This window comes from Eublepharis macularius, chromosome 2 (genome assembly GCF_028583425.1).
Source record: "Eublepharis macularius isolate TG4126 chromosome 2, MPM_Emac_v1.0, whole genome shotgun sequence".
NCBI classification, from domain to species: domain Eukaryota; kingdom Metazoa; phylum Chordata; class Lepidosauria; order Squamata; family Eublepharidae; genus Eublepharis; species Eublepharis macularius.
In genome coordinates, this window is record NC_072791.1 from 233,996,315 (window position 1) to 234,108,773 (window position 112,459).

The following is a 112,459-nucleotide window of genomic DNA, read 5'->3' on the forward strand; positions in this document are numbered from 1 at the left end:
AAGGACAGAGGGTTACCACTTCCTGGCCACCATGCACACCAGGCCCGGGAGGGATGCCTCTTTCAGGGCTGCCAACATGTTGCTTCCCACATCTGTCACTATGAAGCCACAGACAAACCCTTCCCTCCCCAGCCGTCCCCTCCCTCAGTGCCACCTTTACAGTGGTGGTGATGTTCTTCCTAGTATGGACCTCGTCCATCCCCTGGGCCTGGAGAAGAACTGCCCTGTAGCCTGGTGTCAAGCAGGGCACCTTTTTCCGGGTGCCAGCTCTTGGCCTGGGGCAGCAGAGGTCCTCTGGTTGCCACCAGTGGGCAGTGATGGCAAGGTACCCATGATGGCAGCCGCTCCAGAGATCGGCCGTGAAGTGTACCTTTGGTGGCCGACAGCTCCCTGAGCACCATGTCTCACACAGACTGGTAGAGGGCAGGCAGGACTCGATGCCCAACGGTGCGCTGTGATGGCATGGAGAACCATGGGGGAAAGTGCTGAAGCAGCCTTTGGAAATCCACACCCTCCACGACGGATAGGGGGAATCCTTGCAGGGCAATTGTCTCTGCCACCCCACGAATGTCCGCCTCCTGAGCCCTTGACTTCACCCATTTCAAAGGCAGTATCCCCGACCCCGATGGAACAACCTCCCCAAGGGTGGCCTGCCTGACCATTCCACTCCCACCAGCAGCACCCTCAGGGCAAGGCTTCTTGCTTGGGGTGGATTCTGGTGACCCTCCTACTGATCCTGGCTCAGAGGAGCTGGTAGCCCTCTGCCTCCTCCCACCAGATGTTTCCCTGGCTGGTGATGGAGACCACAGGCTCGGGTGGCGCAGCTTCAGGTGCCTAATCAGGACAGCCGATGACAGGTGCTTCGGGTCATTGCCCCTGCACACCAGGCCATCACAGACATGGCACCGCACCACATGGGGGTCATTCGGAAGGGCCCGAAAGTGTCTCCATACTGAGAGTTTAAACCGTGGCCCACTAACTGTTCCAGGGGAGGGAGGACGAAAGGTTACTGACTGTGCCACAGAGCTAGCAACAGAAGACGGAGTGAGGGGTGGACTGCAGGCAGGAACAGCACCAGGAGTTTGGGATGGGGACAGGATGGATGTTTCATCAAACCCAAACCATTCCTCCATGGATCCCTCACCCTCCTCCTCCTCAAACAGTTTAAAGAGTTCCTCTTCCACCACCATCAAGAACTCTTTGGCCTCCTCCACAGCCCCCACAGGTGATTTTTGGGGAGCAGGAGTCTCTGCTGCCTCAGAGCCCTGCCCAGTACTGCTTCCTGCGGGGCAACTGGGACAATCTTTGCACTTCCCCCCACGACCACTCTTGGCCCCCACCCGAAGCCTCATTGTGCCAGCAAACAAGAATTAAGGAAGAGAGAAAAGGAGAGAACACTGTGAGCCCTCAGCCAAGGTGCCTACTGAGCTTGGCCCCAGGGCCTGGCAGCAGCCCTGAAACCAGAGGGAGGGGCTAGAGCCCTAGCCCAGCACTCCCAGAAACCTGACTAGATCAGGAACTAATAATCAGGGTGAGCCCTCAGCCGAGATGCTCACTGAGCTTGGCCCCAGAGCCAGGCAGCAGTCCTGGAACTAGAGGGAGGGGGTAGAGCCCTAGCCCAGCACTCCCAAAAACCTGACCAGATCAGGCACTGCTAATAATAATAATCAGTGTGAGCTCTCAGCCGAGATGCTCACTGAGCTTGGCCCCATGGCCTGGCAGGAGCCCTGGAAGTAGAGGGGATAGATCCTTATCCCACCCTCCACACACAGAAAAAATCCCAGCTCCAATGCACTCTCCCTGTCTTTCTCCCAAAAGTCTAGCAACAGCTCTGTCCCACTCCAGTGCCTGCTGAAATTGAAAGCCAGAACTGGGAGCACAGTGCCCTTTTATAACCAGAGGTCTCATAGAGAAAAGCAGGTCTGTGGTTGTCAGCCAGAACTGCCTAACAGGGTTTGCAGGGATGAGATTGGAGTGCCCATGGCTACAGAACACCACCCCTCACCCCTCCCTCACCCCTGGTCTCTGGTCCCATGTAACCAATTTGGAGTTCCACACCTGGAAGGAAGACCTGCCCATCAAGCTAAGTTGGGCTTAGACTGGGGTTTCCAAGGCGACAGAAGGAGAGAAGACAGAGTTCAGGCAGTCCCTACCTCCGTTGCCAAGGGAATTGATTGAAGGTGCCTGACTGTCTGGCTTCATGAACAGCAGACGACAACAAACCAGGCTTGCAACGACCACTTGTTCGTTTACAATGGGGCCTCACGAACAGCTTGTTCGTGAACAGACGAACGGGCTGTTCGTGTTTTTTTTGCGTTTGTAATGCTGTTCGTGCCCATGTCTAATGATGATACCACTTTCTTTCCCCCACATCTGTACATCCCCATTTTTTCTCACTACTTATGAAGTGGGTTAGATCACAGGAAGGGGGGGGGGTAGTTGTTTGGTGATGGATTGGGGCTAGTAAGAAAGACCAGGTTTTATAATCCCCTATCTTGATATAAATAATCCTAGCATTCCTAAAGATAAATTAGCCAGGATAAAGGCAGAATGCGTTATTCTTTTTATAACAATGTCATTCAAAATTAAATTCACAGAAGGGAGTATCAAACTGAATGTACCTATTTATTTAAACTGTCTGCTTCTATCACACTCAGAGAGAGCAAATTAAGTATGATTAATGTCCAATTCATACTGTCTAGTGTAGGAATTACTTCCCTGTGGTATGGCTCCTGGCTATTCTGGTAATGATTGCAGAATGTTCTTCATAAATACATCCCATTCTTTCCCAAACCCCTTGTAATATTATTTATTTTTAAAATTTGATTTAATTTATAGTCCACTCTCCCTGCAGGTAGGCTCAGAGCAGATTAACAACATACTAAATACATTTAATAAAACACTGGAAGCAATCATATAAATACTGTACTAAAGACATCCTAAAGCAGCCCACGTTGCATCCCACATCTCAGACATCATCAGGATCTGCAGGGCAGGGTGGCCAAGATTTAATAAATACAGCGTCAGGGGCACATACCCCCCCCCCACTGGGAAGGTCCAGTTGGGTGATCTGCCTGCCTCGACCACCATAAGCCTGGAGGAACATCTCCATCTTACAGGCCCGGCAAAATGGTAACAAGTCCTGCTGAGACCGGGCCTCCACAGGCAGAGAGTTCCCCCAGGTAGGTGCCAGGGCCAAAAAAGCCCTGGCCCTGGTTGAGGCTAGGCGAACCTCCTTGGGGCCAGAGATCACCGGTAGCTGTTTATCTGCTGACCATAGCAACCTCTGGGGAACGAGACACGGTCCTTCAGATGTGTAAGTCCCAGTCTGCTAACGGCCATGAAGGCTAATGCCAGAACCTTGAACCTGACCCAGAACTCCAATAGAAACCAGTGCAGCTGGCGCAGGACAGGTGTAATATGTGGCCGGAACGGAGTCCTGGTCAGAACACATGCAGCTGCATTCTGGACCAATTAACCTCTGGAGCAGGCTCAAGGACAGCCCAGCATAGAGGAAGTTACAATAGTCCAGCCTGGAGGTGACTGTTGCGTGGATCGCTGCTGCCAGGTTGCAGGCCGACAGGTAGGGGACGAGCTGCTTGGCCTGGTGAAGATAGAAGAATGCAACTGCCATGACCTGGGCCTCCATTGACAAAGAGGCGTCTAGGATTGTGTGCAGACTCCTCACTGTCGGCGCCAGCTCAAGTAGCGCCCCACTGAGGGCTGGGAGCCAGATCCCCAAACCTGACAGCCCATGGCCCAGGTGCACGATCGCCATCTACACAGGGTTCAACTACAATCAGCTCTGTTTCAACTACCCAGTCACGGCCTCCAGAGCCCTGGACAGATTATCCGGAGTGCAGCCTGGCTAGCCGTCCATCAACAGATAAAGTTGGGGGTCATCCGCATACTGATGGCAACTCAACCCGAAACTCAGCACCAGCTGCATTAGGGGGTGCATATACATGATGAATAACATCAGGGAGAGTATCGTCCCCTGCGGGACACCACACACCAAGGGGTGGCGGGGCGACAACTGCTCCCCAAGTGCCACCCTCTGTCCCCAACCGTGCAGAAAAGAGACCAGTCACTGTAGGGCTGTCCCATATATCCCCATATTGGCAAGGCAGTGAGTCAGGAGCTTGTAATCGACTGTGTGGAATGCTGCTTTAAGATCCAGCAATACTAGCAGTGCTGACCCACCTCGATCCAGGTGCCTGTGGAGGCCCTGTGAGGGCAACCAAGGCCGTCTCCGTCCCATGGCCAGGGCGGAAACCGGACTGGAATGGACCCAGGACAGAGGAATCCTTCAGGAATGCCTGCAGTTGTTCTGTCACCGCCCGCTCAATCACCTTACCCAGAAATGGGAGGTTCAAGACCAGGCGGTAATTAACAGGGTCAGTGGGGTAATATCTTTGGCATCCACCATTATTCTAGCAGGGAGTTCCAGAATTTTACACATCCAGTAAAGTGTAAAAAACTTCTGAGGCATTTTTTCATAAGTAAATCTGATAAGGTATCATCTCTCTCTCCACCCCCCCAGTGCTGTCATGATTCTAAAGTATAATTAAAATATCTTATGTAAAACAATAGAGATGACTTAATACTGTGCTTTGTTTCCCAGCTAAGTGTTTATATTTTTTTATGCAGACTAGATGATCCCCTCAGAGAAACGAAGAGAATCTCCGAGAATGAGGGAGAAAGGGGAGAAGGGTGCCTTGCTGCACAGCCATGAAAACGGTGTGGTCTGTTGTTTTATTTCCCTTTTTGTAAACATTTTGTGTTCTGTAGTCAGTATTACTCAGTTCTGCGTTTATATCTATCGCCAGACTTGAGTTGCTACTTACACAAATCGGAGAGGTCATTGCCTGCTTAGAGCGGGATGCATATTTTCATTGAAATATGCAGCTTTCAGGCTAAGAGTTAAAAATATGTTTTAATTATTTGTTTATTTATTTGTATACTCCCCACACACACACACTTTCAGGGCAGCAACAATAAATAAAACTGAAGGGGAAAAATAAACACAATTCACAAAAATAGAATTGATAAAAAGCTCAACATCTATAAATCTTTTTAAATTGCCCATTCCATCACTTTAGTACTTTGCCATTATTGAACTTTGAAAGTCCTCAATCTCCACAGCACATACAGAAATTTGTCACCCCAGTAATCATTTTGGTAAAAAGCCCTCCGAAATAATCGGGCCTTGGAAACCTTTCAACAGCCAAGAGGAAAGAAATATGACGGCTAACATCAGGATAGCTGACGTCCCTTTCAAAGGGGAAAAGTCCAATTTCTGACCGGTCAGTCGGACTATTCATGATAACTGTTAGATCTCAGAGGATGCACAGGGGAGGAGGTCCTTGGGTTGCCAGCTCCAGGTTGGGAAATTCCTGGAGATTTGGGGGGTGGAGCCTGGGGAAGGTGGGCTTGAGAGGGCAGGACCTTGGTTGCGTACAATGCCATACAGTCCACCTTCCAAGACACCCATTTTCTCCACAGGAACAGAACTGGAGATCAGTTGTACTTGGGTCATTTCGTTGAAACAGAACTGCAGGAACTCATTAGCATAACTCATTAGCAAATGCCACACCCCTTGATCAGGCCAAAAGGGCCATAATTCGGGTGCTGCCAGATGGGGGAATGTTCCCCCACCTGGCAGTGGCCCGATCAGGGCCATTTTGCCCCCAATCCAGGCCAAAACAGGCCCAAAATGGCTCAAAATGGCCATTTTGGGCACGTTTTGGCCTGGATCAGGCCCAAAATGGCCCAGATTGGGTCAGTGCTGGGCAGCGGAGGGATCCCCCACCAGGTACCTACCCAATCCTGGCGGTTTTGGTCCTGATCCCAGCCGAAAAGGTTCCCTCACCTGGCACTGACCAGATCCTGGCAGTTCTGGCCCCAATCCTGGCAGAAAATGGCCCAAATGGCCGAAAGTGGCCATTTTGGGCCAAGATCAGGGCCAAAAAGGATTGGATCTGGTTGGAGCCAAGCAGGGGAACCCTCCCCTGCCCGGCACTGACCCAGTACAGGCTGTTTCAGCTCAGGTCCAGGCCCAAAAGGGCTCCAAAGTGCCAAAAATGGCCATTTGGGGCCTATTTGAGCCATAATTGGGGCCTAAGAAGCCGGTACCAGATCGGTGCTGGGCAGGGGAGGCCTCCCCTGCCCAGCACTGACCTGATCCGGGCCCCTTTGGCCCCCATCCTGGCCAAAACGAGCCCAAAACGGATGCATTGCGGCCTGGATCAGGGCTGAAACGGCTGGAACCGCGTCGGTGCCAGGCGACGGAGGCTTCCCCTGCCCAGCACCAACCCAATCCAGGCCGATATGGGCCCAAAGTGGCCATTTTAGACTTGTTTCGGACAGGATAAGGGCCAAAATGGCACCAACCAGATCCGGGTCGTTTCGGCCGTGATCCGGGCCGTTTCAACCCTTATCTAGGCTGAAACGGGTTCCAAATGGCCGGAAATGGCCATTTTAGGCCCATTGCGGCCCGGATCAGGGCTGAAATGGCCGGGATAAAGTTGGCCCCAATTGTGGCCATTTTGGCCCCAATTGAGGCCTAAACGGCCCAAAATGTTTTAAATCAGGTGGGCGGGGCCACCTGACTTGGGGAAACTACCGGAATGGCATTCCAGTGCATTCCCCCTCGAAATGAGCCTTGGTTGTACTCCCTACAGATCTCCAGTCAGCACGGGATGTTGGGGCCCCTATCCTCCAAATATGTGGGTCTCACCATGCCAAGGGCTTTGAAAGGAAAAACAAGGACCTTGAACTGAATTTAGAAGCAGATCAGTAGCTAGCATAGCTGTTTCAATCTTGTGCTGAATATAGGCAGTGAAACAGACACAGACCTAACTTGAGTCCGAAGTGTACCGAAGCCGTCCAGGGAACAAGGAAGAAAACGTCGTCCAGAAAGCTGAGTCCAAAGGTCAGAGCTGAGAGAGCAGGACCCAGAGAGCTGGGTCGCAGTAGAGCCGGGTGGGTCTTTGCCAAGGTGCTTCCGCAACGAGGGAAAGGGCGTCTCGGCTTAAAAGCAATCACCTCCAAGGCAGTGCTGCATCCTGCTAGCACTCAGGGTCGCTGTGCCGCAGTTTCAGTGCCTGCCCTGTATAACGAGATGCTGTCGCGCCCTACGCTGCCTCTCAGGCTCAGGGGAGCTGGGTGGGGGTGTTGCCCTGGTCTCCAGTGCTGGTGCAGGTGAGGGAACAGCTCCTGTCCCTGAGTCTGCCCTGGATTCCTCCGCCTGCTCTGGCAAGGGCTCCTGCTGTTCCACTCCCTGCTGGCCCTCCCCGTGCCTGACTCCTGAGGAGCTTGGAGTGCTCCGTCCCCTGCCGTCCTCCACGAAGTCTTCATCCTCCGAGGAATCAGAGCCCAGGACAAATCTCCATGTGATACGATCATATTAGCCCCGCCCTAGTAAGAAAACTGAGCTGCTTGCTAAAGCTTGTCTGCAAGAAATCAGGTAACTTAAAACAAACCTCGTGGCAACGTAAAAGAGAACAAAAGATGCAAGGTTGCTAGCCTCCAGATGTGGCCTGGAAATCGGGAATTACAATTGATCTCCAGTCTTCAGGGATCCATTCCCCTGGATAAAATGGCTGCTTTGGAGGGTGGGCTCACAGGCATTATAACTCACGGAGGTCCCTCCCCGAACCCCGTGTCCCCCCCCCCCAGCTCCCCAGATCTCCAGGAATTTCCCAGACTGGAGTTGCAACTCTATGAGAATGAAACCAAAGATAATAGGCACAGATGTTTGTTCTCACACATTTGGGTTGGGATCAGGGAGACACTCTAGCCAAAGGCATATTTTTTTGTTTGTTTCTGGCAAATACTTCAACTGAAAAAACTGTCTTACTGAATACTTTAAATGTGTATAAATTGAGCTAAATTTTCTTTAAACACGATGTTTATTTATTTGTTTGTTTGTTTGTTTGTTTATTCTATTTCTAGGCCGCCCTCCCCACAAGTGGGCTCAGAGTGGGTTATAACAGGACATACAATACATTTAAAACCAGAATAAAACCACACAAAATCGTACATTACAATAAACTACAGTTCTTAAGATGGTGGCCCACACCCTCCACCCCTGCCAATGATGCCCAGGGGGAAGGAAAGAGGGAGGAAGAGCCGTCTTGGTCACACTGCAACTCATGTGGGGGGCCGAGAGGGTTATACAGCCCCCCCCCAGCTGACAGGAGACCAGTAGGAGGCTCACTCGATGGATACAAGACCGGCCTCAACCATAAGCCTGGCAAAACATCGGTGTCTTACTGGCCAGCCAAAAGGATAAAAGATCCTGGCAGTTTCTAGGTTATGAAGTATAAATTTTGGTCTAAATAAATAATTATATATACACCCGCCCAATTGGATAGTAGACCGCCAACGAAGAGCAGGGTTGCAGAGGCCGGCAATGGCACACCACCTCTTGCCATGAAAACCCCACTAGGGGTCTCCATAAGTCAGTTATGACTTGAGGGCACTGTCCACCACCACGTACATATGACAGGTGCATTTTTAAGAGAAAGCGTGTAAAAGAGATGGAACTAAAATGGCAGAAGCCTCCGTGATAGGTTTACAGAAACTGTTTGGCCTGCCTCTTGTGCAAGAAGGTCTGCAGACTGCTGTGTATTTGGAAGCGTGACTTTGGCTGCAGCTTCTATAGCATGAGATTGAGAGTAGACCTTCTGCGTCCCTGTGGCCTTTGCAGCCAGCCTAACATATCAGGCACACAACTCAGTTTCTCTAGTTTGTAGCGTAATCCACAAGTTGATACGACTACAGACATAAAAGTAGGGAGCCCGGAAGGTCTTCTTAAGAAACCATTAAGAGTGGAAGGTTGCATTGCACATGTGGTTTCCCCTTCTTCAGATGTTTCCCCATCCTTCAGATGTCCCAGTGGGAATAAAGGAGCTCCTATAGACAAAAACTGTTGTGAACAGAACCAGTTTACATTAAGGGATGAGTCCGTCTCTCGACGTGGTTATGCTCATGCTATCTCTTGACTTGTTGTCCCAGCAAGAAATCTGTAGATAAATGTGGGGAATGTGTTGCCTGTACTAACCTACGTTGCCTGTGGGGTTTGGGAATTAGGTCTATCCCACGTTCTGTCTCTGGTCCTGCAAGAGCTGAGCCTGTTCTACAAAAGAGATATCAACGGGGTCGGAGTCTTATACGACCTGCTCAGGTCTCCATGGCTACAGGCTCTGCTAAAGGTAATATCTCCTCCACTGTGACCCAATGCATTTAGTAACGCTTCATCGTGCAGTGCTGGGAACAGATTTCTGTCTCTATCATCAAGAAGTTCTCGTTTTAAAGTACTTTGTACCGGGGAATTGTGACGATCGAAGGCTTTTGGTGTGAACAGAATTCATTTTTCCACTGATGATTTGATGTCTCCTGCTCTAGATTGGATGTGTAAATTAATTTTTGTGGGTGTTATATATGAAAATCTATCCTAGCTCAGGACATCCTGAAAAACTTAATACTGTCATAGAGATATGATTTTGATCATATGTACTCTAGTTAGACAAGTGTATTTGGGCGAACTTTGTATGATTTTTAATTCAATTCATTAGCAGGTTGTAGAAAAATACAGATGTTCTTTTATCTTTGACAGCCAATTAAAAGTAGTTGGAAAAAGAGTAGATAAATGATTTTTTAATTCCTAGAAAAGACGGATAATCTGTCTGTCTGTCTGTCTGCCTGTCTTAAATATCTTTTTAAGGATTTATGGAGTCTTATCTATGCAGATGCATAATAGCATTGTAAGTTGGCTTAGCCAAACATCACATGATTAAAAATATGAAGAATCAGCTAAATAAGACCTATCATATTTTTATATTATTGTCACATGTAAAAGATCTTAGAATGTCTTTTTAGATAGCAAATGTCATTTTCTATAAAAAGAGGTCATCAAGATAAGAAACTAGGGTTTTGACAAAGGAAATCTCACACAGAAGATTTTAGGTGAGAAATGTATGTCTCTCTGTGTTTATAACATTCCATACATTTCATAGTAAGCTAAGTATGATTTGATTTTAAATCATTCATAGTTTTGAGAAATGTTTAGAGATTTATTTTTTATTGCATGCCTATGTTCACCATTAATTAGAGTTATTTTAATATGCCTTTATATTCTATGACTGGGGAAGGCCATGGCAAAGCACCCCATAACAAAAGTCTGCCAAGAAAACGTCGTGATGCGACGTCCCCCCATGGGTCAGTAATGACTCGGTGCGTGCACAGGAGACTGCCTTTATCTTATATTCTAGTATCTTATTTAATTTAAAAGATTAGGGTCTTTAAAAGATTAGGGTCAACTAAAAGAATCTTCAAAACCACACAGGCGAACCGCATTTATGACCGTCTAGAACAGGCCCTCTTACGTGAAAGAATCCACACTACCTGCAGAGAACTTGCTGCCACAGACAAGGAGCTATTCTCCTTGCATATCAACACCAGCCATAAAATGAGAAGTCAGGATTGGGACAAGGTCGATAATCTCACCTACAGGAAGATGGAACAAGTTTTTACCAACCACACATCCAGACAGAAGCAGAAGTTTAACAAACTACAGGAAAAAAGACAGACAAGCCCAATGCTCGACAATGCACGCATTGTCATCAATCTGACAGACCGTCAACTCTCACCAGAAGAAACCTCCATCTTGGCAAAGGGAGGAAACTTTGCAGTCACCCCCACCAGAATTCCTGTGGAAGACATCATTGCAAATGTAGAAGCTGCCATTCGTCATCTACCTGAAGAGGAAGCTGAGGAAATAAGAGGAGAGACAGCCAGGATTCTACGAAAGGCAAAGCTTCCCACCAGCAATATAACACGCAAGGAGAGAAATGCCGTCAAGACCCTCAATGCAGATCCAGACATCATCATTCTACCAGCTGATAAAGGCAATGCTATAGTGATCATGAAAACAGAGGAATACAAAAAGAAGATTAAGGAACTCCTGGACCCCTCCACCTACAAAGAACTAAAACGAGATCCCACTTGCAAAATCACCAGGCTAACAAATGCGCTGATCAAGAATTCCTCACTACATCCCGACACGCACAGAAAACTATGCAAGACTGAAGCACAGCCACCTAGACTATATGGACTCTCCAAAATACATAAGGATTCAGTCCCACTCCGACCCATTGTGAGTTCCATTGGTTCACCAACATATGAATTAGCTAGACATCTGGCCGATCTCCTGCAGGACCACATCGGGAAAACCTCGTCTTACATCAAAGATTCAGCAGATTTCATCAACAAAATCAGTTCTCTGAAACTCAATCCACAAGACATACTTGTCAGTTTTGATGTTGTATCCCTGTTTACCAGTAAAACAGTAAAAGACACTATTGCACTTATTAATCAGATTTTCCCAGAGGATGTAACAGCCTTATTCCACCATTGTCTGACAACCAGTTACTTCCAATGGGACAACGAATTCTATGAACAGATGGATGGGGTGGCCATGGGGAGCCCACTCAGCCCAGTTATAGCAAACTTCTACATGGAACATTTTGAAAAAACAGCTCTAGAATCAGCACCCCACAAACCTAGTGTATGGTTCCGGTTTGTGGATGATACATTTATCATTTGGAGCCATGGGGAGGAAGAATTGATGGGGTTTTTGAATCATCTCAACAACATCCACCGGAACATACAATTCACAATGGAGAAAGAAATCGAGGGAAAACTCCCATTCCTGGATACCTTGGTCATCCGCAAAGCAAACTTTCAGTTAGGTCACAAGGTCTACAGGAAACCAACTCACACTGATCGGTACTTACACAAAAACTCCAATCACCACCCCCAACAGAAAAGAGGCATAATGAAAACATTAGTGGATCATGCAAGACGGATATGTGAGCCGCACTTTCTCAATGAGGAAATTAATCATCTAAACCACGCACTTCAGGCAAATGGCTACTCCAGAAATGAAATCCGAAGAGCAATCAAACCCAGGATGAATCAAACAACCAAGGAAAAACAGTCTTCTACAGGAAAAGTGTTTTTGCCATATATCAAAGGAATTACTGATCAGATGGGAAAGCTTATGAAAAAGCATAACCTTCAAGCAGTATTCAGACCCACCCGAAAAATACAACAGATGCTACGATCAGCAAAAGACAGTAGAGACCCCCTCACCTCTGCAGGAGTATACCGTATACCCTGCAGCTGTGGACAAGTTTACATCGGGACCACAAAGCGTAGCATCCAGACAAGAATAAAAGAACATGAAAGACACTGCAGACTTGGACAACCTGAAAAATCAGCAGTGGCTGAACATAGCCTAACTCAAACAGGGCACAGTATCTTATTCCAGGACACCAAAATACTGGACAACACTTCCAACTACTTTGTCAGACTGCACAGGGAAGCCATTGAAATTCACAAGCATAAGCAAAACTTCAACAGGAAAGAAGAAACCTTAAGAATGAACAGAGCATGGTTTCCAGTTCTGAAAAACACCAGGCTAACAAAACATTCTATCCCCGACAATAGCCCTGCAGAGAAGATTAGCACATCAAGTACCAATCCATATGCAAAAGAACCTCCTCAGGATACAGTGAAGCCTCCCGCCATTAGCATTCCACACCCTGGGAAACTCTTACAGGATGACTCAACTCAACCCCACCCCTCCTGAGTAGATACAAATGACCTACATCTTTTCCACACTGTGACACTGAGAGATCTCTGTCTTTTGGTGCTACACCTCTGAAGATGCCAGCCACAGCTGCTGGCGAAACGTCAGGAACTACAATGCCAAGACCACGGCAATACAGCCCGGAAAACCCACAGCAGCCAGATTAGGGTTTATTTCAATAAAGAACAAAGGTTTAAACTCTCTTTGTACCTCTGATGAGGAAGAGTTAATCAAAAAGAACCCACATAAATAATTTGTACAGAGAAGCAGTTTCTCTAAAGAGAGATCTTTGTTTTCAGACCTTTTCTGAAACTCTGTCTCTGTCCAGAATTTGGGAAATAAATTTCCATACTGGACAGGTCAGAAGCTCTAACGAGGTGTACAGATAAGTCAGTCTGTTGCAAACTTGCTTGCTATTTGCTCACCACCCTCCCCTCCTCCCGCCCAGTTCCAAATCATTCATGGACAAATGAAATTGCACCAGTGCAAAAACCAGTCCTTCTGGGACTTTACTGCTCACTTCCCCCCATTTCTTCCTATTCTCTGCTTCCTGCCATTTAATTAATTTTAATTCCTAAGAGATCCTCCTGTCCTCTTATCCCATGACTGCTAAGTTTTCTCAGGAATCTTTGGTGAGGTACCTTGTCAAAAGCATTTGAGAAATCAATACAGGGAAGGAAAACAAGCGTGGAATGGGATGAAGATGAGCAAAAGCGATTACAGTTTTTAAGTGGATAGCTGTGTTGGTAATACGGCACCTTAGAAACCAGCAAGATTTTCAGAGTATAAGCTCATATCCTGAAAATCTTGTTGGTCTCTAAGGTGCCACTGGACTCAAATCCTACAGTTTAAAAGCAATTATATGTAGGTCAATCTTTGCAGTGATCCTTTCATGCTATTACTTCAGGGGAAAGCAAATTCCCGGCAATTCCCATGTGACATAGTATGTGGTACTTCTTGTGCTAGAAGGGCTAGCCGTTTTTCAGGTCATTGTATTTATTGGGTTCCACTGTGGTGTTACAACAGCAAATGTTTGATAGCTGTGTTACATGGTATGCATGTGTGTGTGTGTGTGTGTGTGTGTGTGTGCAAATGACATGCACAGTACAACTCCAGCACAGATCTGTTTGTGCTTTCCCAGTGTTGTAATTAACTATATAAAAAAGAATCTTCGAATATATTAGATATACTGTAGCTTTAATTGCTTTAGTTAGTTGGTCACGGTTAGAAATTTGTTTGTCAGTTACGCTTCTCCGTGACTGTCTCTATTTTGGGTGGCATGGGTGTAAGGCAGAGCGCATGTTTGTGAAAGTGGGTTTAAGTCAGGGCACATGCCTGACTTAAACAGCAAATCCACATGGAAGAAAATGGAGTTGCATCCTGGCCCAATCAAGGTGGGGGGAGAAGGTGCGTACTCCTGCATGAATCATGCATCCTATCTGACACTTGGTTGAGGCAGTGATGGATTTCTCTTATACTTCTGCTCGTAGGTGTATGAATGCCTTCATCAGTACATCAAAAGGAGACCAGTTCCACTGACACCGCAGGCGCGCTCACTGACTCAGGAGGTGAGACGGATATACTAGATGGAGGCTGGACCTCTGTAACAGTAGGAATAACCCAGAAGTTCATCGAAGCCTGGCATGGCCTGGGCGGCTCCCCTTTATAACGCTCGCTGGCAGACCTGACGGGGGACTGTGCAGCCCAGTTCCTCCGGCCAGGCTCCACCCAGGGCCTGATCAGCCCGCTTCCAATTGGCTTCCCGGGCAATTCAAACCGATTGGCTCCCTTGTGGACAAGTGGGGCCTCCGAGGGCCTCCCGGCACGGTGCTGCAGCCCACAAACCGAGCCCGCAGTGAGTCTGTGGCCAAGGCTTTCTGTGGGTTTTTAATAAAGAAATCTCTGGGAGGAGTGGCCTAATGCTAAGATGGCCACCACTGGTACGGTGCTGACCCCAGTGTGAGCTTGGTTGGCATCCTGTTATTACAGCAAAATTGAAAACTCCCCTTCTTGGAGAATGTGTCATGTCTTGCTTTCGTAGAACGGCATACGCCTGCTGCCAGTGTTTCTAAAAATGAACACACAACAAGGATACACTAGTATAGTATATTTATTATTACAGTTAAAGAAGACCAGCACGGAATGTCCAAAAGGTGTTCCTTTGGGTAGAACATAAACAATTACAAAACATAAAACAGTTTATACATAAATTACAATATAAAATCCCCAATAATGAATATTTAAAAAACAGTTGCATTACATACTGTTTGCTTACAAATTTTGCAAGCTGCTGCAAAGAAACTAGCGCAGGGAACAGTAATTCCTGGGTTGACGCCTAGAAGAAATTTACGAGTAAGTTCTGTATCAGAACAACCCATGAGCCTACCTGAGAGAGGAAAGATAAACCGCACCTGTATTTTCATGGGAGGCAGGAGCAAGGGAAAGGGTGGGGGCCACAGACAAGGAGCCCACAGATGTTACAAGAGCAAGACCACCCTAAGCAACAGAAGCAAGTGCTGTGGAGGCAGACCTGACTCCTGACGGAAGAATGGGAGCTAGAAATTGGTCCCACCTCTACTGTGCACCCCATCCTTTTCTTCAAACGTTTCTGAGAGAGGCGAGGTCTTGGCCTACTCTAGTTGGGCTGGTGCAGTTGCAGGGCCTTCTTGCGCCAGAGCGAAGGATAAGTCACCCAGTGGCAAGGCCATCCGATCCAAACCCTGTCCCATTTCATTAGCATGACAGTAAGGGGTGGGCCATGCACTTCACAAGGGCTCCAAATTGGCTCACATTTGCTCTCTGCTCCTAAGGGGGACTGATAGAAAATGATTATTGCAGGATGCCAAAGAACAGATTCTAGAAGTCAATGAGCAGATTTTCAATGTTTGGGCCGTTGCCAGCATGTGAAAACAGGTTTACTTATGTAAGGGATCAGGAAGGCAGACTAGCTTGGGGCTCCTTCCAAGCTCGTTGGAAATAGTTTATTGTGCTTTCGGATTTTAAATACTATTGTCATGGTTTCTGAACATAGTTGAACTCCAAGAAAAGAGCGCAGAAGCATTTAACTTTTCTTTCTTCCTGTATCAGTTATCAAATGTTTGTGGGTGTATTTTACTATTTAATGTTTTGGCAGTTTACAGTACTTTGTAAAGAAAGTGCTAAAGAACATCATATCCTCTTTCTCAAGGCTCAGCGAGTCTTCCTTGTTCGTCCTTAGGTCGCGGAGTTGTTGCGTGGAGTCCATCCATCTGCAGAGGTTAGAGAGTTGAGGCGACTTCTACGTGGCCCCCACTTGAAGGCAAGTACTGAAGTCCCAGAAGTTGTTTGGCATGGAGGATTTGCTGCAATTATTCTGCACTCAGCATCAGGACGGAGCAGATGACTGAGAAGACATTCGGGGCCAAGCTAGAAGTGACGGATGTCACTTGAATGGCAAGTGAACAGACTCACGTGTGTGTATTCCTCCCTGTTCACTTGTGCTCCACTTGCACTCCACTCGATCACGTAGGAATACATGTGAGTCTGTTCACTTGCCATTCAAGTGTCATCCGTCACTTCTAGCTTGGCCCGTAGTCCAAAAGAGGCAACTGGTACTTGCAAGCCCTTCCTTCCTATCATGCCATCCCATCATGCCAACCGGCCACTGATTGTGTCATGTTTGAATGTGCCCATTTGTCCATGCCAGTATTAAGTGTATGTTCCAGAATTGCCTTGGTGTACCTGGTCCAGAGTTGCCTTGGTGTACCTGGTCTTATGTCGTAACTGATAAGTACATTCCTTAACTTGCAATAACCACTTTCATTTTCTCAGTCTCACAGCATAGCCGGCAGCTGCGGACAATCTTATTGATATTGTTTAGAATGACCTTGAGCGTCTGAAGTGTTGCATTACTCGGTATCTTGTCTGTCTAGTGTGTGAACTTCAGAAATGTTTCCCAGACTGATTCTGTACTCGTGATCTAGGGGGGAGGAGGTTGGTTGATTATATTGTCCTGTAATAGCCTGAAGCTTTATTCCTTTCAATGAGAAGTTACCAGGCTCCTCTGCCTTTTACTTCATGTACTCCTATGGACCTGTGTATATGTACAAGATTGAGTTCCTGAATAAAGATCATTTAGCCAAGGACATGTGTCATGCTGAAGTGATCCAGGGATCTATCTGCCATAACCTGACATCCGTGGTCTGGCATTGTTTCATTGCCATGAAAGAACGAATAAAAGAGAGATGGGCTGTTTCCACGCGACTTACTGGCCTCCGGAGCATTGCACAAAACACGCAGAAGGCAGCGTCTTCTCATGTGAAATCGTGCCAAGAAGACGTGATGTCATACAAAACTCCCAGATGATAGTATCTTCCTGGCGCCATTTTGCGCGAGAAGATGCTATCTTCCGCGTGTTTTGTGCAACGCTCCAGAGGCCGGTAAGTCGTGTGGAAACGGCCATGTTGTTGTTGAAACCTTGAAAAGACAAGAGTTATCTGCCCCAAATATCTCTAACAGATGCACCCCAAGATTAGAAGAATGCACTTTGTGTTGACTGAAACAGAAAGGGGTGAGTTAAACACACTGCATCTGCGGCTTTTCTTCTTTCCCCGGGACACAGAAGCTCACATGTAAGCCATATTCTCCTTCTTCTGTTTACTGTGGCAATGAAAATCCGCTCCAGCCATTTTGCGCAGGGTCGCCAGGCCCCCGGACCTTAAAATCAGGGGAAGGGGGAGTTCCTGGCAGAGTGGGCACGGCTTCTCCTCTTTCGCAAATGCTCTCTAGGTGATGTCACTTCCAGTTTCAGCTAGAAACAACGGAGGCTTAGCAGGGCCAATTCTTTAGGAACCAGCTCAAAACATAAGAATTGGTCCCTCTGAGCCCTGGTGGAGCCTGTGGCTCACACACACCTACCATTTCACCATGCGCTCCGGCTGGCCTGTCCACATCTTTTCCCCCATGCCAGCCAGGTGAGCAGTGGCAGGGGCGCCCCCAGCAGTGCAGGTGGGGGCTGGCATCCCTAATGTTGCTTTGGATTCTTTTGTGTGGTGGAGAAGAAGCCTAGAGAAGGAAGTGGGTCAAACAAATAATATGGCCTGTGTAAGGCCACTTTAAAGAGAATATTTTTTTTAGACTTTAGGCTATCTTCTCCTTGACATACTTATTTTCTAGGAATTTTTTAAAAATGTGTAGGAACATTCAAACGTGCAGTCTCCCTTCAGCATCATATCCAGACATGGCACGGTTTCAGTGTTACGTACTTTTTAAAAACATTTGAGTTAGCTGGAAGTTGCCGTCAGCTTGCCTTTTCTTTTAAGCCTCAAGTGTAGCAAGCAGGAAGATGCTGTGGCCCAGTTTTTATTTTTATTGAGTGCCTTGGTATCTGAAGATGCTATGAAGACTCATTCCTTACTGCAGAAAATCAAATGAAGATCATCCCAAGGATAGACCCTACCTGTGCCTGTCGCAAAAAGGTTATTTTCTTTAGCACCTCACCATCATATCTCATATGGGACATATGTCATCATATGGCGGGGGGGGGGGGCACGGCTTCTCCTCTTTCGCACATGCACTCCAGGTGTTGTCACTTCTGGTTTAAACTGGAAACAGCAGGGGCTCAGCAGGGCCAATTCTTTAGGAATCAGTTCAAAACATAAGAATTGACCCCTCTGAGACCTGGATCTGGAAGACCCCGTTTCAAATCCCTTCTCACGGAAGCCCACCCATTCATTTTCTGTTGGATCTGTGACCTTTCTCACAGGAATGGTGCCAAGATGAATGAGATTGATAAGGCCCCTTTGACTAACACTGGTATATCAGCTTTCTGCTAGAAGATGCACAGCAAAAAAGGGAAACGGGAGCCCCCGTCTGTCCATAGGGATTCCTCGTTCCATATCTTACCCAGCAGTCACGTTCACAGACGATCTAATGCTTCCATTTTCCCCGCAGGCCCTACTATCGGCTCACGACACTGTGGCTCAGAAGGACTATGAGCCCATTCTTCCACCTCTGCCGGATAACATCCCTGAAAACGAAGAGCCGATGAGGATTGTCTGCCTTGTGAAAAACAAGCAACCTCTCGTAAGGCTCCATTTTAAGATTAAACTCGCGCAACCAGTTGCAGTCAGGGCTTTTTTTCAGGGGGAACGTGGTGGAATGGAGTTCCGGAACCGCTTGAAAACAGTCACATGGCTGGTGGCCCCACCCCCTGATCTCCAGACAGAGGGGAGTTGAGATGGCCCTCCGGGTCGCTCAGCACCGCTCCAGGGCAATCTCAACTCCCCTCTGTCTGGAGATCAGGGGGCGGGGCCACCAGCCATGTGACCATTTTCTCTGAGGGCAACCCACTGAGTTCCACCACCTCTTTTCCCAGAAAAAAAGCCCTGGTTGCAGTGATACGTTTCCCCCAAGTTCTAAAAACATGCCTTACAAAATTTGAGTCGCATCACCCTTTGACTGTTGTTTATTTTGCTAAATTAATGTTTGGTTTTTAAATAAATGTTTAAAAGCTATGACATGATTTGTGGCTAAAGGTTTAGTCTCAAAGGCATTTCTTGTATATGATCTAGGCAGACATTCAGTAATCACACAGGATTGCTTTTAGTTTTAGAGATCATATTTTATTCGTTTTTAAGAATTTGGTGGCCCGACCAGGCCAGCTGGCCAGCTGCTGTGTGAAAGAGTATGAAACAGTGTGCCAGGCTGGATGGACCTCTGGCTCTACTGATGGCCTTATGATGTTCTGAGCTTGAGAGATACAGTTTTTCTACATCTTTGACATTTTTATCCTGTCCTTCTGCCACGGAGGGTTCCTTGGTGGTACATGGTTCACTCCTCCTTTCAAGATATTTTAAAAATGATTCTGTTAGAAATAGAGCTACGGGGGATTGTGCAGCTTTCACAGTAATGAGATCCAGTTGTATGGTGGCTGCTATTGTGTGTTAAGAAACATGATGGCTCTTTAGGGTGCCCAACCATTGGCTCTAAAGCCGAGCGAGGGGGCAGCAGCTTGCAGAAAAATGGAATATCCACAGAAGGGAAACCCCGGCCCAGATGGCCTAGGGATGCCCAATCTCATCAGACTGCAGAAGTGGGTGGGCCTTGGATGAGAGGCAGGTGTCCCGGTTTACCTGGTGGGGGCAGAGTATCCCCCACTCCCACTCTCTTCCCCCCCCACCACCACTCACCTGGCTGGCGAAGGGGAAGATGGGGGAACAGGCCTCCTGGGGGCACTCCTGGGGGGGCACGCCAGGGTCACTCCCGGAAGAGACGTCATCTCGCAAGGGCCAGGCGTGCTTCCATGCTTTGCAGCGGGCTGATTTCGGCCTCAAATGGGCTGATGCTGAAGAAGGTGAGTACCAGGCCTTCCCTCTCCTGCCAAGAGGGCAAGGGGACCTGGCAACCCTAATGGGCGACCACCAAGGGAGTCCAGAGTCACTCTGCAGAGGCAGCCAATGGCAAACCACCTCTGCTCGTCTCTTGTCTTGAAAACCCCACCAGGGGTCGCCATCAGTTGGCCGTGACATGACGACATGTTACAAAGACATAGGAGGGAGATCTACCGAGGGCTCCATCCTTAATGTTTCTACCTTATCTACTAATTTCTGACAGCTTACTAAATCTACACTTTAAAGGAATTAAATGGAAATGAAAAAAAAAGATACTAATTATTCAAAAAAATTTCCTAGGGCGCCACCATCAAACGCCATGAGCTAACGGGAGATATTACAGTGGCAAGAGTCATCCACGGCGGGTTGGCAGATAGAAGCGGTAAGATTAATTTTAAACGCACAAAAGGGAGGGGATAGTGAGTTAGGTGCATTTTATGGGGAAAAAAAGGAAAAGAAAAAGTGCACCCAATGGGATTCAGTGCATTTTGCAAACCTCCTTCAGAGTAAATTGGGGAAAGATCCAAATGTCGCTCTTTTCAAGGGACCCTATTCAAGATAATGGCTTGCACCCCACCGACTGTTTCCAGTGCTAAAGGAGAAGCAGGGAGGGGGGACTGGTTTCCACTGATGCTCCTTTCCCACTGCCAACCACCGCTCTGCCCACGGTTGTGTTCATAAGGGTCTGCTCCACAGGCTGCTGTGGGAGGGGGAGGCAGGCAAGTCCTCTTCTGTAATGGCCCCTCTGCTTGCGGGGTTGGATCCAGACCACGTTTTCCAGTGGCAGAACTTTCCTGCCTCTGCAGCCCCTGGAGCTCCACGCAATTCTGCACCTGTGGGACAGGAGGCCCAGAGGAGTGGCCGGGCAGGGGGAGAGCCTGCAGCAGGAAGGGAGAACCCGCAGGAGTGGCCAGTTCAGTCTGGATCCAGCCAAGGGATCTCCTAGGATGCAAGGCGGTGTTGTTCTTTGTTTGCTGTTACGCCTGAGAAATACCACTACATCCTGGTTAACTCACTAGAATCCCAGTTCAGTCTGTAAATGTTTTTAAGCTGTGTGTGTAAAAGAACACATTTCTTTTAAGTGATCTGACTGTATGGCCATAAGGCCCCAAATTTACTCTCATTGTCATAGGCAGAACCACAGGTCTGAATAGGGTTGCCAGGTCCCCCAACCCCCCAGGCCAGAAGTTGGAGGCCCGGCACCTACCTTTTGGTGTTCCTCTTGCACACGCGCACTCCCAGCCTGCACAATGACATCACTTCCTGGAAGGGCTGTCATTGTGCAGGACACATTCCACCTTTGGAGCACCCCCACGCTCTGCAGGGTTGGCCAAATCTGACCTGGTTCAGCTGGATTCAGGCCCGAATCGGGCCGCTGCAGAGTGTGGGAGCACTGCTGTGCTTCACAGCAGCTGGATTCAAGCCTGACTCAGCCCGAATTCAGCCACATTCAGCTGGGTTTAGGTTCAAATTGGGCCACTGTGGAACGTGGGAGTGCTGTTGCGCTCTGCAGTGGCCCAATTTGGCCAGATTCAGGCCTGAGTTGGGCCACTGCCGTGTGCGGGAGCATGCCCCAGGAGGCGTAGTTCCCCCTACACTGGCTAGGTAAGCAGGGGCAGGAAGTGGAGGGTGGGAGCGGGGGATCCTCCGCCCCCAGTGGAGACTGGCGACCCTACATCGGAAATGAATGCAGGGTCTGGAAGGCAATGCTGGCACAGGCAGCTTTCAGACCCATGAGACCAAGGACTTCCCTTTTCACAAGGCCAGTAGCACTCAGGTAGGAGAGCAAGACTATGCTGGGCAGGGGATGAAGGGGTTTCTGTGTTTTTTCTGCTCCATGTGGAGTATTCTGTGCATGTGGAGCAGTAAAAACGGGGGGGGGGACTCCCCCTGTGCTATTTTGACATGCAGAAATGGCTTGAGGGGGGAGGGATGAGTCCTCGTCCCGTCCCCCCCACAGAGGCTCGCCTTTTTTAAAAAAAAATAGCCATTTACTTTTTAACTGCTGTATGGTGCAGAAACCTGAGTTGGGGAACTCAGACCCAACTCTTTAAAAAAATTGGGGGCAAGAATCCTGGCATCTTCTTGGAAGTTCTGCGTGTCTTTCCCTACCTCTTCTTGGATGAAGCATTCACTCACCGTTGGCCTGTTTTATTGCAGGGTTGTTGTATGCTGGAGACAAACTTGTAGAGGTGAATGGCGTTCCAGTGGAAGGACTAGAGCCTGAGCAAGTAATCCACATTCTGGTATGATAATACAAAGATTTAAAGAGTACTCAATGACAACCCATCATCTGTTCAAATAAACCTAGAAACACACCACGAAAACCACACTTTGCAAAGTAGATCTTGTACGGGAAGCCTGGGCACTTGCTCCCACCGGTTCGTGACTTCAGGTTTTGTCTGCATAAGTGGGAATTGCTGTACATTGTGCATCACACACTGCATTTGTTTAGGGTCTGAGGCTCATCCCCCAGACTTGCTGGGAGGAGGGAACAGGAGGCAGCTGGGAGACAGGTTCCCAGACACCCCAACAGGCACCCAGGGCCAGAGCCCACGGCACCAGAGGGAGGGAAAGAAGCACCCAAGCTTCAGAGGGTTAGACGGGGCAGGTGGAAACTGGCTAGCCCCACCCTCCGGTGGGAGGCTAAGAGCCCAGGCAGCGAGAGTGGGGGCAGCCAGGAGGAGATCAAACCAGAGGGAGAAAGCCCAGGAAGCAGGGACAGCCAGCTAGCAGCAAGACAGCCAGCAACCTTACCTGCAGTAGAGGAAGGGCAGCACAGGGCCACATCCCAGCCTGCAGGCAGGCTAGAAGCAATCAGCCAGAACCAGATGGGGCTGAAAGCAAAGCAGCCACAGGTGGGGCTGCCTGAGGCCCTTAGTAGAGAGAGCTTGGCAGCCAGCCAAGAGAGCACAGCTGTAGCTGCCCAGATCAGCCGGGACAAGGTCAGGTTGAAGGGACCTGCAAGTGGACTGAGAGGGTGTGAGGGTGAGGTATACCCCCCTCCTTCTACAGAGCAGGATCCCGCATATTTCTTAAAGGTCCTGTAAGGCAGGCCGGCGACTCACAGGGTGGCGCCCTTGGCAGAACCTGACAGCATTGACTGACTGTTCAAACGCTTCTTTTTTTCCTATGTGATTACTGTTGGAAGAGGAGGATTTAAGGCTATCCTTTTCCTCAGTCTTAAGGGGGGGGGACAAACCAAAGAATTAGAAAGATAGAGAAGTCAGGGCACTCTGTTTACTGTTTACTGCTCTGACTGTCCTTTGATATGTCAGGATTTCCTCCTCCTGACTTTCTCCTCTCTTCCTGGCATTGTTCCAGGCAATACCTTTTCTCTTTCTCCTCCCTCCATATTGGCAGCATGGATGCAGGCCTTGCCCTGCCATCCATGTCCATCCTTAGAATAGATAAGTAGTTAGGATCTGTTTCTCCTCCTTTCCTATCAGAATATGGAATTACTGCAATAAAGAACTCTCATTTCTTTTCTAATTATCAAGCAAGTGTATGCTTTTGTTATTTTCATTCCTGCACACACAGCAGCCAGCAGAACCAGCTCACAACCACCTATAATCATGCTTCCTATACCAAACAACAGGCCCTGCCAACGGCCCAAACATGAAATCCTTTAATTAGGTTTTTGGGGCCTAAATAATGATTTATTTATCCATTTCTTTGCTTTGACTGGCAATACCATGTCTTTACCCGCTCCCTTTGTTCATAATCTGCCGTGGTTGCTTATAGGATCAGCTTGAGGTTGTTCACATCACATTATGCGTGATGATCCACCTCTTTTCTTCTTGGAATTTGTAGCGCTTTCAGACCTAAGTGTATCTCACTGTCTTGGCGCATGTGAATAGTACTGTGGTAATAATCTTTTCAGGTGCCGCCGTTGAGGCTAGGGAACTCCTCTGCCCCGTCAGAGGCGGGCAAAGGAGGCGGTGGGGATGCAGGCACCCCGGCCAGGCACTCCGCCAGGCACTCCATTCACCCGAGGAGTTCCTCGGCCCCGACACCAGCGGGTGAAGGAGGCGGCAGGGATGCAGGCATAAGCCTGCAAGTCCCCAAGGGGCACTCTGTTCACCTGCCGATGTCGGGACCGAGGAACTCCTCAGCCCCAACACTGGTGAGCAAAGGAGGCAGCGGGGATGCTCCCTGCCAGGTGCTCCATTCGCCTGCTGATGTCAGGGCCGAGGAACTCCTCAGCCACGACACCAGCGGGCGAAAGTAGCAGGGGGATGCAGGTGTAAGCCTGCAAGTCTCCACCAGGCACTCTGCTGGGTGTTCCCTTCACCTGCCGTTGTCGGGGCCAAGGAACTCCTCAGCCCTGACACCAGTGGGCAAAAGTGGCTGTGGAAATGCAGGCGTATGCCTGCAAGTCCCTGCCGGGCTCTCCATTCGCCTGTCAGTGTCGGGGCCAAGGAGTTCCTCGGCCCCAACACCAGCGGGCAACGGAGGCGGCAGGGATGCAGGCATAAGCCTGCACCACCTCAGCAGAGCAAAGGTAAGTGGGGGGGGTTGGTGGGACTGGGGGTTTGGGGTTTTTTTAAAGGGTCCTGCTGCTTGCAAGTGGCAGGACAGGGCCCTTTAATCTATCAGCTGGCAGGCGGCAGAGGGGAATCCTCCCCTGCCGCCTGCCAGCTGATAGGGAGGGGGGCTAAGTAGGGGAGTTGAGAGCGGGAGTGGGTGGGGTTGCTGGGAGAAAACTCAGCTCCCTGAATCACTTTGGAATGCTCTGAATCTTTACAGAGCATTCCAAAGTGATTAAAATACCCGAATCCGAAGTGGCTTGCTGCTTCGGGTTTTGGGTCTTTCCAAATGTTTTTCCCGAAGCAGGAAATCCTAATATTTTCAGCGTGCGCACTCCTATTAGAGACATTGAGCGGACTTGTTACTATGAAGTTTAATTGCCCTGATCCTGTTTGCCTGCCAAAGGTTTTACTTATTGGACTTAAGACATCATCTTCCATAAAAAAATTATTTAAAAATTATTTGTAAAATCTGTATGTCATCTCTATATTTCTACATTTGCTGCTAAAAACCTGTCTTGCTAGACACATTACTCTTTTGATGTATTACTTTTTCAGGTTTGTCTGGAAAACAGTTTTCTTACCAATAAGGAGAACAGTTTCCCTGCTCTTGTCAGACTCTTTATGTGGGTCGCGCTCCACGTTACTTCTTTTACGAGTTCGCCATGGAGCCAACCCGTGCTTCGTGCAGCAGCCGCACAGCAGCTCCAGGGAATGGCCTCTATTAAAAAAGGAGAGCGCAAACGGGCTTGGAAAGCTGCCACTGGAGGAGGGAGGGCTCCTGCCTTTCTCCCAAGCTCTCCGCCCCCCCCACCCTGCAGAAACAGTGTGGAGGGGAGATCTTTCCCCATTTCTGTTGCTCCGTGTGGAGGTGTTGTGTGCACAGGCGGCAGCAAAAATGGAAAAACTCTCCCCCCCCACCAAAAACTCTCCCCCCCCACCAAAAACTCTTCCTCCCCCAGGAGCAACTTTCCAAGCCCATTGGAGCTCTCCTGTTTTTATAGAAGCCTTTCCCTGGAACCGCAGAGCATCTGTAACGAGCTTTTGCCGTGTCTGAAACTAAGCTTCTGCTAGTCAAGAGAAAGATGAATCTCTCGCCTGGAAAGCTTACAGCAATTAATTCTCAGACCTGTCAAACAGATAAGTTCTTTGAACCAGCTGTTTATCAGTACATTTATTTATACACGCTTCAATATTGCTTTGCAACTCTTTATCAAACACAGACACCTGTCTAGAGTTTATTTCACTTTATTGAAAATACACCCTAGTTTTTAAGTGAAGCAAGTAATCAAAATATAAATGGCTATTAATATAAATCCTATAAAAACAGAACACAGAAAGGCAATAAGAAATAAGTTTGCTAACATTTCTTAATAAATCCCAAGTTTAACATACTCAAAGTTTCTATGAAATGGATAGGAACAAATAAGTTCTCACCTAAATTCTCACAAGAGATTTCTTCCATCAGAGCCCTGCCATTCTATCTGTGTTTGCAATTATATACCTCATCATATGCAAATATTTAAGGTCTATTCACATGATAGCACAAACAAACAACGATTGGTTTGACGCTTCACTGAATATTCATAATTTCTTATAGTACAACCTTCCAATTAGTAAAAAATTACGCCATACTCAGATCTGCAAAACAAAACTACAAATCTCTAAGAAGTGTCAGGAAAAGTTAAGTTGAGCGATTACCATTGGTTGAATCTCTGATAGAGGAACATTAATCTCGATAGAGTCCACTATTTTAATTAACTGTCAAAGGATGAAAGCACACCTGTTGAATTACCTAACACATAGAAAAAAATACACAGACAGTTCATGCAAAGTTTAAAAGTTCACCTAACGAATACAAGAGCTTGGCCTAGTATTATTCAGTATTGATTACTGTCATGTGCTTTTAATCTATATCGGTATAACACATCGGCTGGCTCCATGGCAAATCTGTAAAAGAAGCAACCCTGAATGTCATGTAATTCCTCTCTTCCCTCCCCCACAAAGCTAAAAGAGGCCGGAGTTGACAGAAAGCTGGTGGATTGTGGAACTACGAAATGAGGCCCTCATAGGAGCCTTTTTCTCGTCATGACTGGGCCGCAGGGGTAGGAGCAGGAGTTCCACACTGTCTTTTCCCTCAAGGGGCCTGTGGGCCCACTATTTGTTCCATTTGCAAAATTTATGGACGACCACATTAATAAAAAAGGTTTGCAAAGGAAGCCAGTGCCGGCTCCGTAGGGCAGTTTGAGGAGGAGGAGGCAGCGTGAAGGAGAAAGCAACGGCTGCTTCTGCCCACGTGCCCCGGTTGCTAGGAGAAAAAGAGGTTTGGCTGAGAGCCAAGCTACAAGTGACGCCTGACACAGGTTGGACACTTGTCAGCATCCCTCAAGTTTTGATGGGAAATGTAGGCGTCCGGTTCTTGGAGAGCCAAGCTGTAAAGCCAGGACGCCTACATTTCCCATCAAAACTGGAGGGAAGCTGACAAGTGTCCAACCTGTGTCAGGCGTCACTTGTAGCTTGGCTCTGAGGCACAAAATCCCCATTGAATGCCTGATTCAAAATCTTGGTCATCCACTACAAACATGGGGGCATCGTAACGTGTAAAGAGGCTCATTTTTAAGCATACAAGAGCCAGAGTCCTCACGAAGGCCTGAATTTACTCTGCGTATATCAGTCTATTAAAGGGCATTACATTGGCCTTATTAATCTTACTTTCACCAACAAATATTTGGGAAAGTCTGGAGGCTATCATCACTGGCGATTAAAATTTCAGTTTGTGATGATCACTGGATTCTTTTCTTTTTCTAACTTCTTTTAGGCCCTGTCGCAGGGAACAATTATGTTCAAGCTGATTCCTGTTTCAGATCGACCAGTCAGTAACCAAACAACAGTAAGACGCGTTCATTTCTTCAGACCGTAATCCGATAACATTCAGCAGTAAGAGCAACCGCTGCTGTCAGTTCAGCTAATGGCAATTTCTAATGAAACAATATTGGCAGTGCAGATCTTTGAGAAAATAAATACACGCGGCAGAGAGCTATGGGGGCGAACAAAGCATAGAATAGCAATATTGAGTGCCAGTTTGGAGTAATGGTTAAGAGCATGGGACTCTAATCTGGAGAGCCAGGTTTGATTCCCCACTCCTCCACTTGAAGCCAGCTGGGTGACCTTGGGTCAGTCACAGCTTCTAGGAGCTCTCTCAGCCCCACCCACCTCACACAGTGTTTTGTTATGGGGGTAATAATGACATACTTTGTAAACCGCTCTGAGTGGGCATTAAGTTGTCCTGAAGAGCGGTATATAAATAAAATGTTGTTGTTATTATTCTAACAGCGGCTTCTAACCTGTGTCCAGTTCAGCAGGTGACAGCAAAACAACTCCAGGATAGAACACCCTCCTTTGATCCTTTTCTGTTTGGGGTCTGACCTGGCTTTGGGGCAGGCGGTCCCTCCTGCCTCTTCTGTCCGTGGAGCTCTGCTGGTGGAAGAAGAGGACCAGTTTAGAGTCATCCTCTTCCACACTGCATCATTCCACCCACCTGCATTGCCCAAAGTTTCCAAATTTTGGATGGAACCACTGCCAAGTGAGGGGAAAGCAGGGGAAATCTGCAATCCTTGTCTGAGCAGATCACACCCAATGTCCACATGAACACCTGCCCCCCCCCCCCAGCCGGGCCTGCTTGTGTAACAGACAGCATTCCTGAGAAGCCCTTGGAAGTCCTAGACTTTAATCTCCTGCCTTGCCACCTGATTTTTTTCCCTCCGGAAGGGCACAACTCTGTTTCCGAGTACTGCGGGTGGCAGTGGGTGCTACCACCACTGGCTCCCCCCTGTAATAATTCCTCTCAGCCTCTCTCAGCAGAGCCTGGGGTCCACAAGATTTGACCTAGGCAGGCAAGTTGCTGTGCGGTCAAAACATTGACCGAGGATCCATTTTCCTGTCTCCTTCACTTTGTAATTCCCCACTGCCGAAAGCGCCCCTCCCCAGATGCAGGGCTTTTTTTCAGCAGGAACGCAGTGGAACGGAGTTCCGGAACCTCTTGAAAATGGTCACATGGCCGGTGGCCCCGCCCCCTGATCTCCAGGCAGAGGGGAGTTGAGAGGAGTTAGCTGTGTTAGTCTGTAGCTGCAAAACAGTCAAAAGTCCAGTAGCACTTTTAAGACTAACCAATTGAGGCATAAGCTTTCGAGAACCACAGCTCTCTTCGTCAGATGCTTATGCCTCAATAAAGTTGGTTGGTCTTAAAGGTCTAACTGGACTTTTGACTATTCAGAAGAAAATGGCTGCTTTTGTGGGGTGACTCTGGGGCATTACACCCTGTCGAGCCCCCTCCTCTCCCCAAACTCCACCCGCCACATCTCCAGGACTTTGCCCACCCTCCCTCCCCCTGTAAGGAGCCGTCTTCTCTCTCCTCGGCACGACGCCCTCCCACCCCACCACTTCCATGCTGCTAGCAAAATGAGAGCCTGTCGGCAGAGGAGTAGGAGGCCCCTGGGAGTCACCTCTGCAGAACTGCCTGCTTGTGAGGGCTTCTCCTGGTCGGCTGCAGGCAAAAGGCTCCCTGGGAGTCAGGATCCGCTCCTGGCACGGAGCGCACAGCCACGGCTTCTGTGTGCCTGGCAGGTAGCCATGCTGGAAAGCTCCCTTTCCCCTGCGGGCTTTGTGCTTTTATGGCTGTTTTTATCTTTTTGTCTAACTGGAAGTTTGATGTTTCTTTGGAACCAGAATCTGATGAATTGGGTCCCTGGCGTTTTTTCTGAACTTGCCAAATGTTACATTTGCTTGCCTGTTACCTTTTGGAATGCTTTCTTGCTGTAACAATTCATCACCAGGGCTCTCTTGTACAGTTAATTAAGTGTTAAAAGTTCAGTTAATCAACTTGATCTGGGGGACATAATTTAATTTTGAGAATGCTCTTATTAAAGAGAGCTAATTCATCCTGTGTTGATATTGTCACATCTGGCTTGACAGTTGTACACATTATGGCCCAGCAGCTCACAAACCAGGAGTAATTCTTCTCTGTCTTCCTCCATGTTGCTGTATCAGCTCTATGTGCGGGCGATGGCAGATTACTGGCCTCTCCAGGACTCCTCCATTCCTTGTGCTGATGCAGGACTGCCGTTTAAAAAGGGAGACATTCTTCAGATTGTGGACCAGAATGATACCTTCTGGTGGCAAGCAAGGAAAGTCTTGGATCTCAGTGCCTGTGCCGGACTTATCCCTTCCAATCATCTTCTGAAGAGGTAATTTAGCTCAAACACTACAGGGAGCCTGCTTATGATTCCATTGTTAGTCTGTGGCTCTGCCAGAGAATAACGGTGTCAGAATGGCTCTGAAAGAGGTAATTAGTGAGAGTGAGCCAAGACTGCGTGCAATTTTGCCACAAACTGCAGTATAAAAAGGAAAAGAAATCAAGGTGTTACCTGGAATGGTCTCCTTGCAAGTAAATAGAGTGGGGGAATTAGCGAGCAAGGAAGACAGCTATGCAACAGACCAGTAACCACGGGATCTTTCTCACCAATAATTTACGGAGTCCTTTCCCAAGGATACACACACGAAGCCGGTGTTCAAAGGATAATTGTTTTATTCGAGGGGCAAATGCATACACACAAGATTGCAAAAAAACAACAACAAGAGGCCTAGGAAAAGCAGTGGTGAAGGTGGAATAGATTTGAGGGGTTACAAGGCGATAATTACCTATGTGGAGAGCAGGTGTTAGACTATGGGTGACAGGATATGGTAGACAGGTCCCTGTACCATTGCAACAAGAAGTCCAGGCTCTTGGTTAAATGGTTTTATTCAGAAATCCAATCCATTTCATATATATTTCCATAGAAGTTACTCAGAGGCAAAAAAGCATCTCAGCAGTACATACTTCCTTGATAGGAATAGAGACTTGAGGAAAGTACAATTCTAAACACCCACTCATTTCCCCCCTCCCACTTAGACCACAGATTTGCGCAAGAAAAGATCTGGGAACTTTTTCTGGAGTTTATACATGAACCTAGACAGGACAAAGAGGCATAAGAGTCAATGGCAACATTTTAGACAGCACAAGGTCACTTCTGTGAGCTTCAAAGAAAGAAAAGATAAGACAGCTGCATTCTCAGGCTGCTAGAGGGAGAAACGAAAGTAACCATCATGGTTAGAGCATTTACAAAATGAAATCAAGGCACAGTATTAGCAATGGTTCAACACCTAGAACAATGGCATGGATGTAGGGGTACAGACATGACAGCAGGGAAGTCTGCAGAGGGAGAACTTCAAACACCAGCGTTCTCGGCCAAGAAAGCAAGAGGCTAGGAGTAACCTCAGGGGAGCAGCACTTCGGATCCAATAAGTGTGCACAATTTGAATGGTGCCAAGGCACTACTCTTATAGAGTAAAACATGTGCTGAGTTGGAGTGGCCCACCTAGCTGTTAGAACAAAGGCACCAACAGTCAATTCCTGGGGTTAACAAAAGGTTTGATAACCTTGATTGGTAGCTGCTGGGGTGTGTGAAAGAGAATGCAAAATTTGTTCTAGCACTGCACGAAAGGGCAGTTTGTTAGTGAGGTCAACCGGAGCTAAGCTGATTAATTTAGTTGGAGAATGTACCTTCCCAGGAATGAACTGTAAATACTTATGAACACCATTTGATTAGCTCCTCAGTCACAGAATCACAGAGTTGGAAGGGGCCATACAGACCTTCAAGTCCGACCCCCTGCCCAATTAAGGATGAGCCTAAAGCATCCCTGACAAATATTCATCCAGCCTCTTCTTGAAAACTGCCAGTGAGGGGAAGCTCACCACCTCCCTAGGCAGCTGATTCCACTTTTGAACTACTCTGACCGTGAAAAAGTTTTTCCTAATATCCAGCCGGTACATTTTGGCATGCAATTTAAGCCCATTGCTTCGAGTCCTATCCTCTGCTGCCAACTGGAACAGCTCCTTGCCCTCCTCCAAATGACAGCCTTTCAAATATTTAAAGGGAGCAATCATGCCCCCCCTCAACCTCCTTTTCTCCAAACTAAACATTCCCAAGGCCCTCAGCCTTTCCTCGTAGGGCTCAGTCTCCAGACCCCTGATCATTCTTGTCGCTCTCCTCTGCACCCTCTCGATTTTGTCCACATCCTTTTTGTAGTGAGGCCTCCAGAACTGTACACAGTACTCCAGGTGCAGCCTGACCAAGGCAGTATAGAGAGGGACTATGACCTCCTGTGATTTCGATGCAATGGCCCTTTTGATACAACCCAAGACTGAGTTTGCCTGTTTTGCTACCACATCACACTGACTGCTCATATTTAGTTTACGCTCCACTCTTACCCCAAGATCTCTTTTGCATACACTACTACCCAGAAGTGTATCCCCCATCCTGTATTTGTGCTTCCCATTTTTGTGGCCCAGATGTAATACTGTGCACTTATCTGTGTTGAATTGCATCCGCCCACTTCTCCAGAGTGTTCAGGTCTTGTTGAATTTTAACTCTGTCTTCTTGGGTGTTTGCCACTCCTCCCAATCAAGGGAGGAGTGGAAATCAAGGACAGGAGATCTCATCATGGGAGGAGGGAAAGGAATGTGTTACGTGGGGGTGACTTTGCGAGACTCTGTTGCGCAGGTGCTGGATTCCTTAGGGGCTGGGGAGCCTGCAAATCCAATCACCACTGGTCACTCCGCATTCCTGGGCGGCATTCCATTCATGCCTGGGTCTCCCGGGCGGGACTCAGCCACTGTTAGCTGGAGCTCCTCTGGCTGCAAGACAAGCTGCCATTTTAAATCCTGGGGTCTGGTGATTTTTTATATTACAAGTAGCCATGTTACGATGGCTATTAAAGATGGCGGAGGCTGGGCCAACTGCTTGCAAAGGGGTCCACAACAGGAGTGGCCTTGCAGAAAGCTCGGCATTCTCTGCTCGTTCCCTGCCCCCTGTTTCTTCACGTGCATGGAGTGGCTCCAGACTCCAAGATCAGGGTAAATGAACCCATAGCTGGAGGAGGGGGAGGGCGTGGGGGAATGGAAGTGGTGAGATCGAGATGCAGGGCACAAGGCTGCAAAGCCTCACACTGTGGAGAGGCAAAAAGTTTCCAGGCGGTTGCTCAGAATGAGCAGAGGACCAAGGAAAGACAGATCAGTGCCTCAAAAGCAGGGGGAGCTCCAGAGAGGGTCGCCAACTGACCAAAAGAGCAGCTTGGTTTACTCCTCTGCCTTTAATGGAACATGAGCTACAGAAATCAGCAAGCGGAACTTTTGCCAAATGGAGCAAATGCTTGTTTTTGGCTCATTCCTGCAGCTCCAGCTGCTGTAAAAGGCACAGGAGGAGCCAGTAAGAAAAATGGTGGCAACCCCTAGAGCTAGGTTGGGGTGATTGCAGGGGCTGTGGGAGGGGCATTTGCTGCTGATGCGCGTTGCTTTCTCAAGTTAGTGCAGCTGCGGGGAAGAGACCACCGTCTGGAAACTCAGATCCCCCGTCGCTTCCCAGCGGAGGATAAGAGGGACTTTTTGACCTTCCCCTATTTCCCTTCCTCCATGAATCATCTTTACATCTTGGGCCTCACTCTGTCCAATGGGGCTTATTCCTTCATTAACTTGTGCCTCACATACTTTCAATTTATCGGGCACAGCATTGTTCTAGCCAGGCCCTTGGCGGGAGAGGCTTGCGGGTTCTGCTTTCTCTCTTTTTCTTTCTGTGACCACACCCTGAAACTTTATCGTTCCCATGGGTCAGTGTGGGGGTGGGTTCTCCGAATGAGTGTTCCCTGCAGGCACTGAGGGGACACCAGCCAGGGTTGTTTTAAAGCACCTGCTCCTGGAGGTGGGGAAAGCCAGGACTCGTTCTTTGCTCTAGAGAAGAGATAATTTTGGAGAAGGAGAAGAAGAAAGTGGCTGCCAAGCAACACATCTGTGGGTGCCAGTTACAAAAAACAATATATCTGTTACTCTAATAACATTCTCTCTTCTTTTCCTAAGCAAGTCAGAGAGAAAGAGAGAGGGTAAAGCAAGCAAAACAGACTGAGAGAGAGTAAGAAAGAACAGGAACAAAAAGAATGGATCGCCACAATAAATACTGTATTGCAGCATGTTACATTATTTTTCCTAAGTAGTAAAGAGTCCAGTAGCACCTTTAAGACTAATCAACTTTATTGTAGCATAAGCTTTAGAGAACCACAGTTCTCTTCGTCAGATGCAACTTTATTGTAGCATAAGCTTTCAAGAACCACAGCTCTCTTCTTCAGATGCATCGTGGTTCTCAGAAGCTTATGCTACAATAAAGTTGGTTAGTCTTAAAGGTGCTACTAGACTCTACTATTTTGCAACTATAGACTAACATGGCTAACTCCTCTGGATCTATTATTTTTCCTGTTCAGGAAGCAGCGGGAATTCTGGTGGTCGCAGCCCCTCCCGCCCCACATTTGTCTCAAATCAACGATATGTGAGTAGTTTTTTCCTGAGTGCAAGTTGGGAGGGGGAAATCTTTCACTTAAAAGAGGGGGAGATTGTGAAATAATTGTGCTTTTAAATAAATGACTACTTTTGCTAATGTCACAAAGATTTTATGCTCAAGGAATTGTGACCGGGTCAACTCTGCCCTCCCAGGATGTGGCTTATTTCAAGCTTGTGAGAATGCCGCAGGGCCCAGCCAGTTTAACACCCAAGCGGCTGGCTGGGGCACCAGGTTGCCAAAGGCTGTTAGGTGGAAGTGATTGCCTTCCAGACATGACATAATAATAACTTTCGATTTATATACTGCCCTTCAGGACAACTTAACGCTCCCTCAGAGCAGTTTACAAAGTGTGTCGTTATTATCCCCACAACAAAGCACCCTGTGAGGTTGGGTGGGGCTGAGAGAACTCCAGAGAGCTGTGACTAGCCCAAGGTCACCCAGCTGGCTTCAAGCGGAGGAGTGGGGAATCAAACCTGGCTCTCCAGATTAGAGTCCTGCCACTCTTAACCACTACACCAAGCTACACCTGCTGTTGCCCAGCAGGGTCCAAGATGGGCTACCTGTGAAGCTTAACTACGATCTGATGGGGTGGCACAGGCAGGGGCATTCTTAGAAATTCTGGGCCCCTGGGCAAAAGTCCAGGAGGGGAAGCCAGAATGACTGCATACCCCGCTGCCCTGCCACTGGGGCCTAGCTCTCCCCCTGGGCCGCCCGGGCCTCAAGCAAGAGGCAGCCCTCCAGCTGGTTGCCAAGCAGACAGGCTTGTGCTGCCGCCACCACACCAATTGCCCGAGACCCGAAGGCGGTGGGCTCACACAGCCTGCTCTCCTTTCCTATTCTGTCAGGGAATGGGGTCATGGGCAGGTAGAGCCCTGCCCGGCTCAGGGCCTGGGGCAGCTGCCCTGGATACCCCGTGGCTAAGACCACCCCTGGGCACAAGAGGAGGACAATCGGAGTAGCAAAATGGGTTGAGCTTTCCTTGAGATGGAATGGTGCACAGAATTAAACCCAAGATGTGTGCAGGTAGTTACAAGTTCTGTGGGGTCTAAGCCTGTGGAGGTTGTGACGGCTTGGTACCGATGTGAACTGGATTGTTAGTTTGGCTAGTGAATCTTGCTATGTACTGCAGGGAAAGCAGGATAAAAAAAATTTAATAAACAAAAATAAGCGCTACCATATTGATTGTACTTAGATTTTGAAGTGCCTTTGAAAGTATTGGTGTTATATAGCAAATGGGAAAAATCAACAGCTGCCTGCGCAGACACCTTTTCCGTCGTGGCCCCCCCCCCTTCCAGGATGGCCTGCCTGAAGAAGTCAGGAAGGCCCCCCCTCCCTTCCTGGAAACTATACAAAACAAAAATGTTCAGGAGAGCTTTTGTATCTACGTAAAGAGGGCTGTGTTATAAGGAAATGGTTCAGGAAGATGCTTTGGTAAAGGGATAGACTGACATGACTGTGTACTGTCTGTTGCTGTAAGTTTGCACCTACTAGGTAATTTCTGCATTGTGTGACATGTTGTGTTTAAATGCTTGTGCTCTGTTTCAGCATTGCCTCATCAGATTTCTGTTTGTTTCCAAATTTCTGCAGTCCAGACAGACCCTATTGCATTGCTCATTGCAGGTCCCAGCCATTGCAGCAACATGTCATAGCTGAAAATCTGGCCCTGTTGACTGTTCTGGGTGGAACTATGTACTATCTTGTCAAACACAAGATCTCAAACCCACGTTTGCCAAGATGGTGACTGGTACAAAGGAGTGGGTCGGAGACAACCGATGAACGTAGGAAGGGGAGAGCATCACCTTTTCTACTGGTTGCTTATTTTTCCAGGCAAATACCCCTCTCTAGAAGTTTCCCCCTAAACGAGGCATGAAAACTGATTCAAATAGTCTGAGGGAGATTCAGTGGGTGTTGGAAGTGCTGGCCCACCTCCTCTCCTGTCACCCATTTCCTGCCTCCACATTTGAATTTACCTTTAGACGAAAACATGTGGTGTTCTCTTCGTAACACTTAATTCCACCCTACACTGAGCTGCCCTTGAAGACAACCCAGAAATTGCCTCTAGTCCATCATGTGGCAGCCTGATTGCCGTTAAGGGCTACTGTCGAGAACGCATCTTGCCAATTTTGTAACAGCTGCCATTTTATTTCCGAGTTCAGTTCCAGGTGCTGGTTAGGAGGAGCCCCAGCCCCATATCGAAAGGGCCATTTCTCCCTGCATGAAACCACATCCCAGCTGTGGGCTTCAACCTGTCGCTCATTAAAAGTCCCCTGCCGGGTGTCAGTGAGGGGGCATCTTTTTCTGTACTTCCTCTCCCTTTGTGGAGAAAAAGGGAGCACCTTTCTTGGAATCTTTTAGGAGGCTCATACATTTTAAGGGTGATTTGCAGGCATTTTATTGCATATTGTTTGTTTATAACAACAACAACATTCGATTTATATACCGCCCTTCAGGACAACTTAATGCCCACTCAGAGCAGTTTACAAAGTATGTTATTATTATCCCCGCAACAATAATCACCCTGTGAGGTGGGCGGGGCTGAGAGAGCTCCTAGAAGCTGTGACTGACCCAAGGTCACCCAACTGGCTTCAAGTGGAGGAGTGGGGAATCAAACCCAGCTCTCCAGATTAGAGTCCCGCGCTCTTGACCGCTACACCAAACTGGCTCTATACCAGGTTTGATTTAGTTGGGGATGGAGTCTGATGATTTTATTATGTATCGTAAGCTGCCTTGAGTCATGGGAAAAGGTGAGATATAGATGTTTTAATAAACAGATAGCTACATATTTCACGTGCAGTCTACTACAGCAGAGTATGTCAAGGTTGCCAAGCTCCTGGAGAAAGGAAAAAGGCCTGTCCTTTTAACGGGGGGCAATTTTCCACGTGATGTCACTAACCTCCATGCCATGCAAACCAGCTCCTCATTTCTGCACATTAAGCCTTTATTAAAGGAAGAGGACATTTTTCTCCAGACCTGTCAGCCATTTGGAGGAAGACCTCCTGCCGGCAACCTGCTTTTCCTGATAAGTAAAAGAAAATCACCTTCGGGCCAGCGGCATTGTATCATTTTCAGGGGGAATCCGGAAGTGATGTCACACTGCTCTAGGAATCACTGCAAACTCTATGGTAAAACTGTGTGTTTCCCTTTAAGTGATGTAAAAGCCATCACACTGATGGTACTGCCCCCCCCCCCATATCCTTACCCCCAAGACTCCCACCAGTTGCCAGGCCAACCCTAGTTGGTAACCCTATAGATAGCCAATGACTCTGTGGTTACCTTCCATTCACTTGCAGATTCAAGGCATTTTGTCAAAACTAGTTCTGCTTTTTTATACCTTTGAAATCGTCGTGACATTGATTTTTATCTCTGAGTAGTCGTGTTGATGCAGCATTTTGTCCCCAGCAATGAAACCCTTCAGCTCTCCTGTTTCTTTCTTTTTCATGGCTTCCGTGGATCTGCTGTGGGTAGTGAGTCCTGTGGAAGAAGGTGAGTAGAATCCAGGTTTCATCTGTTTGGTTATAAAATTCATATGTCTGCTTGCATATCAGAAATTAGCTGAACTGTCAATCTAGAAGACTCAAACTTCCTCATTATTAGCATTAGTTTAATAGCCACTCGTAGAGCTACTTGCAGTGTTCTGAAAGGGCAATTTGAGCTGCTGAAGTATAGAGGCTGAGTGGTTGGGCTGCGAATCCGCTCTCTGCTGGTTTGAATCCCACTACTGCCATGAGCCTGTTCAGGGACCTATAGAATTAGACTCTAGGGTCCAACCCTCCTGAAATTTGGGTGGTCTTTAGCAAACAGTCAGGAGTAGGTCCCATGAAAATTTGGGAAGATAACTTTAAAAATGCCCCCCTAGCTCCCCCCCCCCGACATTATTCCCCATAGGAAATAATGGCCAGTTAAATCTGGGATTCTCTAACCTGGATCAGAGAATCTGAAACAAATTTCAGGGATCCTGGATTATTATTTTTTTTATCCCTGAAACCCAGATCTGGAATACCCAGATTGCGAATGTGTGTGTCTGTGTGTGTGTGCAACCATACACATGGGTAAGAATTTTTACACAGGTCTTTCACTGCACTTTATTCATTCACACATAATCTCCTGTGGTATGACACAGCATCGTGCGAAATGGCCCTCTAGATGAGATCCTTAGCTATGATCTGGAACCCTTTTTGGACTGTAGCAACTGAATCTTAGGTTAGGTAACTGATTGCATTTACATTTCCTACATCATCATAACCTCAATCTGGTTCTTTTTCTCACTCCCCCCCCCCAACAACGTAAAGAAGACGACATGCAGATTGATGAGAAGTGCGTGGAAACAGGTAAGTGTGTTTCCAGCTGGTGGGGGGATTGTTAGTCTCTGCCATCATGGCGGTACAAAAGGAGTCTGGAAAACTTAGGCCTAAAGAAGTGACGTGGCCTATTAAAATAATTTCTGATCACATATGCAAAACAAAGTGTGTGTGTGCGCGCGCACGCGTGTGTGCACATGCGCACCTGAACTCTCTTCAGACAGTTTCCAAAGTGAATATTAAGAATTCCTTTTGCTCCTAAACAATTTCTTTTAAAATTATGAATACCATTGGAGCAGCCTGTAATAAGGACACAATATTTTTAATTAGAACTATAAGCCATAGAGATGTGTCTATTTAATTCCAGAGGTTTGATGGCTGTGCATCATCTTTCTGGGAACCAATGCAGACAGGGAGAGGCACAAGGACTGGTTGCCAGTCACTGGCTGTTTTCACACATCTTACTAGCCACACAAAATCACACAAAACTCCTGGAATGACGTGAGGAAATTGCCTCTACTTTTGTTATATAGCAAGGCAGTTTGTATCTTCTCTCCCATGCTAAGAAAAAATGAGGTTGGTATGGCTAATGCACTTAAACACTGTTGGTTTATACAAATGCTGATTTGTCACTCAGATACAAAAACAAAATTAATGATGTCTTGTGAAACACCCTAAATGAGAGCCACAGGACATCTTGGCTCTAAACGAAGAGCTGGGCCGATTCCAGACGGCCCTCCCCATCCTGAAAATATCGCGTTTTCCGCGCGATGGCGCGTGACATTTCGGGATGGGGAGGGCCGTCTGGAATTGGCCCTGGTCATTGTGCTGACACCAATCGTCTGCTGAACCTGCCCCTCCGATCTGAGGGGAAGAAATGCTAAATCCGTAATAAGCTTGGATTCAGAGCCCCTCTAAGAACATCACATTCACGTCCTTCTTAAATAGCTTGTCGTTTTCCTGGTCATCCTTTGGCTGTGTAATGCTTCAGAGCACTTTGTGTGTTTCAGCAAATAAGACTGTCTGGAGCCAGACTCAAGTGTTCCTCCTGAGCTCTGAGTACAGATGCAAAAGTCCTAACAAGGAAACTTGAAACAACAAGGAAAAAGCAATTAAAACCTGATGCTGGGGGAGGAAGAAATCCTTTCTGATCCATTAGAAGGATCTGAGACAGAGATAGTATTGAAATGCAATATATTTACTATTTTTGCTTACTGGATGACTTCAAAGATGAGGAAACTTTTGAGTCTGGTAAGTATAAATTTTTTTTTCAAAAATCTGGGTTGTTAAATCATCCTTTTTTGAGTCTCAAAGTGTGAATTGCAAAGGGATTAAAATAATGACATTTTGTGTAGTTTTGTTTTTAGTTTTGGAAAGCCATTTCGTCGCTGTCTTCTCTGTGAGTTCCAAGTTAAATCTGACAGTTTTAGTGGCCAGCTTTAAGGCAGCTTCTCTTCTCTTCGGCAGAAGGGTTTGTCTACATTAGGGTGAGAAATGCAGAACTAGGCAGGTGTCAGCAGGGACGGATAAGGAGATTACATTATGTAAGTTTAATTGAAGGACTAATCGACTTCATTGTATCCTGATTACCTTAGACTGGGGGTGATCCTCTTTTGATGCTCAGATATCAGAATGAATTTATACATTAGAAACAAAAAATGGGTCAGGCTAGGCGTAACGTCTAAAGTGTATCTGTTGTATCACCAGGGAAATATGAATAACGGTGGTCTTTATGAGATTACTCTTTTTTTCCTATGGAGTCCCCTTTTCAGAACAGAACATTTTTTTAAAAAAAACCTTAAATAGCTACTTATTTGTCACTCACTGCATATCTGAGGGTTTTGCACGTAGTCCAGAGTGACAGAGCAAATTAAATGAGCTCCGGTAGCTACTTGGTATGGAGGAGACGGTAGAACTATGTGCAAAGGCCGATATGGATGTTTCGAACGGAGGGCTGAAGCGGATGAAGTTGCAGGTGGGAACTGGATTGCCCAGAAAAGCTTTTAAGAGCAAGAGGGACTTTTAAAAGTCAGGGTGAGGTTAAAGTAGAGTTTTCAGTGGGAAGGAAGGACTCTTAAGAGGCAGAAGTGAACGCAGAGTTGAGACAAAAAGGTTTGGTTTGAGGCTGATGTTGCAGAATTAGTAGTCATTAGATAAGAAATATATGTAGCTGCTAGATATTTTGGAGATACTCATAAAATTGTCAGCCTTTTTTTACTATCTGATTCTAGTCATGTTATATTGCATTTATGTCCTGCTAAACTACACCTATCAATATTTGCCCACTCTGATATGGACTTGAAGTACTGAAATCCCTAATTTTTAATGTAGAAAAGAGCAAGAATCCAATAGCACGTATATATTCTAGCTGTATCTGAAGAAGTGAGCTGTGACTCACGAAAGCTCACACCCTACCACAAATTTTGTTAGTCTTATAGGTGCTTCTGGATTCTTGCTGTTTTCTACAGACAGACTAACACAGCTACCCATCTTGATCTAACTTTTAATGTAAGCATTCCTCTTCTTACATTCTTTTACAACAAACCAGAGGAGCTTAAAGAAGGTAATCTTAAAAATTTCTTTCTCTTTTAGATTATGTGGACTAGGTTTTCTGTCATATCTTTACTAACAGAAAACTGAGAGGCGCTTGTGTTGCACTGATTTTTAAAAACTGTGCATAATGTTAAATTGTAGTAAGTGTGATAAATATGCACAGAAGTTAATACATGGCAGAAACAACACATGTGCGTAACAGGATACCAATATTTCTTTACCAAATCATAACACATTTGCCCGATCTAGGCACGAATCATCTGCTCTGATTGTGATGCTCTTAATGAACGCTGTGACTCCAGAGGGAACTCTTTTTATATAGTAGGACTGCTTTCATGCAGTGTCTATCCACTAGTGGCAAATGTATTAAGGTGTCAATAGGTGTCACTCTAAACATTACTTCCTTCACAAGTACACCGGGGAGGGGAAGCATTTCTCCCATTTCTGCTGCTGCACATGGAGGTATTGTGTGCACATGCAGCAGCAGCAGAACGGGGAGAAGTCCTCCACACGCATACTATTTTTGAACAGGGGGTGAGGAACGCTCGAGAAAAAGGCAGAAGCATTCTGTCCCCCTGTCAGTCCCTGTCAGTTAGATCCCCAAGTTCTCCACAGTTAACACACAGGTGTTCCAGCTGAAGTGAATTTATTAGAGATCCATTCGGTACAAGGTGCTCAGAGAGTGGAATTGGCAGAAGTGACGTATGTGGGGCCGGCAGTGTTAGTTATAGGGAATATTCCCGCCTTTGAGAAAGAGGACCGTTAACGGGGGTGGGGGGTGGGGATTGGAGTGAGACATTGTTTTAGAGTAGACAGTGAGAAAGATGAACTTATCTTTGGTTCTCAAGAAGGATACATTTCAGCTGGCAGTCAAGGACGCTGGCTCAGCGGAGCAAGAAAGAGGAAGTAAACACTTGCAAGATAACCTACTGGCATTACAGCAATAAGGAACTTCCCATACTCTCAGAGACCAGAGGCCAATATACATTCATGGCAGATATGCAGTGGCAACTTACCAAGCTCATTTGGGCTCACCTTTTTTTATACAAGCCATTCCTCAAGCTGCTGTGTGCCTGCAAGAGCCCGGGTAGGTTCCCTCGTGAACTCATGAAGGAAGTAACGTTTAGGGTGACCCGAGATGGAAGGCAATTGGATTGGTTTGCTCCTTGTTTTTCAGGGCAGCAGTTCACCGCCTGATTATTCACTTGCTGTGGAGAATAAACACAACCAGACACCAATTTTATGCTCATGTAATAATATAATTTCATCTCCCGTTTCCCCAAGCAGCAGGAAGCTTTCAAGGTCCACATCCTTAAGAGAGGAGAGTACAGGAGATTCACGTTGCCTTTTTATAATAAATTTGTTGTTTACAGATATAGAGGTTGAGCAGTCCCGGGCAAGGAGGCAATGCTAGCCCCAAAACAGCACTGGAGCTCCCCAGACTTCTGGCAGCCAAGTCAAAAATAGAGTACTCCCTTCCCTTCCTCTGTCCTCTTTTGGTCTCTGGGCCCACAACCTCACCGGACAGCAGATCCATTTCCCAGCTATTTCCCATGCTTCAGGCACCTTCTGCCAACGTATTTTGGACTAGACTTGTGGCCATTAAGAGGAACTACTACCAGTCACCCTGAACCTCACAACAGAGAGGTGGCTCTTAACAGAATAACGTGAACGTAGAGGAGGCAACAATTAAGTTACTATTATGAAAAGTCGCTTCCTGTTATATAACCATTTCTCTTGCATATTTGATGCTAGACATTTTTGTATTAACAAATTGGTCTCTCTATCTCATTCCCCTGGAATTATTATTCATTAACACTTCCTTTCACATCTACGTTATTGGGAGAAAAAAGGGTAAAAGTCAACATTATTCATTTTCACATCTACTATATTGGAGGAGATAAAATGTCAACAGTTTGAGAGGAGGCCTGAAGCGCTTTTAAAAACAAACAAGCTTTGATTCTCGCAGGCGGCTCCAGGGATTAGCGCCCACTTTGTCAGTTACATACAATCTCATGCTATAGAACAAAAACTTCTTAGTCCTCCTGAACTTGCCACAAAGCTCCTGTTTAATTTTGTTTCAACAGACTGAAGGGGATACCCCTCTGCAGGGCTTTTTTTCAGGGGGAACGCGGGGGGATGGAGTTCCGGCACCTCTTGAAAATGGTCACATGGCTGGTGGCCCCGCCCCCTGATCTCCCGACAGAGGGGAGTTGAGATTGAGCGGCGCGGAGGGCCATCTCAACTCCCCTCTGTCTGGAGATCAGGGGACAGGGCCACCAGCCATGTGACCGTTTTCTCCGAGGGCAACCCACTGAGTTCCGCCACCTCTTTCCCCAGAAAGGAAGCCCTGCCCCTCTGAAATTATTACAGTTTGATACACTCTCCTTTTCCATTGTCCTTCCTTGCTTACATGTTGTCACTTTCACATTGTAGAAGAAGAAGAATTCACTGGATCGGGTCAGCAGGTCTTTATTGGTAGGTAGTTTATCTTGAGAGAGAAGAAAGGTCTGGCACGGCGCCCCTGCTGGGCGGCCTTGTTTTATTTGATTTGAGATGCGTTCATCCTGCACTTCTTCCTTTGCTGTTGTCCTCCAGCCCGCAACAGTCCATCCTCCTTTATCATTTGTCTTCACCGGGTGACTGCCCTTCTCTGTCTGCAAACCTCCAGCGCAATACGTTTTTAGGATCTGTTCAGTCTGCTACTCATCGTGACTCCCTCTGCTGTTGATGCACTTAGCAAAACTTCTTGATCTTACATCCATCAGTAGATAGTAAAATGTAGTGGAAATTCAGGCAATCTTCTGTTTGGAGCTAATCAAATGTCAAACAAAAGGCAAGGAACCCAGTTGGTACTTGGTCGTATGAAATGTGAGTTAGCTGAATGAAATAGACTAGACAGGTTCATAACAGTGGCCATGAAAGCAAACTAGAACTTATATATTGTCGAAGGCTTTCACGGCTGGAGAACGATGGTTGTTGTGGGTTTTCTGGGCTGTATTGCCGTGGTCTTGGCATTGTAGTTCCTGACATTTCGCCGGCAGCTGTGGCTGGCTGGCATCTTGTGGCACCACGGCAATACAGCCTGGAAAACCCACAACAACCATCAAACTAGAACCTCTTTATTCAGAGACAGCATACCTCCGATTTCCAGACACTGCAGACAAAAGAGTAAATGGTTGCTACCTGAATAACCAGCTTATTTGGTGTAGTGGTTAGGAGTGGCAGGACTCTAATCTGGAGAACTGGGTTTGATTCCCCACTCCTCCGCTTGAAGCCAGCTGGGTGACCTTGGGCCAGTCACAGCTCTCTCAGAGCTCTCTCAGCCCCACCCACCTCACAGGGTGATTGTCATGAGGATAATAATAACATACTTTGTAAACTGTTCTGAGTGGGTGTTAAGTTGTCCTGAAGGGCAGTATAGAAATCGAACGTTGTTGTTGTTGTGTCCAAGAGCATCTGGCTGGCTGCTGCTAGGATCAGAGAGCTAGAGCAGATTGTTTGGTCCAAAAGGAAAAAGAAACAACCATAAACGCTTATTTTAGAAGGAGAAAATGAACTCTGCTCGGTCTAATGAGGAGCTTGACCACCTCGTTTCCAGAGAATCTTTTTCAGGGACTTGCCATTCTCAACCACATTTCTCCCATAAAAGTATTACCAGTCATGAACATGGATTGAGCCCCATGCGTATGCATGAAGCAGCTGAGTCACTTTATTGAATGAACGAAGCTGTGTTTATTTTCTCCTCCTTCATTCATAACAAAGAAGCATTCAGCACTTGAGTCACTGTATTGCATCAATGGACTTTCCCTGTGGTATTTATTTGTTGTTTATTGAGGTATCTTAATTGGATATTTATATGTAGTTACGACTTGTATTTTGAATGAACTGGTATGTTGTAGATCTATGAGTATGTAATAACCTATGATATAAATGAAGATGGTAACATTTATGGCTGCGTTGTACCACGAGTTTTATTGATATTAGTAAGTGGTTACGGCTCTTTTTGCTTTCTGTATATTTTACCGTAACACTCTCTTTTGGCTATTGAGTTTGGTCCAGCAAGGCAGTTTTTCTGTTCCTTAAGAAGAGCTGTTCCTCAGCTTCCAGATTTGCTAAATGGCGTGAGGAGGAAGAAGCAAACTAGAAGCCACGACACAACTGTAGTAATGGGAAGAATGAGGGAGGGTCAGTCTAAGATTCTGCAGGCCAGGCACCGTAAAAGGATACTGGCCTACCAAAAACAGAGTGCCACAATATGGTGCAGAAAAGATGGAAAATGTGATGTGCTGAAAAGGTGTTGTGCAGGCAAGCCCTGTCAATTTATCTGGCAGACCTACCCAGTTTCTTCAGCGACCAGGTTGAAGTCTCTTTCTGCCTCTCTCAGCTGGCTTCCGTAGAAGTATGCGCCTGTGTCGCAGGAAATCGCACAACAGCCACTTACCATGTTATGCCCGGGGTCCCAGTGGCTGCTACAGTGCTGTAGCAGCTCCTTATGAAGAGGTAGTGAGATACCAAAGACACCCCGAGGATCGGAGCAGATTAATTGTGCTAGTGGGTAAGTTGCATTGACTTTTAATGGTAGTGCAGACAATCTGGCATGACAGAATAAAATGTGTTTGCAGGGAGCTTGAAGCTGAACTTACTCTGTGACTCAAGAATTGCGTGGGAGGCATTTCATTTGTTTCTACGGAAATGCAGCTTCTTGAAGTCCAACTGTTGAAGGGACGTTTCTGCCTGGAAATGCAGTGTTCCCAGGCAGTTGGGGGAAAATGGAACCTTTACCAGCTCAAGCAGGAAGTATAGGGCTCCTTGAATGAATCTCTTTAGAAAAGCCGATTCTCACAACCTCAGCAACAAAATCACTACGCTGCCGTACAAGCATTTTAAGAGATCTGGAGTGAGCATGTGAAATTGCTGCCCAGATTACTCCAGATATAATGGGACGAGGGGGGTGAGGGATCCTTTTGGGTATGGAGACTATTTTCATCTCTTCTATTGATTTTTGTAGTTTGCGAGGGTAACTCATCCTGTTGGCCGTTTTGTTATGTTATATAACTACCAAGGTTCACATACATATATTGAAAATTTACATTGACAGATATTCCAAATGAATCAAGGTTTGTGGTGTTCACACAATAGTTATCAATTGTTCTTTTGAAAAATTCAGGACCTTCAGGTGTTGGAGTGAATGAACTACGGCGACGACTTATTGGCATAAACCCCCATCACTTTCAAAGTGCCGTGCCACGTACGTTGCAACATTTTATTTTTATAGCATTCACACTAGCAGCAGAAGGAAAGAAACCGTGACAGACCCACTAATTTGGCCTGGTCTTGATAGATCCTGTTTGCAGGGGGACTTTGTCACCCACACAGAACTTGGACATGGGGAGAGGCCATTGGGCCTTTCAGGACACCTGGAAACAGTGAAGATTTGTCTCCAAAGCCCAAAATAAAGAGCTTGCTTCTTGCTGGCTCTTTGCACATTAGAGACCCTGGGAGAGGGGCAAGGTCAGTCTCCCAACCCAGCACAAAGTAATAAATCCATCTCATATCTCTGTAACTGGCAGATTACTCAAGGACGGGTCTTTCACATTGCTGTTGGGCAGGGCTTCTTTTCTGGGGAAAGAGGTGGTGGAACTCGGTGTGTTGCCCTCGGAGAAAACGGTCACATGGCTGGTGGCCCCGCCCCCTGATCTCCAGACAGAGGGGAGTTGAGATGGCCCTCCGCGCTGCTCGGCGGCACGGAGGGCAATCTCGACTCTCCTCTGTCTGGAGATCAGGGGGCGGGGCCACCAGCCATGTGACCATTTTCAAAAGGTTCCGGAACTCCGTCCCCCCGCGTTCCCCCTGAAAAAAAGCCCTGCTGTTGGGCAACAGTGAACTATTTGTAGTGGTTGCCAGCTATGTGACAACTACTTTAGATGACCCCTGGGAAACTGAGAGAGGCAGCAAATATTTCACTACACGGTGCTTGGAAGGGGATTTTTACCTACGGTGTGGATAGCTACATGTGCAGCTTGACCCTATGCGGATTTATTTGGGGGATATGCCCCCATCAGATTCCATGTCACTTGTCTCTAAGGCCACTTCATGCTTTACACAGAAATGAACTCAAGGGTGCCAACACGTGCACACTTTACATGCAAGTGTGTGTAACGGTGGCCTGATGGCTCAGCTAGAAGAGAAAGAAAACTGCTCCTGGGGCGGGTAGTTGAGATGATGATGGAGCGTCTCTGAGCACTTTCCCACCCGCATTCCCGCCCCCTACTCTTAATCACTGACACAGAGAGCAGCTTTTCTCCTTGTGTGGCTTCAAATGTGTGTCCACTCCCTAAATAAGAAAAATGGCAGGCTGTGTATAATATTTTCTGCCACGGTTGTTAACTTCTCAGCAGCTCCACTGTAATCACCTCTCATTATATTTTCAGAACTGCTGGCAAAGAACAGTCAAAGGATGCTTCTCAAATCCTGTCTTTACGATTTTTTTAAAAAATGTTTGCCAGTTTTACCCTGTCATGTTTTTTTAAAAGCAGCTGATAATAACTGCTTAATAAAAGCAGTTTATTTTCTTTACTGCGTTTACAGTTCTCGTTTCTCTGAAATCAGATTTTCTATTCATGAAATCTTTCTAGCTGATATGGTTGAGGTGTGCTGGGTATCAAATGACAGGGGTATTGCTTGGTAAGCGTTTTTCTGCTGAGAGGCAGCATGTTCTTGCTTGTCTTTTTTAGAAAACGCAATACTGGGTTGTTCCTTTGTGAACGGTGTCTCATATGACCGAGGAGCCACGTGTGGCTGTCCTCAGCGCAGCTCTCCAATGTGGCCTCTTCCCCCGGGCTCAGAAAAGTAGGCGAAGCCCTTGCCTGGCGAGACTTTTAGTAGGGAAAGAAAGGAGGTGCTGAGTACCAGAAGTCTGATATTTAAATGTATGAAGAGAATTATTAAAAGTACATACTGTACAAAATTGCAAAAGTGTGAAAAAAATGATATAGTTAAAAGATTACAAAAAACATCATTTACTGCAATAGGCATATATTATAAAGAATGGACAAGCTACAAGCAACACAAGCTGATAGGTGGTATGCCGTACGATGCAAATTCAAAGAATAAATATCATGGCCTCGACCTTCATTGGTCACGAACAACCTTGCACTTGTCAGTTTGGAAGCCAGAGGCTCAAAAAACAATTTGTAATGCATAGTGCTATGTCGTTTCAGAGACCAACAATGTAGCTGGGCAACGTTTGTAAATCTAGTCTGCACGCCTTGGGCATGCCAAGTGGTTCCACCTTAAAACATCCACTACAGACCTCCCTGCAATGCAGGACTCCTCCTGCCACGGGTGGAAGGTGACTCTTTGCTGCATAGTAATTGCGAAAGTAGCTCCCCATGAGCCACAGACTGAATACCACTTGGCTAAACTGCAATACGAGAGTCCATTCAATTAATGCTGTCATTAAACCAAGACAGGGTGAAGCAGGAGAATGTGTCATGTAAAAAAATTACAAAAGACAGGACTTGCTGGAAGGGTTGGCATCCTCCATTCCTCTACCGTTCATCTTTGTATGTCTCAGCATTTCTTGAAACAGCTTGTTGTGTGACAGAGAAGGGACTGAAAGATCTTCTTTGCACCCCTCGGCTTTGCCGATTTTATTCTTTGCCACTTAATCGGCTGGTGCTCCTGTGACTTTAGAGATTAGCTCCTCGAGTGGCAGGTACAACATAGACAGAACTGACTGAGGAGGAAACGGAGAAGTTTTCCACCAGGGCTTTGGCATAGGCTATACCCAAGATTAATTGCTTATGCTTCGCCATCATGTTCTATCCTGTATTAATGTACAGATGAATTAAAATATTTTCAATAAAACTAATATTCTTGTAAACAGATACAACTCGTGCTCAGAAGAGCTATGAAGAGAATGGTCGAGAGTATCACTATGTATCAAAGGAAACATTTGAAAACATGGTATATAGTCACAGGTAACTCTTGGATTCATGTTGCTTTTCCTTCTTTCCTCAAATCTTCTTTTTTGTTCAAGGAGAGATGATCCATGGGGCCGAGCACCAGGACTGTGGGATCAGTGGAGTTAGATGTTGGTCTGTGCTACTGATTCCCTGTTTAACACAAAAATTGTGACACGCTTTTACTGGTGTTTCACTAATGTTTATTGATAGGTATTTCCAAACTTGTCATGGACCTGCAGCAAGAATTTGCAAACCAATTACCTTAATTTTTCATTCTCATCAAGGATCATGTAAAGAGATCTTACAATGCAGTCGGTTAGTGTCAGGTCTGTTGCCCACAGTCCCTCCATCTTTGTGAGTTTTGCAATCATCTTCTGTGTGTGTGTCTAGTTTTTCACATAAACTGTCCAGCTCCTGGGAAGACTGCACTCTTATCTGAGATGGCTCACCACTGCGGCCTTGGGACAGTTCCTTCCTACTCTCCCACTGACTATACCCAGCTGGTTGGGCACCGAGGGTGAGGGGGCTTACAGAGAGGGACTGAAACTTTGTAGCAAGCATTCCATACGTCATTCTCAACAAGAGCCCTGTGTACAGCCGGACGCTTTTAATTGCCTCTGTGTAACCTATGGACACGTATATGCTGAAGCTATGATATCTCATTAAAAAACCTTGACTCAAGAGAGCTTGGATTTCTTGTTGCAAGGGGTGGGAGTCAGCTCCAACGTATCCTGTTCTCCGTAGACTGACGGTTAGTCCTAAAGGTGCCACTGGACTCTTTTCGATTTTGCTACTACAGACTAACACGGCTAACTCCTCTGGATCTACAATGCAGTTGTTGCTGGTTTTAAAGTCCCTGGATATAAGCGATGCTGCATGGCTGCTGCATAGTTTTATCGTCATCACTGAATACAAAGATCTTGGATAAAGGTTTTTTAAACCCACTTTGAATCATTAGCCTGTTCTGTGAACTGCAACACTGTTAATTCTCACCTAGCTAGGATAATGTGAGGATGTTGTCAGGCCTTGCGTTCAGCAGTCTTTGGTGTATATCTAATCATCTGTAGGCTTCGTGGAGTGGAACGGCCCAACTTCTCCCTTCTGCTACTGACAGGTGAGCCCCTTGACATTTTGTTGCAAGTGTCGATGGACCCTCAAGAAAAACATAGGCGGTGAAGTGGGGGTCTACAGGGTAGCATCCTGAAGTTCGCTCTCTGAAGCTGCCATTCTCCCTCTGAGGTGGAGGACATCTTGGGTGTTTCCCACCATCCTTTCAGGGAGGCAGGAAGTAGAATTTCTTCCTCTTCCTCTAGTAGGTGGGACCACCCTCTCTGTCCTCAGTTCTTCCCTGCCTCCAGGGAGAGCAGTTCTGTGCTAGGCTAGCTCTGCTACCCACATTCCATTCTTAACTCTTAGTCTCTCTATTCTGCTTAGCTTCTGCTAGATTTCTTTTACAGTGCCTTAATCTTTTCTGTTGCCTATTTCTTTCTGCTATTGACTGCACTTTTTTACTGTGCCTCCTGTTCTTTGTCTTCTTACTTTCACTTTCCTTTTTTCCCTCTCTTGAGGGGAAAAAGGCAAAAGGAGCCACGGCATCTAGGGAGTCTTCGGACTCAGAAGACAGCTTCTTAGAACCGACAGCAGGTGGCTCACATGGAACCGTCCTGCCGACGGCGGAAACGCAACTGGCCAGTGCCGGCAATCCTCCAAGGCTTGCATGGCCCCCCGGCAAGAAAAAGTCTCATGTTGAACCTAAGCCTCCAAAACAGCCCCATCTTGATTGCCGGGAGGCAGAAAAGGCAGCGTGCCCCATCCAGCTGGCTGAGGGCGACGCTGATTGGCAGAGCTCCATTCCGTCGGGAAACGCTGCAGCGGCAGAATCTTTCCCGCGCAAACCTGAAGATGCGTTTGCCATTCTCCCGGTGGGAGAAGATCATCTGGAACAAAGAGGCACCATACAGAGCTCCAGCCGAGATGGGCCTGAGGAAACCGTGAGTGACCCTGACAATAGCCTGTCCCCTGCAATCCTGTTGGCCATCAGAAAGACCATGAGAGCAGAGCCCTTGGCCCTTTGCCAATATGAGTCACAAGGGGCAGATAAGGGCCCCCCTCCTTTGCCCATAGGGGCCTACCAACGTAATCAAATAACTGGTAGCTCCTGGCCCACTAAAGCAGCCAGAAAGACAGTCCAGTCAAATAGATGGCCTGAGGAAGGCTCTTCTCCCAGTGAGGATCCAGATGAGGGAGACTTCATGGCTGAGGAAGAGGAGGAGGGGGAGGAACCTTGTCAAGCAGAACAGGCCAACAGACTTTTCCAGACAGAGTACCTTCTGTCTAAAACCCTGGCAGCCTTAGACCTCAAGGAGGCCCGAAAGAGGGAGGAGGACGACCTCAAACCACAGGGCTCCAAAGATAGACTCAAGGGGAACAAGAAATTCTTCCCGAGACCTGAAGACAAGACTAATGTTTTTCCCTTCCCTGAGTATTTTGAAAGACAATTGAGGTCAGAGTGGGCAACGCCAGAGGCTTATAAGCAATTCTCTAGTTCAACAAAAAAGCTATATGCCTTACCCAAACTTTGCTACTGAGTTGTTGCAGGTGCCGGTCGTCGATGCCCCAGTCGCGGCTCTACAATCGCACGGCTTGCTTTCTGAAGATGGCCAGGGCACCATCAAAGACGCTCTGGACAAGAAAGGTGATGGGGCCCTTAAGAGAGCGCACGAGGCAATGGCCATGGCAATTAAGGCTTCTGCCATACCGTCGATCATCTCAAGAGCATCAGTAGTATGGGTCAGGACACTGATGGAGCTGCTACCTAGCAGCAGCAAACAACTACGGAAAGGAGCCAATAGGATACTTAAAGCTAGTACATTTACGGCAGATGCCACATTCGACATCATGTCCTTTGTTTCCAGAGCAATGGCCTCAACAACATCTGTGAGACACCTTCTGTGGCACCGAGCCTGGCCCGCAGACGTACAGGCCAAAACCATTGTGATGTCTTACCAATTTCTAGGGGGCAAGCTTTTGGGGGAACAATTAGACAAGATCCTAGTGGAAACTAAGGACAAGAAGAAGGCTCTTCCCAGATCCCTGAAACAAACAGAGAGGAGGCCCTTCAGTTACCAGCCCTTCCGGTCACAACACACCCTTCCCAGGGTTCAACAAGATAGCAGACGCAACTGGTCCTACCAGAAGAATCAGACACGCAGAGGAAACTTTCAGTCCAGGCCTCAGAGACAACTGAACTGCGGCAGTAGACGGGACATGGAGGATAAAGGACAGAGGCCCTGACTTGCAGGAGACTCCGGTGGGCAGATGGCTACTTCTCTTTCAACAAACGTGGTTGGAATCCAAGGCGGATGCCTGGGCCAGAGAAGTAGTTTCCAACGGCTACTCGGTCGACTTCGCCTCATTTCCACCGGAACGGTCCCTGATTTCACCGCTGAAATGAAATCCACAGAGACGCTATCACGGTCAAAGCCATTCATCTTATAGACATCAGGGCAGTTCGCTTCTCCGAAAGAGGGAGGGGGTCTACTCCATCTTCTTTACAGTCCCAAAACAGAATGGGGACTGGAGAGCCGTCCTGGATTTGAATTACGTGAATCAGTTCATCAGACTACGTCACTTCCAGATGGAAGCAGAGGCCCTACAAGAAGGGGAATTCTTGACTTCCATAGACCTAACGGAGGCGTACCTACATGTACCTGTGGCTCACGCTCACCGCAAGCACCTGAGGTTCTGTGTAGAGGACATCCATTTGCAATTCACAGCAATGCCTTTTTGGTCTCGTGACAGCCCCAAGAGTCTTCACCAAACTCCTTGTGGTTCCAGTGGTCAGACTCCGGGAGATGGGGCTTCATCTACATCCATATCTGGACGATGTCCTCATAAGATCCAGGTCAAGGGAAGCGTCCCAACAAGACACCACATACATAATTCAGTTTCTCAAGAAACATGGCTTCTTAATAAACGAGTCCAAGTGTTCTCTTCATCCATCACAGACTCTAGAACACCTGGGTTTGACAATAAACACCCAGCGGGGATGATTTTTTCTTCCAAAGGAGAAGATCCACAAGACAAGACAGATGACAGAGAACATCATCAGACAACCTGTCTCTCTGCTCATGGAACTAGCAAAGCTCCAAGGCCTGCTAGTGGCAAACGTGGAAGCGATCCAATGGGGCCCCTTCCACATCAGACCTCTACAATCCTTTCTGAGGCCGCACCAGATGCAGATAGCACAAAGACAGGTCATCAAGCTACGAGTGCCAAGATCTGTCAAGGACAGCTTACAATGGTGGTGGTCGGAGACCAATCTGAAGCAGGGCAAGAGTTTTCTCACCCCTATCTACGTACAGATGTTTACAGATGCAAGCCTCCTGGGCTGGGGAGCCACGCTGAATGGCTCACCAATCCAGGGACGGTGGACAGACCAGGAGCGTTTCCTATGAATCAATGTGATGGAAAATGAGAGCCATATATCTGGTGTTAAACAGGTTCAGCAATCAGCTTCTTCATACACACGTCTTGATCAGGACAGACAACATAGCAGCAAAGACGTATATCAACAGGCAAGGGGGAACGAGGTCATCGTGGCTTCAGAGGGAAGCAAACAGGATCATCGGCTGGGCGGAGAAGAATCTCCTGTCTATCCAAGCAGAACACGTAAAGGGCACTCTCAATGTCCAAGCAGACTGGCTGAGCCGAGAAAGCCTCCACCCCGGGGAGTGGTCTCTCAAGGTTTTTCTTCTTGTCACGACCCACTTCGGAACTCCGGCAGTGGACCTGTTTGCCTCACACCTGAACCATCAACTACCCAGGTTCTTCACCAGGTATTTTCACCCCAAAGCCGAGGTCATCGATGCCCTGACCTCTACATGGCCGAGGGAGCTACTATACACCTTTCCTCCCATTCTGATGCTATCCAAGCTGCTAAGAAAGGTAAAGGAACAGAGAGCTTCAGTGATCCTGACTGATGCACCACCGCTTCATTTGCCAACACAGCCGGACCTACTACAACAAGGGCCGATCTGGCATCCTCATCCAGAGTGGCTGTCTCTGACAGGGTGGAAGTTGAACAGAAACAATTGTCCCTGATGGGCTACCAGCCACAGACAGTTAAGACGATGTTAGCAGCCAGAAAGGACTCAACAACCAGAATATACAACGCAACCTGGAAAGCTTTCACGCGGTGGTGCAGACGCAAAAAACTGGATCCCTTGGAACCATCTTTGAGAACCATATTAGGGTTCCTTCAAGAGGGTCTCGACAGGGGTCTGAAGCCAGTGACCCTAAAGAGACAGGTAGCAGCAATTAGTATAGTCATACCTACCGTCGGGGACGAGTCGCTTTCACTACATCCTCACATACGCTGGTTCCTCAGGGGGGTGATGCTACTGAGTCCTCCTGCAATGCATCGTTTCCCGACGTGGCACTTACATCTAGTATTAAAAGCTCTTATGAAAGATCCATTCGAACCAATCAGAGAGGTTCTGATGAGGTAGCTGAAGTTAAAAACTATATTCCTAGTAGCGATCACTTCAGCTTGTTGGGTATCGGAATTGGGGGCTCTGTCTACACGTCTAGACCTTTGTATTTTTTACCGGGATAAAGTGGTCTTGAGAACAGACCCGACCTTCTTACCCAAGGCATATTCCAAATTTCATCGGTCTCAAAAGATCAATCTGCCCTCATCCTAGACATCCCAAGGAACGCGAGTGGTATAACTTAGACGTGCGGAGGACCCTGAAAGCGTATCTGCTCCAAACAGAGCATATCAGACAAATGGACTCTCTTTTTGTTAACGTCACACCCCCTAAACTAGGTCAGTGGATGTCTACAGCAGCTATAGCTCACAGTGTCAAGACCTGTATCAAAGAAGCATACAGAGTACTCAAGTTGGTCATTCCTGAGGGAATCACGGCACACTCAGTCAGAAGCGCTGCGAACAATGCTGCTCTCCGGAATGACGCTTCGCTAGACAAGATTTGTAGGGCCGCTACGTGGTCTTCGTGCTCTACCTTTTTCAAACGCTAGCGGCTACATAGCTACTCATCGGCTGATGCAGCCTTTGGAAGAAGGGTACTACAGCATGTGGTACAGAATGAAGATCTTAACCCTCCCAGGAGTTAGTGCACTGCTTTGGGAGCACCCAAGATGTCCTCCGCCTCAGAGGGAGAACGGACCTTTGGACACTTACCATGAAGGGTCCTTCTCCTCTGAGGAAAGGAGGACATCTTGCCCTCCCAAAATCTTCAAGAAACTACCTGGACACTTTCAAGAGTTGTTGTTTTTTCTCTCCCAGTATCTGCTTTTCTTTTCCTTTCCTCTCTATATTCCTAGTTTCCTCTAGACTGTTGTCCGTGTTCCTCCCTGGTAGGGAATTGTTATGAGTTGTTACAAGTTGATTACTGGTTGATCTCCAATGGGAACGCACACTGCTGAAGGGAGTCACCCAAACTGAGGACAGAGAGGGTGGTTCCACCTACTAGAGGAAGAGGAAGAAATTCTACTTCCTGCCTCCCTGAAAGGATGGTGGGAAACACCCAAGATGTCCTCCTTTCCTCAGAGGAGAAGAACCCTTCACGGTAAGTGTCCAAAGGTCCATTTCCTCCAGAGAAACTGACCAGCTTTAATCCTGGGAGGGCTCTGAGGCACCACATCCCTGCTGAGCTCTCTCCCCAAATTCTGCCTTTCCCCCAACCTCCAGGAATTCCTCAAGATAGAGTTGGCAGCCCAACTACAGCGGGAAGAGAGGCTCACAGAAATCACTGCCCTCTGTCCCACAAAGGGAAGTCAGAAGAATGGCATGATTGGATACATGACATTATTGCTAATAGTTTAAAGTTGGCAATTACCATGTTTGGACATTGGAGAGGTATATGAGTTGAAGAAACCAACGTGTCCTGACCTGGACAGCCCAGATAAGCCCGATCTTGTCAGATCTCAGATGCTAAGCAGGGTCGGCCTTGGTGATTAATTAGATGGGAGACCTCCAACGAAGACCAGGGTTGCAGAGGCAGGCAATGGCAAACCACCTCAGTTAGTCTCTTCCCATGAAAACCCCACCAGGGGTTGCCATAAGTCAGCGATGACTTGAGGGCACTCTCCAGCACCACCACTACTAAAGTAAATCTATTCCAAACAGAATAATTGTGTGAGGCATAAGTTTTCTAAAAGCAAAAGCCAAATGCCCTAAAGACTGGGCTGTCCATTCTCATTTTCCAACATTTAGAATTACTACAGCCTAGAATAGCAAAATAGTAAAGAGTCCAGTAGCACCTTTAAGACTAACCAACTTTATTGTAGCATAAGCTTTCGAGAATCACAGTTCTCTTTGTCAGATTACAGACTAACACGGCTAACTCCTCTGGATCTACAGCCTAGAGTGTTTCCTTAGGCTAAGAAGGAATTATAACACTGTTTGTATTCAAATTTACAAATATTGAGGTACAGGTTCCTACCTTCATTTATCTAAAAGTGTTTAAACCCTTGTCATGTAGCATGCACAAGCTAAGATGCAGAATGTTATCTGGACCTCTTCCTTTACTCCTGTCTCTGTTGATCCTATTTGCAGAATGTTGGAGTATGGAGAGTATAAAGGAAATCTCTATGGCACGAGCATTGATGCAGTACGGGCAGTGCATGATGAAGGGAAGATCTGTATCATGGATTTGGAGCCTCAGGTGAGTGAGAAGCAGAAGGATTAGAATGGCTACAATTCAATACTTAAAACTGTTCTGCTCTTGAAGACTAGAGAAATAACAAGTAGACATGGGCATGAATCGAAATACGAATCAAATTTTGTGACGAATCAGGTCGATTTCGTGTTTTGCAAAACTCATTTTGTGGGGCTACGTTTTTCACAAAATTCACGACTTTTGGGGCCAATTCGTTCGATTCATGAACAATTTGTGATGCCAGACTGGCTGGTGTGGATCCATTGATTCCCTAAGGTAACATAGGCCCGGAACGTCTGCAGATCTTTTGTTGCCATTGGAAACCCCAATCTTAGCCCACATAACCTTGATAGGCAGCTCTCCTTGCCAACTGGAGAGCTTCCATTCTGTCCTATACAGCACAGAGCAGGGGGGTTAATCCCCTAGGCAATTGAGGAGATGGGCCTCCTGTAGCCGTGGGAACACCAATCTCATCCCTCCAAACCCAGTTAGGCAGGTCTGTCTGCCAACCACAAAACTCCTGTTCTGCTCTATGCGAGCATTTGTTATATGAAGCACCTCTCTCTGCCTCGTGCTTTTAGTTCCAGTAGACAGAGAGAGGGGGAGGACCTGTTGCTGGGATTTGGAGTGAGAGAGAGTGGAGTTGGGGGCTTTGGGCTGGATTTGCTGCTGCTTCAAAAGAAACTGAAAAGCCTCTTTTTTATTTTCCTCCCTTGTCCTTGCTGGGAAGGTCTTTGGGTGAGGATGCTTAGCTTCTCTTATTTTTTCTTTGCTTGTCTTTGTTTCTTCATAATTCTTTCTCTTCTCTTTTGAGGGCTCACACTCTTGTTGTTTCATTTGGTTATATTTTGCGCACATCTCCCTCCTGGGCAGGTGTCTGTGTGGTGGTTTTGGGGCCCTCCCCCCAAGCCCAGTCTCAGGGCCACTGCCTGGCTCGGGGGCCCAGCTTTGTGGGTTCCAGTCAACATTTTGCAATCTTGGCCAAACTGGGAGAGTGGGTGGAAGAGAGCCTGCCGAAGTCTGCCTGCAAGTTTGGCATCTCTGGATATGAAGGGGGCCATTGACATGTCCCAGGTTCTGACGAATCACGAAACTAACAAATCATATCACGAAATGGGACAATTTCATGGACGTTCGTGTTTAATGATTCATGGAATGTGACAAAATACAAAACTCTCATTTCGTTTTTTCCCCATTTCACGCCCATCTCTAATAATGAGTAGTGTTCAAGAATTGGTGGCTGTAATAAATATAATACAAATACGCCCAGGCTGGTGGTGAATAATATCTTTTTTTTAATTTTATTTTATTACCACAAATGACAAGCAAAGGAATAATTATCCTGTAAAGATTGTTGGTGTTAATAGCATAGATCTCACCAAATTTGTAATATTGTTAAATATGACACAGTTACTTGAGGCATCTGGGTTATTGTAGAGCAAGATTCAGGTCTAGTAGCACCTTAAAGACCAACTAGTGTAAGGATCTGCCAGGTCACCCTCAAAAAGACTTCACTGCATGAGTTAAAGAACTTTGTTGATAGGCTACTAGTTTCAGCTCTTACTCCATCTTTGACAGGAATGGCCTTTCTCTACAGGCATAAAGCGTATGTAGGATTCTCAGCGTGGGGGTCAGCTAAGTTCAAGAGGAAGCCTCTAGGCAGGAATGAGCAGAGCTGATGTAGGAGAAGCCTCAAGGTCGTGGGGGTGTCCGTGCAAGCGCCTCTTCCCAGGCTCAGGCAAGAGGCGTGTAGGAGAACAGACAGATAACAGTAGAGACGGCCCCTCCCTTGCGTACTTTCACCTCCCCGTCAAGAAATAGCTTCAGCCTTTAGTGATACCCAGAGCATCAGAGCACAAACAAACATTTCACAGGGTCTTGTTGGGTATGACAGGTGAAACACCTGGCAACTAGATTTCCAGAAGATGAGTTTTCAAGAGTCAGAGCTCTCTCTCTTTGTCGGATATTGTTATTCTCTAGTGAAAGTATCTCCTGTCCAGGATTGTCTTCAGTCCCACTAAACTCCATGGGCTGAGAGCCCAGCTAGGCAGTCAATGCCAGTGTGGTCTGATGGACAAAATGGAGGGGGGGGTTAGCACACACCCCTTCCCAATGTCTTGGCCCCAGTCATGGTTGAGCCTCGGGACTTGCTTTTTTTTTTTTAACTGCAGTAAATGCAATTATGAATTGCCTGTTTTCTCATCTACTCTGGCCCTCAAATATACACTTTTAAATATAGGATTATACCCTGTGGCCAGGACTCAAAGAACCACACAGCTGCTTTCATGTGCACTGGGGATTCTTTTGTGTGTGTTTCTTCAACATGCCACATAGCGATTTGCTTTTGGAACGAGGAGTGTTAAAGAATTTTAAGGCCCCATTTTATAAAATCTTCAATCAGTTTTACACAGTTGAGTTACTCAGTTTACCACTGAGTTGTGGTCAGTTGTGGTCAGTAGATGACGTGGTTTGCATTTAAAGGGCATGCAAACTCTTCTACCCTCTGAGTGTGTGTGTTCAATCTGGTCGATGACTCTCTCTTTGGCTTTTGATAGCATCAGAAAGGGATGGGGAGGGTGCATCCACTCTTGTTGATGCCCTGGAGTGTGTTTTTGAGGCTGTGGCTGGTTGGTTGAGACAAAGTCGGCTGAAATTGAATCCCACAAAGACGGTATGTGAGTCGTGGGGCTTTGGGACCCCGACTTCCTACACGGTATGTGAGTCGTGGGGCAGCACTTACACTGGCCCTGAGGGTTAGGAGCCTGGGGGTGATTCTGGATTCCTCCTTGAAGATGGAGGACCAGATCACTGCAGTTGCCAGGTCTTCCTTTTATTATCTTCGGCAGGCCAGGCAGCTTGCCCCTTATTTATCTCCCTGCGACTTGACTACAGTGGTCCAAGCAATGTTCACCTCTAGGTTGGATTACTGTAACGTGCTCTACACTGGGCTTCCCATGGGCCTGATCCGGTGGTTACAGCTGGTACAGAATGCAGCAGCACGGGTCATTGCTGGAGCACCGGTGTGGGAGCATATTACACCGGTGCTACGCCAGCTGCATTGGCTGCCAGTGGAGTACCGAATCAGGTTCAAGGTTTTGGTGTTAACCTACAAAGCCCTATGCGGACTGGGACCGACGTATCTGCGGGACCGTCTCTCACCATATGAGCCCTGGAGGACTCTCCGATCTGGTGGAAAACATCTTTTAAGTGTCCCTGGCCCTAGGGAGGCCCGCCTGGCGTCGACCAGGGCCAGGGCCTTTTCAGTCCTGGCCCTGGCCTGGTGGAATGCTCTGTCTTGCGAGACAAGGGCCCGGCAAGATTTGCTTGCATTTCGCCGGGCCTGTAAGACAGAGCTATTCCGCCAGGCATATGGCTGACGCCGGGCAGTGCCTGCCCCCCCATGGAGGGGGGGTTAAACCATCGCCCTTATGTGAACACAGATGCTGTTGCCACACTCATTACTACTGCATGTATTTCCTCTGGTAGAACCACTGTGCGGTAGAACCGCTGTACCATTTAATGGTTTTAAATGTTTTCAAATGTACCATTTAATGCTTTTAAATGTTTTTAATGGTATGTGATATTTGTATTTTGTTATCCGCCCTGAGCCTGCGAAAGCGGGGAGGGCGGAATATAAATATAACAAATTAAATTAAATTAAACTTACCCCACAAGGTGCCATGGGTTTGCCCAAGAAAATATTGTCAGATTTGCCTTAATTTGGAAAAAAATATATGGATGGCCCCTGGCTTGTACTCTTTGTGTCCTTTGTATTTGACGCTGCCAAAGATGCTGAGATGAGCACATTTTAGACCTTTTTAAGCCATATTTAAAGATCATCATATTAATACAGCCTTAGCTCTGACGGTTTTGTCATTTGAGCAGAGTTTTTATAATTGGACTAATGGTATTATAAAATTGGTTTGCACTGGACACTGATTACATCAGCCAGGTTGTAGTAGTACACATCAGATATATAGTTGTCATTGTACATTCAGACAACCTACATGATTGTGTACTCTATCTGGTAGAGAACTTGTGCAATTCCCTAAAAGGATCTGGGATTTAGTCCTCTCTCTTGTTTTCAGGCAGATGTCTCAGATATACTGCTTTGGATGTAGGATGAGCTACGCAACCATGTGCAATTATAGTGACAGCTTTATGGCTTGTGGAGCCCTTGCCCAAATTTTGGAAAGATATTATTACCTGGCCTGACTGTATCTACCTAGTCAGATGGTGCCTGAGTTGCCACAATTATTGCCTCAGCACTATGCGACTGCCTGGTAGGATGCAGACCTGCCTGCTTTAATATGGAACAAAAAATATATATGAATTCACTTTGGCCAATGAGTTTTTATTCCCTGTGCAGAAATAACAAAATTGTTGGTAAACAGCTATTTTAAGGCGCCAAGCTATGTTTGAAATTGTGACAAATGATGCAGCTCTTGCTCTTACAGCCATATCCTCAGAGTCTCCCATGAGGCCAAGGGTGACGCAAAACCGTTTTGCTCTAGATTTTATTCTAGCTGAAAAGTGTGTGGGGGGGGGGGGTTGTGCAACTGTTAAATCTGGATGCTGTGTTTATGTTCGAGATGCTAGTGGGTTGGTGACATTTTTTACCAAATACACGGTTTCCACAGCTCATTCTGGCAGTGGAAAAAAGCCAACCTGGGATGATCTCTTTTGGTCTTGGATTCCTAATATTCCTAGATGGGCTCAGGAATGCCTTGCAGGTGTTCTTTTCACAGGCAAAGGCCTGTTGGTTTTACTTATGGCATTTTGGTGTTGTATCAGTTGTACATCAGTGCTGTGTAGAGAATTCCAGAGATGTTTTCAACTGTCTCTGGAGGTTCCACAAAATAATACTAGTGACTTGTGTGCTTTTGAGCTAGAATGAGGGAATCTGTTGAAGAATTTTTAGGCCCCCGTTTATAAAATCTTGTTCTGAGCATACATTCAAAGCTAACAGCACACAAAGTATGTAAACAAGCAAGAAAGTGATATATTGTCAAAGAAAGCCCTGCTCCAAGTGTTAAAATTCCTTTTTCTGAGATACCCTGCGGGTCACATAAGTCTTCAGGCCACTGAGCAATAAACCCATTTTTCTTCTGTAATCTCTGTGTTTGGTGTCTTGAAATATACGTGGGCAAGTGGCAATAGGGGGCTTATGAATTGGCAGCAGGCTACTATTACAAAATTTCCCCTATCAAGGGGTTACTTGAAAGCTGTGGGTGAAATGATTCTGATGTTGAAAAGGAAAAAATCCTCAAAAATTCCACTGAGGAGCTTTGGATGATGTCCTAAATTTTTGTTTTTGTTGTTGTTGAATGAAAAAATGTTTGTTTTTAAAAGTAGTATAACTGGGACTGGATAAGAGCGTTGTTGATTCAATATAGTAAATTTAAATTGGTTTTTTTTGTTTTGTGGTCTTGTAGAGTATTCAACTGGTTCGCACTCATGAACTGAAACCCTACATTATATTTATTAAGCCATCGAGTGTGAGTTGTATGAGGCAGTCTCGGAAAAATGCCCGGATTATCACAGACTATTATGTGAACATGAAGTTTAAGGTGAGCATCGTGCCACAGCCAGCATGTTATTTGCTTTTTGACTTCTGTGTTGTATCGCTTTGTATTATTCAGCCTCGGAACATCCCTGAAGAAGATCAATGCTTCAATTTCATCAACGTGTTGGTGGGTCTGAAATAGTGACTTGTGTTATCTTATCTGGCTGGGTAATATTAGTGCTAAGAGTTGAACTCAGTTTTATCAGAATTGCTGCTATGTACCCTGATCTTCTTTACAGATCTTTTTTTTTTACTTTTGATTTTTGTCCGTATAAAAACCAACAAGGGCCTCTCTGCTTAATTCTGGCAACGAAAGAGCTGTATAGATCCCTAAAAATGGTCTTCTCTGAGAGTAAGAGCTTCTTTTGTTATGATTTAATGTGTAGAAAAAATGGAATCTGCAGCCCTTCTCTCCCCCTGTGTGACAATTTTAATTCCAGCTCCACTTGTCAAAATTCAGTTCTCTCCTTTTTATCCAATTCAAACTAGATATTGGTCCCCTTGAAAGTGCATGGATCTGCTATCGATTTCAGTGCCGTAAAACACATGAAAACACTGTTTGTGAAAACCAGCACCTCTCTAACGGGGCATGTTCACACCACTGCTGTAACTGTGGCTACAGAGTGATTGAAAAAGGCTGTTACAGGGCAGCCATGTTAGTTGTAAGTAGGGATGTGCGTTTCGGCATTCAGAATGCCGAAAGAATGCCGAAACAAAAGTGTTTCGGCTTCTTTCGGGGAATGCCGAAACGTTTCGGGGAATGCCGAAACGTTTCGGGTAGCCGAAAGAAAAAAGCCGAAACGTTTCGGGATTCTTTCGGCTTTCTTTCGGCTTTTCAATGGGAAAATGCCTCCGTCTTCCCGGACGTCTGGGGGAGGCATTTTCCCACCGAATAAGCCCAAAATTGGTGGGGACCTTCCTCTAACCCTTCTCTAACAACCACCCAAGTTTCAGACAGATTGGACTTTGGGGGGCCATGTTATGGCCCCCCAAAGCAGGTCCCCCCATCCTCCCATAAGAAAGCGAAGGAGCAGCATATTGTTAGCATGCTGCTGCTCATCTTTCTTCATTATTTCCTATGGGGGAAAAATGAAGAGGCAGGCTTCCTTTGCCAGGGGTGGCATTTTGCATGCAAAATGCCCCCTTACCCTCAGGGGCCCTTCTCCCACCCCTCCTCCCACCCCCCACCAAGGCTCAGCCTGCTCCCACTTGGGGGGGGGCATTTCATGGCCTCCCCAAGTAGGTGCTCTAATCTCTACCACTGACAGCTGGGGGAGGCTTGTGTTGCCAGGGGTGGCATTTTGCATGCAAAATGCCCCCCAACCCTCTGGGGCCTGTCAAAAACACTTTATTTCTTGAACAGCTTTAGGCTACACAGCAGGGGGGGGGACACCAAAGGGCATGGAAGCAGTATCTTACACAAAAATAACACAACTCACTTCACATTAAAGAATCTCCCCAAAAAATTGCTGTCAAAAGCACTTTATTTCTGTAACTGCTTTAGGTTACACAGTAGGAAGGCACCACAGAGCAGGAAAGCAGTGTACTACACAAAAATAACACAACTCACTTCACATCAGAGAATCACACAAACACAATTGCTGTCAAAAACGGTGAAGTGGGTTGTATTATTTTTTGTAGTACATTGCTATCATGTCCTGTTGTGCCCTCCTACTGTGTAACCTAAAGCTGTTCAAGAAATAAAGTGTTTTTGCCAGGAATTGTGTTTTTGTGATTCTCTGATGTTAAGTGAGTTGTGTTATTTTTGTGTAAGATAGTGCTGCCATGCCCTTTGGTGTTCCCCCCTGCTGTGTAACCTAAAGCTGTTCAAGAAATAAAGTGTTTTTGACAGGAATTGTGCTTTGTGATTCTCTGATGTTAAGTGAGTTTTGTTTTAATTTTTCTGTGTGGGGGACTGCTGGTGTAATGTGTCATAATGCTTTGCCTACTTGTACTTTGGAAGGGAGAAAAAAAAAATTAAAACTTTATTTTGTGTTGTTCTTGTTTTATTCTTTGTTGTGCAGTTGGTTCCCATCATAGGGAACAATGGGGCTGGCTGGCCAGCCATCTCTGTAGGTGGTGGGGGAATTTGAGGGAGGGTGTCTGTGGTTCAGGTGCTCTTTCACAGGGACCAGCTGGCACTCAGAAGTGTGCCCACCATTGTGGCACCCCTGGGCTGTGCAGAATTGCCCAGGGAAAGAGAGTTTAGAAGTTCCCAGCATAGGGAACAAAGGGAGAGGGCTGGCCTTTGCCAGCCTGTTCCTGGGGTTATGGGTGTGGGGCAGGTGGGGGTGGATTTGGGTCTGTGAGGGGCTAATGTGGGGATTTGGGTCTGTGTGTGGCAGCTGGGGGGGAATTGGGTTTGTGTGGGGCTGTAAGGGGTGGACTTTAGGGGCTGAGAGGACCTACTTGGGGAGGCCATGAAATGGCCCCCCCAAGTGGGAGCAGTCTGAGCCTTGGTGGGGGGTGGGAGGAAGGGTGGGAGAAGGGCCCCAGAGGGCTGGGGGGCATTTTGCATGCAAAATGCCACCCCTGGCAAGACAAGCCTCCCCCAGCTGTCAGTGGTAGAGATGAGAGCAGAGCACCTACTTGGGGAGGCCATGAAATGCCCCCCCCCAAGTGGGAGCAGGCTGAGCCTTGGTGGGGGGTGGGAGGAGGGGTGGGAGAAGGCCCCAGAGGGTTGGGGGGCATTTTGCATGCAAAATGCCACCCCTGGCAACACAAGCCTCCCCCAGCTGTCAGTGGTAGAGATGAGAGCACCTACTTGGGGAGGCCATGAAATGGCCCCCCCAAGTGGGAGCAGGCTGAGCCTTGGTGGGGGGTGGGAGGAGGGGTGGGAGAAGGGCCCCTGAGGGTGAGGGGGCATTTTGCATGCAAAATGCCACCCCTGGCAAAGGAAGCCTGCCTCTTCATTTTTCCCCCATAGGAAATAATGAAGAAAGATGAGCAGCAGCATGCTAACAATATGCTGCTCCTTCGCTTTCTTATGGGAGGATGGGGGGACCTGCTTTGGGGGGCCATAACATGGCCCCCCAAAGTCCAATCTGTCTGAAACTTGGGTGGTTGTTAGAGAAGGGTTAGAGGAAGGTCCCCACCAATTTTGGGCTTATTCAATGGGAAAATGCCTCCTCCAGGCGTCCTGGAAGACGGAGGCATTTTCCCATAGAAAAAAGCCGAAAGAATGCCGAAATAATGCCGAAAGAATCCCGAAAGTCGAAAGCCGAAAGAGATTCTTGTTTCGGCTTTCGGCTTTAACGATAGAGAATCTTCTTTCGGCTTTCTACTTTCGGCTATAGCCGAAAATTTTTGGCTTGCACACCCCTAGTTGTAAGTAACAGCCTCCCACTGTGAAGGCACCTGTTCTCATACACTACATCAGTGTGAGTGGGGTTGGTCATTATGCATTTTCCTAATTGTTACATAAAAATGTATTATTAACACATTTGAAAAACGGGTGAGGGGGCAAAGAGCTTAAAAATGGCACCTGTTTGAACTTGCTGTTCATGAATAATACAGGAAAGTGGATGTAAAGTCAGCCCGTGAATGATATTGAATTTAAACTTGCAATTTGAAGTATGTTTGACATCAAACTTGTTAGGGATGCAAGTTATGACTTCATTATTGTTATACTCTCTCCAATCAGGAAGAAGATCTGCAGGAAATGGAAGAGTTGGCTAAAAAAATGGAGACTCAGTTTGGGCAGTTCTTTGACCACATGATTGTGAATGACAACCTAGAGGAGGCCTGCATGCAGCTGCTGTCTGCCATCCGCCGAGCACAAGATGAACCTCAGTGGGTTCCTGCAACATGGATATGCTCAGACACTCAGCCATAATTCTTAAGACTAGCCATCTGCAGAAAGATGATCGTTTCTCTTTCCTTATAGCAGGAATCCTAATGCTAGGGTTGCAAGAGAAAATATATCTTTGCGGGGAATTTGGAGAGGAAAAGGCAAAACGCTGTGAGAAGATGTAATCATCATATTGTCTTCTGTGGCGTTCTTAAGCATTGCATGTTCAGTCATCATGACTTTTGTACAAAATGATGGTTGCACCGTAGTGTCTCAGAACATTTAATTGTAAAAGAGAATAAAATCTATTTTGCTGAATCTGCACCTGTTGCACTAACCCAATCAAAATCTTTTCTGTGGTTTTTAATTGTATAGTTCTTTGGCTGCTGCCTCTTTTCTAAGCATAAGTAAAATCAGGAATCCTCTCAAAAAAGAGTTTCTTTCTGAAAGGAAGATCGCTAGGCATGTATAGTATTTCCTAAGGAACCTATTGTAAATATTTACAAGCTTAGAGGGGAATGTATAAAGCTTACTGCGAGTTTAAAAAGGGAAGGGCTACAAACCCGAACGAAGGTTGCAGCATCCACTCATTTTTAATGTTTTAAATACAGTACTAACCAAGAGCACGTCCTTTTAATGGCTGGTTCTTTTGCTCACAATGGGAATTAAAGTCTTCAACTAAATCTTCTCAACATGGATTGTGGCTTGCCAGAACATGCACTCAAGGAAAATGGGTTTTTTAAATCTTTTTAAATAGCAAGTCCGACACATTTTTGCTTATTTCTCACAATTTTACTAATCTTGTGAAGGAGCAAAGCATTATGCAGGGCCCTGAAACCTCAGCCTCCTTTGACTCCGGAGACTTCTCTCCAGGCTTTCAAGCCTGTCTTCCAAGTTGTAAGATCTTGAAAGCTGCTTGCCCATCTCAGTCACCAAATGAAAGCTGAGATTCTCAAGATGCTGAATTCTCTGTCTAGGCCTGAGTTCTGTGTGTTTGGGAGGGCTGTTGGAGCTATCGCAGATCAAGGTACATGCTCTAGCCAGTTTGGTGTAGTGTTTAAGAGCGCGGGACTCTAATCTGGAGAACTGGGTTTGATTCCCCACTCCTCTGCTTGAAGCCAGCTGGGTGACCTTGGGTCGGTCACAGCTCTTTCAGAGCTCTCTCTGCACCTTCCACCTCACAGGATGATTGTTGTGGGGATAATCATATAACACACTTTGTAAACTGCTCTGAGTGGGCATCAAGTTATCCTGAAGAGTGGTATATAATTCGGATGTTGTTGTTATGGATACATGTATGGTCTGTTTAGAGAGGTTAGTGCAGTATACCCGTTAGAGTGCTGATCTAGGATCTGGAAGAGCCAGGTTCGAATCCTGTCCCTCCATGAAGCTTGCTGGGCAGCTTCAGAGGCTCTCCTGTATCAGACCAGTCCCTCTTGGGTCACACCATAATGTTGCCTCCTGGCACTGGTATTGTAGCCGGGGAAATTGCTAAATGATAATAATGCTAATAGTTATGATCAAATATCTTATCTCTTCTAAATTGTCTCTTTCAGAAGCCTGTTCTTTGTGAAAATCTTACTCTGTTCAAATGAAGCTGGGCAATGCCCAGGACTGTGGAAATTTACGAGACATTGTTAGTTATTCTTAGCTAAGGTCAACAGAACAAATTGCTATATTTGCAAAGAAGAAACAAGAAGCTAAGCAAAATTGCACAAAGGAAAAGGCTAAGCAACGGAATAGCTGTATATGGTAAACTGTACAAAGGAAATGGCTAAGCAATGGAATAGCTGTATATGGTAAACTGTACAAAGGAAATGGCTAAGCAACGGAATAGCTGTATATGGTATACTGTAAAAGGGGGGAATGAAGCTAGAGCAAATTGTAACCAATAGTTAGTGGGTAACCACACCATGTGATGTAACTGTATGTTATGCTTAACGAAACTATATCAGGGAAGTTGCTTCCTTATGCTGGGACTCACTTCTTTGTGACTTTAGTCATGCTGGGTCCAGCCGGCAAATAAACTCCATTCCTTCCTAAAGATTCTGTCTGGTCTTGATCCTTGGTAACCCCCAAATTCCGCTACATATTGGGGGGCTCGTCTGGGATTTGAGGGGACCCTTGGGGTACCCCCTTGACCCCCAGCCCATTGCCGTTGGTTCCGGACTGGTGGTGGACCTGTGGGTGCCCCCTGAGTGTTTCAGGAGCAGGCCCTGCCTTCCTCGGGTGTCAGCGGTACCGCACTGGGGCGTCAATGACCTGCTGATGGAATCAGGAACGAGTGGCCCAGGGAAGTCCCGGGACAAGTGAGTATGGAGTAATTGGGGTTACCGTTTCTCTTTTAGAAACTAAGAGGGGCCTGATCACTCCCTAGCACAGCCCAAGTAGGGGAGTCGGTGGGACTCTTCCGAACCCGCTCTTGCTGTAGGCGTTGGGTTGGAAATTTGTTGTGTGAGTGATGTGAGTGGAATGCCGCAAGGGCGATCGGTGACGTGAGACTCAGAGGCTCAGCTCTTGGCTGGGCGACCGCATCCAAGTCGCCAATGAAGAGAAGCGAGTGCATAGGGACTCCTGAGGAACAGACCCCTTACTGTTCCTTGCTGTTATCTCCCTCCCTAGTTGTCTCGTCTTGTCTGGTCTTTGTATAATGATGGGTGGTTCCTCGTCCAAATCAACTCCACTGGAGTTGATGTTGAAGCATTTTCAAGAAGTTTATGGAGGATGGGTCCAGTCAGGAGAGGACCCAACCCCCGCAATGGTTTTTTTTTGTAAAATTTTTTATTTTTAATATCTAACATAAAAAACTACAAAAGTATAAGGGGGGGAAAGGAAGGGGGGACTGGGAAAAAGGGAAGAGCAATTATCTATGTTACAATCAATCTGTTAGAGGTGCCACAAATCTTTCTGCTTATAGGAAAGGAGCGCAAAGGCCCATGACAGTGTATTCTGCCACGGGGTTATGAATCTTTCCAATGAATTATTAAATATTATGTATTTAGCTGTTAACAAAATGGCAAATAAAAGAAAATGATCTCTCTGGACACTTGGGTTATTTGCCCTGAACCCATGCTCTGTTTTTAAGGAACTAATTTGTGAAAAGATTGAACTTTGCTTGGGATGGTAACATACCTTGAACCCGTTCTGCATATTACCTCCAGCTAATACAGAAATAGGGAAAGGTAGACTGAAAGCCAATCCGAAAATTATCCGCATAATAAATATGCACACACAAAAAAGCCAATAATTAGCAAATCAACACCTAATCCAATTCTAGCCGAGCCTTTTGCCATGAATTTCTTGGCACTGCACTCCTTGCCAGAACTGAAATGTGTCACGTTAATTTCAGGCATTTCAGCAACCTTGGGTCACGTCAGCTATTCGGGTGAAGACCACGTTCCATCCTAGAACTGCCCTTGCTTCCGTCCAAATACGCCTTTCCAGGGCTTTTTTTCTCAGAAAAGAGGTGGTGGAACCCAGAAGGTTGCCCTCGGAGAAAATGGTCACATGGCTGGTGGCCCCGCCCCCTGATCTCCAGACAGAGGGGAGTTAAGATTGCCCTCTGTACTGCAGCGCAGAGGGCAATCTTAACTCCCCTCTGTCTGGAGATCAGGGGGCGGGGCCACCAGCCATGTGACCATTTTCAAGAGATTCCGGAACTCCGCTCCACCGCGTTCCAGCTGAAAAAAAGCCCTGTGCCTTTCCTTTCCAGGGTTCAACTTAGAGTAGGGCGGAGAATAAACAGGCCTGTAAGTATGAAGCGGGCGCCAGCTGCTGCTGGTGGTGGTGGGGCCCGCTTGATTTTTTCCCGCAACTTTGCAACCTTCAGGAAATTTCCTTTTCATGAATCAGGCAACAAACGGATGGATCGAAGTTTATGTGGTGCTTTTAAAAATTAAACCTCTCAGCTGCTAAGCCATGCTGTGAGGAATGATGGGTACACACAGGGCTCATTTTGAGGGGAAATGCGCAGGAACACAGTTCCGGTAGTTTTCCAAAGAGGTCACATGTCAGGTGGCCCCGCCCACCTGATTTTTGGCCATTTTAGGCCTATTTTGGCCTTTATTGGGCCCAAAATGGCCAGGATTGGGCCTAAAACAGGCAGGATTGGTCCCAAAACGGCCAGGATCGGGCCTCTTATGGGTGGTGGATCCCAACTTTGGCCCTGAATGGCCAGGATTGGGTCCAAAACAGCCAGGATAGGTGAGGTCAGGGGGTGTGGCATATGCAAATCAGTTATGCTAATAAGTTCCTGCAGCTCTTTCGATGAAATGACCCTGGGTGCACACAAGCTGCCGTTAAGCGCCCTCCCCCTTGTCACAAGGCCCTGAAACCAGCTCCTTCTTTTCCACACTGTTGTCTCTTCAGATCTGCTTGACATTCTGAGAGACGCTTTCTTGAGAGATGGAATGAGAGGTCCACCTGAGTTGGGGCAAGGGAACACCCTTCCAGCTGAGAGGGGTGGGTGTGTGAGAGAGAGAGAGAGAGAGTGAGCAGGGAACAGACAGAAATCCGGGTGAGTAGTAAAACGTGCAAAAGTGTAAACTCCTTGCAGAGCAAAAGTCTCTCTTTGGGGATCTGGTGCGGGGCAGCTGGTCTACCACCTTGGAGGAGCGCTCTCTCTCTCTCTCTCTCTCTCTCTCTTTCTGTATCTGGAAATGAAACAAACAAAGGTTAAATCATGCTGGTCCTTTAATTATCCCATCCAAAAGTGTCAGCTGTTTGTAGTCAACATCTGCCTGCAACATAGCTGTGTGCAGAGCTCATTTTGAGGGGGAAAGCGCAGGAACGTAGTTCCGGCAGGTCCCCAAAGAGGTCACATGTCAGGTGGTGCCACCCACCTGACTCTTGGCCATTTTGAACCCTTCAGCCTGGATTGGGGCCAAAACAGCCCGGATCGGGCCTCTGACGGGTGGTGGATCACGCTCCCGCTCAGCAGTGGCCCGATCCTGACCATTTTGGGCCCCTTTTCGGCCATTTTCAGCCCCTTTTTGCCATTTTGGGTCCAATTTCATCCCTGAACGGCCAGGATTGGGTCCAAAACAGCCAGGATAGGTGATGTCAGGGGGTGTGTCATATGCAAATCAGTTATGCCAACGACACGCTTCCGGCGATGTCGAGGGGCATGGCATATGCTAATGAGTTGTGCTAATGTGTTCCTCCAGCTCTTTTTCTAGGAAATGACCCCTGGCTGTGTGCGTCTCACAACTGCAAAAGCCGGCCAAAGAAAATCTGTAATGGGCTGTTTTATTATATCTATATTACGCTGCTGAAGAAAGGGGGAAGGTTTTGTCAAACCATGTGCAGATATTTCTCGTCCCCTCTCTGCGTATTCTCACATAAGCACACACAAAATATTGCTTAAGATTATAGAGTCCACTGAAGGAAAAGAAGTAAAATCGGAGAGAAGCTGGGGTGCCTCATCATTTTTTCCCTCGTGTTTCTTCATATTTCCCCCTGCCCTGCCTCCAATGGCAAGTCTGAACGCAGCAGGAGGCTCTGGGTGGTGATTGACAAGTGCAAAGCGCTTTTTCCGTGACTCTAAGACTTCCTGTGCAAGCTGGGAACAGGGAGATAAATGCGCAGAGGATTTCCACAACGGGCTAAATCTGCATTTCTTTTGAAATTCTGATAGTCTCATTCATTCTGGTGGGATTTCTGCCAAGAACACTCCAAGCCAAACAGCACAGTGGAGAAAAAAGGTGCAGCTGTTTGACTTCGACGGTTTCTCATTCCCCACGTTAGTGTGTACAAAACACTTAAATCTATCACATATTGAATATGTAATAATGCAATAATAAATAAAACAATTCACTGAATGTCCTGCCTTAATTTTTTTTAACAAGATCTCTATCCAATTGAGCATTCCCTGAAAACGCACTCTCTGGATATCAGGTTACCTTCAGCACATTAACTTGTGTGACATTTATGACCAGGGCTTCTTTTCTGGGGAAAGAGGTGGTGGAGCTCAGTGTGTTGCCCTCGGAGAAAATGGTCACGTGGCTGGTGGCCCCGCCCCCTGATCTCCAGGCAGAGGGCAGTTGAGATGGCCCTCCGCGCCACTCAGCGGCGTGGAGGGCAATCTCAACTGCCCTCTGCCTGGAGATCAGGGGGCGGGGCCACCAGCCACGTGACCATTTTCAAGAGGTTCCGGAACTCTGTTCCACCGTGTTCCGGCTGGAAAAAAGCCCTGGCTGTGTTGGTCTGCAGTAAAACAGCAAGATTTGAGTCCAGTAGCACCTTCGACTAACAAGAGCTTCGGAGTACAAGCTTTTAAGAGTCAAAGCTCTGTTATCTGCAAAACTTGCTATCCGAAGAAGGGAGCTTTGACTCTCGAAAGCTTACACCCTGAAAATCTTGTTGGTCTCTAAGGTGCTGCTGCTTTACCGGTTGAATGTCACAAGGAGGGACACGTTAGTTCGACGGTTGCGGGTTGCAGAATCTGCCCCGTTCAAGGTGATATGAGAGTATCACACATCATTTATTTCTCACCACAAAGGTGGCAAACAGCCACATTGGTCCACAGATCTATCTTGAAACCAAGTCTCCTAATAACTTGGAGCTGAACCAACCAAATAAGATCACAACACTGTGTGCATCACAAACCAGTGAGCAAGTTGCTGAGTTCTCTAGTGCACTTCATCAGAGGCTCTTCCTTGAAAAGAGGGAACTCGTCCTTAGTAATTTTTCGTTCTTAGCTTATTTTAATGGTCGCACATTTTGGGAGAGGGACTTTGAGGCAAACCTGTTGGGCAGACTCTGGTGTCAGACTTAACTGGCTCAGTGATCAGCTCATGTCCGGTGATCACAGTTCAATGTGGTACGTTTGACTGCCCAACCGTTTGCCACAACATTCATGGCCTACGTAATTAAAAGTTCTGGCAAAAGTGAATTCAAGATGGACAGGATGCCATAAAATCGATACCAGTTCAGCAAAGAGCGCCTATACCCATTATTTTGTACCCAGAGGGAACAATTAAGATGCTTTAAAACATGCAGGATGTATTTATTCATTAGATTGTTTTTTACTGCCTTTCTTCCCCAATAGGTCCTCCACATGATTTGAAATATTAAACACTTCCTTTAGATGTATTGATTTATTTTAAAGAGTTCCTTGCTGCTTTTCCAATCAAATAGGGCCCTTTAGGCCACAAACATCAAAACATGTATGTGTGTATGTATGTAGAGCTTTTTTTGACCTCCAGAGGTCAATCTCAACTCCCCTCTGTCTGGAGATCAGGGGGCGGGGCCACCGGCCATGTGACCAATTTCAAGAGGTTCCGGAACTCTGTCCCCCCGCGTTCCCCCTGAAAAAAAGCCCGGCTGAAGGGGCTCCAGCCAAGGCAGCTTCATGCCCCCTTGGCCCACCAGTGTCAGCACTGCATCTGGCTGAGGGCACAGAAGCTCCGTGGAGACCCAACTTTGCTCCTTTGTGATGTGCTCCAGAACATTCTGAGGCGCCTCCTCCTGTCAGGAACCCAGCCAGGACTGGGAGCACAACTCCTTGGTTGTCGAGTGTGTACGCACACCCACACAAACAGGGAAATGGCTTTGCCTAATTTTCTCTCGTTCTTTGGGGAACCCCACTTTCTCTGGGGCGTTGTGGTCATCGTGGTGTTTAACCTCATGTGGAAATTGCTGCACAGCCTGTGTATTTGGATGGGAGGTGAGCAAGCCAGACGAGAGCTGCTATGCAGGGGCAGCCAGTGGCGCAGCCCCTCTGCCTCCCAAACCGCTCAGGGGGTTGTGACTTGGATGCCACTGAATTAGTGCTGTATTTATTTCTTTGTACGTTCCAGGGGTAGCCTGGGACCCTGCAGGTCGTCTTCTGAGAACAAATAGCTTAAAGTTTGGCACAGATATGTCTGCGTCATCTTCTGTCCCTGTAACACATCAAAATCAGACTGTGTGCATGTGGAGTGTACTGTGATTGAAAAACCTGCTACTAAACTGGCATTTCAACAATTTCAATTCCTGTTTTTAATTCACATAGTAAATTCCACACTCTGGATCTGCTGTCTTCTGCTTTTGAGATATGATTCTGCCCTGGAAAGTAAATGGAAAAACCAAACAAGTCCATCAATGCGCTTTTCTGGTTTTGTTAATGGCACATTTGGGGAGGAGACGCAACTAACTGGTGTCTCCCCTGTCTCTTGTAGGACTCAACCTGCGAAGGTCTCCTTCAACGCAAGCAAGAGTCTCCCAGGCTCACTGGCATCGCATTCGTCAACTGCTCTGTGATGACCAGGAGTGCCTCATATGTGAGCATGCAGCGCATGAGGCCATTCAATACATACACGTCATAGAAATGCCAGAGAGCCGTGAACCTGCAGCCCTGCAGTCTGGTCCGCCGGGAAGGAAAGGCCAAAAAACCTCCTCACGGAGCACCAGTGAGCCAGCTCCCATCTCTGGCCCCTGCAATCCAGTCCAACCGGGCTCCTCCAGTTATCCTCCTGGCTCCCCGATGGTTAAAAAAGAACCTCACCTCCATTTTGAAGATCACGCTGCCCATGCCTGGCATGAACATAGTGACCCTTCTCAGCGAGGGGCAGCAGAGTTTGCTTCTTCATCTAGCAGCCGCACGATCTCTCTCTTTACTGAGACAAGATCCTCTTCTGGCTTGTCGGAGTTCTCGGTGGACAGCTTGACACTCCGCAGGTCCACCTCTCACCTTAAGATGGCTTTCGCACAGCGAGAGGACAATAAGGAGTCCTCCTGCACTGAGAGCGAGGCCTCTTCTGAACATCAGGGGACTTACCAGGAGGAGACTTTTCTTCCAAAAAGAACCCATTCCCAAACTTCACTACAGAGGGGGAGAACCCAAATGCCAGCTGGCGCCGGAAAGGCCCAGCTGACTGAATTCACAGAGGTGGGGGCTCCCTTTCTAGAGGAGAGTGTGATCGCAAGCTTGGAGTCTCACGTGTTAGTGAAGCGAGTCCAGCACCATCTGGGATTGCCCGTCACACTCCTCAGGTCCCTCTGAAGATTTATGGCGCCTGCTCCTGATTTAACCCCTCGGGGGCACAAGAGGCAATTTGATTGGATGACAAGACCTCAAGGCCTCTCCTTTCTGGGCTCTGGCAGCAGAAAGAGGCTGGAGCTCCACGTGAAAGAAATGGCTCACCGGAAGCGTTGGCAATTGCCCCAGAGGATCCAAAGGGCCCTCACTCGAATCAAGCCCCCCTTCCAGCCGGAAGGGAAGAAGCCGCTCTCCGCTATCAGGAGGCCTGGCCCTGGGGTCGCCTCTCAGGGGAAGGGTGCAAAGAAAGTGCAGAGGAGCTCGGCAAGGATTCCAAGCACAGCAGAAGTCTCGGGCTCCAAGACCACCGGGGCCTCCCAAGCCGAGCTCCAGCTCCACCTTGTGAGGAAATCTTTGGAGATAAGGCTGGGGAGTTTCCCTGCAATTGTTGGGCGTTCTCAGAAGGTGGCTTTTAAGTCAAGGAGTTTGCACCTGCCCAAGCTGATTCGGCCTGGCCAAAGCTGTCCTCAGCTGAGAAGCAGGCTGCCTTTGCTTCTTTGGAGTAAAGCGGACCCGGTAGAGATGAACATCAAGTGCAAATTCATCTATTTCCTGTGGAGGCTCCCAACTCTCTACATGCAGTCCCTGGAAAAGATGGCACCCAGCAGCCCCGCACTGCCAACAGCCCCTGTCTACTTGCACAAACCCACTGAGTTTGCCAGCATGCAACCTTCCTTTGTAGAGCCCGGGGCCTGGGAGAGCCTAGAGGCACACGTCCTCCAGAAGAGGCTGCAGCACCAGTGGGGTCTGACCGGCCTGGTGCGCCAGTCTGTGCGGCAGTTCCTCCTGCCCGGGCCATCATCGCCCACTCGTGCCTCTTCTGTGCTTGAAGTGAAGATATTGATTGACATGACCGCATTTCTTTTAGCTCACTCGGAGATGAAGGAGATGCTGGACACCCACGTGAAGAGCAAGATCATCGAGAGACGGTGGGGCCTCCCCAAAAGGGCGCTGGATTCTCTGCGCATGTTCATACCGGTCTCTCCTCCTCTGATCACAAGAGTCAAAGAGGATGGGGAGACCCTCGCCTTACTTCACGGAAAGAATGTAATCCGGAGGAAGCCACCTGCGAACTCACCCAGAAACTCCAAGAAGCCGATGGCTTCCTCAGAGATGGTGTTGCAGAGACACCTACTGAAGAAAGCCCTTGAGGTCCAGCTGGGGGTAATAGCTCCCTTGGCCCGACGGTCTCAGGATGCTGCCTGCTGGGCCGAGAAGGAACATATGCTCCCCAAAGTCATTCCCCAAGGAGAGAGGCCACTGGTGCGACGGGCACAGGAGCTCAGTTTTGTGGATCGGGCTATCCTTGTGCGTCTCCAACTCAACCTCATCCACAAAGGCCTGATGTACAGCTGGGGGCTGCCCACAATGTACACTAAGTCCCTTCACCGGCTGTTCCAGGATGCAACGTCTCCAGCCCCCACTGCCCTGTCTCTCAGAAAATCCGCCGAGCCCAAGTTGGCTGCATTACGGACTCCGCTCATCAGTCCAGGAAGCCAAGAGGTGCTGGAGTGGCACGTGAGAAGGAAGAGGCTGCAGCACAACTGGGGGCTCCCAGGCCTCATTCAGAGATCCCTCTGCTACCTTCTGCCAGCTGCCCCTCCTTTGGGCCCCCAGAAGGGAAGAAGGCACGCAGAGTTGGGTGTTTCCGTGCCCGAGCTCCCCTTCCTGAGCAATGTCACCAGACGAGAGTTGGAGAGAAATGTGCAGAAGAGAATAATCAACCAGCGATGGCAGCTGCCTAGAAGGGTCTTTCAATCCATGAGGCAGATTCACCCCAACTGGAAGGACGGCGCTCTCAGTGAAAATGAATCACGCTTTCCTTTTGCACGGAGTAGAGGAAGCTTTTCCAGCTGTCAGAGCCTCCCAGCCACCCTGACTACGGGTGCCCTGTGCCCTGAGTGCTACACTCAGAGAAGGGGGGCTGCTGCCCCACAGATGATCCAGGAGTTCCCCATGTTAAGACCCAAGACCCTGGAAAAGATTCAGCTCCACTGGTCTAAGAAATGCGTGGAGGTGCAACTGGAAACCTTCCCGGCTCTTATCAAGCTGTCTTGGAAATGTACGGCCTTGACATCCACCCGGCCTCTCCCGAAGTTGGTCCCTCCGGGTGGGATGCCTTTGCAGCCCCGGAAACGCTCCGTGCCTCTAGTGTCCCTAGAGGATGTGGGGAGGATGGAAGTGGCTGTGCGGATTGGCCACCTGATGTCCCTTTGGGGCCTGGGTACGAGATACGTGGAGGTCCTCCAGGCAATGATCCCTACAGCTCCCTTTCAACCCCTTGGGAGATGCAGGAGGGCTGCTCTAGAGATCTCTGAGGGGCAGGCCTCGTTTCTTCCTGAACAGGCTCAAGAGGCCCTGGAACTGCACATCAGGAAGAAGAGGTTGCAGCACGAGTGGAGCTTGCCCGTCCTCGTCCAGCGGTCCATCCAGGCCTTCACGCCAGGGTTTCCCCAGGCCTCTGCCTTCCGTCAGACTATGAGGGATGTCCAAACGGTGGAGCAGGAGCTGACCTTCTTCCCGCAGGCTGCCTGCAGCCATCTCGAGCATCACCTTCAGAGGCTGAAGTTACAGCGGCAGTGGGGCTTGCCCCGCAGGGTCCTGAAATCCCTGCTCTTGCTGGCGCCAGAGACGGGACCTCGCTCTGCTGAAGGGACGACGGTGTTGTCAGCGACAAGCTTTTCTAGCGAGCCCAGCTGCAAACTTGGCAGCAGACCTTGGGCTGAGGGGGCTATAGAGACGGAGCAGGACAATAAGGAGGGCCAGAGCGAGGTGGGGGCAGCCCCGTGTCAGACATGTCAAGGCTCCATGCCCAAGGGGGCAAGCTTGGAGAAGCTGCAGCAGCACCTGGCTAAGAAATCTGTGGAAGTGCATTCGGCGTTTCCCCCTGCTGTCCCCAGACGTTCTTGGAGGCACGCCTCGTGGTCCCTGAAGCAGCCTCTTCCCAAGATGATCCCCCTGGGCCAAAGGGATATGAAACCCCGGCATGCCTCCTTCGCCACCCTCAGCACAGAGGCGATCGATGGCTTAGAACTGGTCCTGCAAGGTCGCCATCTGGAATCTCTGTGGGGCCTGGGAAGACGCAACATCGAAGCCCTTGACATGATGGCGCCCAGGCTGCCCTTCCACCCAGGGGACCCCCGAAGCACTGGTTTTGGACTCACAAAAGGACAGCCACTGTCCTTCCAGGGCTTGGACCCAGCAACCTTAGAACAGCACATCAGGAAGAAAAGGATACAGCATGAATGGGGACTGCCCACCCTCGTGCAGAAGTCGCTCCGTGGATTCATGCAAGCCCCGCCCATGCTGCCCCGCCTTTCGAAGTCTGTGATTGACACCTCTGTGCTGCATCAGGAGTTGGCCTTCCTTCCCCGGGCCACGTGCAGCCTCTTGGAATTCCATGTCCAGAGAATGAAACTGCAGCAGACCTGGGGCTTGCCGGGCAGAATCCTGGCCTCCTTGAAGCTGTTCCTTCCCTCGGCTTCCTTGGGGAAGTCGCTGCGTCCTCTGAGCTACAAGGAAGAGAAATTTCGGCAGGAAGGGTCCGGAATGGAAGAAACGGAATGGGCCTTCTTAGAGAGCAAGAGGACCAAACATGACTCCTCACAACAGAAGGTTCTGGAAGGTCACCTCAAGAGAAAGTACCTTGAGACACTGCTGGAGGCATTTCCTGCCTTAGTGAGTCAGTCGCAGACAGCAGCCATTGGCTGGGGAAAGACACCCCTTCCGAAACTGGTCCATGCTGGCCAGAAAGGGGCTGGCCTCATCCAAGAATCCTATCTCCTGAAATGTCGCCCCCTTTCCCCACTGGTAAAACCCAGAGGGGCTGTGCTTTTTATGGAGCCTGAGGCGCTACTGAAAACAGAGCTGAATGTCAAGCGCAAATATCTAATGTATCTTTGGGGACTCCCCAGCCTGTACACTGAATCTCTGAAGAAGATGGTTGGGACTGCTCCGGAACGGCCACTGAAGAAAGCTGTTCTCGGAAAAGCAGCAGCAAGAAAAGGGACGAGGGCCATCTACCCAGAGAAACAGACAGGCTTCAGATCAAGGTCCCTCAGATCGCCTACAGTGAAGCTGTCCTTCCTCACAGGCGAGGCCTTGGGTCTCCTGGAAAGCCACATCCAGAGTAAGAAGCTGCAACACGAGTGGGGCTTACCAGCCACTATTGTCAAATCCCTCCGCGCATTTGCTCCCTTCCTTTCCGAAGTGCAAAGGAGCGCACAGTCCTGGGAGCGACCATGCATTGCTCCCGCAAGACCATGTTGCATCGAAGTCAGTGTGGCCCCCCAGAGTGTGCTGTTCTTGGATGCAGCCACAAAGGGGCACCTGGAGGAACATGTCCGGAGCCGGACTGCGGCTCACAGATGGGACATTCCCCAGAGGATGCAGCAGGCAGCGAAGATGTTTCTTCCCCCTGTGTCCCTTTCCCCAAAGAAGCAGAGCAAGGCCGAAGCCTTACAGTTCAGGGTTACAAGGAGAGGCGTTTCCCCTGGGAGACCCTCAGCGGAGGAGGGTGGGGCCCAACAACTCCACCTTAGAGCAGAATTATCTCCGGAAGAGAGGCACCAAGATCCGGAGAAGACGTCTCGGCACAGGCAAAGGGCAGAGAACTCCCTCACGGAGCACGCCTGGGACCTCCTGGAGTTCCATGTACGGCGCAAACGGATTCAGCATGAGTGGGGCATGCCATCCCTTGTGGGTCGATCCTTACATGCCTTTGCCCCACTTCCCTCGGACTCACAAATGAGAGTGAAACCCAGACCAGGAGCGTACATGGCCACAAAGAGCTTGGCGGCGGGAGGCACAACGGCTGCCTGGATGCCGTTATCAGTTGGAGAAGTGAGCGTGCCTGTCCAGGCATTGACACTTTTAGATCCAGACCTCAGGAATCATCTGGAAGCCCACGTGCGGAGTCGGACCACCTCGCACAGGTGGGGGCTTCCCAAGCTCGTTCAGGATTCTCTGAAGGCATTTCCTCCTCCGGAACTGCATTCCCATTCGGCAGAGAGCAAACGCTGTCCCCAAACACATCACCGTACATCCCAACAGTGGCATGGACCCCACTTGCCTTCCAAGGGGCAAGAGTCACCAGAGCAAATCAAGGTCACACAAAGAGCCCCTGAGAAGCTCAAGAACATCTGCCAAGAGAGGCAAGTGGCAACCGGGAGTCCCGGCGTAAAAGGGGCCGCCTTGGTTTCTCCAGACCTGAAACCCCTCCTCCTCACAGATGTGGCCCTGTGTCTCCTAGAGTTCCATATCCAGCACAAGAAACTCCAGCATCTGTGGGGCCTGCCATCTAGTGTGCTAAAGTCCCTACGTGCCTTTTCCCCATTCCCCTCAGAGCCCAAGGAAGACACGCCACACTCCAGAAAGACTGCAAGAGAGGGGCCCTCCTGGGTCAGAGGAGGAGTGCGAGTCCTTCCGTCAAGTCTCTCGTTCCTGAGTCCAGACACAGAAGGGCGTTTGGAGGCCCACCTGACGAGAGTGGTGGCCACGCACCGGTGGGGCCTTCCAACCCTGGTCCAGGAATCCCTGAAGGGTTTCCTGCCTCCCACATCAACTTCCCAGTTTCAGTTGGCTCAAGCAAGGCCTCTTTCAGCTCAGCCAGAGGCCAGGCCTTATAGGCAGGCAGGTGGACTGTGCCAGGAGGAAATGGACAACAAGGTGCCCAAGAGAGGGAGCAGGCGAGGTTGGATTAAGGAGAAGAAGAAGATGCTGGTCCACCTCACACGACACCAGCCATCGGTTAGGGTGCTAAGAAAATGGTCTTCCAAGGACCTGTGTGAGGCATGCCGCAGCCTGAAACTTCCTCTACTCCAGAGAGGACGTGATAAGCCCGTGAGTCTGATGCGTGCCGCCGAAGAATTCCGAACATCTCCGAAGAGTGTGGTCCTCAGTGAGGAAGGGTGTGCTTCAGTAGAGATCCAGAGAAGTCGTGCCTTGAGTTTTGCGAGTGACGGAGGAAGAATGGTTGCCAGAGAGGACAGGAACCAAAGATCTAGGGAAGAGGGGGAAAGGATGCTGCACTGGAGAAAGGGGGCATCACCCAAAGGCCCTCTTGCTGGCAAGAAGGAATTTGTGGGGCTCGGCAGCAATCATCCGTTCGGGATGCCCAGAGGCAGTGGCCCCTCCGAAGGAGAAGCACGGAAGAGAGGGCAAAAACTCAGAACGGGGAGCTGGGAGCAAGGCCACCTCTCTCGGTTCATTCCTGACGTCTCTAGTAAAAATGGGTCTGAGAAATTCTCTCTCCTTGGTACCATCTTGGAGAAAAAACTCTTCTTGCATGAAGGGTTCGTCAGCTGGGAGCTCAGCCACAAAAGACAAAAGGGAGAGACCACTAGAGAAGAGCCCTGGAGCATCTCAGCCGCGCATCCTAAAAGCACGTCCAAAGGGAAAAGAGACACCTAATGGATTGATGCAAGTTACGGATGCAAAAACCTTGTTCAAGTTCAATAAAGATCTATATCAGCTGATTTAGGGCATAATTGCACAAGTCCCATTCAACGACTTTGTTTGAATAAACATTCCAGTAATAAATTCTAAAGGAAGTTTGTTTATGCTGAAACGTCAAACTGAAATACTAAACTGGGGGCTTTTATTCTGGGGAAGAGGTGGTGGAACTCTCAAGAGGGAAATGAGGGGAACTGATCTCTGTCCGGAGATCAAGGGGGCCGGGCTACCAGACAAGGGAATATTTTCAAGAAGTGCCGGAACTCGGTTCCACTGAGTTCCAGCTTTAAAAAAGCCCTGGCTACACCCGAGTAAGCACAAAGCATGTACAATTGATGGAGATTTGAACCCTTCATCGTGTATATGGAAGTGAGAAGTTTAGCTCTAAAAGTTTTTCTCTAGCTTGAAAATAATAGTCAGAAGCTTGTGTTACAAGGCAGGCTAACATTCTGATGCTCGAACTGGATGCTCCAGGCAACCCTGATCTTGGAAGCCAACCAGGGTTGGCCTTGGTTAGTACTTGGATGAGAGACCCCCCAAGGGAGTGAGTGTTCCTACACAGAGGCAGGCAATGGAATATTGCTAGAGCTGGGCATGAACCAGGAAAACGGTGGTTTGCTGTGGCTCATGGTTCTTTGCGTTTCACAAACCACAAACCAGTATGAAATTGGCTGGTTCAGGATCCGTTTCATTGTGTTTGTGAATATGTCACTTCTGGGGCAGTAGAAGATCTGCAGAAAGCTCATCCCCCTGTTGCCTAGGAAACAGGCTGTCTGCAGTGACGAACCGTGGTTCGTCAGAAATGACCTCCAATGAACCACCAGTTCACGAACCAAAAAACAACCTGGTTTATGACGAACTTTGGTTTATATTTTCGTGCCCACCTCTAAATATCACATCAGTTTGCTTAGTGCCTTGAAAACTCTACAGGTTCACAATGTTGGCTATGTACTGATAGCACACAGAGTTTTGACATATCAATACCTGTCTGGAAGCACAACTTGTTTCTTTTTCTCCATGCCTCCATCACACCCCACTCTCCTTATTTGGGCAATGGGCGATGGCACAGTGGTACGGCACCTGCTTTCACAGGTATCATACTGATGGTGCATGGCAGAGACCTTGCACTGCCAAGTTTGCAGTTTATATCACATCGTGACGTCTTTTTGGGGTCGCTGTTGTTTTTGCTGAGAACGAGACCTCCCCACCCAATAGAAAAGGTGGAGATCAAAGGATTAGCCACATCAGTATGGAAACCAAGGCGTACTCTGCTTATTTCCACCCTCTGCATCCACAGTGTACCTTGAGCTTCAAAGCCCTCTCTCACTGGGGGCAGCCAGGGCAGCAGGGATGGATTCTGCTGCCTCCTGCTAAGCAAGGGCACATCGGGTGTTTTTGCACTATAATGTGGCAGAAAGTTTTCTGGTGCGCCATCAAATGTAAGCTACCGCCCTATGACTCCCTTTGCCTATAGAAAGCCCCAGCCTCCCCCCCTTTCATCTCCAGTTAAACGGTCTCAGGCAGCCGGTATGGAGAACTGAGCCAGGGCTGCCAGCTCTGGGCTGGGAAATTCCTGGAGAAGCCTGGGGAGGGTGGGGTATGGGGAGGGGAGAGATGTCAGTGAGGGATAAGGTCATAGAGCCCACCTTCCAAACCAGCCATTTTCTCCAGGGGAACTGATCTCTATGGCCTGGAGATCAGTTGTAATTTTGAGAGATCCCCAGACCTCACCTGGAGATTGGCAACCTTAAAGTGAGCTGCTGTCCGTCAGCACACACAATACGAGCCAGGGGGATCTGAGGGCTGGGGTTTACTGTGGCCGGCAGAGAGGAGGGCCGGCCAGCCTCACTAGGGGGCCCTTGAGTGCTGCAGCCAGGCGGCTTTCCTCCCCAAACTGGACAGGGCCTTTCCCCCCTTTAGGCACACGCTCCAGGCCCAGTGTGCGGATGTCACTTCTGTGACATCCTCACTGGAGTGCCATGTCTAAGTGCTGATCCAAGAGCAAAAAAAGAAACTCAGCAACTCCGTTCTTGTCCCATATCAGCCGGCAACAGGGTCGGACTATAAGAGCCTCTCAGGGCCCGTGAGCGTGACCCTTTGCAGCTGAACCACACACACAGATCAGAGCGATTAGCCACAACCTGTGCTCTGGTAGCTTCTCACAACAGAAGGCGCGGGACGTCCCTCTCTCTGGCCACTGGGTCTTGGCACTCCCACGACCTCCCTTGTTCCTGGGTTCTGCAAAACATGTCCAGGCTTCTCTCTCGGGGAACCACTTTCTCTCAGTTTCCCAGACTAGTCCTTTGAGGCCTAACTAGACAAGTTTGCCTTAACATAAAGCTGACCAAGAAACAGGTAAAGATTGGGTCACCGCTTGCCTGCCACTAGCAGGCAATCTCTTGGGGATCTGCTAGGTTAACTGCTGATTGCCTACAATCAGTGCAAGGTGGCAAACCCTCTGGGGATCACCCACCATCAGGGCCGGCGCCACCATTGAGGCCGTGAGGTGGGGGCCACAGGCGACCTGGGGCCGGAGGGGGCTCTGGAGGGGGTGCTGGGGGTGGAACTGTGGTTCTCGAAAGTTTATGCTACAATAGTTGGTTAGTCTTAAAGGTGCGACTGGACTCTTTACTATTTTGCGACTGCAGACTAACTCCTCTGGATCCATATCCATAAAGAACAGCGCCAAGAGATTTGAAACATAAAGGGAGCTTTACTTGACACTTCATAAGAGCAGCAGTGGAGAAAACTATTTTGGGATGATGTAGGGAGCCAGTTTGGTGTAGTGGTTAAGAGCAGCGGGACTCTAATCTGCAGAACCGGGTTTGATTCCCCACTCCTCTGTCTGAAACCAGCTGGGTGACCTTGGGTCAGTCACAGCTCTTCCAGAGCTCTCTCAGCCCCACCCACCTCACTGAGGATAATAGTAACACACTTTGTAAACCGCTTTGAGTGGGCATTACGTTGTCTTTTTTTTTTTAATTTTTATTGGAATTAGAAATATTTTGTCATTTATAACAATCAAATTACTTTAATATTCCAGTTCTAACCCCCTCCCTTCCCCCCCCCGTTTGTTGACTTCCAACAGTTTTCCAACCCTTTGTCTATTCTTCCCCTACTCATTTCAACTTATTTTGTCAATTAAACATATACTTTCACACTCTTCTAAGCTAGTCTATTATAACACAGTACTAAGTCAATTTCCCTTCACTTATCAACTAACTAATACATTCCTGGCATGTTATTCAATAGTAATAATACTGGTAATATTCTCAATATCCTGTACTCTAACTTATTCATTCTAATGTCATCAATATGGGACAAACAATTTATCCCTCCCTATACATAACTTGAGTACTCATAAGTGATGAATACATTTATAAGTCAACCAATCTAACTTATACTCTATATGTTACTCTTTACTTCCTCTTATATCTCTTATATCTCTTATCTTTATAACATAAAGTCAATCAATTTGACTCATATTCTACACATTTCTAAATATACCTATAAACACAATATACATTCGACATAAGTCAATCAATTTGACCCATGTTCTGCACGTTTCTAAATATCGCTATAACCAAAAATACCTTCAGCATCAGTCAATCAATTTAACCTATATTCTATATGCTACTTCTCATTCCCTCCCTTCTTGTATTCATGAATTTTAATTCTGTTAATTCTCAATTACACCCCTATCTGCCAGCAACATAATTAATTAATTAATTTCTATTCTTATATATCCCATAATAACTATTACTCAATACTGTATAGAATAATCAAATAGAATAATTGCTTAGTAATTCTTCTTTAACTCTCCTCCCCCCGGTATAGTCACTTCTCTCTTCTTTTGTTTTTCTTCAATAATTTTCAAACTGCCACAGTTCTCCTCCCACCTCCCATTTTTTCACCAAATATTGTTTCAGCTTCTCCCAATCTGTGTTAAACTGTCCTGGATCAAGGTCTCTTAGTTTTCTTGTCAGTTTATCCATCTCCGCCATGTACAGCAATTTGTGAATCCAGTCCTCGATAGTTGGCACTTCTTGTACTTTCCACTTTTGCGCATACAAAAGTCTAGCCGCTGCTGTCATGTAAAAAAGCAATGTCCTATGTTGTGCTGGAATATCTTCCATTCCCAAGTTCAGTAGCAGAAGTTCTGGGTTCTTATTAACTTGAAACTGTAAAATCTCACTTATTACTCTTATTATTTCCCCCCAGTACTGCCTGACTACCTCACAAGTCCACCACATATGGTACAAAGATCCTTCATGCTTTTTACATTTCCAGCATTTATTAGACGTGTTCACATTCCCTAGCGCAATTTTCTTTGGTGTCAGGTACCAACGATAGATCATTTTATAGACATTCTCTTTAATATTAGTGCATGTCGTAATCTTCAAAGTATTTTTCCACAAATATTCCCACGCCTCCATTGTTATTTCTTTATTAAAATTTATAGCCCACTTCACCATTTGCACCTTAACTACCTCTTCTTCAGTATACCATTTTAACAACACTTTATAGACCTTTGAAATTTCCTTTTTGTCTTCTTGTAAAATTACTTCCTCCAAGTCCGAGTTCTCCATTCTTATCCCTCCCTTGGCACAATCTGATTTATAAAGGTCTCTGAGCTGTCTATATTGAAACCAGTCATAGTTTGGAGACAACTCTTCTTGCGTCTTTATTCTTAATTTAGAAAATTCTATTCGTGTTATCTCCTTATACGTTAAACACTGTTGTTCATTATCAACAGTTCTCGGATCTATCGCTTCATAAGGAACCACCCAGGAGGGAATTCCTTCTTGTAGGTAATCTCTGTACTTTTTCCATATTGTGAAGAGGCTTCTCCGAATGTAATGGTGTAAAAACATAGAGTCCGCTTTTACTTTATCATACCATAAGTATGCATGCAATCCAAATATTTTTTTGTAGCCTTCTAAGGCCAGCAATTTGCGATTTTTAAGCATCATCCAGTCCTTCAGCCAAACCAAGCAGATTGCCTCATAGTAAAGTCTTAGGTTGGGCAGTTGCATTCCGCCTCTCTCTTTCGCGTCCTGTAACACTTTCATTTTCACTCGAGGCTTTTTGCCTGCCCAAACAAAGTCCGATATCTTTCTCTGCCATTTCTCAAACTGCTTGGAATCCCGAATAACTGGTATTGTCTGTAACAAAAACATCACTCTTGGCAGCACATTCATCTTGACTGCTGCAATTCTTCCCAACCATGACAAATTCAATCTATTCCATTTAATCAAGTCTCACTCTATTTGAGTCCACAATTTCTCATAATTATTCTTGAATAGATCTATATTCTTTGCAGTCAGTTCAATTCCCAAATATTTCACCTTATTTGTTACTTCACAGTCTGTTATTTCCATAAGTTGCTGTTGTTTTTGTTTAGTCCTATTTTCACACAGTATCTTTGACTTCTTTTTGTTTACAAAAAAACCTGCCAAATCTCCAAATTCTGTGATTTTTTCTATTACCCTTGGCATGTTTTCAATTGGATCTTCCACAATTAACATTATATCGTCTGCAAATGCTCTGACCTTATAGGGAAAGTCTTTTATCTTTATTCCACGGATTGCATTATCTTCTCGGATCTGTATCATCAAAATTTCCAAAACCATTATAAGGCATTACGTTGTCTTGAAGGGCGGTATATAAATCAAATGTTGTTGTTGTTGTTGTTGTTGTTGTTGTTGTTGTTGTTAGGATGTTATTTTTCAGATGCTGTCTCAAGAGATCTGTCTAGGGATCCTAGAGGACAGGGAATCCTTCTGTAGGTATGAGTAAGTGTTGCAAAATATGCCAATCTCCTTGATCAGTTTGCCATTCCTCCAGCAGCCGTGAACGGTCTTAGCTATGAAACTATTCATGGCGAAGAAGACAAACAACATCCTTACGTTAGGGCTTGAGAAGGCCGTGGGTTTTCACGCACATTTATGATACACTCTCAGCACAAACCTCCGCTCCCACATGCCTTTTGGCACCGTCACAAACACTCCCACGCACCCACCCATGCTCACAGCCCTGTGGCCACCCACACACATATGTCATGTTTGTTCCACCTCATGTGGAAAGCAGCTCTGGCGCTGGGAAGCGGTTCATCTTGTGTACAAACAGATGTATAGCGTGATGCAACCTGTAAATACCCTTCTGAGACCTTTTATCTTTCTACTTCTTGCTATGAGTAATATGAGAACCAGCAGCAATGGCTTAATTTCCATTCTTTGGGATAGTCCAGAAAGAACTCAAAAGGTGGGAATGCTTCTGGCTTTTCCAACTAATTAAAACCTTTTTGCTCAAACGTATGTTATGTTATGTTATGTTAGGGTTCTGAAACGTCTATCAAGAGAAGTCTGTGTGTTTCATTTTCAAGAGACCTCCAGCGAAGACCAGGGTTGCAGAGGCAGGCAATGGCAAACCACCTCTCTTAGCCTCTTGCCATGAAAACCCCACCAGGGGTTGCCGTAAGTCAGCTAGGACTTTAGGGCACTTTCCACCACTGAATTGTGGGTTTTTTCTTCTGGTGTTTTTCCCCCCACAGGCTGCCCTTCTGCCCACCTCTTCTCTCGACCGCCTGAAGAGTTACGCTTAACAGGCACAGAGATATTTTTGGCAATTCCACCTTCTGGATGCAGCTGGTGCCTGCCACACAGCTCCTAAGAATCCCCCAAACACCAGGAGTTTTTTTTAGGGGGTGGCAAATTTGCAAAAGTCTATTTCATGGCCATGCTCCATTTGCAGTTCTTTGGGATCCAACCCACTATATATCTAATATTTATTGCATATTGCATACAAGTACGGGGGGGGGAGTATACTTCTCTTCCGAATGCAGTACACTTGGGTGACTCGCTGATGCCCTCCAAAACCAATTCCCACTCGCTGGCGTCCACTTCCTGACCAGGGGTCTTCGGCAGTTTCACCGAAACTAACTGGTATGACCCTAGTATAAGAAAGACTTTTGTTAATAAAATGATGCTGTGTGTTTTATTTACATAATATTAGAAACACAAACACAGTAAACAGTGGTTGTATTCGAACAACAGGGAAGTGGGTTTCTAGCTTCTCCTGGAAGTACCCTAATCCTACAACATTATCATTCTGCCTGACACACTGGCTGGTTTACTGAGTGTTAAGAACTGTGACTGCTGTTATGAGATCAATGTCAGAAACCATCTTTCCCCAGTAGTGTGACACAGATGGTCCATTCCCACACCTCGTTAGTAGTGCCAAGTTTCAGATTTCTGGGTAGCGTTCAGAATGCGCATCACTCCATGAAACACTCACAGGTTCTCACAGCTGTCTTTTAAATGCAAGAGGATACAGGTCATATATCCAAACATGACCTATTAGCTGTGCTTCATCTGATATAGCATCTAATAGATGTCAATAGATGCTATATAATCTGATATGGCATCTAAATAGAATCATAAAATCATAGGGGAGGAAATTCAGGAAATTTACAACTACCTCCCCCCCCCCGCACCCCAATAGCTAGATGACAGCCCTCAATGTATCCAAAGAGGCAGCTCGGCATTATTTTTTACTTTTGCCTCAATCAATCAACAGGGCACAGCTAAAACTGTACATTAGGGGCACTTACAGCAAAAGATCTTCCCCTACAGGAAAGTTCTCCCCCCCTTTCTCCCATCTGTTCTTGGCCTTTCCAGTATGACATACCCAGGGCACCTTCATTTTATTCTCATGAAAAGTGAGCAAGATAAGATTAATCTTGGAGACTTACCCAGGGGGCCATTCACTGTGTTAAAAAAAGGTAAGGTAAAGGTGCAAGCATTGAGCAATTACTGACCCATGGGGGGATGTCGCATCATGACATTTTCTTGGCAGACTTTTTGTTACGGGGTGGTTTGCCATGGCCTTCCCCAGTCATCTACACTTTACCCCCAGGAAACTGGGTACTCATTTTACCGACCTCGGAAGGATGGAAGGCTGAGTCATCCTCGAGCCGGGTACCTGAACTTGGCTTCCGCAAGGATCGAACTCAGATCGTGAGCAGAGCTTGGGCTGCAGTACTGCAGCTTACCACTCTGCGCTACGGGGCTCTTAACATATATCATTTAGACGTCATTCACTGTGTATGATGTCTAAACAATATATGCCAATTTAAGGCACTGCGAAAATTGTAATTTCTTTAAATGCAAGTAACAGCTGCAGTACAAACTGGAAGTTATGGACAGAAGCCTGTTTATGGGCCAAACAAATGTTTCTGCTTAAGAACAACTGCCGTACCTATTGAGACTAAGTTTGCACTGTAGAGGCATTGCGTACGTTCATTTCTACAGCAGTGCTTCTTGAGTTATGGTGCCCCGACCCCCTAAAATGTCAGCTATGTTACAGTGACATATTTGAAGCAGTATCCCAAGATACGCAGAGCAGCAGAGTAAATTTGCTGGTTATGAAGAATTCATTAAGCAAGTCAGAAAAAAACTGCACGGAAGGTTTAACTCCCAAACCTTTACCATTTAATGTGGACCACTCTTTCTTTGCACAGTGGTTTCAGTGTGATTGGGCTTGGTTGGGTAAATCTAAGCTTTTGCCCTTGTGTGACATTTTGGACTGGTTTTCTAGAGTCCAAATGCTGTCACTGTACTGCTCCCTTAATACTCTTCGGTCAGGGCAGCATTTCACAGGGCAGGACTTTGGGTTTAAAACAGCAAAAAGTGACATGCCTGCCTGCACATACTATGCATTTTTCACCTGTAGAAATACTTAGCTTGACTTATTTCATTTATGGCCACCTTTCTTCCTAAAGGGAACTCAAAGCAGCTTACACAATGTTCTCCTCCCTTCTGTTTTATCCTCACAACAACCTTGTGAGGTAGGTTAGGTGGAAAGTATGGGACTGGCTCAGGGTCACCCACCAAGCATCTACAGCACAGCACAGATATGAACCTGAATCTCCCATATCGTAGTCCAAAACTCTAACTGCTATATTACACTGCCTCACAAGTTTCCTATGGCAAAAGACTATCTTGTGTTAAAATATGTTACACAACGTAAATTATTTCTGCTATCACACAATCCTCTTCACCTCCCTTTTCTTGCAAGGGGAAAAGAGAGGAACTATCATCAGATCATTTTTTTTAAAGGGAAAGCGACCTTAACAGCACAAAATAGAAGAAGGCCTCATACCCAGTCTTTCATCATTATCCTTCGGAATAATAACGAATGCCGAACCCTCAAAACTTGCAACTGCATAGAACGCAAAGAGTTTGGGCCCAACCACAAATGTCTGAGAGAGAACATACACACGTAACATCTCTCAAGAGTAAACGTAAAATAAGGCTGAATGCCAGCAAGCCAACTCTGCTGGGAAAAAACCTTCAGGTTTACAACAACAACAAAAAAACTAACAGAGAATCAGTACCTGGGGCACTGGGATTTTATTGAGCAATCTTGCTAATTTATTTAGTTAGGGCCTGCTTTATCAGTGATCAGGGCTTTTTTTCTGGGAAAAAAGGTGGTGGAACTCAGTGGGTTGCCCTCAGAGAGAATGGTCACATGGCTGGTGGCCCCGCCCCCTGATCTCCAGACAGAGGGCAGCCTAGATTGCCCTCCACGCCGCTGAGCGGCACGGAGGGCAATCTCAACTCCCCTCCGTCTGGAGATCAGGGGGCGGGGCCACCAGCCATGTGACCATTTTCAAGAGGTTCTGGAACTCCATTCCCCTGCATTCCCCCTAAAAAAAGCCCTGTCAGTGATTATGTAAAACGTGCAGCTAAACTCAACTATGAATCCCTGACAAGAAGTGCCAACCATTTTCAGCCTGATGCAGCATGTTACAGGCAGCTGGGGAAAGAAAAAGGGACCCAAATGAGTCTTGGCAACAAATTAAACATTTGAAGACCAAACCAAAATGTAATGACAGCATATATTAAGCATCAAAAAGGGCCAATTCAGCCTTCTGTGCCCCCGTTGAATGCTGCAGCTCACATGTGCAAGAGCTGAAGATTTACCCATAGATTTACCCACAGAAAATTAGCCTTTATTTACAGTGTCCCCCCTCCCCCGCATCTTGCCATTATTATCCTTTATTGCAAACTGAAGGTTCTGAATTATGAATTATATGGGAAGAACCTATTGCTAACTGCAAGACCACTGAGATTGCATTAACTCCGCGTAACTTTTCCAGTCGTTAACTAACCTTGATGAGAATCCCATCCAAAAAATCCCAGAGTTTAATGGCGTCATCTAGACACCAAGAATAGAGCTGAGAAGGGGAATAAAGAAAACGCGTAAAGCAAGGCAAAAACTTCTATTTTGGGATTCAGAAAGCATTTTGATTCTCAGCATCGCTTATCACTATCGCGCCTGATAAACTTAGTAACAAACACACATTCTAGATCTTTAATAACAGAACTGGCTCTTTTTTGCAATGGTTTATACACACCACTTCCTGTGCAAAATAAAAAGAGCTTAAAGCATTTAAAAAACTCATTACAACAAAAATCGGTAAAATAAAAATAAAACCCAACAAGTGGAAAAATACAACCCCAAAGATTTCAAAAGGTACCACCTCCAGCTGACAGTAAAGAGCAAGAAATACTTTCTGGAAAAGTCACATTTTTACTTAAGTGTCAAAATGGTACTGGAAGAACAGAGTTCCACAACGGGATCACCATCTCAGAGAAAGTGAAACTCTGAAACTTTACAGTTTTTGTTTCTGCAGTAGAAAGACAGAGGGCAGCACTCACCAGAGAATCTGAGGATCTATTTGGAAATGATTCTCTTAAAGCTTGTATGCTTTAAAGGTTATCACCAGAACTTTGAGCTGAGCATGAAAACTCACAGTAATTCAGTGCAGCAGAGCCAAAATGGAAGCAACATTTGTGCTCTGATCATACTTGGAAGAAGTCACTTAATCTAGGCTTAAAGACAGTCAATCTAGGTAGCTAATCAGTTGTCCCACAAGATGAGAACAATTACTCCTATTTCTGACTCACTCTTTCCCCACAATTAGCCCTGAACTGTGCTGACAGGTGACATTTAAAACTTCTAAATTAAAACAAAAGTAAAAATCTGATGTATAGAGGAGTATGACAACCATTATTGAATGAATGAATGTATTTGCGGTCAGAGACCATTACAATGGCAATACATCCTAACAGTCAACAGTATAATCAATTCCAGCATACAAGTGTAAAAGGACATAGAAAAATACATTTAGCATTTAAAATCTTAGAAGCCACATTAAAATGTATATACTTCTCTAGCAACAGAAGTGATCCTAATATTTAAAATACTGACATTAACATAGTTAAAATCATAAAAAGAGCAGGATGACAATCATTATAGAAATTGTACATCAGTCTCCTGGAAATAGATGGTTACTATAAAAATTAGTTACTTACCTGATGGTTTTGGTGCTTCAGCTTCATCTGGGACTTTCACAAAAGCTTCAGACCTAAAATGCGATTCCTTGGACATTTCAGAGGCAATATACCAGGTAGTAAAGTACCATGGAGAAAAACAGGTAAGAGTGAGTATCTTAAAATCTTTTGAATGCACAAAAGTAATGAATTTAAACTAACAAACTGACAAACAGAAAAAAATGTGCAAAGGGAAGAACAGAACATATCATACAATCCATTTTTATGAACCTTCTATTTTTTAGTTTTAACATATAGTATTAGTTGTTTTTAATTGTTTTTAATTGTTTAACTGTTCTTAATGGTTGAAAAACACTTTGGGCACAGTTCAAGGAAGAAGCAGTATAAAAATCAAATAAATAAATAAACCCCTGGGTTACATGTTCCAAAAGCACTGTGCAAATGGTGAGCCAGGGCCACTACTAAGAATGCTTGTGTACAGGCAGCTGTTGGTTTTGCCCTTTTGCGGGATGGTATCTGCAGGACGCCCTGCAGATTTATTAAAAGAAAGCATAAAAGACTACAAGGAAGCATTAGAAGTACATCTAGTGGTGGAGAGAGGAACTGCATATATTGGAGCAAAAAAAAAATAGCAACAGAAAAGCAAATGTTTATCTGCTGGCAAAGGAGCAGGGCTTTTTTTCAGGGGGAACGCAGGGGAACAGAGTTCCCGAACCTCTTGAAAATGGTCACATGGCTGGTGGCCCCGCCCCCTGATCTCCAGACGGAGGGGAGTTGAGATTGCCCTCCGCACCGCCGAGCGGCGCGCCGAGTGGCGCGGAGGGCCATCTCAACTCCCCTCTGTCTGGAGATCAGGGGGCGGGGCCACCAGCCATGTGACCATTTTCTCTGAGGGCAACCCACCATCTCCTTTCCCAGAAAAAAAGCCCTGCAAAGGAGTAAGTGTAAACGGTGGCACAGAAATGAAGTTGAATCGGATCTGAAGTCCGGCTGCTGCCTCCATAAACATTCTCCCGCCCGTTCTAATTTTATATTGCGTTGCCCATTTTTTTCTAGGCCTGTAAAGCATGGATAACTGTCGTTACCTTAAGCTTCATGTTTCCTCCCCAGGAAAGGAAAAAATTTCTCTGCAGTGATGAAATATCCTGGTGGAAGACATTTCTTGCTGATGAGCGTAGGAGCCTGAAGCCAAACAGCCATTTGGCACTAATTCAACAGCTGCAGCAGCATGAGCAACAACAACAACAATAGATTTATATACTGTCCTTCAGGACAACTTAATGCCCACTCAGAGCAGTTTACAAAGTATGCTATTATTAGCCCCACAACAATCACCCTGTGAGGTGGGTGGGGCTGAGAGAGCTCTGAGAGAGCTGTGACTAGCCTAAAGTCACCCAGCTGGCTTCAAGCAGAGGAGTGGGGAATCAAACCCGGTTCTCCAGATTAGAGTCCCGTGCTCTTAACCAGGTGATTGCTGGTGTTTCCTTCTGTTTGCATTTTTATTTTATATTGAGATTTCTGTTTTGAAACTATAATAAAAATAAATATTTATTTATTTACATGGCTCATATTCTGATTTTCTCTGCAGTGGGGACCCAAAGGGGATTACGGCACTCTTCTCTCCTCCATTCTATCCTCACAACAGCCCTGTGGGGTAGGTTAGGCTCAGAATGCAAGACTGTCCCAAAGCCACCCAGCTGTGGCAGAAGGGGGTTTGAACCGACGTCTCCTGGATCCAAAACTGTCGTTCCGAGCACCGTACCATGCCGGGTCTCAACAAAAGCATTTTTCCATTATGAACGTAGGTGACCTTGAATACCTGATGGAAAATCAGGGTACAGTTTTCTTAAGTAAATAAAAACACAATATATTTTAATTCTCCATGAAATCTGATGGACAAAGGAAAGAGTGCGACGTATGTTTTTGGAATGGCTCCAAAACAGAAATGAAAATCCTTTGGGGTGCATTGAATATCAGCATGGAGAATTAACTGCAATATTGTACACGGCATTTTGAGACTACTCCAGCCTAGGGGTGTGCAAGCCAAAAATTTTCGGCTATAGCCGAAAGTAGAAAGCCGAAAGAAGATTCTCTATCGTTAAAGCCGAAAGCCGAAACAAGAATCTCTTTCGGCTTTCGGCTTTCGGGATTCTTTCGGCATTCTTTTGGCATTCTTTCGGCTTTTTTCTATGGGAAAATGCCTCCGTCTTCCAGGGCGCCTGGAGGAGGCATTTTCCCACCGAATAAGCCCAAAATTGGTGGGGACCTCAGCCCTCTGGGGCCCTTCTCCCACCCTTCCTCCCACCCCCCACCAAGGCTCAGCCTGCTCCCACTTGGGGGGGCATTTCATGGCCTCCCCAAGTAGGTCCTCTCAGCCCCTAAAGTCCACCCCTTACAGCCCCACACAAACCCAATTCCCCCCCAGCTGCCACACACAGACCCAAATCCCCACATTAGCCCCTCACAGACCCAAATCCACCCCCACCTGCCCCACACCCATAACCCCAGGAACAGGCTGGCAAAGGCCAGCCCTCTCCCTTTGTTCCCTATGCTGGGAACTTCTAAACTCTCTTTCCCTGGGCAATTCTGCAAAACCCAGGGGTGCCACAATGGTGGGCACACTTCTGAGTGCCAGCTGGTCCCTGTGAAAGAGCACCTGAACCACAGACACCCTCCCTCAAATTCCCCCACCACCTACAGAGATGGCTGGCCAGGCAGCCCCATTGTTCCCTATGATGGGAACCAACTGCACAACAAAGAATAAAACAAGAACAACACAAAATAAAGTTTTAATTTTTTTTTCTCCCTTCCAAAGTACAAGTAGGCAAAGCATTATGACACATTAAACCAGCAGTCCCCCACACAGAAAAATAACACAACTCACTTAACATCAGAGAATCAATCACAAAGCATGATTCCTGTCAAAAACACTTTATTTCTTGAACAGCTTTAGGTTACACAGCAGGGGGGAACACCAAAGGGCATGGCAGCACTATCTTACACAAAAATAACACAACTCACTTAACATCAGAGAATCACAAAAACACAATTCCTGGCAAAAACACTTTATTTCTTGAACGGCTTTAGGTTACACAGTAGGAGGGCACAACAGGGCATGATAGCAATGTACTACAAAAAATAATACAACCCACTTCACCGTTTTTGACAGCAATTGTGTTTGTGTGATTCTCTGATGTGAAGTGAGTTGTGTTATTTTTGTGTAGTACACTGCTTTCCTGCTCTGTGGTGCCTTCCTACTGTGTAACCTAAAGCAGTTACAGAAATAAAGTGCTTTTGACAGCAATTTTTTTGGGGTGATTCTTTAATGTGAAGTGAGTTGTGTTATTTTTGTGTAAGATACTGCTTCCATGCCCTTTGGTGTCCCCCCCCTGCTGTGTAGCCTAAAGCTGTTCAAGAAATAAAGTGTTTTTGACAGGAATTGTGCTTTTGTGATTCTCTGATGTTAAGTGAGTTGTGTTATTTTTGTGTAAGATAGTGCTGCCATGCCCTTTGGTGTTCCCCCCTGCTGTGTAACCTAAAGCTGTTCAAGAAATAAAGTGTTTTTGACAGGAATCGTGTTTTGTGATTCTCTGATGTTAAGTGAGTTTTGTTTTAATTTTTCTGTGTGGGGGACTGCTGGTGTAATGTGTCATAATGCTTTGCCTACTTGTACTTTGGAAGGGAGAAAATAATTTTTTTAAAACTTTATTTTGTGTTGTTCTTGTTTTATTCTTTGTTGTGCAGTTGGTTCCCATCATAGGGAACAATGGGGCTGCCTGGCCAGCCATCTCTGTAGGTGGTGGGGGAACCTGAGGAAGGGTGTCTGTGGTTCAGGTGCTCTTTCACAGGGACCAGCTGGCACTCAGAAGTGTGCCCACCATTGTGGCACCCCTGGGCTGTGCAGAATTGGCCAGGGAAAGAGAATTTAGAAGTTCCCAGCATAGGGAACAAAGGGAGAGGGCTGGCCTTTGCCAGCCTGTTCCTGGGGTTATGGGTGTGGGGCTGCTGGGGGTGGATTTGGGTCTGTGAGGGGCTAATGTGGGGATTTGGGTCTGTGTGTGGCAGCTGGGGGGGAATTGGGTTTGTGTGGGGCTGTAGGGGGTGGACTTTAGGGGCTGAGAGCACCTACTTGGGGAGGCCATGAAATGCCTCCCCCCAAGTGGGAGTAGGCTGAGCCTTGGTGGGGGGTGGGAGTAGAGGTGGGAGAAGGGCCCCTGAGGGTTGGGGGGCATTTTGCATCCAAAATTCCACCCCTGGCAAGACAAGCCTCCCCCAGATGTCAGTGGTAGAGATGAGAGCAGAGCACCTACTTGGGGAGGCCATGAAATGCCCCCCCCAAGTGGGAGCAGGCTGAGCCTTGGTGGGGGGTGGGAGGAGGGGTGGGAGAAGGGCCCCAGAGGGTTGGGGGGCATTTTGCATGCAAAATGCCACCCCTGGCAACACAAGCCTCCCCCAGCTGTCAGTGGTAGAGATTAGAGCACCTACTTGGGGAGGCCATGAAATGCCCCCCCAAGTGGGAGCAGGCTGAGCCTTGGTGGGGGGTGGGAGGAGGGGTGGGAGAAGGGCCCCTGAGGGTAAGGGGGCATTTTGCATGCAAAATGCCACCCCTGGCAAAGGAAGCCTGCCTCTTCATTTTTTCCCCATAGGAAATAATGAAGAAGATGAGTAGCAGCATGCTAACAATATGCTGCTCCTTCGCTTTCTTATGGGAGGATGGGGGGACCTGCTTTGGGGGGCCATAACATGGCCCCCCAAAGTCCAATCTGTCTGAAACTTGGGTGGTTGTTAGAGAAGGGTTAGAGGAAGGTCCCCACCAATTTTGGGCTTATTCGGTGGGAAAATGCCTCCCCCAGACGTCCGGGAAGACGGAGGCATTTTCCCATTGAAAAGCCGAAAGAAAGCCAAAAGAATCCCGAAACGTTTCGGCTTTTTTCTTTCGGCTACCCGAAACGTTTCGGCATTCCCCGAAACGTTTCGGCATTCCCCGAAAGAAGCCGAAACACTTTTGTTTCGGCATTCTTTCGGCATTCTGAATGCCGAAACACACATCCCTACTCCAGCCCTAGGGGAGCAAATCTGTGTTGCTGATCGTTCATTTTTTGGTGGTACTCTGCTGCCACCCAGTGGCGGAAAATAAAATTCTCCTCTGCTTCTGCTTCCATTCTTTTTCATCCACGTGTCCTATAGCGGATAAATAATATACAAGTAGGATTAACAGCTGGCGGAGGGAGCGAAGCCCAACCCATCGCCCTCTGTTCTCAGCCAGGAGAAGGAGTTTGTTCTATCGTCTCAGTAGGCCAACACTGGACTTGGAAGGAAGACACAGACCCTTAAAGTCCAACTGAAATGAATTAAGGGATTACATCCATCCATTCATTTTCACTTATAGACTTTCTCTTTAGCCCTCCATTCCTACTGAGACCCAGAGATGGATTACATAAGTCAATGTGATCAACAACTGGGAAATTCAATTAATAATACAATCGGTATGCATAGCAGAAATTTGAAAAGAAGCATAAAATTCAAATGCAGCCATTATGGTGGTCAAAGGGACTCCCTGCCACCTCATCACCGGCCCCAGCAGGTTGAATCCAACCCAGTACCTTCTTGTTTGCGCTGCACTGTTTTCAAATGTGTGTAGTCCAGTTGCTGTTTAGTTTCCTTCTCTTTTATTGCATTATTGCCAGCGTTTTGTAGTATACTTTGAGAGTCAGCAAGAATGGTGGGCTACAATAAATAAATAGACAGCATCCCAGGAGACCCATTTACAAGGCCCTGACCAATATCCTTATATGGATATTCCAGCTGGGGACAATATTTACGTTAATGGCATTATCTCATCTTCTTGAAAGCAAAATAATCTTCTTATTTATAGAAAATGGTGCCTAGATAGGACTGTTTCAAGTGGATAGCCATGTTGGTCTGCAGCAGAACAGCAAGATCTGGGTCCAGTAGCACCTTAAAGACCAACGAGATTTCCACGGTATACGGTCTCCAGAATCAAAGCGCGTCAGATGGGTAGGATTGGTTTCCCAATGCAATACATCTTCCTTGCCTCTCAGAAGAATTTTCACAAACCCATGTTATTCCATTGTCTAAAATCTATCTTCAAGATGGATTCCATCTAAACTTGCACACTTCAGATTTCTTGAGGAAAGGCCACTCTGTTCGCAAGGCTACATTACCAAGCAGAGCTCCCATCCCTTTATCCTGCTCACTCGCTCGCTTGCTCTTTCATTCATTCGGGGGGTGAAGGGGGGCCTTTGGGGGGGCAAAATGTCAGGTCTGTTGCCCACAGTCCCTCCATCTTTGTGAGTTTTGCAATCATCTTCTGTGTGTGTGTCTAGTTTTTCACATAAACTGTCCCACTCCTGGGAAGACTGCACTCTTATCTGAGATGGCTCACCACCGCGGCCTTGGGACAGTTCCTTCCTACTCTCCCACTGACTATACCCAGCTGGTTGGGCACCGAGAGTGAGGGGGCTTACAGAGAGGGACTGAAACTTTGTAGCAAGCATTCCATACGTCATTCTCAACAAGAGCCCTGTGTACAGCCGGACGCTTTTAATTGCCTCTGTGTAACCTATGGACATATATATGCTGAAGCTATGATATCTCACTAAAAAACCTTTACTCAAGAGAGCTTGGATTTCTTGTTGCAAGGGGTGGGAGTCAGCTCCAACGTATCCTGTTCTCCGTAGACTGACGGTTAGTCCTAAAGGTGCCACTGGACTCTTTTCGATTTTGCTACTACAGTCTAACACGGCTAACTCCTCTGGATCTACAATGCAGTTGTTGCTGGTTTTAAAGTCCCTGGATATAAGCGATGCTGCATGGCTGCTGCATAGTTTTATCGTCATCACTGAATACAAAGATCTTGGATAAAGGTTTTTTAAACCCACTTTGAATCATTAGCCTGTTCTGTGAACTGCAACACTGTTAATTCTCACCTAGCTAGGATAATGTGAGGATGTTGTCAGGCCTTGCGTTCAGCAGTCTTTGGTGTATATCTAATCATCTGTAGGCTTCGTGGAGTGGAACGGCCCAACTTCTCCCTTCTGCTACTGACAGGTGAGCCCCTTGACATTTTGTTGCAAGTGTCGATGGACCCTCAAGAAAAATATAGGGGGTGAAGTGGGGGTCTACAGGGTAGCATCCTGAAGTTCACTCTCTGAAGCTGCCATTTCCTCCAGAGAAACTGACCAGCTTTAATCCTGGGAGGGCTCTGAGGCACCACGTCCCTGCTGAGCTCTCTCCCCAAATTCTGCCTTTCCCCCAACCTCCAGGAATTCCTCAAGATAGAGTTGGCAACCCAACTACAGCGGTAAGAAACGCTCACAGAAATCACTGCCCTCTGTCCCACAAAGGGAAGTCAGAAGAATGGCATGATTGGATACATGACATTATTGCTAATAGTTTAAAGTTGGCAATTACCATGTTTGGACATTGGAGAGGTATATGAGTTGAAGAAACCAACGTGTCCTGACCTGGACAGCCCAGATAAGCCCGATCTTGTCAGATCTCAGATGCTAAGCAGGGTCGGCCTTGGTGATTAATTAGATGGGAGACCTCCAACGAAGACCAGGGTTGCAGAGGCAGGCAATGGCAAACCACCTCAGAGCAGAACCACAAGTGACAAAGGGCACAGATTGGACACTTGTCAGCTTCCCTCAACTTTTTTTTTATAAATTTTTTTATTTTTCATAACTACAAAACACTACACAGGACTACACAAGACTATCACAAGGAAAGGGGAGAGGGAAGGGACAAAGGGGGGGTGGAAAAAGAAAAAAAGAAAAAAGGGGGGGGGAATGAACTACAAACACTAAACACTACACTTCAATGTTTCCCTTCATACTGTCATAATACAAAAATAGCTCCATAGGATAATGATGGAGTGGTTAATCATATAGAGAATAAACATTTCAAATTCTGATTAAACTTTCCTCCCCCTTCTAGGTCCCGGACGCAGTTCTCTCTGTGCAACCGCTGTTGCGGTGCTCTCCTCCTCCTCCCCCCCCTCCGGCTCCTCCTTTTCTTCGTTCTCGGTGCAGCAGAGTTCTGGGTTTTTATTCTCAAAATCCTTTAGTTGATCTTCTGATAATATCTTATAGGCCTGATCTTTATATCTGAACCATATTCCTTCCGGGAATAACCATTTGTACTTTATTCCATGGTCCCTCAGAAGAGCTGCAAACTTTTTATATTTAAAACGCCGTTTCCGGACTAGAAATGGAACGTCCTTCAAAATCTTGACTTTCAAACCCATAAAGTCCAAATCCGCATTGTATGAGTTATATAGGATGGTGTCCCGAATCTTTTTAAATGAAAAGTCAATAATGATCTCACGAGGCAACTGTCGCTTTGTTGCATATTTTGAAGAAGCCCGACGGACCTCCAAAATGGCGCTTTTAACCTCTTCTTTAGTCGTCCTCGCGGGTATCGCCAATAGTTCCGAGACCACCTCCCACAGATCCTCTTTTTCCTCCTCTTTCACGTTTTGGAGACGCAAAATTGTCTGCGTTCGTTCCATCTGTAGCCCGATCAGCTGGTTCTCAACCAGCTTCAGCTCCTTTTTTGTAGCCTTCACAAGTGACGCACTTTCCAGAGCAGACTTTTCTGCCCCCCCGCTGCTGCCTTAATGGTTTTCACTTCGCTTTCAATTAAGCCCACCCTTTGATCAGTTTCGTTCAGCTTGTCAACAAAGGGTTTTATGGCTTCCACCACCGCCCTGCGCACCAACTCTTCGAGCGACTCCCCCTTCAAGGTAGCCGAGATTGACTTACCGAGAGCGGGACTTTGCTTCTTTGCTGCCATTTTGGGGGGGGGGGCGCCAACAAAATTCTGGAACTCAACGAAGGGGAAGAACGAGTCTTCTTCAGATCAACCTCTCCTTCACAAACGCTTGTAGAACAGAAGGGATTCGCTTGTTTACGGGCTTCCGCCTGTTTCTTTTATTTGCCGTTTCTCGTTGCCCGGCGGCACTCGAGGCGCCGCGCACGTCTGCCGGCCTCCATAGGGACAAACGGGCAATTCCCCCCCCCGCATTGATTTCGGGGAGTTCTTCCCGCCGCGTCCCGGACCCTGGCTCCCTCCCTGGGAGTCCTGGGGGCTAATCCTTGCGGATCAGCCGCCCGGTCAGGGTGCCCGGTCGTTTCCTCCCGGACCAGCCGAGAGGAGCATCCGGCATGGCTGAGAAAACGAAACCGAATCAGTGACAGTTGAAAAGTCCATTGGACAGCAGTCAGAGAGCCAAGCTGCAAGACCAGGATGCCTACATTTCCCATCAAAACTTGAGGGAAGCTGACAAGTGTCCAATCTGTGCCTTTTGTCACTTGTGGTTCTGCTCTCAGTTAGTCTCTTCCCATGAAAACCCCACCAGGGGTTGCCATAAGTCAGCGATGACTTGAGGGCACTCTCCAGCACCACCACTACTAAAATAAATCTGTTCCAAACAGAATAATTGTGCGAGGCATAAGTTTTCTAAAAGCAAAAGCCAAATGCCCTAAAGACTGGGCTGTCCATTCTCATTTTCCAACATTTAGAATTACTACAGCCTAGAATAGCAAAATAGTAAAGAGTCCAGTAGCACCTTTAAGACTAACCAACTTTATTGTAGCATAAGCTTTCGAGAATCACAGTTCTCTTTGTCAGATTACAGACTAACACAGCTAACTCCTCTGGATCTACAGCCTAGAGTGTTTCCTTAGGCTAAGAAGGAATTATAACACTGTTTGTATTCAAATTTACAAATATTGAGGTACAGGTTCTTACCTTCATTTATCTAAAAGTGTTTAAACCCTTGTCACGTAGCATGCACAAGCTAAGATGCAGAATGTTATCTGAAGTCGGACCTCTTCCTTTACTCCTGTCTCTGTTGATCCTATTTGCAGAATGTTGGAGTATGGAGAGTATAAAGGAAATCTCTACGGCACGAGCATTGATGCAGTACGGGCAGTGCATGATGAAGGGAAGATCTGTATCATGGATTTGGAGCCTCAGGTGAGTGAGAAGCAGAAGGATTAGAATGGCTACAATTCAATACTTAAAACTTTTCTGCTCTTGAAGACTAGAGAAATAACAAGTAGACATGGGCACGAATCGAAATACGAATCAAATTTTGTGACGAATCAGGTCGATTTCGTGTTTTGCAAAACACATTTTGTGGGGCCACGTTTTTCACGAAATTCATGACTTTTGGGGCCGATCCATTCGATTCGTGAACAATTCGTGATGCCAGACAGGCTGGTGTGGATCCATTGATTCCCTAAGGTAACATAGGCCCGGAACGTCTGCAGATCTTTTGTTGCCATTGGAAACCCCAATCTTAGCCCACATAACCTTGATAGGCAGCTCTCCTTGCCAACTGGAGAGCTTCCATTCTGTCCTATACAGCACATAGCAGGGGGGTTAATCCCCTAGGCAATTGAGGAGATGGGCCTCCTGTTGCCATGGGAACACCAATCTCATCTGTCCAAACCCAGTTAGGCAGGTCTGTCTGCCAACCACAGACCTCCTGTTCTGCTCTATGCGAGCGTTTGTTATATGAAGCACCTCTCTCTGCCTCGTGCTTTTAGTTCCGGTAGACAGAGAGAGGGGGAGGACCTGTTGCTGGGATTTGGAGTGAGAGAGAGAGTGGAGTTGGGAGCTTTGGGCTGGATTTGCTGCTGCTTCAAAAGAAACTGAAAAGCCTCTTTTTTTATTTTCCTCCCTTGTCCTTGCTGGGAAGGTCTTTGGGAAGGTCTTCGGGTGAGGGTGCCTTTTTTCCTCCACCCTGCCCCACCCGAGTCTCAGGCCTTTGTCTGGCTCTGGGGCCTAGCTTGACTGAAGCCTCTCTTATTTTTTCTTTGCTTGTCTTTGTTTCTTCATAATTCTTTCTCTGCTCTTTTGAGGGCTCACACTCTTGTTGTTTCCTTTGGTTATATTTTGCACACATCTCCCTCCTGGGCAGGGGTCTGTGTGGTGGTTTTGGGGCCCTCCCCCCAAGCCCAGTCTCAGGGCCACTGCCTGGCTCTGGGGCCCAGCTTTGTGGGTTCCAGTCAACATTTTGCAATCTTGGCCAAACTGGGAGAGTGGGTGGAAGACAGCCTGCCGAAGTCTGCCTGCAAGTTTGGCATCTCTGGATATGAAGGGGGCCGTTGACGTGTCCCAGGTTCTGACGAATCACGAAACTAACAAATCATATCACGAAATGGGACAATTTCATGGAAGTTCGTGTTTAATGATTCATGGAATGTGACAAAATACAAAACTCTCATTTCGTTTTTTTCCATTTCATGCCCATCTCTAATAACGAGTAGTGTTCAAGAATTGGTGGCTGTAATAAATATAATACAAATACGCCCAGGCTGGTGGTGAATAATATCTTTTATAAAAAATTTATTTTATTACCGCAAATGACAAGCAAAGGAATAATATCTTGTAAAGATTGTTGGTGTTAATAGCATAGATCTCACCAAATTTGTAATATTGTTAAATATGACACAGTTACTTGAGGCATCTGGGTTATTGTAGAGCAAGATTCAGGTCTAGTAGCACCTTAAAGACCAACTAGTGTAAGGATCTGCCAGGTGACCCTCAAAAAGACTTCACTGCATGAGTTAAAGAACTTTGTTGATAGGCTACTAGTTTCAGCTCTTACTCCATCTTTGACAGGAATGGCCTTTCTCTACAGGCATAAAGCGTATGTAGGATTCTCAGCGTGGGGGTCAGCTAAGTTCAAGAGGAAGCCTCTAGGCAGGAATGAGCAGAGCTGATGTAGGAGAAGCCTCAAGGTCGTGGGGGTGTCCGTCCAAGCGCCTCTTCCCAGGCTCAGGCAAGAGGCGTGTAGGAGAACAGACAGATAACAGTAGAGACGGCCCCTCCCTTGCGTACTTTCACCTCCCCGTCAAGAAATAGCTTCAGCCTTTAGTGATACCCAGAGCATCAGAGCACAAACAAACACATTTCACAGGGTCTTGTTGGGTATGACAGGTGAAACACCTGGCAACTAGATTTCCAGAAGATGAGTTTTCAAGAGTCAGAGCTCTCTTTGTCGGATATTGTTATTCTCTAGTGAAAGTATCTCCTGTCCAGGATTGTCTTCAGTCCCACTAAACTCTATGGGCTGAGAGCCCAGCTAGGCAGTCAATGCCAGTGTGGTCTGATGGACAAAATGGAAGGGGGGGGTTAGCACACACCCCTTCCCAATGTCTTGGCCCCAGTCATGGTTGAGCCTTGGGACTTGCTTTTTTTTTTTTAACTGCAGTAAATGCAATTATGAATTGCCTGTTTTCTCATCTACTCTGGCCCTCAAATATACACTTTTAAATATAGGATTGCTTTTGGAACGAGGAGTGTTAAAGAATTTTCAGGCCCCATTTTATAAAATCTTCAATGAGTTTTACACAGTTAATACCTGAGTTGTGGTCAGTGGCCCTAAATTGGATTTTAATCAGAGCACCTGGAAGGTGTTTGTGTAGATGACGTGGTTTTCATTTAAAGGGCATGCAAACTCTTCTGCCCTCTGTGTGTGTGTGTTCAATCTGGTCGATGACTCTCTCTTTGGCTTTTCGACTAACCAATTTTATTGTGTGCATCAGTTGCCTTCAAAGGAGTTTGCCCTGTTAGTTTGTAGCAGCCAAACAGCTAGACCATCCAATTCCAATGCAGTATGAGCCTTCGATAACCACAGCTCTCCTTGCCAGATGCTTGGCGTGGGCTTTCGGGGACCACAAATCTCTTTGTCAGATGCATCTGGCAAGGAGAGCTCTGGTTATCGAAGGCTCATACTGCATTGGAATTGGATGGTCTAGCTGTTTGGCCGCTACAAACTAACAGGGCAAACTCCTTTGAAGCCAACTGATCCACACACCAAAAGGAGATGTTTACATATACTAGCAAAGGAATGTTTTGGTTGCACCCTCCCTCTCCCCCAATTGCATCTTCTCTCTCCTCCCCTCCTCCCCCCTCCTCTTCTATATTTGACCAGTTTCTGTGCCATGCATCTGACGAAGAGAACTTGATTCTCGAAAGCTTATGCTACAATTGGTTAGTCTTAAAGGTGCTACTGGACTCTTTTTGATTTTGCTACCACAGACTAACACAGCTAACTCCTCTGCATCTTTGGCTTTTGATAGCATCAGAAAGGGATGGGGAGGGTGCATCCACTCTTGTTGATTTAACTTACCCCACAAGGTGCCGTGAGTTTGCCCAAGAAAATATTGTCAGGTTTGCCTTAATTTGGAAAAAAATATATGGATGGCCCCTGGCTTGTACTCTTTGTGTCCTTTGTATTTGACGCTGCCAAAGATGCTGAGATGAGCACATTTTAGACCTTTTTAAGCCATATTTAAAGATCATCATATTAATACAGCCTTAGCTCTGACGGTTTTGTCATTTGAGCAGAGTTTTTATAATTGGACTAAGGGTATTATAAAATTGGTTTGCACTGGACACTGATTACATCAGCCAGGTTGTAGTAGTACACATCAGATATATAGTTGTCATTGTACATTCAGACAACCTACATGATTGTGTACTCTATCTGGTAGAGAACTTGTGCAATTCCCTAAAAGGATCTGGGATTTAGTCCTCTCTCTTGTTTTCAGGCAGATGTCTCAGATATACTGCTTTGGATGTAGGATGAGCTACGCAACCATGTGCAATTATAGTGACAGCTTTATGGCTTGTGGAGCCCTTGCCCAAATTTTGGAAAGATATTATTACCTGGCCTGACTGTATCTACCTAGTCAGATGGTGCCTGAGTTGCCACAATTATTGCCTCAGCACTATGCGACTGCCTGGTAGGATGCAGACCTGCCTGCTTTAATATGGAACAAAAAATATATATGAATTCACTTTGGCCAATGAGTTTTTATTCCCTGTGCAGAAATAACGAAATTGTTGGTAAACAGGTATTTTAAGGCGCCAAGCTATGTTTGAAATTGTGACAAATGATGCAGCTCTTGCTCTTACAGCCATATCCTCAGAACAGTCTCCCATGAGGCCAAGGGTGACGCAAAACCGTTTTGCTCTAGATTTTATTCTAGCTGAAAAGTGGGGGGGGGGTTGTGCGACTGTTAAATCTGGATGCTGTGTTTATGTTCGAGATGCTAGTGGGTTGGTGACATTTTTTACCAAATACACGGTTTCCACAGCTCATTCTGGCAGTGGAAAAAAGCCAACCTGGGATGATCTCTTTTGGTCTTGGATTCCTAATATTCCTAGATGGGCTCAGGAATGCCTTGCAGGTGTTCTTTTCACAGGCAAAGGCCTGTTGGTTTTACTTATGGCATTTTGGTGTTGTATCAGTTGTACATCAGTGCTGTGTAGAGAATTCCAGAGATGTTTTCAACTGTCTCTGGAGGTTCCACAAAATAATACTAGTGACTTGTGTGCTTTTGAGCTAGAATGAGGGAATCTGTTGAAGAATTTTTAGGCCCCCGTTTATAAAATCTTGTTCTGAGCATACATTCAAAGCTAACAGCACACAAAGTATGTAAACTAGCAAGAAAGCGATATATTGTCGAAGAAAGCCTTGCTCCAAGAGTTAAAATTCCTTTTTCTGAGACACCCTGCGGGTCACATAAGTCTTCAGGCCACTGAGCAATAAAGGCATTTTTCTTCTGTAATCTCTGTGTTTGGTGTCTTGAAATATACGTGGGCAAGTGGCAATAGGGGGCTTATGAATTGGCAGCAGGCTACTATTACAAAATTTCCCCTATCAAGGGGTTACTTGAAAGCTGTGGGTGAAATGACTGTGACGATGAAAGGAAAAAATCCTCAAAAATTCCACTGAGGAGCTTTGGATGCTGTCCTAAATTTTTGTTTTTGTTGTTGTTGAATGAAAAAATGTTTGTTTTTAAAAGTAATATAACTGGGACTGGATAAGAGCGTTGTTGATTCAATATAGTAAATTTAAATTGGTTTTTTTTGTTTTGTGGTCTTGTAGAGTATTCAACTGGTTCGCACTCATGAACTGAAACCCTACATTATATTTATTAAGCCATCGAGTGTGAGTTGTATGAGGCAGTCTCGGAAAAATGCCCGGATTATCACGGACTATTATGTGAACATGAAGTTTAAGGTGAGCATCGTGCCACAGCCAGCGTGTTATTTGCTTTTTGACTTCTGTGTTGTATCGCTTTGTATTATTCAGCCTCGGAACATCCCTGAAGAAGATCAATGCTTCAATTTCATCAACGTGTTGGTGGGTCTGAAATAGTGACTTGTGTTATCTTATCTGGCTGGGTAATATTAGTGCTAAGAGTTGAACTCAGTTTTATCAGAATTGCTGCTATGTACCCTGATCTTCTTTACAGATCTTTTTTTTTTTACTTCTGATTTTTGTCCATATAAAAACCAACAAGGGCCTCTCTGCTTAATTCTGGCAACGAAAGAGCCGTATAGATCCCTAAAAATGGTCTTCTCTGAGAGTAAGAGCTTCTTTTGTTATGATTTAATGTGTAGAAAAAATGGAATCTGCAGCCCTTCTCTCCCCCTGTGTGACAATTTTAATTCCAGCTCCACTTGTCAAAATTCAGTTCTCTCCTTTTTATCCAATTCAAACTAGATATTGGTCCCCTTGAAAGTGCATGGATCTGCTATCGATTTCAGTGCCGTAAAACACATGAAAACACTGTTTGTGAAAACCAGCACCTCTCTAACGGGGCATGTTCACACCACTGCTGTAACTGTGGCTACAGAGTGATTGAAAAAGGCTGTTACAGGGCAGCCATGTTAGTTGTAAGTAACAGCCTCCCACTGTGAAGGCACCTGTTCTCATACACTGCATCAGTGTGAGTGGGGTTGGTCATTATGCATTTTCCTAATTGTTACATAAAAATGTATTATTAACACATTTGAAAAACGGGTGAGGGGCAAAGAGCTTAAAAATGGCACCTGTTTGAACTTGCAGTTCATGAAAAATACAGGAAAGTGGATGTAAAGTCAGCCCGTGAATGATATTGAATTTAAACTTGCAATTTGAAGTATGATTGACATCAAACTTGTTAGGGATGCAAGTTATGACTTCATTATTGTTATACTCTCTCCAATCAGGAAGAAGATCTGCAGGAAATGGAAGAGTTGGCTAAAAAAATGGAGACTCAGTTTGGGCAGTTCTTTGACCACGTGATTGTGAATGACAACCTAGAGGAGGCCTGCATGCAGCTGCTGTCTGCCGTCCGCCGAGCACAAGATGAACCTCAGTGGGTTCCTGCAACATGGATATGCTCAGACACTCAGCCATAATTCTTAAGACTAGCCATCTGCAGAAAGATGATTGTTTCTCTTTCCTTATAGCAGTAATCCTAACGCTAGGGTTGCAAGAGAAAATGTATCTTTGCGGGGAATTTGGAGAGGAAAAGGCAAAACGCTGTGACGAGATGTAATCATCATATTGTCTTCTGTGGCATTCTTAAGCATTGCATGTTCAGTCGTCATGACTTTTGTACAAAATGATGGTTGTACCGTAGTGTCTCAGAACATTTAATTGTAAAAGAGAATAAAATCTATTTTGCTGAATCTGCACCTGTTGCACTAACCCAATTAAAATCTTTTCTGTGGTTTTTAATTGTATAGTTCTTTGGCTGCTGCCTCTTTTCTAAGCATAAGTAATCCTCTCAATCCTAAGCATCAGGAATCCTCTCAAAAAAGTTTCTCCAGATTAGGGTCCCGTGCTCTTAACCAGGTGATTGCTGGCATTTCCTTCTGTTTGCATTTTTATTTTATATTGAGATTTCTGTTTTGAAACTATAATAATAGAAATAAATATTTATTTATTTACATGGCTCATATTCTGATTTTCTCTACAGTGGGGAACCAAAGGGGATTGCGGCACTCTTCTCTCCTCCATTCTATCCTCACAACAGCCCTGTGGGGTAGGTTAGGCTCAGAATGCAAGACTGTCCCAAAGCCACCCAGCTGTGGCAGAAGGGGGGTTTGAACCGACATCTCCTGGATCCTAAAGTGTCGTTCTGAGCACCGTACCATGCCGGGTCTCAACAAAAGCATTTTTCCATTACGAATGGAATACCTGATGGAATACCTGATGGAAAATCAGGGTACAGTTTTCTTAAGTAAATAAAAACACAATATATTTTAATTCTCCATGAAATCTGACGGACAAAGGAAAGAGTACTCCAGCCCTAGGGGAGCAAATCTGTGTTGCTGAGCGTTCATTTTTTGGTGGTACTCTGCTGCCACACACTGGCGGAAAATAAAATTCTCCTCTGCTTCTGCTTCCATTCTTTTTCATCCACGTGTCCTATAGCGGATAAATAATATACAAGTAGGATTAACAGCTGGCGGAGGGAGCGAAGCCCAACCCGTCGCCCTCTGTTCTCAGCCAGGAGAAGGAGTTTGTTCTATCGTCTCAGTAGGCCAACACTGGACTTGGAAGGAAGACACAGACCCTTAAAGTCCAACTGAAATGAATTAAGGGATTACATCCATCCATTCATTTTCACTTATAGACTTTCTCTTTAGCCCTCCATTCCTACTGAGACCCAGAGATGGATTACATAAGTCAATGTGATCAACAACTGGGAAATTCAATTAATAATACAATCGGTATGCATAGCAGAAATTTGAAAAGAAGCATAAAATTCAAATGCAGCCATTATGGTGGTCAAAGGGACTCCCTGCCACCTCATCACCGGCCCAGCTGGTTGAATCCAATCCAGTATCTTCTTGTTTGCGCTGCACTGTTTTCAAATTTTTGTAATCCAGTCGCTGTTTAGTTCCCTTCTCTTTTATTACATTATTGCCAGCGTTTTGTAGTACGCTTTGAGAGTCAGCAAGAATGGTGGGCTACAATAAATAAATAGCATCCAAGGAGATCCATTTACAAGGCCCTGACCAATATCCTTATATGGATATTCCAGTTGGGGATGATATTTACATTAACGGCATTATCTCATCTTCTGGAAAGCAAAATAATCTTCTTATTTACAGAAAATGGTAGGTAGGACTGTTTCAGGTGGGTAGCCACGCTGGTCTGCAGTAGGACAGCAAGATTTGGGTCCAGTAGCACCTCAAAGACCAACGAAATTTTCAGGGTATGCGGTCTCAAGGGTCAAAGCTCGTCAGATAGGTAGGATTGGTTTCCCAATGCAATGCATCCTCCTTGCCTCTAAGAAGAACTTCCATAAACCCACGTTTTCCCATTGTCTAATATCTATCTTCAAGATGGATTCCATCTAAACTTGCACACTTCAGATTTTTTAGGGAAAGGCCACCCTGTTGGCAAGGCTACATTACCAAGCAGAGCTCCCATCCCTTTATCTACCTTCCTTCCTTCCTTCTTCCTTCCTTCCTTCCTTCGTTTCTTTCTTTTCCTTCCTTCCTTCCTTTTCCTTCCTTCCTTCCTTCCTTCCTTCCTTCCTTCCTTTCTTTCATAGCTGCTTTTCTGCCCAATGGGAACCCAAAGCGGCTTACATCATTCGCCTCCATTTTATCTCCACTGAGAGAGTGTGACGGACCCAAGGTGACGCAGCAAGCTTCCATGGCAGAGCAGAAAATCAAACCTGGGTCACCAAATCCTAGTCCGTCACTGTAGCCACTACACCATGTTGTCTCTCCGAGGAACTCGGTAGATCAGTCACTGTATATGCTACGTAGATATTTCCTCCAATTGCCCTGGGTTGATACACTGTGTCCTAAATTTTACCAAACTGGGGGATATTGCCATTGTTTCTCCGAGGTGTTTTTGAAGAGCACACACAGTGGGACAGACATACGGGCCATTTTCACACACGTTGAATAATGCACTTTCAATGCACTTTAGCAATCCTTTGGAAGTGGATTTTTTGTTCCACACATGGAAAAGCAGTTTCCAGTGTTCACTAAAGAGTATTGAAAGTGGATTATCCAACGTGTGTGGAAGCAGCCACTGTCTGTGCAGAAAGGATTTCTCCGGCATATGACCCTCAGAAGTTATTGCAAATGTGATGGCTGTACAGAACCCAAGTCAACCCATGCCGTTATGGATGAGCAATTTTGGTTTTGGCTCCAAAAGACCAGAATGTACTTATTGCCCAGTACAAAGACTGTGCTTTGTGTTGGGTACAGGACAGGAGAAAGGGCAGCGTCTTCTGTTCCAGTAAGACTGTCGGTGTAGGCTGGCTTCTACCTGATTAGAGTTTTGTGGAGGTGTGCAGGGAGGTGTGCAGGGGAGGTGTCTTTGAGCCCTGCCTATTTCACAAGGACAAACAAGCACATAGATAGGAGAACAGAAGAATGCAGCCCTCTTGAACTCCTAGAAGGCAGGGCAGAATTTAAAAAATCGATACAATAAGCAGACAAATATATACAAGCACACATTTTATATAAATGATGGGGAATATATTATCAGAGGTGTTGCATTTAATCTCCCGTTTGACACTGCAAGCTCCGGGACTCCAAGAATACTAGCCAGAGGGGGCTGCCGCATGAGGCCAAGAATGATTCGCCTCCCAGGAGCCTTTGGCGACTGAGAACCAAGCTACATGTGATGCCTGACACAGGTTGGACACTGGTCAGCTTCCCTCAAGTTTTGATGGGAAATGTAGGCATCCTGGTCTTGCAGCTGTAATGGAAAGCCAAGCTGTAAAACCAGGATGCCTACATGTCCCATCAAAACTTGAGGTAAGCTGACAAGTGTCCAACCTGTGTCAGGCGTCACTTGTAGCTTGGCTCTGATTCAGAAACCGGAGCTTCTGAGTTTGTGACAGCTGTTCCTTCTTCCTGAATCCCAAGTAGCAAAGAAGTGGAGAGAAATATGACCTGTGTGGAACCTGAACTGAGCCTGTTTGTGAAAGGACAC

General features: G+C 46.7%; 1 protein-coding gene across 1 annotated transcript; it reads left to right on the forward strand.

The window, feature by feature from the left end:
• The first annotated feature begins 4,691 nt into the window (after nt 1-4,691).
• MPP4 (MAGUK p55 scaffold protein 4) lies at nt 4,692-67,703 on the forward strand. The gene is made up of 22 exons (XM_054970144.1): nt 4,692-4,740; nt 7,153-7,203; nt 9,097-9,218; nt 14,149-14,226; nt 15,876-15,956; nt 18,590-18,721; nt 20,329-20,410; nt 22,189-22,274; nt 27,376-27,447; nt 29,604-29,800; nt 33,903-33,967; nt 37,445-37,462; nt 38,269-38,307; nt 39,508-39,528; nt 40,826-40,840; nt 43,267-43,308; nt 45,218-45,388; nt 46,001-46,081; nt 48,722-48,815; nt 56,383-56,491; nt 61,921-62,055; nt 65,695-67,703. The coding sequence occupies exons 1-22, from the start codon at nt 4,692-4,694 to the stop codon at nt 65,884-65,886; spliced, it is 1,932 nt and encodes a 643-aa protein (XP_054826119.1). The 3' UTR covers nt 65,887-67,703.
• The last annotated feature ends 44,756 nt before the right edge of the window (nt 67,704-112,459 follow it).

What these genes read in the sequence shown, in the direction of transcription:
- MPP4 (XM_054970144.1), top strand. Translation starts at nt 4,692, where the DNA reads ATGAGGGAGAAAGGGGAGAAGGGTGCCTTGCTGCACAGCCATGAAAAC. An exon ending in CGGGTTGGCAGATAGAAGCG is followed by an intron (nt 20,411 to 22,188) that starts GTAAGATTAATT and finishes GTTTTATTGCAG; the next exon opens with GGTTGTTGTATGCTGGAGAC. An exon ending in CAGATTAATTGTGCTAGTGG is followed by an intron (nt 45,389 to 46,000) that starts GTAAGTTGCATT and finishes TGAAAAATTCAG; the next exon opens with GACCTTCAGGTGTTGGAGTG.